General features: G+C 40.8%; 2 protein-coding genes and 2 pseudogenes across 3 annotated transcripts; 3 read left to right on the top strand and 1 right to left on the bottom strand.

The window, feature by feature from the left end:
- The first annotated feature begins 28,643 nt into the window (after window positions 1–28,643).
- LOC122112368 lies at window positions 28,644–78,161 on the top strand (annotated as a pseudogene).
- Window positions 78,162–79,822: 1,661 nt separating this feature from the next.
- On the top strand, window positions 79,823–95,900 carry Ddx18 (DEAD-box helicase 18). 2 transcript variants are annotated; one of them, XM_042685177.1, is made up of 14 exons: window positions 79,823–79,996; window positions 81,578–81,856; window positions 84,385–84,510; window positions 86,690–86,825; window positions 87,184–87,284; window positions 87,397–87,596; window positions 87,679–87,793; window positions 88,998–89,137; window positions 90,166–90,327; window positions 90,569–90,721; window positions 91,413–91,526; window positions 92,936–92,992; window positions 93,282–93,459; window positions 94,761–95,900. In XM_042685177.1, exons 1-14 carry the CDS (start codon window positions 79,900–79,902, stop codon window positions 94,901–94,903), a joined length of 2,001 nt encoding a protein of 666 aa, XP_042541111.1. In that variant the 5' UTR covers window positions 79,823–79,899; the 3' UTR covers window positions 94,904–95,900. The 2 variants fall into 2 exon arrangements, with proteins under 2 accessions (XP_042541111.1, XP_042541110.1); XM_042685176.1 differs by having other exon boundaries at window positions 84,379–84,510.
- Window positions 95,901–104,165: 8,265 nt separating this feature from the next.
- Window positions 104,166–104,280, bottom strand: LOC122112495 (annotated as a pseudogene).
- Window positions 104,281–109,239: 4,959 nt separating this feature from the next.
- On the top strand, window positions 109,240–141,737 carry LOC122112367 (5-hydroxytryptamine receptor 5B-like). The gene is made up of 6 exons (XM_042685136.1): window positions 109,240–109,321; window positions 110,160–110,194; window positions 111,952–112,097; window positions 114,337–114,444; window positions 125,843–126,695; window positions 141,411–141,737. Exons 1-6 carry the CDS (start codon window positions 109,240–109,242, stop codon window positions 141,735–141,737), a joined length of 1,551 nt encoding a protein of 516 aa, XP_042541070.1.
- The last annotated feature ends 2,442 nt before the right edge of the window (window positions 141,738–144,179 follow it).

The following is a 144,179-nucleotide window of genomic DNA, read 5'->3' as shown; positions in this document are numbered from 1 at the left end:
ATTTTGCCAATGAAAAGACCTATTTTGTCATCAATACATTATCCAGGATTGTAAAGGTTGACTAGTACAATAAGTCACAAGAGTCTTTTTTTTCTTGCAGTACTGGGGTTTGAACTGAGGACCTTGTACTTGGGTAAGTATGTTGTCTATCATTTAAGCCATGCTATACTCTTTGCTTAAGCTATTTTTCAGGCAGAAATTCACATTTTTTGCCAGGGACAGGCCTAAAACTGCAATCTTCCTATCTATACCTTCTAGTAGCTATGATGACAAGTACGTACCACTACACCTTGCTTATTTTTTGAACTGAGGCATTGTTAACTTCTTTTACTTGCTGTGGTCTCAAGTAGCCATGTGTTTCTTAAAAGTGGGAGTCAGTTAGCTCAGTATCAGAGAGCCAGGTATGACACCTAAGCAGAGATTTGAGGGGTGTGATTCCTAGCCTTGAAGGTAGGAGAAAGGCAAAAGTCAAGGAATTCTGCCTTCTAGAAGCTGGAAAAATGATGATCATTTTTAGGGACTCTAGAAAACTCACAGTCCTGCATCTACCACAATTTTGACCCAATAAACCTCATTTCTCAAAGCTGAACATCTTAAATAAAAAAATAAATTTGTTGTTTTAAGCTACAAAATCTGTGATTTTTTACTGTAGCGAGGAAACCAAGACAGACTTTCTTCCAAAGGCACTAAGTAGCAGAAGCACTGAATCCCACAAAACTAGTTGGGCTTTGTAAAATGCTTGTCAGATATTGTCAAACTTTGTCAGCTTTGGTCTTTAGACAAAACATTCTTCAGTTAAACCCCCAGGAAACAGTAAATTTGCTTTATTAAGCAAAAGAAAGTTCTTGGAAGGACAGCATCACAAAGCTCAAAGAATCAATGGACCATAATTAGTCCATAATTGGTCCAAAGCCTGTAAACAAGACTTCATTACTGAGTCAAAAAACATTAGAGCTCCAAATATCAAGAAGATTGTGCTTATGATGAAGACAGTAAGTATGTTCAATTAGAAAGGACAGATTCAAGTCTACATCAGCCAGAGTTCACATCAATGCCTGACAGAAGGAAGGGAAAGTAAATGGATGTGGAATGACCAAAAACTGTCAAATATTGACTACCATTTCCATATTGATCATATTTCATATATCACACTTGATGATCATATATATTATGTATCATTTAGTGAGATGTCACATTTCTATAACAAAATATCATATACCGTGTGATCCAAAAGTAATAACAATTTCTTTCGCATTGGAAGGATGGGAAGTTCTTGGAGGTTGGGAAGACTAGATCAAGGTGCCAGCAGGTTGGATGTCTAGCAAGAGCCTTTTCCTCATGCATTATGCCTTCTTTTTCTTTCCTCCCAGGGTAGAAGACCAAAGCATCTCTTCTTTTCTGTGTCAGTCCTGGGGCTTGAACTCAGGGCCTAGGAGCTGTCTGTGAGCTTTTTTGCTCAAGACTAGCACTCTACTTCTTTTTTTTTTTTGCTTATGTGGTGCTGAGGAATCGAACCCAGGGCCTCAGGCATGCAAGGCAAGCGCTCTACCACTGAGCCACCTTCCCAGCCCAAGCACTCTACTTCTTGATGAACAGTTCTACCTACTTTCTCTTTCTTTTTCTTCCTTTCTTTCTTTCTTTCTTCCTTCCTTCCTTTCTTTCTTTCTTTTTCTTTCTTTTATTTTGTTGTTGGTCACAGGGCTTGAACTCTGGGCTTGGGTGCTGTCCCTCAGCTCTTCAACTCAAGGCTAGCACTCTACCACTTAAACCACAACACCACTTCTGGTTTTCTGGTGGTTAATTAGAGATTAGTCCCACAGCCTTTCCTGCTCTGGCTGGCCTTGAACCACGATCCTCAGATCTCAGCCTCCTGAGTAGCTAGGCATGAGCCACAAGCAGTCAGCTAGCTCTACTTTCTTCTTTGGAGAGAAGAGTCTGGAGAGAAGAGTACTTTCTTGCCCAGGCTGGCTTCATACCACGATCCTCATATCTCAGCCTCTGGAGTAGCTAGGATTACAGGCATGAGCCAGCATCTCTCTTCTTTATGATCCCACTCATAAAGGCTCTGGCTTTATGTCTTAATCACCCCACTGAAAGCCCTACCTCTTACTATTCTCTTTGAAATTAAGATTTCCACTTATGAATTTTGAGGAGACACATACATTCAAACTATAGCAGAGCTCTATCCTAAAGCATCAATAGTAGAGCCCAGTTGCCTCTGCTAAGAATAAGATGCACAGCAAAGAGGCAGAGAGAAGTCAAGAAAGCATTTCCCAGGAAGGGAAACTTGAAAAGATCACCAAGGTATAGAGAATTAAGAAGAGAGGCAGAGAAGAGAAGAAGCTGGTGAAGAGGGCATGACAGGAAATGGGGAAATCCTGAACAGAAGCTCCCAGCTCATCTGTCTGTTCACTCTGGCTAGTCTGTGGTGGAATCTCCTCTGTAATCTGATATGCAATAATTTAACTAGGCAACATAGAATCCTATCCTGAAAAAGGAAGTGTGGCTCCTTAATTTATTAATTATATTAATGCAATGAAAATATATTTCCTTTCCACTCTTTCTTCTACTCCTATTCCTGCACATCACCATCTAAAGAAGCAGAATGCTGTATTTTAATATTGCTGTAGGCACAGTTTGACCTTTAAATCGCATTATTCAAATATTAATGACATCGCAGAAAAGCAGCCTACTGACAGGTGTTAGACAAGTCAGACCGAATAGGATACTGAATCTGCGAGCAGCTCTGAAACTCCCACTAAAGATAATGAGGAATGGGCATGGATTTCCGCACATTGTCCAGCACCAGTTCACTCCACATCCAGGCAGAATAAATTAACTGAACACAGTGTTCAGAGGGAAAAGAATCATCATTCTTCCTTCAAACTGCTGTTTAATAACTGATGCAGCACAGCACAATGCCCTCCGATTTTGAAATAAGGGTGACAATGCTTGCTAGCACTGGATCCCACGCTGATAAATGAGAGCCTCTGCTTCACCTCAAAAAGAGCCGAAACTGACCCATGTCTTTTCACCTGGCTGTCCTGACAGCACCAGAGGGCAACCCACCAGATGAGTCTTTTGGATGCTTTTGTTTGAAACTGGGACATTTCAGGATACAGTGACATGCCCAAAGAATTGAAGTCCTCTCAGCTTCTTATCCCATCTACCTCAGAATGGGGTTTCCTCACCTTTGGCACAAATAAATGATCTTCAGAACTGGATAGTTTGTTGTAGCAGGTGTCCAGCATTCCTCATAATTTGGCAGCAACTGGGTTTTGTCTACTAGATGTTGGGATCAGTTGTCACAAAGTGTCTCCAGAAACTGTCATTGTCCCCCAAAGTCAGATAAACTATTCCCCAACTGAGAACTACTGACCTTGAAAATGTGTTAATTACATCTCAATGTTGTATAGGTGAAGCAATATTCTACTGTGACTTTTCTAGGACTTTTACCTAGGACTTGGAATAAAATTGGCATAAGACAGATCAACAGAGGAAATGTATACATATCAGGATATGCATAATGGCATGTACCTCAGTTACAGAAATCAAGAGGCTAAGGCAGAAGGATCAGCAGTTCAAGGCCAGCCTGGGCTATACAGTAAGACACTATCTCAAAGAAACAGAAAGCATAAAATTAACTTGATACATGTTTTTTGATCGTGTTTTACAGGGCATACAGCCTTCATTTTCAAAAAATGAAGAACCAAAGACAAAGATAGAAATAAGTATATGTACTAAATTAAGGTGTAGTAAATTGTGAAAAAATGACAAGGTACAGGGGCTTGGGCTCAAATACTTATCACCAGAGAAGTGGCTAAAAGAATAAGGTTTAATATTACAATGTTTTTTTATTGTCTCAATTTCTCCTTCCTATGATTTTTTTTTAATTTTTGGCATTACTGTAGTTTAAACTTAAAGCCTTAGACTTGCTAGGCAAGTGGTACCACCAGAACGACTACCCTCACTTCTCTATATTAATGACAAGGTTAATACAGAATTAAGGTCACAGCAATCTTCCTACACCTGCTATTTATTTTTCAAGTGCCTCTAACTCAAAATAGTATGTCAGAGTGGCATGCTTTAAACTACATCAGTGTCTTCATGCTAATCCACAGCTGTTCAAAGCCCTCTTCAGAATCTAAATGCCTGGATTGGGCATAGTGGTTCACACCTATAATTGTAACTAGTTGAGAAACAGAGATCAGGAAGATTACAATTCAAGGTCAGTCAAGACAAAAAAAAAAGTTTACAAGATCCATCTCAACCAATAAAAATTGAAGCCAGTCTTTAGCAGCTCATACCTATAATACTAGCTACTCAAGAGATCTGAGAATTTTAGTTCAAAGCCAGCTCAGGCAGGAATGTCTGTAAGACTTTTATCTCCAATTAACCAGCAAAATGTCAGAAGTGGAACTGCCTTGAGAGAAAAAGTTAAGGGACAGTACCCAGACCCTGAGTTCAAGCCCCAGTACCAGTATTCACACACACACACACACACACACAGATCAACATAGTGACATTGAATTCAATCAAAGTGAGACATATAGATCAGTAATTTTTAACAGGTTTAAACAAGTTTTGATTCTCACAGAGAATCAAAAGCAACAAGTTGGCCATGACACCGAAAATATGGATTGATCATCTTGTGAAACATAGATAATGGTTCCTCATAAAATTGTCGAGGATTAGCCAGGTGCTGGTGGCTCAAACCTGTAATCCTAGCTACTCAGGAGGCTGAGATCTGAGGATCATTGTTCAAAGCCAGCCCAGGCAGAAAACTCTGTGAGACTCTTATCTCCAATTAGCCACCAGAAAACTGGAAGTGGTACTGTGGGTCAAGTGGCAGAACACTAGCCTGGAGCTGAATTGCTGAGAAACAGCACCCAGGCCCAGAGTTCAAGCCCCACAACTGACAAAACAAAAACAAAAACAAAAAAATCCCCAATTATCCAGAAGATCAAAACATTTAGTCTACAGAATTACTAAAAAGCAAATGCTCCTTGTCGAGGATTAAAAGAAATAATGCTCACTGCTTAAAGCCTGGCACATAATAAGGGTTCAAAACATTTCAGCTATTTTATTATATTTTCATTATTCCCCAAAATTTTCTGGATTAGACCAAATGATAGTATTAGAGAACACATGTGACTCTTAACACGGTATTCTTGTCCTGGTTTGGAGTATGGACCCATCTTCTATTTTAAATATCTCTAAGTGAATAATATCCCATAGTGGGATATTAAGGGATGTCAAAATTTAAGGGAAACTTACTCAGTGTGTAAGCATTATGTATACCATAAAAACAATAACACTTCCTCAATAAATGAAGAAAAATTTTGTACACCTTTATTTGTGAAAGACAACTTCTTGAGATTTCCACTCTCTGGGACACCTTGTATTTCATGAAACCCACCATAGTTTTGTTCCTCTCATCAGAAAATGTAGATTCTCTGCTTTTCAGATTACCACAATTACAAAGCTGGATGCATAAAATGACCAGCCACAAAAACACAGGCTTATAAAATTTGCTTTGGGGACTATTTCTTTGTGAATATAATTCATTCATTCTTAACTGTTATACACACGTGATAATCATTAGTACGCCTGAGTGTTTATTAACACAAAATATGTTATTGTTGTCTATTGCACTATGTAAAGATGCCAATGAAGTGTCCTGCCACATTGTTTCTTAAATAAATCCTTTTATTAAAAAGTACATAAACATTTTTAAAGAATGTTTTTTCCAGAATTAGTGTTTCAAGATTGTGACCTTTAAGGATTGTAGACTTTAGAAATTTTTATCTTTTTAGGATTTCAATACCCAGGATTCTGGTATTCAAGTACACTCCAAAGTAATTGGACAGTGGTGTACACCATTTTGAGTGTAACTGTGTATGTGTATGTCTGTGTATGTTTTTAAAGAAGAAAGTATGAAGTATGGAGTCCTTGGATGTACAGAATAAGCAAAGAAATCCCAATCAGACAGAAGTGAACAGTGATTTCAATCTCTGAACCTCTGTGTCCTCATTAAATTTAAGAAACCCTCAAGGGCATTCTGTGAATTCAAATGAAGTACCTGCACACAGTAACTATGGAATTAATACTGGACCTCAGCAAACAGTGTTCTTTACAAATAAAATGGCCTAAGGTGTGGTATCACAGTGTTGGTTGGGAGCATTAGGAACGCTAGCCCTCTCCATAGGGGTAATAGCAGCTGAGATGGAGTAAACTGAACCACGATTGCACTTCTCTTGAGGTCAACCTTCTCTTTTTTTTTTTTTTTTTGGAGGGAGTAATTAGAAAGTATTTTATTATTGTGTTTACTTGTGTAAAGTAACCAAAACCAATCTATTGAGCCCTATCTATAGTACAAATGTTTGAGTCCTTAAGAAGTTCATGCCAAAACAATTATAAAACTCAAGGCTATCTGAAGATTTCTGAAAATAGAATTTTATTCACTGAGTGATTTCTCTTGCTTGAAACTTTTATTTAATTCATTTAGCTCACCAAACTTCCACACTAGCCACATGGTAGGAGCTGTGCTAGGTTATGGACATAAAAAATAAAGACATAGATCCAATCCTTCTAGAAGCCACAGAGTTTATCATTTCTATTGCTGGAAAGACAAAACATAACTGAAAGGACTGGAAATCATGAAAATGATTGACTCTTTCCGGTTTTGTTCCCTTTGGCCCTCAGATGAAGGTCAACCTTCTCTTAAGCTGGATTCTTGAATCTTAAGCTGGATTCTTGAACCAAGTGGTAAAACCCATGACAAAATTGGATCTAACTTTTCAAAATCAACTAGAAGAAAGAGGTCTTTTTGGAAAGTAAAGAACTTAGTGATGTTATTTGGAGGATTAATGACTGGAACTGGAAGAATTGTTTTCTGCTATTCCAAAGCCACAAGACATAACTCTTCAGCAGTAAAGACTGTCAATAGGAATTTATCCATAGAAAACCATGAAAATATATGTCAAGATAGTGGTCTGTTTGTGTGCTAATGTAATGGATAGCAGACCCCAGCAGAAATAATTCTCGTTAAGTTAGAATACTGCAGGAAGCTTATCTTCACTCAAGATACCAAAACCATGACTATAAAAAATCAGGTAACGACCACCTGAATGTAGCCAGATATAATGCCTGGAGATCCTCAATGATAAATGGTATTAAAAGTCTAGAAAAGAATTTATTAAGTGTCTGGTCCAACATTATAGTGAAAACATAATTTATTTTTATACACATAAATATTTAATGGACCACTACCAGAATGCGTTCTGAATCCATCTTCATTTCTTTTTCCCAAGGAAACTAGTAAGAATATTGAGATATATAAATCAATCTATAATAACCTACCTAATATTTAACAAAATCACTGTAGCTAAAGGAAAAGTGCTGGTGGAAAATAGTGTGAACACTATTTTTCCAGGGCCTTGGGAGCTTTTTGTGGTCCCAAATTGAGCAGTCCACATTTTCTTTGTCATAGTCAACTTCTTGCTTTTGATTCTGTGAGACATATTCTAGGAACATGTTTAAACTTCTTGAAAATTACTGACCTATATGTCATATACCTGTAAATGTTTGGAAGCAAACTTCCCCTAATTTGTTTCTTGATCTGAAAAGGAATTGCATAATACCACAGCTTTCTCTCTCTCTCTCTCTCTCTCTCTCTCTCTCTCTCTCTCTCCGCATAATGGAATTTTCCCTCAAATGTAGAGACATAGTCTCTTTCTATTCTGAATTCATCATGAAGCTGTTATTCCAGGGCAAGAGACTGTGATTCTAAGGCTGTGGTGTTGCACATCTTGCTCTTCTCCAAGAAACACCTTAGCCCGAGTCAGAGTCATTACTTTATGTTCGGTAACTATATGAGTTCAGAGCCAGTGGGTATTCAGGGAGCCTTTACAATCCCACTTCCACTGCTACAAGGGAATTAAAGACATAAAAGTCCTCTATGATGAAAACTTTAAAAACCTGAAAAAGGAAATCAAAACAAAACTTAGAAAGTAGAAAACCTCCCATGCTCCTGGATTGGAAGGATCAACATCGTGAAAATGGCAATACTTCCCAAGCCTGTCTAGAAATTCAATGTGATACCTATCAATATTCCAACCTCATTCTTCAAGGAAATAGAAGAGGCAATCCAAAAATGCATATGGAACAATAAAACCCCAAATAGCAAAAATGATCCTTAACAGAAGAGTGCTAGAGGAATATCAATACCAAATTCAAACTCTACTACAAAGCCATAGTAATCAGAACAGCTTGGTACTGGAACAAGAACAGACCTCAGGACCAATGGAATAGAACTGAAAACCCAGAAATGAACCCACAGACCTATAACCACCTAATCTTTGATAAAGAAACTTAAAAAAAATAGGATGGAGGAAAGACAGCCTCTTCAGTAAATGATGCTGGCAAAATTGGTTAGTTACTTGTAGAAAACTAAATCTAGTTCCTTATATATCACCCTAAACCAGAATCAACTCCAAATGGCTCAAAGACATTGTAGTCAAAGCAGACACCCTGAAAACATTACAGGAAGGAATAGGAGAAACCCAAGGTCTCCTTGGCACAGGCCGAAATTTTCTTAATAGAGACCCAGAAACACAACAAATCAAAGAAAGGTTGGACAAATGGGATACATTAAGCTGCAGAGATTCTGCATGGCAAAGGACATAGCTAGCACGATCAATAGAAAGCCCACAGATTGGGAGAAGATCTTCATATAACAGACAAGGGTCTCACAGCTAAAATATACATGGAACTCAAAAAATTAAATCCTAGCCAGAGGAAAATGGTGGAAGAGAAGCTGGAAGCTAAGCAAGCTCTTGCATAGAAAGCAGTTTTAGTGTTCCAGTGAACAATCCTAGGCTAGAGAATCATACTAAGTGTGCCATCACAGTACAGAGAGTTTGGCCAGAGGGAAAATCCAGGCAGCTTGGTCAAGGAGACAGATCTGAGCAGAGCACTTGCCAGTAACCGTGGCTATGGTGGCTGCAGGGGCCGCAGCTGCTATACCAACAGAGAAAGTCCGGGACAAAGGTGCTAAATGTAGCATGCGAGCAGATTCTACTCACTACCAGCAAGAACTGATCTTCTTCCTGCTGATCACAGACCAAGGACAGCCCAGGAACCAAGACTCTGGCATGAGTAGAATCCTGACATCCTCACTCCTTCTCATGGAGCTGCTGTGGAAAGGCAGCTCCTCCCCCACCACCAGAAAAGATCTCCATCTTCCATACTGGCAAAGGCCAGGCAGAGCAACTAGCTCCAACCCAGGCCTTTGAAGAAAACAATGGGAGCCATTAGAAGGTCACAGGAACCTGACCTGACTTGCCAGGCTCAGCTCCACCCAGGGGAATGTCACCTGCCCAGGCAGAGGCGGCCCCACCCCGAGAGGAGTGACTTTCTTCACTGGGTAAACAGAACCAGAAGCTGCCCCTCCCCTCTGCAGCCTAGACAAACAATTGAAACTCAGTAAATATAAACAACACTGAGATTGGCTCCAGGCTGGGTTCTGTGAGTGTCTCAGGAGCTAGCCCCTCAGGGAAAAGCTACTGACAGCTGATAGGCCTCAACCCTACCCAGAACCTAGCCTCATCACAGCAACTCCAAACTAGAAGAAACAGCCACCTCCCTCTTTTGAGATACTCAAAGCAGATCTCCCTCCCACTGAACTAGCCTGGGAGGAGGATCACAAAGTCCTCGGTAAGGCAGAGCTGTCTGCCTGCTCAAACAAACTGACTTAAGAAATCAATCAAGCCACAGAAAAACCAAACACCACAAGCAGACCAGAGACTCCACCAAGAGACTGGTTACAGACACAGGGGATATAAAAGATCTTTCCACCCACCCACCACCCACCCCCGAAAAAAAAATCAAAGAACTATTTTTTCCTCATATTTTTTATTTTGTTTTCTATTATTTTTTCTTTTTTTCTCTGATAATTTTTATTTTAGGAGTGTATGTGTGTGTGTGTGCTTTTTATAAAAAAAAAAAAACTCTTTTGCCCTTTTGGTCCCTTTTTTTCTTTTTATTATTTTTTTTCTTTTTTTGGGGGGGGGAGGTCCGGTCGTGGGGCCTGAACTCTGGGCCTGGGCACTGTCCCTCAGCTCTTCAGCTCAAGGCTAGCGCTCTTACCACTTGAGCCATAGCGCCACTTCTGGCTTTTTTCTTTTTGCTTATGTGGTGCTGAGGAATCAAACCCAGGGCCTCGAGCATGCAAGGCAAGTGCTCTACCACTGAGCCATCTTCCCAGCCCTATTATTTTTTTCTTTTTCTTTCTCATTTGCATAACTTAATTGCTGTTCTGTTCATCCCCAGATATACACCTATCATTTATTATTAGACATTATCCCTCATTGTGTACATACTTAATCCAGACACATTACTCATTCACAACCTCTTAGGCTTAAATTCTTTGATGGTAGTATTATTTCTTTATACCTATATAACTTTCAAGTATTCCAATTTTAAGAACTTTTATTTTTATTTTTTTTTTCGTTTTTCCTTTTTATCATTCCCTTCCTCTCATCCTGTCCTTTTCTTCTCTCAGTATCATTTCTTTAAATTTACATCATTTTTAAGTGTTTCATTTTTTTAATTTAAATTTTTGCTTTTCCATTTTTCCTTGTTGTTTTATCTCTCTCCTATCATTCTGTTCTATGCATTTCCCTCTCTCAGATTAGGACTTGTTAAATTCACTCTCCTTTTACCTATCCACATTCCTCTATTTTTCCCCACAATTCTCGCTAAACCTAATAATTGCTGGTTTGTTGAATTCCTCTTTTATGTTCTTAGCCCATTAATCCATAATTGTTTGATGTTGAATAGATTGTATCTGTTGAACTAGATTGTATCTGAAGCCAATTTGACTGTGCAGCTACATGATTCTGGTTGACACTTGCCTTAATATAGTGTCCTAGCACAAAATTGGTGTTATTTTCATACCAAATGGGAAAAACAAGCCGGAGAAACACAAGAAAAATGCCAAGTCTGAGTATCTCAGCTCCCACTCAGGATAATCAGGTGACAAAACAGTTACTGAATAATCCAGAAGACAGTTTCCAAAAAGCTATACAAACACTACTGGTAAACATGGTGAATAACAAGATTGAAAACCTGCAAAGGACTCAGTGTGAGCATGATAGGGAGTGAGAGGAGACAAACCAAAGATTAATACAGGAATCCTGTGAGCATGAGGAAGCTACTCGAAGATTAATACAGGAATTGCATGAGCAGGTTGAGAACAGTCAAAGACAAACACAGAAATTGTATGAGCAAGTTGAGAACAGTCAAGGAGAACTACAGGAAATGCGTGAACATGAGAAAGCTAATCAAAGAGTAATACAGGAATTTCGAGAGCAGGATGACAATAGACTAAGATCAATAGACGCATTCATTGAATCCATAAAGACAGCAAAAGGAATTCAGGGAGACCACAAATGGAATGCTGAATGGAGCCCAACAGAAGGAATAGGAGGAGTCCAAGGAAACCATAACCAATCAACTAAGTGATTTGAGAATAAACACTGAACACCAAATTCAGGAAGTAAAGAAGTTTATACAAGATCTAAAACAAAGCTCTGACAAAGAATTGGAAGCTATCAAAGCCGACCAATTAGAAGGAAAAGAAATAATAAAGTAGAAAGTCTTGACAGTTGGTTAGACCATCCAGAAGATCGAATCTCAGGGACTGAAGACAGCCTAGATATTATAGAGAAAGAACATACAACTATCCAAGACAAATCCAAGAAATATGATAGATCTATTCAACATTTCGAAGACACCATCAGAAGGCCTACTCTGAGGATAATGGGTGTAGAGGAGGACCTAGAGACAGAATTTAATGGTCTAGGAAATTTATTTAACAGGATCCTAGCAAAGAACTTCCCAAACATGCAAAAAGATAGGCCTATTCAGATACAAGAAGCTGTTAGAACCCCAAATAGACCAGACCAGAACAAGACATCCCACTGTAACATTATAATCCAGGATCAACTCAGACCAAGGAAAAGATCCTTAAATCTGTCAAGAAGAAAAGATCAGTCACCTATAAAGGGAAACCAATAAGAATCACCTCAGAATTCTCAGCAGAGACAATTAAAGCAAGAAGAGCCTAGAATAATGTATGCCATATCTTAAAGACAAACAACTATCAACCAAGAAAATTGTACCCAGCTAAACCCTCCTTTATAACAGGTCAAATAAAAACCTTCCATAGCAAAGAAAAACTGAAACAATATATCTCCACCAAACCAGCCCTACAAAGATATTTAAAGATGTCCTACACATAGAAAACCAACAAGACCACAATAAAGGCTAAGAAACCACACCCAAACTGAGAATCCAAGAACCATAGGAAGAACCCATTTGTTGCAGCCCCCAAGAAGGTGGATACCATGGCAGGAACTACCAAATACCTCTCAGTCCTAATTATCAATATTAATGGACTTAATTCTCCAATTAAGTGATATAGACTGTCTAGTTGGATTAAAATGCAAGATCCTTCTATCTGCTGCCTTCAAGAGTCACACCTTGCCCATAAATGCAAACATCTTTTGAAAATGAAAGGCTGGAATAAAATCTACCAAGCAAATGCCCCCCATAAACAGACAGGAGTTGCAATCCTAATATCAGATGACATAGACTTCAAATTAAAATTAGTGAGAAGAGATAAAGAAGGTCGCTACATACTAATTAAAGGATCTCTCCAGGAAGATATTACAATTCTAAATATCTATTCAACAAACAACAGAGCACCCAAATTCATCCAAGAAACACTACTTTCCCTCATATCTCACATAGCTCCAAAGACATTAATCGTTGGGGACTTTAACACACCCCTTTCCTTCCTAGATAGATCAACTTGGCAAAAACTCAACAGAGAAACTGCAGATCTAAAAAACTGCATAGATCAACTATATCTAACAGATATCTACCGAATATTTCACCCAGCAGCATCAGAATACACGTTCTTCTCAGCACCACATGGAACATTTTCCAAAATAGACCACATTTTAGGTCACAAAGCAAACTTGTCCAAATTCAGAAATATTGAACTTATGCCCTGCATTCTCTCAGACCACAAGGGAATAAAATTAGAACTCAACACCAAAAGCCACTAAAGAAAGTCCTGTAACACATGGACATTGAACAACACACTGTTGAATCACCAGTGGGTCATGGAGAGATTAGAAAGGAAATTCAAATGTTTATGATATTCAACAAAAATGAACACACAAATTACAGCTCCTCTGAGCCACAGCAACAGCATACTCAGAGGGAAGTTAATAGCTCTGAGTTCCTCTCCAAAAAATTGGAGAGATCTGAAACAATTTCATGAGAGATCTGAAGCTCCTTGAAAAAAAAGCAGCAAGCTAAACCCCAATCCAGTAGATGGAAAGAAACAATTAAAATTAAATCAGAATTAAATGAATTAGAATAAAAAAAAAAATACAAAGAATCAACAAAACAAAGAGTTGGTTCTTCAAAAAAAATTAACAAAATTGACAGACCCTTAGCAAATCTTTTCAGAAAAAGAAGAGAACACACACAAATAAATTCAGAGATGAGAATGGAAACATCACCACAGAAACAACCAAGATCCAGAACATTATAAGGGAATACTTCTCAAACCTTTATGCTATTAAGTTTGAGACCTGGAAGAAATGGACGATTTCCTAGCAAATATTGACTTGCAAAAACTAAACCAAGATGAGTTAAACCAACTTAACAGGCTCATATCAAGCATTGAAATAGAAACAGCAATGAGACTTCCCATCTAAGAAAAGCCCAGGATAAGATGGATTTACAGTGGAATTCTACAAGGCCATCAAAGTAGAACTCATACCAATACTCCTCCAACTCTTCAATGAAATTGAAAGGGAAAGTTCACTACCGAACTCATTTTATGAAGCCATAATAACCCTTATCCAAAAACCAGGCAGGAACTCATCAAAGAAAGAGAATTATGGACCCATTTATATGATGAATATTGATGCAAAACTTCTCACCAAAATTTTGGCCAATCGACTTCAACAGTTCACCCAAAAAATCATACACCACGATCAAACAGGATTCATTTCAGAGATGCAAAGCTGGTTCAATATACACAAATCAATTAATATAATTCATCACATCAACAAGAGCAAGGATAAGAACCACATGATTATTTCAATAGATGCAGAAAGAGCATTTGACAAGATCTAACACCCCTTTATGATGAAGGTTTTGAAAAAACTAAGAATCCATGGAACATGCCTCAATACAATAAAGGCTGTATATGACAAACCTACAGCCAGCATTATACTTAATGGTGAAAAACTAAAACCATTTCCTCTGAACTCAGGAACAAGACAAGGATGCCCACTCTCTCCACTTTTCTTCAATTTAGTATTAGAATGCCTAGGTACAGCAATAAGACAAGATGCAGACATAAAGGGGATCCAAATAGAGAAGGATGAAGTAAAACTCTCTCTTTGCAGATGACCTGATCTTGAATTTAAAGAATCCCATGGACTCCACACCCATATTTCTCAAGCTGATTCAAAACTTTGGCAAAGTAGCAGGGCATAAAATTAACCCTCAAAAATCAATGACTTTTCTGTATGCCAACAATGAGGAGTGTGGCTGAAATCAAGAAAACAACTCCATTCGTAATAGCCCCATAAAAAAATAAAGTACCTAGGAATTAACTTAACCAAAGAAATGAAGGACCTCTATGATGAAAACTTTAAAAACCTGAAAAAGGAAATCAAAACAAAACTTAGAAAGTAGAAAAACCTCCCATGCTCCTGGATTGGAAGGATCAACATCGTGAAAAGGGCAATACTTCCCAAGCCTGTCTAGAAATTCAATGTGATACCTATCAATATTCCAACCTCATTCTTCAAGGAAATAGAAGAGGCAATCCAAAAATGCATATGAACAATAAAAGACCCCAAATAGCAAAAACAATCCTTAACAGAAAGAACAGTGCTGGAGGAATATCAATACCAAATTTCAAACTCTACTACAAAGCCATAGTAATCAGAACAGCTTGGTACTGGAACAAGAACAGACCTCAGGACCAATGGAATAGAACTGAAAACCCAGAAATGAACCCACAGACCTATAACCACCTAATCTTTGATAAAGAAACTTAAAAAAAAAAATAGGATGGAGGAAAGACAGCCTCTTCAGTAAATGATGCTGGCAAAATTGGTTAGTTACTTGTAGAAAACTAAATCTAGATCTTTATATATCACCCTAAACCAGAATCAACTCCAAATGGCTCAAAGACATTGTAGTCAAAGCAGACACCCTGAAAACATTACAGGAAGGAATAGGAGAAACCCAAGGTCTCCTTGGCACAGGCCAAAATTTTCTTAATAGAGACCCAGAAACACAACAAATCAAAGAAAGGTTGGACAAATGGGATAGCATTAAGCTGCAGAGATTCTGCATAGCAAAGGTCATAGCAAGATAAATAGAAAGCCCACAGATTAGGAGAAGATCTTCACTAGCCATACAATAGACAAGGTTCTCACATCTAAAATATACATGGAACTCAAAAAATTAAATCCTCCAACAACAAATGTTCAAAGAAATAACTGCCTAACAAATAAGTGGGCTAAAGACTTAAAGAGAAACTTCTCTGAAGAGGAAAGAAGGATGGCCAATAGACACATGAAGAAATGCTCAACCTCCCTAGCCATAAAAGAAACGCAAATCAAAACAACATTGAGATACCACCTCACCCCAGTTAGAATGACTAAAACCAAGAACTCTAATAACAACAGATGCTAGAGGGTATGTGGCCAAAAGGGAACCCTACTGCATTGTTGGTGGGAGTGTAAATTTGTTCAACCACTTTGGAAAGTAATATGGAGCTTCCTCAAAAGATTCCACATAGAGCTCCGTTATGACCCAGCAATCCCACTTTTGGTCATTTACCCAAATGATCACAAACAGGACCATACTAAAGCTACCAGCACAACTATGATTATTGCAGCATTATTTACCATAGCTAAGATATGAAACCAACCCAGATGCCCCTCAGTAGATGAATGGATCAAGAAAATGTGGTATATATACACAATGGAATTCTATGCCTCCATCAGAAAGAATGACATGCCCCATTTGTTAGGGAATGGAAAGACTTGGAAAAATTTTATTAAGTGAAGTAAGCCAGGCCCAAAGAAACATAGGTCCCATAGTTTCCCTTATTTGCAATAACTAGTATATGTCTGAATGAAGCAGAAAAGGTCAAAAGCTATGTTCATATGACCAGATAAGATGATGTTAAGTAAAATGAACCCCAAGATAGGAACACAAGTGTTTTTTTTCTTTCTTGCTATTGTTTCTAAGGTATTTATAATGTACCATGTGATTTTTTGTTGCTTTGTATGTTCCTCCCCCTAAGGTATAACCCCTGTTTTCAGTGTATTTGTTGTAGGTGTAATTTGGAGAGGGGAAGGAAAAAACAAAATCTTTAAATAGGAATACAGTTTGACCCATTGTAATAATGAGATGTACCAAACACTCTTGAACAAAGAACTTTATAATTTAGGTGGGGGGGCACAGCAGGAAGAGGAAGGGGGTGCAAGGGGGGGACTGTAGTTGTGGAGGTGGGAGGAAAGGGATGGTAGGGGAAAAACAAAAGAGGAGGCAACAATACTTGATAAGAAATGTACTTATTACTTTGCTCATGTAACTGTAACCCCTCTGTATAGTATTTTTACAATAAAAAACTTATTTTTAAAAAGCAATAAAAGTCAACATTACCAATTTGGGTTTGAAGAATAATGAAGATTTAAATGCAGAGCAATAAGGAAAACAATACAAAATAACATGCCGATGAATATAACTTCTTACAGTGTACCCCAGGTATATGCTAAGCATAGATAGGGACCTGAGGAAAGAATATGTCCAAACATAAAATTTTTCACAGAAAATATGATATACGAAGAGGAACTAAAGAAAAAGAACTGGAAAACAACTAGAAAAAATAAAGGAAAAGACATATAAATTCTTGGAATTGATGTTAGGCAGAAAATGGCCCTTATTCTGTCATTTAGTGATGAAAATTGGTAACAATTATTTGTACCACGTAAAAATAACTTCACCTCAGAAAATGCTTACAGTCTAACCTGGTTCTTGAGAAGAACCCAACTTTTCCTGTAAATTTCTCTGGCTGTCTGAGATGAACATCCAACAATCTCCAAACCACTGGTGCACCCTAGTCAAACCAACAGCACATTACTCAGATATTATCTTCTCCAACCCCACAGGCAGAAACTTTCAGAACATAAAGCATGCTTTTGTATTAACACACTATCTTCCGTATCAAACAACATTCAGGGTTAGAAATATAGAGTACTCAGAAAGTAATATGCTAAGGGCCTCCTCTCCATTTGACCAGGAACTAAATGGTCCAATGATGTCAGGTCACTTGACTTCTATAGACTTAGGTTTCCTTCTGGTAAAATGAGACAAAGGTAAACTTTAGCCAACAATGAGTCCTCCATCTGCTCAATGAATAAAGTTTTATTAGAACATAACCATGCTGATTTATTTACATATTGTCTATAGCTGCTATCTACCTATAATACCACTGTTGAATAATTTCAACAATGACCATCTGGCCTACAAAGCCTGACACATTTACCATCTGTCCCTTTGAGAAATAAAATGTTACCAATCCCTGAACTAGGTGGTATATTTTTTTTCCTTTCAAGTACTAACTTATGTGATTCTAATTAACCAAAAAGAATGAGCTCATAAATAAGAAGCCAGGATTCTTGATAACTTGGTAGCAGACTAGTTGATCTAATAAGTTTAAGTAAAATTTTCAGAAAGTTACTTACTTCTATAAACCCGAAACTCTATAGATAAAATTAACTGAATTTTGGTTTTATTTCCAAGGCCAAGCATTGTCTCCAACACAGAGCTCTTTTGATAGCTTCATCCTGAAATCCTGGGATTGGGCCCAATGGTTTATATTTCCATTGACATAATTTCTAATCAAGATTATAAAAAACCATATCCAGAGTCCCTGTGTAGAGCTTGTTGACCTCATCAAACCCTGGGTTTTAGGCCTCTGCGTAAATGGATCATCACAGCTGTAAAGACAGAATACACTGATTGTCTAACTTGTGTCATGTGAAGGACCGTATAACCTAAATTGAATTTGTTTCCTCACAGTATTTGGCTGAAAATGAGTATGGAGACACTTTTGGCACACAAAAGGACATTTATGCTTAAAAGCCACACACTTTTCCTATTGTAGTACAATAATCTTTCAAGCCATCAGAAAGTTTCCTTAAAATTATAAGAATTACATATAATGTACAGTAGATAGTCATTGAAAAAATTATCTAAAGCAACAACTACTAGAGAAAGTAAAGAATATGGGAAGTTAAAATGATGTCAGTAACCACACACTAAAATTTAAAATAATGATGAATTTTTATGAGGATCAGTAGTAGGTCAATGAAATGACAAAGCTTCTTTATTACCTTAATCATTTTAAGTTCAGCAGAGATTTGAAAGCAAGATTCATGAAGATTTAAAATTGCATGGTGAATATATCCTCCCCCCCCCCCCCCCCGCACACACACACACACATTTTCCTGAAGAATACTTATTCCTGTTGTTTGTTAATAACCAGTCTTGAGACACATGGAAAACATGGATTCTAAGCAGGCTGGTAAGGAATCCTCCCTGAAGGAGTAAGCAATATTTGGTTTGCTGATAAGGATTTTTTGTCAGCTCTGCCTGCTCCCAAGAGCAGCTCTGCTTCCAGTCATGAAGCTAAGTACTAACCCACAAACCCCCTCTGCTTCTTGATAATCCATGGTACAGAAATGGTTTTAAATCATGCTTTACCTAACAGAAAGAGATCTCATTCCATCCTTTTTCATGTGTTAACTAATAGGAGTTTTGAAATCCCCTCCAAAGGAAGAGTGGGTGTAGAGAGAAAGCATGAAATTAGTAATTCCATTTTCATTTGTTTACAACTAGGAGTCCTCTGTAAAATTATGACCTACTTCTAGACTCAACTTTCCACAGAAGTCATGCTGTACAGAAGAAAGAGGCAAGCAAGGGATTTATATTCCAGATTAGTCACTGTGCACAGTGAACTTTATCTATGTAGGCTCTTTTGAATCTTGGAGAAATTTTGAGATGAGTTTTATTATACCCATTTCTCATCGATTTAGTCAACAATGGCCAAAATATTCTCAATTGAACAAATAAGTGTTTAATTGGTGTGTAAGCCCATCCTCATCTGACTGCCAAGGGTGTTTCTCTTTAGCACGCTGCCTCCTGATGGTCCCATTTGCTCCTATTGCAATTAAGGAAAAATAGTGATAGACAAGACTCTGTCTTCTTGTCTTTCTTTGGCAGACTAGTTAACAGTCTTTTTGTCTATATTTTTAATGATAGAAACAAAAAAATCTAAAACTGAAGCTTCTGGAAGAACCACATGTTTTTGTGAAGAACACATGGTTTTGTGTCTCTCCTTCAGTTTGAGCTTGGCCTCTAGTTTGGCCTTGTGTTTAAGAATGGGGTGTCTGAAGTCTGACCAATTTTGAATGAGGGGATATCCACAGAGTAGCTTGTGGGCATAAGGTGTTCATAGTTATAAACCCTCACAAAGGACTTGATCTTTGACCTCTTAGTAATCTTCTTGCCTATGCTAGCTGTCACTTTTCTGGAACGGCAATCTATTTCAGCCACCAAAGTATGGCTGAAGGGGTGATCTGGAGTACCATCATCAATGTTCTTCATGATGGCTTTGTGTCCACTAGTAGTCTCTTAAATAAGTTTCTTCCTCTAGCAATGGGAAAAGGTTAAGCAGGAAGGTGAAAAGTGCTCTTTCAAAACAGAGTTGCGGAAAGGAACAGATGTGGTAAAGCAGCCAGAAGCACTGGAGCCACACAGATGTGGTGTGGGCCTGTTCCGTTCCTGGCTGTGTGCCCTTCACAAAGCGATGTAAGTCCCTTGTGCCCTAGTTTCTCTTCTTATGAAGGAGGAATCGCAATAACATATACATTATAGAATTATTGTGCAGAATCAGTGAGGTATTATGAAACAATATAGATAGGTGCCCAGCACATAGCTAGTCCTTAACAAATATTAATTTCCACAAATTTCCTTGAGCTTAGGTGGTGCAAGCAAAAGTTCCCCAGATATAATTATTGACCCTATAGGAAGAACATAGAAATTTACCTGTATTAATTGCTGTAACCAATCTTTTGTGCCTTGATGTCATTTAAGCCTACCAACTCAGTAGTTTTCAAATTTAAATGTATATTGGAGTATCTGAAGTAGAAGAGTTAAAACAGACAACTGAGCCTCACCTCAGAGTGAAAGTCAATAGGTCAATGATGCCTGAGTATTTCCATCTCCAACAAGTTCCTACATAGCAATGTGGTCCAGGAAAAATTCTCAGAGAACCACAATGGTAGACACCTCTTATGATATAAATCTGCAAGTACCGCTGTGTAGAGAAACATTCATGATCAAAAGAGAAAATTGATCCAAACTAAAAACAACCCCAGTCTTCTGTCTTCTACAAAGGGTTGAGGGGGATTCACAAGCCACACCAATAAGGAACAAAGTCTTTTCCCATCAGCAGTCTCCAGTGGAGAGGGAGAGAGACTGAGACTGAGGCTGGCCTTAGGGTCCTCTAAATGCAGAACACTTGTGAGCCCTGGGATGGAAAGAGATCAGAAGAAAGCAGAGTACTCTGAGGTTTTGGTTGTTGCTCCTTACTGAGAAGAAACTAGGAGTAGAAGATATGAATGGACAAAGAAGGTAAAAAGTACATTTATCGTTCTATAATTCACATATAAAATTCACCAATTTAAATTACACAATTCAGGGTGGTTTTATACATTGAAAGATGCACAATCGTAAGTTGGGAATTTTTATTCTATTTTATTAAGGCATGATCAAAAATGCCAATGTATATACTTATGCTTTAAAAAAGCATGATAAATATTTTTTTAATTTTATTTTATTTTATTTGTGAACATACTGTACAGAGGGGTTACAATTACATGGCAGGATAATGCATACATTTCTTACCAAGCATTGCAGCCTCCTCCTTTGTTTACCCTTCACATCCCTTCCCAGCCTCCCCCCTCCCCCCCCCCCCGCAATCCCAATCCTTCCCCCCCCCTTCCCGCACCAACGTTGTAAAGCTCGTTTTGGACATGACAACTTGTACTTCTCATTGTTGCAACAGGTCCACCTGTATCCTTAAACGACTTGTTTTTCCCCATCTCCTCCACAAGTTATACTGACATCAAATATAGTGAAAGCAGAGGTTATACTGTGGGGGAGGGACATACAAAGCAACAAAGAAATAATCTTATAAATGCATTAGAAACACAAAAGCATGATAAATATTAAGCAATATGATCGGAAGCTAGAGCTCATGTTGGTTAAAAACACCAAGCCAGGCACCAGTGGCTCCCACTTGTAATCCTAACTGTCAGGAAGCTGAGATCTGAGGGTCTCCATTCAAAGCCAGCCCAGGTAGGAAAGCACATGAGACTCTTATTTCCAATTAACCACCAAAAAACCAGAAGTGGAAGTGTGACTCAAATGGTAGAGTGCTATCCTTGAGCAAATATGCCCAGGGACAGTGCCCTGGCATGAATTCAAGCCCCAGGATGAGGACCAAAAAGAGAGAGAGAGAGAGAAGAAAATGTAAAGGACCCCTTTTGTTCAACTACTTAAAGATAATAAAAATAAAGAAATAAAATAATAATACCAATAATAAAAATCAAAATAAAATTAACTTTTTGATTAAGTTTCAAAGAAAAAGAAGGAAATGTTAGCTACCTACCCGTGGAGAGACTAGAAGGATCCAAAATTCCCTCTGACTCGGAGAAGATTAAAACTCACTTTAAAAATAACAACTACTCAGAACATTTTTAAAGACATGAGGAAAGCTTAGTTTTCTTAGGTTTCAAGATAGTCATGAGTCTACCATTCTACATTACAAGTAGCCAAGGAAACTAGAATCACTAGCTCTAGACACTTCTAGTATCACTAAGATTATGGCTCATCCTATGAGAAGAATATCATTTATGCCTTCCAATAGAATAGGAGAACTCTGCAGAAAAGGAATGAGAGTTTCTAAGTTTTAAGGACAGAACAAAACACTGAGAAAAGAATATTAATTGATTGGTGGTGTTTAAAAGTAGTGCATAATTTGTATGGGCTTTCTGTTGTGATTTACACAATAACCTTTTTTCTCCTCCATAATAAAATTTGCAAACAACAGAGACATCTGTTTATTGGTCTCCTGTTGCCCATTTACATTCATTAGGCATCTGGGTGGGGGTAGTGAAAACTTCTAATTACCCTGTAACAAAAACCCCTCCACTGTCTGAACACCTGATTCTAGTTCCTCTGGTGTAGCCACAGGGGCCCCTTACTGAGCTGTAATTAAAACCAGTTTCCTTGGGTGATGCTCAAGTACTAATGATAGATACCATTTCCAGATAGAATCACCCTGGTGGTAAAGGAGATGCCAGAAAATTTGAAAAATATCTTCCCATGTCGTCTGCCTCTGGCCCTGGCCAAGTACAGAAGCTTAGGCAGGTGGGAACAGTATCCCAGATTAAGGATCTCACACTCAGAGTCTCAGGGTCCAGGGCCCTAAGGATGAGATGGATATCAGGAAGAACTTATAAAACACACCACATAGTACAATACAGTCCCATCAGACACATGCTTGAGAACATTGCCTTAGGGATAATTACTGTCACTTCCCCTTACTCCTGGAAAGCTGTTTCAATAAGATGCCCTATCATTTCACCTTATGTCATATTACTGAGGCAGTAAGTCCAGAAGAGGACTTTGTGGAATTATGCAACTGGGGTGAAAATTCAAGAAGGGAAGCATTCCATTATATATGAAAAGAGTGAAGCTCTGGAACTTAAGTACCCATATTTACTGTTGTTGGGTGTTTTTCTTCTTCTGGAAGTTTTAAAACATTTTTCTTCCCTCAGTCTAAAGATATATACTTTTAATGATAGAAAATGCACTTGATTACAACAGGTTGTGATGGTCCCCTTGTCCTTCCCAGATCCCAAAGCCTCATAGCTGCCTCTTAATCATTCTTGGCCATGTTCTCTAACATGACAGCTAAAATTGAAGCATTCACCATTTCTTCATGAAAAGCTGGAAGTACTTATGAACTGCTATAGTTCAGCCCAGACAGGAGCTATGATCTAGAAGTCACAATGGAACTCCCCAAATAAGCAATGAAAAAATGATACAGTTGAAAGATAACAATATTTAGACCTAAACAGGCCTGGGTCTCTGTTCTGATCCTTAGTAGCTGACTAGCTGAAGAACTTTGGTCAATCCACTCCACCACTCAGTTTTTTCTAATCAAAATGGAAGTCATTGCACTTATAGTATCCATACTTAGTGTGTCAATAAATAGCTTCTTTTTCCCTTTTGTTATTACCACTGTTAAGAGAGAACAGAAGACAACACAGAATCCCACTAGTGAGAAACTATTTCTGGCAGAACTGTATCCTAAGAACATACATTCTTTCCACAAAGGAAAAAAAAAATCCCTACTTAGTATCTGTGCTGTACAGCTACCCATTCTGCCCTCTGGAGTTAAAATACATCATAAAAGAGTCTTGAAAGGTGCCAAAATCTTTCTAAGTCTGCCTAGTGTAAAAATTCCCCAGTCATAGAAAAAAGGGATGATGAGCCAATTAAAGATTTTAGAGGCCAAATATAATTCAAGACCATTGAGAAAGCCAGACTCCAATTGAATGCTCACTAATCAGAGACTATCTTGACACTTCTCTAAAGTCTTTCAAGCCCCTTAAAGCCCTGACAAAAAGAAAGTGACAGTGGATGATCCCTCACAGATGAAAGTATATAAATGCACAGCCAATGCCAATTCTGCCTCAGACTTTACTGTCTTTGACAGGAAAACATAGTAATTCACTGTAAGTCATGGCTGCATCATCACCTATTTTGCTTGTTACCACAGGGTAGGTTGAAAAGGGATGTGTTACAGGACATGCATGTTTGAATAGGGTTAGGTATGAGGAAGTATAAGGTGCCTCTAGCAAAAAGAAAGGCCTGAATCAGCCAACATGCACCAGGTGTGGTGCGTTGGGTTCCTGGGGTAAAAATGTAGAGGAAGATGAACAGGGGAAAGTGTTTTTCAATAAAAGAAAAAGATAATGAGGACAGACTTTACATAAGCCATGCTCATTCCTAATGATAGCACTAGAAGCCTGATTTGGAAGTATTGTGTTAAACAAGTCACCATGTTCTCAAGTATATAACAAATATAGTTTTATAGCTGGAATTGTATACAACAAACATCATATTGCTGTATTTTTATGTCAGATAACCAACCACTAGTAACACATCCCTATGCAAGTCCTAGGGAAGAGATATAACTTGCGCAGACCAGGAAATTAGAAGATTTTTTTTCTGCCCATCCTTTTCATTCCTGCTGAGATAATCAGAGCTAAAATTGGCAAAGGTTGTCTAGAAAGCACAATGTTCAGCCAAGAGCCACCAGCTCATATCTGTAATCATTGCTACTCAAGAGGCTGAGATTTAAGGATCGATGTTCACAGCCAACCCAGGCAGAAAAATCCAGGAGACTCATCACCAATTAACCAGTAAAAATTCAGAAGTGATTGTATTGCTTAAGTAGTCCTGGTAGTCTTGAGAAAAAAAGCCAAATGAAAGCTCAAGAGCCAAAGTTCAAGCCGCAGTACTACTACCCTCCTTCTCACCCCTCCTTGGCTAGCAAAAAGCCATCCTCAATTTTCTTTTCTTTCCTTTTCTTTTTTGCTAGTCCTGGGGCATGAACTCATCCTGAGTGCTGTCCCTGAGCTGCTTTGTGCTCAAAGCTTGCACTCTCCCACTTGAGCCACAGAATCTTATCGGAGATAAGATTCTCACTGACTTTCCTGCCCAGGCTGGCTTCAACCCATGATTCTCAGATCTTAGTCTCCTGAGTAACTAGGATTGCAGGCCTGAGCCACAGCTTCTGGCAGCCATCCTCAATTTCTAGGAAAGAAGGTGGTCCCGCCAATGCTGCTTTCCATCCACAGCCCCTCTCTCCATCTCCTCCCTGATCATCCATCTCCCCACACAGGTATTGCTCATCTTTTACACAGTGAGCCAAGGAAAACCCTAGACTCTCTAAAGGCAACTCATTTAGGACCATTTGCAAATGAGGAAAATGTACTCCTTCTTAGGATACATTTCTATCTACTGTTAGGAAAATTTCCATATCTGTTACAAAATGTTTGCTGCTGTATGTCAATTTATTTTAGCATGTGTACAAAGCTATAGTGTATGCAATACAGATCTCCTTGACTTAAGATGAGGTTACATCCTAATAAATCCATTGTAGATTAAAAATATCACAAATCAAACATTCCCCTAGTAGTCTCTAAGATAGTCTAGCTCAACAGGACAGTACACACCATTATGAAGTGGCTGACTGGAGTTAAGGCTTTGCCACCGCCCTGTATTATTACAAAGTATCATGCCACATATGACTAGCCTGGGGAAAAGATCAAAACTCAAAATACAAGATTTGAAGTAGAGTTTCTACTGAAGTAGAGTTTCTACTAAATGCATATCACTATAATGCAGTTGAATGTGAAACACTGTAAGTTGAGCCATCATAAATCAGAAATCACTTTTAGAAAGGTAGTCTCCTCTGAGGGATACCTTTGCATGGACAACTTGTAAGTCTAGCTTACAACTGTACCCAGAGACTGTGAAAGCAGAGAGCAAACAGCAAAGAAGCTAAATGCAAAATAAAATGGTACAAAATGATGTGGATGCTAACTGCTCTAGCCTTCTCCTAGAACACATCCACTATGCATGGCTATCCCCTGGGGTCCATTCCAAATTTGAATTATGCTCCAGGAAGTTTTCCATACAGTTCCAGTGTAAATATGAGAAATAACTGAAGCCTTCTTCTCCATCTTTTAGAATATCCAGTCTTATCTTAGGCTGAGAAGGAAAAAAACACACAGAAGCCACCTGCAAATGCCAACTTTACCCTGAAGCCATGGACAAGCTGCCTTCACGACTCAAGGATAAAAAATACTAGATGATTGTAGTCAGACAATTGCTCCAACAATAGAGTCAACACAGCTCTAAAGCCGTGCATTTGGCTTCATTCACTGTGTGATCTTTGGCAGAGGGTTAAGGAGCCACTGTGGACTGTGATGATAAAAAGAACATTTAAATGCTTGAAGGAGGGTAAGTGGCAAAGGCAAGGTACATTCAAATGCATTGGCTTTTGCAGAGCTGGGGTGGGGGATGAAATGAAAACTAGCAAGAAGAGAGAAGACAATAGATCCCTACACTGTCACTGACCTGAGACCTATCAGGGAAATCTTCTGTTAAATGTCTCATGGTGACAATCAGCCCTGATGAAACAGGGTTTTCAAGATTTGTGCTATCATCTACACAGGGCCCTTTTGTTCCAAGACCAGCACACACTCTGTGTGCACCTCACTCCAAACTTCTCTGCACTATCGTTCTACAATGTGCCAACCTTGTTTTTCTGCATCCTCACTCAATTGCATGAGAAGTAATGCTTTCTCTTTTTTCTTTTCCTTTTTTTTTTTTGGCACTTAAATTCAGGGTCTGGATGCTGTATCTAAGCTTTTTGCTCATGGCTAATGCTCTACCAGTTGAGGCACAGCTCTACTTCTAGATTTTTTTTTTTGGTTAATTGGAAATAAGAGTTTCACATTGTCTTGCCTGGACTGGCTTCAAATAACAATCCTCAGATCTCAGCCTCCTGAGGCTGAGATTACAATCATGAGCCACCAGCAATCAGCTAAGAAGTAATATTTCAATAGCATTTTAGGGGAAAAAAATACTAATCTTATATGGCAGTGCCCATATAGAAGAAATGTTTCAAAACAATCTGTACAACCTGGCAGGGAGGGTTGAGGGAAGGAAAAGTAGGAGAAAATTGAGGGAAGGAGTAACAAAGTTGACAAGAAATGTACTTTATGTAACTGGAACCCCTCTTGACAATAAAAAAAATTCCAAACAAAAAAGAGAGAAATGTTTCTAAGGGAAAAATAGTAATGCAGCCAGTTCTCCAAGTGGAATCAGACAGACCTTCTCTACCCTCATAGATTATTTTTATATATCAACAAGTAATATTTTATTTACTAGGAAAGGTATCCTGTTATGAACCTTTGCTGCTTTAGTGATTAGCATTTATATCTTCTCTAGTAGAATTAGAAAAAAATAGAGCTTTGATAAATGGCAACTCCTTTGTACAACTACCTAAGATTTTTTTAAGGATTAGAAAAGAAAAAGAAAAGGGTAGGGTTTAAAACAGAGAATGGATCAGTTGGCTACAGGCCCCCTTCAGCAGTCTATCTGATACCAAAGGTGCATTCTCACTAACTCTACTAACTCTGATTATTTTGGGGGAAGAAGGAAAAGGAAGAAAAGGAAGAGGAAGAAGAAAAAGAGGAAGTAAGGAAAAGTTGTCAACCAGAGCTAAGTCCAAGTGACAGTAAAGCACAGAAGAAAATGGACTATTTACAACTAGTTAAATGAGAAAACAATCCGAATACCAAATGAGAAAACAAAAAGACTGATCTACTTGAGGAAAGAGAAAATAAAGGAGAGGGAGAAAAGGACAGGAGAAAAAGAAGTAAGAATGGGAAAGTAAGAAAAGGAAATAGGCACAGAAATGAAGGAAGTTTGGTTTAGTGCATAATTCCATTTGAAATGTATTCCATGTAAGTAGCTTGGGCTACTTACTTGTCCATAGCTGAACACAATTTTCTTTCAGTTAATACAGACTTTGAGTGCCCACACACACAAGCTAATCAAGTAACTCAGGCTTCTTTGGACTCCATGGAGCACACATCTTTGGAGCTAACTCAGCATGGCCATCCTCAAGAACCTAAATGACAAATGCGGTGAGAATGCCCTCCCCCACCCCCACACGGGTGTCATGTGTATACACTGTTGGTGGGAATATAAGCTAGTACAACCACTATGGAAATCAGCTTGGAAGTTCTGCAAAAATAAAAATGGAACTACCACATGATCCAGTGATATTTGCTCTTGGGCAAATATCCGAAGGGATATAAATCCAGGTGAATCAGTGGCACTAATTTGAAATAGCTAAGCTACAACTGATAGATGGAGAAAATGTAGTTTGGGAACCTGAGCGGCGGAGGCAGCAGCAGACCCTAGACCTGCGGCACGCACCTCTGCCCCAGCCCGGGGAAGCAGCCCAAACCAGGGTGGTGGCACGGGCAGCAGCTGACCCCAGACCTGCAGCCCGGCACCTTGGTGGTGGTGCACACAGGACCTCTGCCCCGGCCCACATAAGTAGCCAGGATGGTTCCAGCGGCAATGGGAAGGGACCCCAGACCCTCTGCGTAGCATGTCTCTGTTCTGGCTGGGATGGCAACAGTGGGGAGCACCAGAACCACAGTAGTCCAAACCATAGACGACCAGTGCAAAAACGCTACCCGGACAGCATAAACAGTAGCAGAGACTGTGAAACACTGACCCAGTCTGCACCAACCACCCAGCACATCCCACAAGCATCTCAATGAAACAGAACGTGGTGGTGACCAATGAACACAAAACGCAGTGGTGACCAGCAACTACAGCACACAAAAACAGCAATCGCTGGACAGTCCCCAACCAGCACCAGGACACGTAAATACTCCCCCCTCCCTGCCATGGGAGAGCAGTGCTGGTGGTAACCCCCCAGAATTTGACTTGGACCCCACCCCACCACCTGGGCTACAGGTCCTATGGAAGCAGGGAACTGTGCCAAGTGCAGCAGCAGCCAGCAGGCACACACAGCCCACCAGGCTTGACCCAGAGCGCCCCTGGGAGGGAACATGAGCAGCCTAGGCTGTTAGTCCTTTACTGAAAGTGGGAACTGCCTGGGATCTCCAGCAGGCAGCTGAAGGAGCCCTACCTATGTTCCAGACAGGAACCCAAGCTATCTTAAGTGCTTGTCCCTGACAGGTCAGGATCTGAGTGCTCACTTAAGCAGACCCTTACCGGTGACCCAGGGGAGCCCAAGCTGCCTTAACAGTTTGTTCCTGACTGGTCAGGATCTGAATGCACATCCCAGCAGAGGGCAGAGTGTGTCCTCCCACCAGAATCTAACAAGAATAAGCCTTATGTGTTCAGACCAGCAACTGGAAAGTGGGCCCTCCCTCAACAGAACTGAGGCCAGGTAAAGCACTCTCAACCAGCCCAGTGCAGAGAGCAAGCTACATCAATTGATCCAGGAACAAATCCAGAACCTAGCAAAGGTAGCCACCTACTGACCAAAACAGAGTCTGGAATTGGTCTCCAATAATCCCTGCATCCACATGAGAAAAATCTCACCGAAAAATTAAAAAATTCATCAACGGCCAAGACAGCAAACCAGACCAAAAGTCCAGCAACCAACCAAGGGAGAATGCCAATGGATAAAAATCAGAAATGGAAGACAAACACTACATCCAAGCAATGACAGAGGCAATGGCTCAAGAATTAAAGAGAGAAATAGATCAGAAACTTAAAGAACAACGGAATGAAATATCAAAAGAGATCCAGGATTGCAAACAAGAAATGCACTCAAAAATAGATGCAGTACACACCTCTCTAGAAGCTGAGATTATTACTCAGAGAAACAACGTAGAAATTATAAATGGCTCAATTTCCTCCATGCAAAATTCAATTTCCTCCATGCAAACCACAATGGAAGCCACAGTTAATAGAGTGAATGAAATGGAAAATAGAATATCAGATACTGAAAACAAAATGCAGGCACTGGGGAAAAAAAGTTACAGATATGGAAAAAACACTCAAAAATATTTCAAAGGGATGTCCAAGAACAAGCAGACAGTGCCAAGAAATTTAACTTTTGTATAATTGGGGTGGATGAAGGGGAAGAATACCAGAATAAAGGAATGCAACACTTATTCAATAATATCACCAAAAATTTCCCCAGCCTTAAAAGAGAAAATCTTACCTACATAACAAAAGCATTTAGAACACCTAACAAGCAGGATCCCAAGAGGAACACTGCTAGGCACATTATAGTAAAAATGATAGATTTTTAGCAATAAAGAAACAATCTTACACACAGCAAAAGCAAAGAAGGAGCTATACTACATTAAGGAAAAGATTAGAATCACTGCAGATCTCTCCACACGGACACTGAATGCAAGGAAAGTTTGGGAAAGTACCATCTGAGCCCTGAGAACCAATACTGCCAGCCCAGACTGGTATTTCCAGCAAAACTAGCATTCAAATTCAATAGAGAAGCTAACGTTTTTAATATTTAATAAAAAACAAAACTAAATGGATTCATAAACAACAAGCCAGTTTTATAAAGAATATTAAGAGAGAGATTACAATCTGAAGAAAACAATCAAGATCAGGGATCCATACCAGATAGATATCCCTAGGAGACCAACTTAGTAAACACAGGAGGAAATGAAAGAAACAAAACAGGAAAGTAGGAAAATGACAAGAAGCACAATACACCTCTCTATAATAACCATAAACATTAACGGACTCAATTTACCAATCAAAAGAAAAAAAACTGCAGATTGGATCAGAAAACAAAATCCATCTATTTGCTGTCTTCAAGAGACCCACCTCACAACCAAAGAAAAAAGCAAACTCCGAGTAAAAGGATGGCGTAAGATCTACCATGCAAATGCTCCCAGCAAGAAGGCAGGAGTCACCATCCTGATATCTGATAAAATAAACTTTACATTAAAATCATTATGAAAAGACAAAGAAGGTCACTACATATTAATACAAGGAAAAATCCAAAAAGAGGATATCACTATTGTCAATCTATACCCCAAACACCAGTGCACCCAAATATGTTAAGCAAATACTCTTAGACTTACAGGGAAAGATAAATCCGAATAAAATAATACTAGGAGATTTTAATACTCCACTCTCACCAAAGGACAGGTCTACCAACCAAAGAACTGGCAAAGACGCCTCCAAATTAAGTGGTGCCATATCTCAAGTGGAATTAACTGACATATACTGTGTTTTCCATCCAACAACAACCCAATGCACATTTTTCTCAGCAGCCCATGGAAATGTTTCCAAAATAGATAATACCTTAGTTCATACAAGGAATTTAAGCAAATACAAGAAGATTGACATAATCCCCTGTATTCTATCTGACCATAGTGGAATCAAGCTGGTTTTCAATAACAAAGCATATGGTATAAAATACTCAAACACATGGAAATTAAACAGCAAACTTCTGGGTCACAGAAGAAATCAAAGAGGAAATCAAAAAGTTTCTACAATTCAATGAAAATGAATATACATCACAAAAAAAAGCTGTGGGATATGGCAAAAGCAGTCCTGAGGGGCAAATTTATTGCTCTCAGTACACACATCAAGAAAACAGAGACAGACCAAGTAAACAATCTAAAGTAAACAATCTAGCAACTAAAAGTGCTAGAGAAACAAGAAAATTTTGAATCTAAAGTAACTAGACAGAGTGTGATAACCAAAATAAGAGCTGAAATTAATGAGATGGAGACTAAGAAAACTATAAATAAAATTAATAAAACAAAAGGCTGTTTGTTGAATACAATCAATAAAAATTGATGGACCTCTGGCTTGATTAACTAAAAAAATAAGAGCGGGGCCCCAAATCAGTAACATCAGGAATACCACAGGAAAAATTGCAACAAACATCCAAGACATCCAAACAATTATAAAGAACTATTTCCAAACTCTATACTCACTAAGGAAGGAAAACATAGCAGAAATGGGTGAATTTCTAGAGAAATACAAATTTCCCAAACTGAACAATGAAGAAATAAATCAATTAAATAAGCCAATAATCTACAATGACATAGAGGAAACAATCAGAAACCTTCCAACAAGGAAAAGCCCAGGACCAGATGGATTCATTACAGAATCTATAAGAGCTTTAAAGAGGAACTAATACCCATACTCCTCAAGGTCTTCCGAGAAATAGAAACAGAAGGAGTAATCCCAAACTCATTCTATAAAGCCAACATCTCACTCATCCCCAAACCAGGCAAAGACCCAACAAAAAAAAAGACCTACAAACCAATCTCTTTGATGAACACAGATGCAAAGCTCCTCAATAAAATTTTAGCCAACAAAATCCAGAAACATATAAAAAAAAATCATACATTATGATCAAGTAGGCTTCATCCCAGAGTTGCAGGGATGGTTTAATATATGTAAATCAATACATGTAATCCATCAAATTAATATATCCAAGGTCAAGAACCACGTGATTATCTCCATTGACGCAGAAATTGCTTTTGGTAAAATACAACACCCATTCATGTTAAAAGCTCTGGAAAAAATAAGAATAGAAGGAACATTCCTTAAAACAATAAAAGCCTTATACAAAAGACCAATAGCCAATATTATATTTAATGGGGAAAAAATACAACCAATTCCCCTAAAAACAGGAACAAGGCAAGGATGCTCACTCTCTCCACTCCTCTTCAATATAGTTCTGGAATCCTTAGCCAGAGCAATAAGGCAAGAAAGAGACATTAAAGGGATCCACATAGGGGAGGAAGAAGTTAAACTACCCCTTTTTACACATGACATGATTTTATAACTTAATGATCCTAAAACCTCCATCCCCAAACTCTTAGAGCTTATAAACCACTTCGGCAAAGTAGCAGGATACAAAATTAACCTACAAAAATCAGTCACCTTTCTGTACACTAACAATGTACAAGCAGAAAGGGAAATCAAGGAAATAACCTCATTCACAATATCCTTCCAAAAAAATAAACTATATTGGAATTAACCTAACCAAAGATGTAAAAGATCTATTTCATGAAAACTATAAAAGCCTAAAAAAAAAAAATAAATCATAGAGGATACGAGGAAATGGAAAGACCTCCCATGTTCCTGGATAGGCAGAATTAATATAGTGAAAATGGCCAAAATAATAAAATCCCAATGACTTATTTTACTGAAATAAAGAAAACAGTTCAAAAATTTATATGGAACAACAAAAGACCTAGAATAGTCAAAGCAATTCTAGACAAAAGAAAGAATGCAGGAGCCATCACTATAGCTGATTTCAAGCTCTACTATAGAGCCATAATGATGACAGCTTGGTACTGGCACAAAAAGAGACCCAAAGACCAATGGAACAGATTAGAGAACCCAGAAATAAAACCACATGCCGACAGACAGTTGATATTTGACAGAGGAGCCAAAGACATACCATGGAAGAAACATAGCCTCTTCAACTACTGATGCTGGGAAAACTGAACAACTACATGCAGAAAACTAAAAGTGGACCCTAGCCTGTCACCATGCACCAACATTAACTCAAAATGGACTAAAGACCTTAACATCAAACCTGATACTCTGAAACTACTGCAGGACAGAGTAGGAGAGACACACAAACTTATAGACACAGGCAGGGACTTCCTAAACAGTCTCAGGGTCTCAACAAATTGGAGAGAGACTTGATAAATGGGACTACCTTAAAATAAAAAATTTCTGCACAACTAAAGAAATAGCAACCAAACTAGAAATAAAACCAACTAACTGGGAAAAAATATTTACCAACAATATATCAGACAAGGACCTATTATCCATTATATACAGAGAACTCAAGAAACTAACCCCTCTCAAATCTAACAAACCAATCACAAAATGGGCAGGGACCTAAAGAGAGACTTCTCAGAAGAAGAGATAAAAATGGAAAAGAAACACGTGAGGAAATGTTCATCATCCCTGGCTGTAAAGGAAATGCAAATAAAAACAACATTGAGAAACCATGTTACCCTAGTCAGAATGGCCCACATCCTAACTTCAGACAACGACAAATGCTGGAGGGGATGTGGAGAGAGAGGAACCCTACTGCATTGCTGGTGGGAATGTACACTAATACAACCACTTTGGAAAGCAGTCTGGAAGTACCTTAGAAAGCTAAATATAGACCTCCCCTATGATCCAAGCCATATCACTTCTAGGCATCTACCCTGAGCAACAGGAACCAGGATACAAGGACACATGCACCTCCATGTTCATTGCTGCACTGTTCACAATAGCCAAGATATGGAAATAACCCAGATGCCCAACTACTGATGAGTGGATCCAAAAATTGTGGTACCTATATACAATGGAATATTATTCAGCCATTAGAAAGGACAAAATAATAGCATTTGCAGGGAAATGGATGGAACTAGAGCATGCTAAAGTCAAAATGCAAGGAGATATGACAAAGTAAACAGGATTCAAGAAACAAAGACTGCTACTCATTTTGTCATATCATTGCTAAATGACTCCATGTTATTGACAACACAAATGGTGTGTGTGTGTGTATATATATATATATATATATATATATATATATATATATGCATGCAATGGAGGAAAGCTAGGAGGAGGACACGGAATCAGTGGGAAACGAGAAAACATACAACAGAGGGGCCCATTGGACATAGATGAAAATGAACAAGCAACCTAAAGACAGAAAAAAAAAACCATAAACCTCACCAAATAAAATGGTGCTAGTTTCTTTTGGTGATTTCATATAAATGTAAGACATATGACAACATATCATATGGTTTCCCTTATTTGCAATATCTAGTATATATCTGAGTCAAGCAGAAAAGGTCAGATAAGGTGATGTTAGGGAAATGAACCCTAAGATATGTATTCAAATGTGTTTTTTTTCTTTCATGCGATTGCTTCTAACACATTTATAAGATTATTTCTTTGTTGCTATGTATGTCCCTCCCCCACAGTATAACCCCTGCTTTCACTGTATTTGATGTCGGTATAATTTGAGGAGGGGAAGGGGGAAAACAAATCGTTTAAATAGGGATACAGGTGGACCCATTGCAACAATGAGATGTACAAGTCGTTATGTCAAAAACGAACTTTACAACTTTGGTGCGGGGGCGGGGAGGAAGGGTGGGCGGGGAGGATTGAGTGGGGGGTGGGGGGAGGATGGGAAGGGATGGGAAGGGGAAACAAAGGAGGAGGCTACAGTGTTTGATAAGAAATGTACTCATTATCTTGCCCATGTAATTGTAACCCCTCGGTACAGTATTTTCACAATAAAAAAAAAAAACAAAACTCACCAAATAAAACGGTGCTAGTGCCTTGGTGATTTCATATATATGTAAGACATATGACAACATATCATATGGTAGCATGAGAAAAAATACATAAAGTTTCAGGATCTTCACATTTTCTGTAAATTACTACACTACCAATGCTAGGTATGATGGAATTTAAGGAAGAAATAGTAGAGCAAACATTTAAAAAGTAATGCAAAGTATATGTGTCTAAAATGCCAGGTGAGAATGAGAGAGGAGCACAAGGCAGAGAAATATTGCATAAAGAAGTGGGGTTGGCTAATGTGTAGCTTTGGTCTTGGCCCACAGGGAATTCTGGAGCAAAAATGGTACTTCAAAGTTGTCCAAATTTGCCACAATTGGCCCTTTTGCTGCTATTTTAAGTCACTATATTATTCAGCAGGTGGCCATTGGCCATGACGAGTGTAAGAGCACAGGCTCAGGGATTTTTTTAGTTAATTACCTTCCTTTCAGCCAAAAGCAATTCTAAAAGAGTTTATGTTTGAATATTAGCAGTCAGTTCTTAAGGAAGCTGAAGGGTATGTCCCTTGCCCTCAGTAAGACAGATCCAATCACAATAGCTCAATCGCTATGTTCAGATGGCCATATAAAATGATGCTGATCAAAATAAACTCCAAGATATGGAAACAAGAGGTTTGTTTGTTTGTTTTTTGGGTTCGGTCGTGGGGTCTGAAATCTGGGCCTGGGCGCTGTCCCTCAGCTCTTCAGCTCAAGGTTAGCACTCTACCACTTGAGCCACAGCGCCACTTCCGGCTTTTTTCTTTTTGCTTATGAGGAATCGAACCCAGGGCCTCATGCATGCAAGGCAAGTGCTCTACCACTGAGCCACCTTCCCAGCCCACAAGAGGTTTTTTTTATTGTTGTTGTTGATAATGATGATAATGATGTTGTTTAATGTACTGTATGTAGTTCTTTCTTTTTTTCTTTTTCTCCCCCTTCAGTTTACCCCTGGGAGTAGTCACTGGTACTGATTCCAGTACCCTGCCTAATATATACATTTATCTGATTTGGGGAAGAGAAGGGGAAAAACAAAATAGTGAAACAAGGACAAAGGGTGACCCTATACAACAGGGATACTCACAAGACACTATGTTGGAAATGAACTTTGCAACTTCGGGTTGGGGGGTAAAGGGGATAGGAGAGGTGAAGGAGGGGGGAGCGAGATTGGAAAAAAACAAAGGAGGTAACAATGTTCCACAAGAACCGTACTCATTATCTTACTTACATAAGTGTAACCCCTCTGCACAGCACCTTTACAAATAAAATGAAACTATAAAAAAATAGATCCAAAAAAGAAAATGTGGTATGTACGTGTATGCTCAAAGGGCTATTGTTCAGCCATAAGGGAAAATGAAATTATGTTATTGACAGGTAAACAGACAAAACTGGAGATCACATGTATATCAAAGCAAGTCAGGTTCAAAAAGCAAGGGTCATGTGTTTTGTTTTCTATCTTTCTTAATGCCTTCCCTTCCCTTTTCCTAAATTTTCGACTTGTTAAAGTGATTGAGGAAAATAGTAATTTCATTCTGTCAGGTATTAGTAAGGACCACTGACAATCAAAAAACTTCTAATATGTTTGAGAATGCTAGTTCCTTTGCAATGTGCATTAAAATGGAGTATTATCTAAAAAATCCATATATATAAGCATGAACAATTTTATTTAATTGAGAGCAACTCGAATACTTACTCTACCAATTTATATTAGTGATATCAGCTAGAAAACCAAAAAAAGAAAATCTGAGGAGCTAGGAAGGTGGCTCAGTGGTAGAGCACTTGCCTTGCATGCTTGAGGCCCTGGGTTCGATTCCTCAGCACCACATAAGCAAAAAGAAAAAAGCCAGAAGTGGCACTGTGGCTCAAGTGGTAGAGCGCTTGCCTTGAGCTGAAGAGCTGAGGGACAGCGCCCAGGCCCAGAGTTCAGGCCCAGAACTGGACCCCCCCCCCCAAAAAAAAAAATCTGAGGAAGAATCCTTGATTTGACCAGCAATTCTGCTTAGACAATTTTGCATCTTACTTATTCACCCCTGGGAGGAAGGGAGAACCACTTGCAGTCAAAGGTTCAGGCAACAGTATGAAAGAATGATGGAAGAGAGGAGCTGTTTCCTAAGCCAAGAGGTCAGATTCTCCAATCTCCCATCCTTCAGCAGCTGCCTGGACCATTTGTGGATAGAACCAACCATTCCAGAAGTACACATGGACAAATTTTTGTTTGTTTTTGGGTGTTTTGTGGGGGTGCCAGTCCTAGGACTTGAATTCAAGGCCAGGGCACTGTCCCTGAGCTTTTATGCTCAAGGCTAGTGTTCTACCATTTGAGTCACAGCTCCACTTTCAGCTTTTTGGTGGTTAATTGGAGGTAAGAGTCAGGCAGTCTTTCTTGCCTGGTCTTGCTTCAAATAGCAGTTCTCAGATCTCAGCTTCTGAGTAGCTAAGACCCCAGGCATCAGTCACCAGTACCCAGCAAGATGTTTTTTTTGTATATTTTATTTGGGTCCGGTCGTGGGGCCTGAACTCTGGGCCTGGGCACTGCCCCTCAGCTCTTCATCTCAAGGCTAGCGCTCTACCACTTGAGCCACAGCACCACTTCCGGTTTTTTGTTTTTTGCTTTATGTGGTGCTGAGGAATTGAACCTAGGGCCTCAGGCAGGCAAGGCAAACGCTCTACCACTGAGCCACCTTCCCAGCCAAGACGTTTATTTTTTTTTATAAAGGCATCTCCAGAAAGGCTTTCATCCACCAACAATATGAAATCTAATTTACATATGATTAGCCAGAAATAAGAACAATAAAAAACTGGAGCCTTGACACAATTTTTCAATCAACAAGAGTACAACAAAATCACTCTGTAGACAGTAAAAAGAAAATGACATTAAAAAGTCCATTTTCCATCATCCTACAAAGCTTACTAGGGCAACTGATTTTGTAAAGGTGTGTGTGTGTGTGTGTGTGTGTGTGTGTGTGTGTGTGTTTAGATGCACATGGACCTATCCTTTCTTGTACCACATAAACTCTCCATGAACCAACAAATGGATCCACATGGGAGTCTCTTTTCCCAGGACGCAGCAGAACTCCTATTACAAAAGCCAGGGTGGCTCCCCACCTCTTTGCAGGCATCTGCAGGCACCACCTGTATCTCTTCACAGCTGGCTGTCAGGCAAAATCCTATTGATTTATAAATGCCCACTTTCATACAAAGAACAGCTTCAGGAGGAGAACCACCAGAGGAAAATTAAACCTCAGAATGATCCAGGAACTGAAAACACACCTCTTTGTGTTCATCAAAGACAAAAATCCAAATGGAGTCAATGGAGTTTCTTCCTTTGTTCAAGGCTTTTGCCAACGAGACAATTAACTGTATAAGTAATTGGAGGGACAAGAAGAGGAGATCTTTACAACAGAAGTCTCAAGGAATCCCATCTTTGCATCCTTCCCTCTCCTCTACTCACCCCTGCCTCTGGTAAACATAATATTACTTTCAACTCCTCTGAAGTCAACTTCTTTAGAGTCCACTGGAGAGTAAGTAAAATTATGCAGTGTTTACTTTTTATTCCTGGAAATCTGACTTCACATAACATGAATGTGTCCATCAAAAACATGCTGTTTTCTTGAAGGATCAATAAGAGACTCCAAGTGAGTATCTGACTGTAAAGAGGCAGGACAGTTCTGAAGCTGGGGCCAGGGAGTCAGCATCCCAAATACAAAGACATAAATTTTGAATATAACTCTCATAATAACCTTGCCAAGTTGTTTTGCTGGACCGAGGAAGGTAAGTGACTCACCTAACTACACAACAATGAGGGAAGGGTTCTGCTCTTGTGCTCCCCCCATGGTCCAGAACCATCTATTGAAACAATTATTTCTAACTAGTTTCTCTTTCCTTTTTTAAAATAATTTGGGCAAGACTTGAACCTGATCTCCTTATAAAACACATGGACCAAAAATATCTCTCAATGGATACAGATAAGACCCACATTCCTGTACCATAATCTATCATGCAGTCCTCTGCAGAGATAACCACTCTACCCTCCATCCACTCTCCTTCCAGAACTTGGCTTTGCATCAGTATTCTTATATGCGTCACAATACTATTCAGTACTGCTCAACAGAATAATCTTTATGTATTTGGTGTCAGATTCTGCTATGAAGCTCATTGTTTTCACTCAACCACATATCAAAGAGATCATTCGTTGACGGGTCATCTGGAATTACAGCTTCATTTTTACCACAGTGATATGTTCAGTAAAATGGCTGCATTGTAACTTAGGTAGAGACTTCTCCCTGTTGTATTTAAGCTGTGAGCAACTTTTTTAAGGCATCAGCATCTCCAAGATATGTAATGTTTACCCAGACACATTTTGAAACTAAGCTAGGACAGGCATCTGGGAATTATCTGAGAAAGCATCCAAGCAGAGATAGTTGGGGAGCCTATAACCCATGCCAAAGCTCTGGAATTTCTGTCTTAAGATGCTTCATCCTTCTTCCCTTGTGGCCACAAATCAAATTTGTTGCAAACTGAGAAATTTCTATTAAAGACAAAAATGGGACATGTTTCCAGTTAAAGGGGAAGACTGCAAATAGAAGCACATGTAAACATGAAATCAAATCTTCCCTGATACAACCAAAGCAATTAGTCCCTGGAGGTGGATTATAATGTTCATAATACTAACTGGACAGGTTGATGTATATAAGATGTGGGAATTTCAGCTCTGCAAACAAGTAAGATTTGAAATACGATCAATGATGCTCATTTTATGTATTTGTAACTTTCAATAAAATGAGAAAATACATTTTTTCTTTATCTGATCCATAAAGGTACACAGAGTCGTAAGCTAAGAGTTATCCAACTTATGCAGACAAATAGTGTCTACCATGCCAGAATAGCAATTTTATTCATAATACCAATCTAGTTAATGTTGGATTGAGAAGCTTGAAAATATTATGTTTTGTTTTGTTTTATCCTTCCTGCTTCCTACCTACCACATCTAGGGAGCTTCCACACATTGTACCCTCAGTCTCATCATACAAGGGACTTTCTTCCTTTCTCCACTGCCAATTTCAATACCAGCATAGCAGTATACATCTATAATATAGCATACATATCTATCATAAAATGTTTGCTATTCAAATTCACTATGTGTAAGCTCTTTGAGAAGAAATTCTGCTTCATTTCAAGGCTTACTTAGATCAATATTGCCAACAAAGACAAGGCTGAAGTCTCTTTAGACTGCCAATTTCAGGGCCAGACTCTTCATATGGTCACATAGAAGCTGCCACAGCTCTAAGCCTTATTCCTTCCCATAACAATGTTCAGAGAAAAATGCAAGGGAAAGGGTAGAGTATTAACCACAGAGACCTATCCTCAAGGGCCTATCTCTTATTAGGGAGGCAAACTTTTTTCCAAAGAGCATCAACAAAGCTCATCTTCCTTATCACAGGCCAGGGTACACCCACTGGCAAAGGCAAAAGTGAGTACATTGACACTCATCATCTGTCCCCTGCAGCAAGACACAGAGGAGCAATAACATAGTGCCATCCTGGGAGCCAGGACCGATGGGTAAATCAGCTCCCACTACACACATTGACAGGCCAACTGGTTCAGGAAAGGGAAAAACAATACAGGTGGCATCACTATATTTCAACTTAAATTTTTTCAGCTTTACAATGATGCAAAAATAACAAACACTCACTTTGATATTATGGCATTTTGTATTTTGAATTGAGATCTTTCTCCAGGTCAGCGATACAAGCTTTCTCTGAGACAGTGAGCAGCAATGAGTGGCAGCTCCCAGTGAGCTACAAGGAAAACACTGCCAATCTAGAATGGACTAGGTTGCTAAGCTACAGTGTTCAGTAGGCAAGATGTGTTCAATGCATTTTAACTTATGCTATATTCAACTTGAGGTTGGATTTATTGGGGCAGAGCCCTGTCAGAAGTCAGCGATCACCTGTATTTGCTCTGCTACTTTGTGATATTAGTAAGTAATTCCCCTCTTGCTAAAACCAAAATTTTTCACCTGCTAAATGGAAAGATTGGGCTAGACGTTACCTGCCAGTGAGTGCTCCCACAAGCCATTTCTCATGTATATAAACATCTCAAATGAGAGCTAGTGGAGGTGTCTTTGATCACCTGCTTTAAAAGAAGGGAACATTGAATAAGAACATTTTCTACTAGGTATTCCCTGCTGGTTCTTAGGAATAAAAGGTCTTTTTTCTACTATTACTGATATTTAAAAACAGCCATTCTGATTCAGTAATGAGGTTTCAAAACCATTCAGCCTAAAACTAGGGCTTCCTAACAGTTATTCTAATGAACAACTTTGAACAACTCTCACGAGTTTGTGTTGCTAACTATTCATTCCTAACCAGTGTTTTATTACTCAATTCAAAACAAAGACAATGGAAACAATGCTTTGACACCAGGACTTCCGGCATTGCAAGAATACACAAGTGAAATATTTACGGGACCACATAAGAAAGCCTCTAGCCTCTGCTCTTTGGTTATAGCTGCCAAGACTCCAGGAACAAATTGCAACCTCCAAAACATCTATGAAAAGCAAAAGGAACACCAGTCCATCTGTGGAAGGAGAATGAAAACCTGGAGGACTAAATCATTTGTCTTTTCTCTTACCATGCCCAGCACCAGGCATAGTAGTTACTATAGTTTGGTGCTCAAAGGATAGGTAGTTCATAAACAGATGAATGAATCAATCGTTTTGTCAGGAAGCTCCATCTAGATGTATCTTAGAATTGGCACAAATCACTCATTCTGCTTCCTTCTTGCCTCTGCCTTTGGAGATGCTTCATCTTGGCTATTATCATTCATCAGCCTCTCTTCTTTGCTCCTCAGATCCCTACAATGGAAACTTCCAAAATGGTCAGAAGTAGTAAAACACAATTCAGTTCTCTGTCTTTGCACACAAATATTCTTTCCATTCACTTCCCAGCACAGGGGAATTGATAACCAGCCAACAAAAGCCTCCCATCAGCACCTTAGCTCTCAGAGACTGTCAGGCTTACTCCAGCCTCCCTCTCCGTTAGAGCCTTTGGCTCTACAGTTAATTGAAGATGTAAACTGCATACACATTCAACATCTGCCTGGAAGTGTAATATTCAACATACTGCTGCCTTCTAGCATTTATCTAAAACTTAATTTAAAGGGGCAAAAAGTGTTACATGGTGCATAAAAACCTATCCTTTCATCTGCATACCCTAATGCTAACTCCTGATTAAGCTAGGCCAGCAGAAATTTGTGAACTAATACTTGCTTTTGAACTCTTTTTTCTCTACTGTCCTCCCATAGACAGAGTTTCCACTGACATAGGTGACACTATCTGTCTATATGAAGAGATACAATAAAAGATATCTCAATGGAACCCCAGGGATCTAGGACAGGAAAGGTCAAAGTTATTATTCCTCTACACAGTGCACTCAGTAAGAAGAGTCCCAAAATGAATGCTGTTCACACTTCAAAATACATCACGCATCTCCTGAAGAGACCAACCAATCAAAGATCTCTTTTAATTTAGTGTCTAGACTATGTGCAGGGCAACTTAAGGCCCATCTATTAGAAAAGTACCGTCCATTCTACTTCTATTTAGGTTTTGGAAAAATGGGATGCATCCTTAGAAGTGTTATAAAGCATTTATACACATGGTAGAGATATTAATTCTGGGGGGAAATATTATGAAAGTCAATCCTCACCAAATTTTAGAGGCATTTTGGATGTGACCTGCCTCCTTAAAACTTTCACAAGCAGATTAGTTACTTTTTTCCCACTGGGATATAATGCCTGATATAAATAACTTACAGAAGAAAAAATTATTTTGCTCAATCTGAAGCATTTCCACCCAGCATGGTGGAGAGGGTGTGATGGATCCAATCAGCTCACATGGCAGCCATGATACAGAGCAAGGATACCAGTGTTCTGTAGACTATCTCCGTTTTCCCTTTTTTCCTCCATCCAGGCCCCCAATCTATGGAATAACGTTGCCTACTATCAAAGCTGTTGTTCCTCCAGTCAATCCTGCCCAGAAATACTTAGCAGACATGCTCAGAGGTACCTCACACATTCCCAGTTACTGTTCTATCCAATCAAATTGACCATCAAGATTAATATCACAGTATTGAGCACAAACAATATGTTCTGACCATTTTCCTTAATAGTAACAACTAATAAATTCTTCCCACAATAGTTCAAAGATCTATGGGCCAGGCTATGAACAGCAACCATATAGAAATACAACTGATAACCAAAAAGGACGAAGATATTACTGATTATTATGACAAAAGTAGAAGGATGAAGACCAAAGGTGAATTGTGTATTTACTGCTTTTACCAAAGATGAGCCCAAGTATAGCAATGAGCAAAGTATAAAAAACCTTCAAAATTCTGAATACAGGAATGTAAGGGGCACAGATATTAGCTCTTCCCAAGATTAACTGCAAATGACCTCTGTCACAACACTAACAATCTGGCACCATTACTTTACTTGATTGGATCATTTGATTGTCACCTGTATGAATTGTCAAACTTTGATACTCTGAAGAAAATGAAAAAAAAAATCCTGAAGAACTGATAGTGTACCAGCTGCTGTAAAGAGAAATACAGCTTGTCAATGTTATATGTGCCACAAAATGTCATGTCAAAACCAGCTTTACAATGTCGGGGGGGGGGGGGGGGTATGATTGGGTGGGAGGGAGGGGGGAGGCTGGGAAGGGAGGTGAAGGGTAAACAAAGGAGGAGGCTGCAATGCTTGGTAAGAAATGTATGCATTATCCTGCCCATGTAATTGTAACCCCTCTGTACAGTATGTTCTCAAATAAAATAAAATTAAATTAAAAAAAAAAAAAAAAGAAAGTGAACTTTACAACTTCAGCAAGTGGGGGGAGGGAGCAGTTGGGGAGGTGGGGAGGGAAGGATGGTAGGGAAAAAAAAAGGAGGAGGTAGCAATGCTCCATAGGAAATGTACTCATTACCTTACTCATATAACTGTAACCCCTCTGTATGGTATTTTTACAATAAAACATATATATTCAAAAAAAAAAAATGTTATATGTGCCAGCACTAGGGCTTGAACTCAGCGTCTGGGAGCTGTCCCTGAGCTTTCTTGCTAATTGGAGATAAGGTTCTCAGAGACTTCCCTTCCCAGGCTCGCTTTGAACCTGGATTCTCAGATCTCAGCCTCCAAAGTAGCTAAGATTACAGGCTTGAGCCATTTGCATCTGGCTCTGTAAATTTTTTTAAGTGAAAACATTCAAAAACTCTAGGCTGATTATTGAAGACAGGGGCTAATCTACAATAGATAGAATTCAATTCTTGTACTATAGGTTGCTAAGATTACACTGATACTGCTAAAGTTTCTCACAAGATTTTTATATTCTTGTGAAAAAATATCAAAATAAAACCCAAGTCCTGAAAAATTCAGATGATGCCTTCTATCCTGACCTTATTTTAAATCAAAATATGTATCTCCTTTATTCACAAAACGATGCATACAATTCTGAATAAAGGCCCAAAGCCAGGCATTTGGAAGTGAGTGATCTCACCTCCAAAAGCAAATAAAATCATTTCTTTTCACATCCCTACACTTCTAGCAATTATCTGACTGAATTTTAACCTGACTCTGATCAGGGAGTCATATCTATTTTCCCTAGGCGAACACTGCAATGATCCATATGCATGTGTTTTCTCAAGCCTATCTCTGAGTAGGATTAGGATTTCTTAATTTCCTCAAGCAGATTTCTACTTACCAGACATGCTGGCCGAGCATTACAAATGACCCAGGTTTTAGTGGTTACTGACCATTATGTAAGTAAAGAGGGGAACATCTCCTTCTGTGTGACTCCATGATTTAATCATTATTAATGAGACATTATGCCTTTGTACATTTCTGACAGATGATTCAGTGCACTATAAATGTTTAACATCGGTCTCTGAGGTCTGCGATGCCAAACGCCTACTCGTGCTTCACACAATCAGAGAAGACAAATTAGATTACGGCGATATGGCAGCACTATTGATTTTTTTTGTAATATTTACAAACTACAGGTAAAAAAGTAATATGAAAAAAAAGTGTGTATGCTGACAGCAAGTCCATTTACTTGAAAGTTTTTCCTCAGTTCTCATCTGGAAGCAATTTATCTTGTAGGCAGTAGTACTAAAAAAAAAATCCCTGAGTCAACCCAATTCCTCACTGTTTTTCTTTCCAGCAGGATTCCAGGTGGAGCTTCATTCACAGCCTTAGGCTCATGGTTCATTTTCATCCATCCTAAAACACAGGAACTTTGGACCGGAGATTTCTTTGCCCATCAGAATCTCCTACAATTGGTTACAAAGTCTTGCCTATTCTAATTAAACCAGAATATCTGCAGGTGGAAGATTTACAGGTATTGGTAATTCATTTTAAACTATTATACTATCTGCTACGTCAGATTTAAAATCTAGCACCAAAAATTATTTGACATCCCTCCCATCAAGAGATAGAGTGCAGGCTCCCTACCCTAGAGTCTGAGCTCTGTGACAAGTTGAAAAGATTAAGATAAAAGTGAAACTGTAAGCCAGGTGCTAGTGGGTCATGCCTCTAATCCTAGCTACTAAGGTAGCTGAGATCTGAGGATCACAGTTTGAAGCCAGCCAGGAAGAAGAGTCCTTGTGAGGCTCCTATCTTTAAGTAAGCCCTCAAAACCAGAAATGGAGCTGTGGCTCAAAGTGATAGAGTGCTAGCCTTGGGCAAAAGGCTCAGGGACAGAGCTCAGGCCCTGAGTTCAAGCCCTACAACTAACAAAAAAAATGAAGCTGTAACTATATCCAGATTCAGATATTAACAATGCACAACTTCTACTTTCTTGATTATTCTTGAGTTCTCCCTCTTGTAATCCAGCTACCATGTTATGGGGAAGCCCAAGATACCTATAAGGAGAAATATTTTCTGAGACTTACTTGGCAAGGACTTGAGGCTCCCGCCGCCCCCCCCCCCCCCCCCCCCGCCCCGACTGTCTGAGCTCTGGAATGGCCAGCGGTATAAGTACTTCCCTTTGGAAGAGAATCCTCCAGCTGCCGGTCAAGTTGACCCAGCAGACGTCAGATAGAACAGAAACATGATGCTCCTGCCAACCTCTGTCTAGACTTCAGACTCATGGGCAAAATAAATAAGCAGCTATTTCAACCCAGTAAAAATTAATGATGGTTAGGTCATATGTAGCTTGAAACCAACTATTGTATTCTGGAAAGTTTATTCTTTAGAAAGCTTAATTACAAGTAGTTATAGGCACACACATACATACACACACACACACACACACACACACACACACACACACACACACACACCAATAACCTTCCACCTTCTCTCTAACACCAAATCTCTTTAATATGAGATAGTTTCTCCATGAAGATTTCCCAGTCTGTGTCAGTTGTGTGTAATTTTTCTCTTCATCTCAGGCCTTGTTTATCAACTGAATTAGCCCAATGGTTGCATGAAATTATAAATTCAAAATACTGATTACCCATTTGCATTTGGAAAACAGTCTGATGAATAAGTAATCACAATCCAGTAAAGGGTGTAAAAGTCTACATGGAATTAATAAAACTGGGATTCAGTGAGAAATAAATACAATGATGGTGGAGAAATTTCAATGTAAAATTAGAAGGAAGAGGGTTGTGGAGAACTCTGTCAGCAATGGCCCGTAAAATGCATATTCATGGGAGCCAGGTGCTGTAAAGTCCTCTGGTGAGGACGTTTTGTTTTGTATTTTGCAGTTACTTCCCACTGAATCTTTGCATAGCTTTTCTTCTAAGAGAGAGAGGTGTCTAATGTCTCTTGTCTCATTATGATAACAATAGACATAATGGATTAGGCTTACACTTTTATGACTTCCTGTGACTTTAATTATTGTTAGACCACTGTATCTGTGGGTTCCACATTGTTGATGCTACCAACCACAGATCAAAAATACTCAAGGGAAAAAAAAAGCCTGTCCTGATCACATATAAACTATTTTCCTTACCATTATTTCCTGGCCATACAGTATAACAAGCATTTGCATAGAATTTATGTTATAGTTGATACTATAATTTAAAATATATGGGAGGATATATGTAGATTATATGCAAATATTATGCCATTTTATATAAAGGATTTGCACATCCACAGATTTGGTATTCATGGGGATCCAGAAGCCAATCCTCAGAGACTATTGAGAGAGGGCTGAACTTCCAAAAGTCCCAACCTCCAAAAACCATGGGAATTAGAGTTTCAACTTATGAATTTTGAAGGGACAAAATTAAGTCCCTAACAGAATAGGAAAGCATTGGAACATGCACACATGAAGCTAAACCTTTTCTAGATGCCCCCAGTTGGTCATATACCAAATACTTTACTACTATTTTACTAATGGCTATTACAATAAGTATTTGTTGATCAAATACCAAGTGCCTGACAGTTCATATTCGTGCATTTGTTACTCACAGAAATTATATACATTCTTTACAGCTGAGCGAGCTGTACAGAGGAGTTCTGTAGCCTATCCATCTAGTCTGTCTCATAGCGAATAATTACCAGAACAGAGATCCAGACATAAAGTTTTGGGATACAAAGGCCCTATATGTTATGCTTAACTAAGCTATTTATTTCCTTCTATATTTTGGAGGTTTGTTATTGCTGTTGTTGTTATAATCTTTTAGGTTGTTGATAGATTCTCAAAACTGGGTCCTGCTATATAGCCCAGGAGGATGTGGAACTCATTCCTGATCCTCTTGCTTCAGCCCACTGAGTGCCAGGATAGGATTATAGATGCGGATTGCCATACCCAGTTCTTTTTCTATCTTTTGTTTCTTACTTACTTCTGAAGCTAATTGAGTATTCAGTTTATGGTCCAGGCCCTGTGTAAGGTCTTAGGGAAAGAAAGTCAAGCTGACACTTGTAAAAATAATAATAAAAAAAATTTCCTGACACTTTATTATTGTGACATGCATTAAATGTGATAAGGAAAACTATTAAGAGACCACTGCAATGATGCTTGCAGTGGAGCTGAGAGATGCTCAACTCTGTATAAAGCAAGAACAAGTAAGGATTTGTAATCAAGGAGGAGTCAGGGGAAGACAAATGCTAGGAGATAAAGCACCAAAGCTAAGGGGTTCTGCTAAAGGCAGTCCAGAAGGTAAGATCTCCAGGGTGAGGAATTTGTTTAGTTATCAAGAAGAGATATTTGGCCCAAACTGACCCATCAGGATTCTTATTAAAGCTGGACTTAGCAATCTAAGAAGAAAGTCCAAAGTTGAGAAGAGGATGCAAAAAGACTAGTCAACCTGATCAAGGAAAGAATCTTTACAAGAGAGGGTTCAACAGAAAGAGCGGGGGGGGGGGGGGGGGGGGAGTGCTGGAGAGTTCTCAAAAGCCAGGCTTTGTACATGTACACTCTAGCTTTACAAGCAGCAAAGTAAAGTCCAGAAATTGTTCTAAACCCCGGGGATGCCACAGTTGTGAGACAAGCTTCAGAGAACACTAGAATCCCAGTGTTTGGAAATGATCCAACCATGCGTGGCCTTCTGCTTCTACTTGGTACTCAATAACTCTGAAAAAGCAAATGCATCCAGGCTACCCCTTCTCAAGCAGTTCTGTCTCCAGGGTCATTCTTTGTGGTTTTCCTCAAAACAAATCAAACAGACATTGCTTTGTGAGTCAGCCTTTGTTGTTTGTGGGGGGGGGGGGTCCCCATCTATTACTTTCATGCCATTAATCAAATTCCTGATTGTGCTCAGCCAAAACACAAAAAGTTACTGGACCATCCTTGCCTCTTGCTTTAATTTTTGTTTTTAAAGGCTGCATTTTTCCTTTGAAGCGGAAAAATACAAACAAACAATCCACGTCTAAATTGATGGGAAACTTCAAGAATGCTGGCAGAATTGATGGCTATGTGTTTTTCCCAGTTTCCATTGTAGTTGGGAGATTCTGCTGAACTGGTTGTAAATAACCCAATAGATACTGAAATTGCTCCCAGAGAATAGAAGTGTACAGATGTTTTCTAGGATGGTTTATGCATCACCTAGGGTTTAAATAGAACTTGAGTGATTTTAACATGCAGTGTTGTGTCCAAAAGGAATAAAAGAAAACGCAGGTCCATAATTACATAATAGAAATAAATGCCCTTAGTTGTCAAGAGGCATTTCTTGGTGACAAGGATGAGAGCTCTGGGGGCCTCCATTTTCTCCCCAGTCAATTTCATACACAGAGTTCCTCAATATCAATCACCTCCTCCAACCTGGCTTCCCCACTGCTAGCAACAAGAACACAAAAACTGTCTTTTTAATTATTTTTAATATTTGAGACTGCTTTTTTGCCTTATACTTTCCAAACCATAGCCCTGTTGGAAACATTTCAATGTGCCATATAAGAACAAGGAAATTGTAATAATTTGTCACAAATATTTTCCAAAAGAATATGAAACACTGGTATAATTATATAGGCTTTAGTTCAGGGTATTACTTTTCTATTACATAGTTATGGGCCTGTCTTGGCTTTTTTTCTTGATGGAATAAAAGAGCAGTTTGTTTTTAAAACACTCAATGTTCTATTTAAACATCATGAAATACATGTCCTGACAAACTTGCATTTTCAAGCTCCCAAGTTTTATTTTAAGAAGACGGTTTGCATCCACAGCAGCCTCGTGGTGTATGCCCTAGTTGATAAAGGATTTAATGGTCTGGGGATGTCAGGCAGGCAAAGTGCCAGCAAAAAAAGGAACACAGCATGCCCTAAAAAGAGATGAAATTAGAATGAAGAGGTATTTAGTTGTGAAAGGGGGGGGAATCCCTTTCTTTTCATTAATGAGACAAACTCTGAGGTTCACTCAGCCAGCAGGATACAAATAACTGAAATATTATTCTGTCCATAAATAAGCCCATCCAGAAATGATCTTCCAAAATAGAGGACCAAGAAGTAACCAGGTAGTTGTATAGTCATATTCAGACTTCTTTAGCCGAGTGATATTGCTACTAGGAATTGTAAGAGATTTGTTTTTTGTTTGTTTGGGATGTTTTATTTTATTTTGTCAGTCATGGGCTTGAACCTAGGGCCTGGGCTCTGTCCCTGAGCTTTTTCGCTTGTGCTCTACCACTTTGAGACATGACACCACTTCCGCTTTTCTGGTGGAAATAAGAGCCTCATGGACTTTTCTGCTCAGGGTGGCTTGGAAACCTTTATGTTCAGATCTCAGCCTCCTAAGTAGCTAGGATTGCAGGCATGAGCCACTGGTACCTGGCTCAGATTTTTACTTTTCTAGTAATTAAAAAAAACTGTATTGGTTGTATTACAATAGGTAGAAAAGAGGGCACAAATTGAGTGGCCTTGAACCCAGCTATGACCTAGAAAAGTGGGCAGCTAACTGACTTACAGTAGATCCCACCAGATATAATAAAGACAGGAAAGTTGGACACTAATACAATACACCTAAGAACCAAATTTAACCCCAGACTACTCTATAAAGCCTCTGTCTGATTCAAGTTTCAGAATGGTGGACATAGAGGATTCCATAGTGTGATAGTTCTATACCTCATTTTTATACATCAACTTGATAGGAAAACCACAGGAGAATATTTGGTTAAGCAAAGGTATCTCTGAATGAAGTTAACATCTGCATCAGTATTCTATGTGCTGGGTAAAACAGACTGTCTTCCACAATGTGAGTAGGTTTCATCTAATCTGCTGAAGTCCTGAATAGAACAAAAAGGATAAATAAGGAAAGTCTGTTTCTCTGTCTAATTGTCCTGAAACTCAAACAGAAGTTTACTCCAGTCTTCAGAGTCTGACTTGAACTGGAATTCACACCTCACTTCCCTTGCATCATCCACTTGCCAACTGCACATCTTGGAACTTTCTCAGCCATCCACATGGAAGCCTATTCTTAAATTGTAAAGCCATTGTAAATTGAAAATCTGATATCAAAATGAACTTCATACATCTGGCCAACAGAACATCCTAGCTTAGCCTTATCTAATTATACTTAATTAGTTGGTCAAAATCACCTAAAACACGGCCTATTCCATTTTACAGTGCTGAATATCTGCTGTATAATGATCTTTACTGAAAAGGAAAAACAGAAAGTGTATATGGGTATGTTTTACATACGTATTCACTGAAATATTGTAAGTTGAATCCCTATAAATTAGGGATTGTGTATGTACATTTATACAAGTATATAATATATACACATATACACATATGTATATGTGTTTGTATGCTAGTGCTGTCTCTTTGGACAACCCTGACTAATATATACATTGGTCCTAGGGTGTATGATTCAGACAGACAGATTGATGATAAGAAATGAAATAGACAGAATAGGGAAGAAAGGTAAAAAGCTAAGAGCCGTAGACAGAGACAGATAAAAAGCAGAAGAGACACAGCAAAGATAGTGAATAGATGCACATACATGCAAATAGAAATAAACACAAACATATATATAAAGCACAATAATTTCATGGTCTCTCTATAACTTGCTTCTAGGACTTTATTCTTTCTTCAAAATAATATTATGATGTTTATTTTTATATTAGTATACATCAGGAGCTTTATTTCTCTATTTCAAGAAATTCATCTAGGGGGCCTGGGAAGGTGGCTCAGTGGTAGAGCGCTTGCCTTGCATGCCTGAGGCCCTGGGTTTGATTCCTCAGCACCACATAAGCAAAAAGAAAAAAGCCGGAAGTAGTGCTGTGGCTCAAGTGGTAGAGTGCTAGCCTTGAGCTGAAGAGCTGAGGGACAGGGCCCAGGCCCAGAGTTCAGGCCCCATGACCGGACCCCCCCCCCAAAAAAAAAGATAGCAAAAAAAAAAAAAAAGAAATTCGGGCTGGGAAGATGGCTCAGTGGTAGAGTGCTTGCCTTGCATGCCTGAGGCCCTGGGTTCGATTCCTTAGCACCACATAGCAAAAAGAAAAAAAGCGGGAGGTGGTGCTGTGGCTCAAGTGGTAGAGCACTAGCCTTGAGCTGAAGAGCTGAGGGACAGCGCTCAGGCCCAGAGTTCAGGCCCCACTACCGGACCCAAAAAAAAAAAAAAAGAAATTCATCTAAGGGGAAGACGTGGCTCTCACATCTTATCCACCCCTCTGTCCAGTCAGAATCCACAGATCCCAGTTACCAACCCTCTTAAACTAAATCTACAGTCAGTGGCCAGGAGAAACCATGAGCTCTGACATCACACAGCTGACTAACCAGCCACTGTACCACAAGCCTGAGACCTTACCTGAATTCAGCAGGAGACAAAGTGTAAAAGCAGCACAGCTTCGACAAGGCATCTCCACACAGTTGCCCACTAGAGTCACCTGGAGATCTGGCCTATCCCACACCTATTAAATGTGAATACTCCAAAGATGGGGAGGAGGCCCAGGAAGCAAAGATTCTGCCTGGATACAAAATTCAAACTCAAAGATGTAAGTGACCAATTTGATGACATTGTTTCACCTGGGTGCAGCTACACCACATACAACATACTAGCTGTCTCTTATTTCCCTCCTTTTCTTCCTTCCTCTCTTTCTCCCCTTCTTTCTCCCTTCCTTCCTTCTTTTCTTCTTTCCTTTCTTCCTTCCTTCCTCCCTTCATTCCTTCCTGCTTACTTGCTTTATTACAAGTAGTAAGAGCACTTTAAGAAAAGTCTTACCTGGTTTGGTTTGTTTCATTTTTTTGTTTGTTTTTTTGTTTTTTGGTTAGTTGGGTTGGTTCTTGTTGTTGTTTTTCAGAGCTTCACTATGTAGCCCAGGTTAGTCTGGAACTCAAGATCCTTCTGCCTCTGCCTTCCAAATGCTGGGATTATAGATGGTTTCCAATCACTTGGCCCTGCTCAGGAGTCGTATTTTCTCTGCCCCTTCCAAAGTTCCAAAGAGTACAGGGTTAAGTACATAGCCAGTCACTCATTGGACCAAGCTGAATGTTCTATGCGTGTTGCTTCACTTACTCTTCACACAGTTTATGAAAGTCAAATAGCTAGAACTAAACATGGCAGAGTGGGGAAGAAACCAGTACTGCCTTCCAGCAGAACACATGACCACCCAAGGAAGCAGGCACCCAAGAGGTTTGGGGTTGTGCTTTGCCTTGTTAGGAGTTGAACCTAGGACCCTGAACATGCATAGCAAAGGCTGAATTACTGAGCCCAATCCCCATCAAGGCAACTTTTTTTTCTTTTTTTTTCTTTTTTTTTTTTTGCTGGTTTTGGATCCTGAACTTTGGGCCTGGGCACTGTCCTTCAGCTCTTCAATTCAAGGCTAGCAATTGGCCACTTGAGCCACAGCGCCACTTCCGGCTTTTTTTCTTTTTGCTTATGTGGTGCTGGGGAATCAAACCCAGGGCCTCATGCGTGCATGGCAAGCACTCTACCACTGAGCCACCTTCCCAGCCCCAAAGCAACTTTATCCTTGCCCTGCCAGCTATACATCACAGTGTCGTTTAGCATAAACTGGCCTGAGAAAAGACAGAAGAGAAGGTGTTGGAGCTTAAGCTTCTTCATTGACTTTTAAGCTCACCAGAGAAGGAGATCACAAGAGACTCTTCAGAACTTTCTCAGTTTTATTTATATTATTTTTAATTCCAATGTGACATTAAAAAAAAAAAAATGTGTTTTTCCTCTAATCTATTTTTACTAGGACAAGACTTTGTCTGTTAAGAAACAGTGCCATCTACTGACACATTGTCACCCTGCTTCTGATAAACCAGAAAAAAATAATAATTGTATGTAGTTGTTTATGCCTTAATTATGAATGCTTTCCAAAACACAATCCTCCTTCCAAATATCTCTTCTGAGCTTAAAGCCATATATGTTAGTTTCTTTTATAGCCTCAAATGACTAATGGGTTTAGAATCAGACTAGAGCTTCCAAATACGTATTGAAAAACAGAACCTACAAATTAGGACTTGAGGGAGTGGGACCAAGTGAGTTGGAAACCCATAGAGACCATGGTGCTCTGCGCAGCAATTGCAGCACCTACTCCCCAGGCCCCACAGTGGGGCTACCTCTGTCCCAGTAGTACACAAAAAGATGGATGGAAGAAACTAAACAGAAACAAATTCATACAGGCTTGGACACTTGAAACATAATGGTCTATAGAAGATGAAAACCTTACAGCAAGTAGGATGTCCATACAAAAGAAATAAAAACTGACCCTTCCTTCAGAATCCCCAAGGAATCACAGCTATGAATGTGAAAGGGAACAGCAAAGCCTCTAGGTCAGTGGGCCTTCAAGTGTGCTCCTGGTCAATAACGTCAGCCTCACTTGGGAGCTTGGTGGCAATGGGGAATCTCCAGCTTCTGCTGTATCCACATCTGCTGTGAGTCAGCATCAGCAGTGAGAAAGCCATCTAGACAAGCTTCCTGAGCAATTCTGATGGACATACAAACTTAATAACCACATTTTTTTAGAGGTAGTTTAAGGAGAAAGTGTTATTAACAAATTTTAAAAAGTCTTCTTAAAATGCAACTACTATAGCAGTGGTGGCTCATGGTTGTAATCCTAGCTACTCAGGAGGCTGAGATCTGAGGATCATTCTTCAAAGCCAGCCTAGGCAAGTCCACAAACTTTTCTCTCCAATTAACCACCAAAAAGCCAGACATGGAACTATAGTGGAACTATAGCTCAAGATGTAGAGCACTAGCCTTGAGCAACAAGGCTAAGAGACTTGGATACCCAAGCTCAAGTATCTACACAAAAACAAACAAAAATAACACAACTATGACATAAGAGAAAAAAATGGGTAAATATAAAAGTGAAACTTCAGTTCATTGAATGTTACCATGAAAGGAACTAAAACATAAACAACAGCAGAAATTTTCATCATGTAATTTACAAAAGCTTATATCCAGAATATAAAAAGACCCATATATCAATAAAGAAAAAATTAGCCCATAGGGAAATGAACCCTAAGATATGTATTCAAATGCTTTTTTTCTTTCATGCGATTGTTTCTAACACATTTATAAGATTATTTCTTTGTGCGTTGTATGTCCCTCCCCCACAGTATAACCCCTGCTTTCACTGTAAAAAAAAAAAAAGAAAAAGAAAAAAGAAAAAATTAGTCCAAAAGTAAAATGGATAATGTCATCTTTTAGATTGGAAATGTTCCTCAAAGACCATGTGCTAAAGATTGGCTACTAACCTAAGCCATATAGGGAAACTGGGAACTTGTCTCCTCATCTTTCTCTTTGCTTCCTGGCTGCCATATGAGTTACCAGGTCTTCATCACATGTTTCTGCCATGAAGCAATGTGTTCATATATGCCAAAACAACAGGGAAAAGTGACCAGGGGCTGAAACCAATAAAACCATGAGCCAAAAATAAAGTTTCCCTTCTTTGAAGTTCTTTATTTCAGATCATTTTTATAATGATGGAAAGCTGACTAACAAAAGCCAAATACTGAGTAACTAGTCCTTAAAAGATGATACTAAGTGATATTGGTCACCCAACATGTCTTTAGAAATCATAGAAATTAAAATTAAAATGTAATATAATTCCAGAGTCACAGAATATCTAAAGTTTGAAAGTTTGGCAACATTTAAGTACTGATGAGACTGTCAAGTGTATATTGGCAACTATTCCCAAGAAGGGTAATATTATTTTAGATCATATTGTCAAGAGCCAAAACCAAAAGGATTGTGGACCTGAGTGCTTATGAGCTAAGAGATAACCCTGGGCTTTCCCTGCCACATGTGACTGAGGCAGGCCACGTTAGACAGTAAGTTGACTTTGCCCAGTTTCAGTTAGGAATAACCTGGTAAAAGAGTAGGCAGGTATAAGGGGAGAGGACACATAAAAAGAAGGGGGAACAGACACCTTAGTTGGTTTCCCTCTCTGGGTCAAGGAGACTCTGATCCCAGTGTGCCCTTCTAACCTAGTGAGACTAGCTGTCTCAAGTTGAGTGGCTAATCAATGAAGAAGCTGATCTAGATATCTGCCACCAACAGAGTACCACAGGGGGTGATGTGCTTATTCCTGCTGAGCAGTGACACATGGCTGCAAGAGAAAAGTAATGGTGGAGGAGGATGGCCTGACTGGTCTCAGTGGCTCACAGTCAGTGCATAACACTGGCACCTTTCCACATTGGAGACTGGGCCAAAGTTTGCTGAGTACTGATGTAGAACAAAGGGAACTCTTACACACTACACATAACTGTATAAGTTATATGCTACTTTAGAAACTTGGTACAAATACAGATACACAGCATACTCAGCAGTTCTAAAGTACAAACCCAACAGAAATGCATGCATATGTGTGCACAGAGACAGGTACAGGACTGCTCAGATGAGATCAGTCATAAAAGCCAAAGTGTGAAAATAGCCATCAAATGCCCACAGTATTAAAATGGAAAAAAAATAAATGTAATATCGTTGCATAATGAAATTATTTACAGTAATAAAAATCTGATAATGTTGAGTAAAAAAAATAGATAATATCTGACTCCTTGCCAATGAATATATAGCTAGTTGATGAAATCATTTAAAAACAAAGGAATATCATAAAAGCCAAAGCTGGAGTAAATAGGTAGCCGTGTTGACTGGAAGGAGAGAGTAGAATGTTTCTAAAATGTTGGCAGCATCTTGCGGCTGGTTCTGATTGACTGTAACACTAGGTTTGTTTGGGAATCAATCAGAGACTGACAAGTCACATCCATGGCTCATCAAACTTCAGGTACCACCTATTTTTGTAGATAAAGTTTTATTGAAACACAGAAATGTTACTTTCTGTATTTTCTATGTCTACTTTTATATTAGCAATTTATTAGCAGATGCAAGTATGTGAGGATAATAGGAAGGAATGTTTATACACTGCTGACAAGAATGTAAATTAATGCAGCCAGTATGAAAATCAGTTTATGGAAATCAATTAAATTAGAACTATCAGATGATAGTGACTATGCCACTCTTAGATATAGACTCAAAGAAATCAAAGAATACAATAAAGATACATTTACAATTGTGTTTATAGCAGAACTATTCACAATAGCCAAGAACAGAATCAGCCTCAATGCCCATCAATGACATGTATGCACACTGATGCATTATTCAGCCATAAAGAGGAACAAAATCATGTTATTTGCAGGAAAATGGATGGCGAGAGATGATCATGTTAAGCAAAATAAGGACAAATGTCACATGTTTTCTCTCATTTGTAAAATCAAGATTTTAAAAACAAAAGACATGAGGGCATAAAGGGGACTCTTGGAGGAAAAAGAGGAAGTCAATAAGAAAGGGTAATGAGACAGGAAATATGATTGAAGTGCATATATGCATATGTGAAAATGTCACAATGCAAGCAATATACACAAATAAAAATGACACAAAAAATAGCAGTTAAACCATTATGACAAAGATCATATGGCCCACGAAACCTAATGCATTTGACATTTGCCCTTTTAGACAAAAAGTTTGCCAACACCCATAATAAGTCAGTGGATTATACATTTCTATTTTGTATGTGGTGTTTTACATTCTTGACAGTATGTCCAAAAACAATGAAATTACATGTTCAGCTCTGTCTCACATGTGGCAATAGATGTTTAATGCATAAAATTCAAACAATAAAGTCAATTACTTTTAAAACAATAAATAACTTTTACTTTCATTAAATAAACTGATTATATACACAAAATAAACTGTGCTTGCCTTGAGAACTGATTTTACTTACAAAATCCAATCTGCAGGGGAACGATCATCAGCTTTCACTCCAAATACTTTGATGGTATATTTTTTAAAGATGTTTAAAAGATTGCAGGATGACACTTGAAGGTACTTGGGACAAGTACCTTGTCAAACGTTGGCACATCTCTGAGTTGCTCTTACAAGATGGAACCTGAGTCTCTATAAACACAATAAAACTCAACAAAAGAGTCACATTCAGCCATACTCTGCTTATTCATTAATGTGGAGAAGGGAACTTCCCAGAAAACTTGTGATTCTTTCCTTGTATCTAGTAATTTACCTATTTAACAAATATTTACTTAAGAGTCTACATGCCCAAACTCTTCATTTTCACCATTTAAATGTAAATATTTCTCAGCTCTTTTATCCTTCGATGTCCTCTAGAAGGTGGTGAGAATAACCTTTTCTTTATGACTCAGTCTCATTGTGAAATCACAGGGAAGACTAAAATGTTGCTTTACAAAAGCATATTAGCCCAGAAGCCCTCTGATAGAATCTAACAAACTATCGGGATACAAAGATGAGCTGCAGACATGGGTGTGGCATAATCCCCACTCACTTGGTCTACCAGAGGTGACAGAGAGCCAGTATATCCTAACAAAACTCTGGTACCATAGAGTGAACTGGCAAGGAAAGACTCCAGGAGAAAGAAGGTTGTTGACTGGCACCGTCATCCTATATTATAATTGGAGACTGCCTTAACAGTTAAAAGTCAAATATGCTATGTAGTGTCCCTGTCACTGTCAGCAACCTTCTCCACTGCTGCTGGTCTACTTCCTGTGCCTGTGCTTTCTTCCACCCACCTGTCTCTGACATGTGGTTCCTGTAATCTGGGAAACCAACTTGCCAGGCTTCCTGGAGGGTGAGAAAGTCAAGAGTCCTGAGGCTAACAGGGCTTGGAGGCTCTGCTTGACTCAAAGATGCAGGTTTTACAGTCTGAACCTACAGTGATCTTTCTGATGTTCACATGTCTATTTTTCTGTCTAATTTCCAAGATTGCCAAATGTGAAGTAAGGAAATTCCCTGGTATCAAGATAAAAGCAGACCAAGATTCTATTTCTTCAAATAAGAGAACTTTTATTTTAGAATCTCTCAACCTAAGAACTGCCTTCACTACTAACTTTCAAATGCAAATACTTCTATTGACTTTTGTACTTTTACATTTACTTGTATAAAATACATACTCAGCATATTGTTGAAGTAAATATTTCCCCTCTCTACTACCTCCCCACCCTCCCCACATACACTTGAAAATCCTTTCTCTTCATTTAACCCAACAATCTCTGAATTCACCAAGTAGAAAATGTTCCCTACAGAATAAGCCATTATATTCAAAGATAATATGCTCCACCCCATTAATGTCAGCCATCTTAGAAAATTTACTTCACTGGCTGACATTATAAGAACATTAGATAAAGGAATATATTAAGTGCATTTATAAGAGATAAATTTAAAGCATGCATATGCACACATAAGAGCAAGCAAGCCACAAGACACATGGCTCAGTTAAATCCAATGACTAGTTACAAGAATAAAGTCAATTCAATAACTAATTCTGCTGAGCTTTTAGTCCAGGGGCCTTAAGGTGTCTACAAATTAGACTTCAAGTTTATTTCCCATCACAGAAACATTTTGTCTATAAATTACAAAGCAAGTAGTGGTGGCACATGCCTATAATGCCAGCTACATTGGAGTTAGAGACAAGAGAATCATTCGTTTGAAGTCGGCTCCTAGACAAAGTTAGGAAGATTATCTCAAAATGAAGATAAAAAGCTGTGCATCAGTGGCTCATGTCTACAATCCTAGCTACTCAGGAGGCTGAGATCTGAGGATCAACGTTAGAAATCAGCCCAAGCAGAAATGTTCTTGAGACTCTTACCTTTAATAAACCACCAAAAACCAGAATTGGTGCTGTGGCTCAAAGTGGTAGACCACTAGCCATGAATGAAAAAGCCAGGAATAGTTCTCACGCCCTGAGTTCAAACCCCAAGTCTGACAATATCTAGATAGAGAGTAGATAGATAAATAGATAGATAGATACATAGATACATAGATACATAGATACATAGATAGATAGATAGATAGATATGTTTTAAAATTAAAAAAAAAAAAAACGAACTAGGGCTGTGGTAGTTCCAGCAGTAGACTGTTTGCCTAGGATGCCTAAGGCCCTGCCAAAAAAAAAATCATCCACAAAGAAAGAGGAAGAGGAAGATGAGGTGGTAAAGAAAAGAAAAGGAGAGAAGGAAGGAAGGAAGGAAGGAAGGAAGGAAGGAAGGAAGGAAGGAAGGAAGGAAGGAGGGAGGGAGGGAGGGAGGGAGGGAGGGAGGGAGGAGGGAGGGAGAGAGGAAAAATAGGAGGACTTGGGGATCACAATGTTTTTCAATTTAACATGCCCATTCATATGTGCAACACATCTTGATCAGAGTTCTACCTTCCATCATTCTTCCCCTGTCATCTATCCCATCCCCACTCATTGCATCAAATTTCTTAATTCCATTTTCAGGAATGCATACTGAATATTATGGTTGTATTCACCCACAATCCTCTTTCCATTAGTCTGCCTCCTCCTTTTAGTCCCAATTCCCACAGTCAAGACGTGTTTTGGCTTCCTGACATTCACGTTGCTAAACTGCTGATTGTTCTGGGGTTATACTATAGAACATTGCTCCGTCCTATATCATAACTTAGTCAGTTTGGAGATCACATTTTCAGTGAGATTGAATGTAGTTTCGGACTCACATCTGTATTCTATCTGCAAGATGAACAGTACCTGAGAAGACATCACTATCTAATGGATTTCTGATGCTTGAGTTGCTCTTGCCCAGGGCTTGTGCTGTTTGACCTTGAATACAGGGTCAGAGGACTTTTGGGATTCATTATTTATTCAGCCCTTACTAGGTGTATTTTCACTTTGCCCTTGGTTCAAAATGGCACACTCCTTCCTTGTTTGTTACATTGAAAATACACTTAGGCAGCCGGCCCGGCGGGGGCTGCCGGAGCCACAGAGACACAGGGGGCTGCTTGCAGATCACCAGGTACCGGATTGCAGAACAGCGGATCGCCAGGAACAGAGAAACCTACCAGCCGGGAGTCTCCAGGAGGATCCCACCCCACCCATCACTCTCCACCAGAGCGGAGAGGCTCCATCCCGCCAAAGCCGCCCAGCACCAGCAGCGCCACAAAGGGACCTGTCCGCAGACCACCCGCCCAATTGCGATCGCAACGACCCGGCGGGGGGCCGCCCAACCCAGCCCGCAACCACCCCAACTGAACTCGGACTGCAACAACAACTGACGACCTACAGGGTGAGTACCCATCAGGGGACAGGGAATCCATCAAGGGAGACCAGAGCTGGAGGGAATCCCCAGACCCTGACCTAGACTCCCTACCCCAACACCCGGACCACAGGACCCACTAAAACTGGGAACTGTTCGAGAGCTCCACCAGCTGGTGGAGCACACTCTGCTGGCCAGGCCAGAGCAAGAGCGCCCCTGGAAGGGAGCTTAAATGCTCAAGCCAGGAACAGTGCCCCTGGGTCAAGACTACCAACAGTAGAAGAAATTTGAACTGTGTCCTCCAGGCTGCATAACCAAGGTGGTATACACATTAGCACAGGCCTAACAAGCGCGCTCCAGGCTGGGGCCGGAACCAGGCCAGGGGACCGGCGCCTGAACAAAGCAAAAAGGGTCAGAAGTGGGGCTGTGGCTCAAATGGTAGGGTGCCAGCCCTGAGCTGAAGAGCTGAGGGACAGCACCCAAACCTAGAGTTCAAGCCCACAACCAGCCCAAAACAAACAAACAAAAACACATCAGGAACCCATAGCAGACTCCAGTATTTGGGAGAGTGCATCCAGAGCATCTGATCTTCCCAAGAGCACCCACAGGAGCAAACACAAGCAGTCTAGGCTGCTCAACCCTTCCAAAGGCGGGAATTGCTACAGCAGAGAGCTGAGAATCCTAAGTGAATAGCAGTTGGAAATAGGCTCCCAACAGAATCCAGATCAGGCACAGACTCTCTCTACCAATACAGAATCAGCAACCAAGCAAAGACAGACACACCAAAACAAGATTGAAGAGCAGTCTCCTGAACCCCCATGCGAAAATCACAGAGAAAAATCACAAGGTTTACCACTACCCAGGACAGCAAGCTCACCTCAAAAGCCAGCAGCCACGCAGGGGAGAGCCCCAGTGGGAGCAAAGCAGGAATGGAAGACAAAAACTACATCCAAGGGTTGCTGGAGGCAATGACTCAAGAAATAAAGCGAGAAATGGATCAGAAATTGAAAGAGCACAAGGATGAACTATCAAAAGATATACAGGATATCAAACAAAAATTGGATGCAAAAATAGAAGCTGCACAAACCTCAGTAAGAAGTGAGATAAACGCCAAATTAGAGGTAATGCATACTGATCTCACCTCATTGAGAGGTGAGATCAGTACTCTGAGAACCAACATTGAATCCATAAAGGGATCCATTTCCACCATGCAAACCACAATAGAAGCCACGGTCAACAGAGTGAATGAAATGGAAGGTAGAGTGTCAGATACAGAAGACAGAATACACCAACTGGACCAAAAAGTGACAGATATGGAAAAATCACTCAAATTAAACCAAAGGGAAATTCAAGAGCAAGCAGATAATGCTAAAAAATTTAACCTTCGCATAATCGGAGTGGACGAAGGTGAGGAATTCCAGAGCAAGGGAATGCAACACCTATTTAACAAGATAGTCAATGAAAATTTTCCCCACCTCAAAAACGACCATCTTAACTACATCACAAAAGCTTATCGAACACCCAACAAGCAAGATCCCAGGAGAAACACTTCTAGGCACATAATAGTAACAATGATGGATCTGAATAATAAGGAAACAATCCTGCATGCAGCAAAAATGAAGAAGGAGCTATACTACAACGGGAAAAAAATTAGAATCACTGCAGATCTCTCCACACAAACAATGAATGCAAGAAAAGCCTGGGAAAGCACCATACGAGCCCTGAGAGCCAATAACTGCCAACCCAGACTGATATACCCGGCAAAGCTAGCATTCACATTCGATGGAGAACTGAAAACTTTTAATAGCAAAGAAAAACTAAATGAATACATAAACATTAAGCCAGCATTACAAAGAATTCTAAGAGGGGGGACACAACCTGAAGAAAGCAACCAGGAACTGGGACCTGCCCCAAACAGGCATTACTCAAAGTCTAACTGAGCAAGCACAGGAGGAAAGGAAAGAAGAAAAACTTAGGAAAACGGAATGGCAGGGACAACAATGCATCTCTCTATACTTTCTCTTAATATAAATGGGCTGAATTCGCCAATTAAAAGAAAACGAACTGAGGACTGGATCAGAAAACAAGACCCATCCATCTGTTGCCTTCAGGAGACCCACCTCTCAGCCAAACATACAAACAAACTCAGAGTGAAGGGGTGGAAAAGGATCTACCAATCAAATTCCCCCAATAAGAAAGCAGGTGTAGCTATCCTGATATCTGACAAAATAAACTTTTCATTAAAATCAGTACAGAAAGACAAGGACGGACACTACATATTAATAAAGGGAACAATCCAAGAGGAGGATATAACCATCATCAACTTATATGCCCCAAATATCGGTGCACCCAGATATGTTAAACAAATGCTCTCAAACTTACAGAATAAAATAGATCCCAATATGATAACACTAGGAGACTTTAACACGCCACTCTCACCAAAGGACAGGTCTACCAACCAGAGGATTGGCAAAGAAGCTACCGAATTAAGTGAGGCCATACTTCAAGCGGAATTAACTGACATCTACCGAGTATTTCACCCTAAAACAACACAGTACACATTCTTCTCAGCAGCTCATGGAACTTTCTCCAAAATAGACCATATCATAGTTCATTCAAGGAACTTAAGCAAATACAAAGGGATCGACATAATCCCCTGTATCCTATCTGACCACAGTGGAATCAAGCTAGCTCTCAATAACAAAGCATACCGCAGAAATTTCTCTAATACATGGAAATTGAACAGCACACTCCTTAACAAGGCCTGGGTAACAGAAGAGATCAGAGAAGAAATAAAGCATTTCCTACAACTCAATGAAAATGAAAACACCTCACAAAGAAACTTGTGGGACACAGCAAAAGCAGTCCTGAGGGGCAAATTTATTGCCCTCAGTGCCCACATCAAGAGAATGGAGACAGACCAAGTAAATAATCTCATGTTGCAACTAAAACAGCTAGAAAAACAAGAAAAAATGGGACCTAAAGCTACTAGACGAAGCCAGATAACCAAATTGAGAGCAGAGATTAACCAATTAGAAAATCAGAAAACCATAACCAAAATAAACCAAACAAAAAGCTGGTTCTTTGAAAAAATAAACAAAATTGATGGCCCGTTGGCAAGATTAATTAAAAAAAGAAGAGAGGAAACCCATATTAATAGGATTAGGGATGCCACGGGAAACATCACAACACGCACCCAAGATATCCAAACAATTCTAACAGACTACTTTCAAAAGCTATACTCTCTAAAGGAAGAAAATCTGGCGGAAATGGATGCATTTTTAGAGAAATACAAGTTACCCAAACTGAGCAAAGAAGAAGTTAACCAATTAAATAAGCCAATATCCTATAATGAGATACAGGAAGCTATCAAAAGTCTTCCAACAAAAAAAAGCCCAGGACCAGATGGATTCACAGCAGAATTCTATAAGACCTTTAAAGAAGAACTAATACCCATACTCCTCAAGCTCTTCAGAGAAACAGAGAAGGAGGGAGCTATCCCAAACTCATTCTACGAAGCCAATATCACACTCATCCCCAAACCAGGCAAAGACCCAACCAAAAAGGAGAATTACAGGCCAATCTCCTTGATGAACACAGATGCAAAGATCCTTAACAAGATTCTAGCTAACAGAATCCAGAAACACATAAAAAAAATAATACACTATGATCAGGTAGGCTTCATCCCAGAGACACAGGGATGGTTTAACATACGTAAGTCAATAAATGTAATCCAGCATATCAACAGAGCCAAGGTCAAGAATCACATGATTATCGCCACAGATGCAGAAAAGGCCTTTGATAAAATTCAACATTCATTCATGCTAAAAGCTCTGGAGAAAATAGGAATAGAAGGAACATTTCTAAAAACAATAAAAGCCATTTATGACAGACCAATAGCCAATATTATACTTAATGGGGAAAAGCTACAACCAATCCTCCTAAAAACAGGAACAAGGCAAGGATGTCCACTGTCTCCACTCCTCTTCAACATAGTCCTAGAACCCTTAGCCAGGGCAATAAGGCAAGAAAAAGACATTAAAGGGATCCGCATAGGGAAAGAAGAAGTGAAACTATCCCTTTTTGCAGACGACATGATACTATACCTCCACGATCCCAAAAACTCCATCCCCAAACTTTTAGAAATCATAAGTCACTTCGGCAAAATAGCAGGATACAAAATAAACCCACAAAAATCAGTTGCCTTCCTATACACTGATAACGCACAGGAAGAGAGGGAAATAAAGGGAGCAACCCCATTCACAATAACCTCCCAAAAAATAAAATATTTAGGAATTAACCTAACCAAAGATGTAAAAGAACTATTTAATGAGAACTATAAAAAGTTAAAGAAAGAAATTGCAGAAGACACTAGGAAATGGAAAGACCTCCCATGCTCCTGGATAGGCCGACTTAATATAGTAAAGATGGTGATACTTCCAAAACTAATATACAAATTCAATGCAATTCCTATTAAAATCCCAATGACGTACATCACTGAAATACAGAAAACAGTCCAAAAATTTATATGGAACAACAAAAGACCTAGAATAGCCAAAACAATTCTAGGGGATAAAGACAATATGGGAGGGCTATCCATGCCGAACTTCAAACTCTACTACAGAGCTATAATCACAAAGACAGCATGGTACTGGCACAAAAACAGACCCGAAGACCAATGGAACAGAATAGAAGATCCAGATATAAATCCACAGGCCTACAGCCAGCTGATATTCGACAAAGGAGCCAAAGACATACAATGGAAGAAACACAGCCTCTTCAACCGCTGGTGCTGGGAAAACCGGGCAGCCACATGCAGAAAACTAAAAGTGGACCCCAGCCTATCACCATGCACCAACATCAACTCAAAATGGATTAAAGACCTTAACATTAAACCTGAATCTCTGAAACTACTGCAGGACAGAGTAGGAGAGACACTTGAACTAATAGGCACAGGAAGGAACTTCCTGAACAGAGTCCCAGGGTCACAACAAGTTGGAGAGAGACTCGACAAATGGGACTACCTTAAAATAAAAAGCTTCTGCACAGCTAAATCTATCGCAACTAAGCTAGAAAGACAACCAACTAATTGGGAAAAAATATTTACCAGCAATATATCAGACAAGGGGTTAACATCCTGTATATACAGGGAACTCAAGAAACTAATCCCTCCCAAACCTAACAAACCAATTACTAAATGGGCAAGGGAACTAAAGAGGGACTTCTCAAATGAAGAAATAAAAATGGCAAAGAAACACATGAGGAAATGTTCATCATCCCTGGTGGTGAAGGAAATGCAAATAAAGACAACCCTGAGATACCACCTTACCCCAGTCAGAATGTCCCACATCCACAAATCAGCCAACGACAAATGCTGGAGGGGATGTGGAGAAAGAGGAACCCTATTACACTGCTGGTGGGAATGTACACTTATACAACCACTTTGGAAAGCAGTCTGGAGGGTCCTTAGAAAGCTAAAGATTGACCTCCCTTACGACCCAGTCATACCACTTCTAGGCATCTACCCTGAACAACAGGAACCAATAAACAAGGACACGTGCACCTCCATGTTTATTGCAGCACTGTTCGCAATAGCTAGGATATGGAAACAACCTAGGTGCCCCACCACAGATGAATGGATCCAAAAATTGTGGTATCTATACACAATGGAATATTATGCAGCCATCAGAAATGACAAAATAATGGCATTTGCAGGGAAATGGATGGAGCTAGAAGGAATCATGTTGAGCGAGGTAAGCCAAGAACGAAGAGACAAACGGTACATGGTCTCCCTCATAAGTGGATGCTAAATCCAAAAGGTTAGGTGATACGACAAAACTAACAGGACTTAAGAAACAAAGAACTCCCGCTCATCTGGTTGAACCACTACTAAATATCCTCATGCTGCTGATCACAAATATGGTATATCACATGTGAACACTGTTATATATTACAGACTGTGGTAGACAATTTGCTCCAGGGAAGTTAGAATGAACTTGTGACTTTGAAATTATGTAATCATTTAATCACAATAAAAAAAAAAAAAAAAGAACCTCGGGGAAGGGAGGGAGGGAGGGGATGGTAGGGGGAAAACAATGGAGGGGGTAACAATGTTCAAGAGGAAGTGTACTCATAACCTTACTCATGTAACTGTAACCCACTGTATAGTAGCTTTACAATAAAAAAAAGAAAAAAAAAAAGAAAATACACTTAGATAACTTACTGCTAATTCTGAGATTATTTAAGTCCTTACCCAGAGAGGGCCAACAAATAAATCCTTCCTAATAAGATTAGTAACTAAACTTTATATAAGTAATGTTAAATCTACAGAAGTCAGTTCAAATATAAGCAAATAGATAATATTGTTTTTGAAAATAAATAGAGCTTTACTACCCTGCATCTCCTTTTCTTTTCTTTCTTTTCTTTTCTTTTGTTATTGTTGTTGTTGGTTGTGGAAAATATGTGAGATTCTTATCTCTAATTAACTACCAGAAAACTGGAAGTGGCATTGTGGCTCAAGTGGTAGAGTGCTCACGTTGAGCTGAAGAGCTCAAGGACAGCACCCAGGCCCAGAGTTCAAGCCCCATGACCAACAAAAAAAAAAGTATATAAAGCCATTCCAGCAGCTGATGCTATATTCTGGGTAGAAGTGTCCCTGGGAGAAAAGTAGACTTTTATTAGGGACAGGCCCTCTCTTCTATTTGTACTGGGGATGTTTTATCCACTATGCTCACTGACACTGAAAGAGACTACTGTCCTTGAAGTCAGACCAAAAAAGAAAAAAAAAAGGAAGAATGAAAAAACTTTTAGGGCCCCCTGCTGGTGAATATTAGACCTTGGAGGTAAGATCAAAATGAGAATAAAATAAGTTCAGGTAGCCGGGACCCAAGACCAGCTTCTACAAGCTTTTGTCTCCTTTACTTGATGCTTGACATTTTGTTTACATAGTTCATGCTTTTCAATCACAATCCACTCAATCTCTCTTGATTTAGTCTCCTCCCAAAGAGAAAAGATTTTCTTATACCACTCAGTTTGCTGCAATTTAAATTAATAAAGAGCATTTAGTACCTTGGCACAAGTTACCCTCTCTTCCTATTTTCTCAGTTGAGGTAAGTTTTTTTAAACCAAAGCCTGGAGGAAGGTCTATCTCAATGGTGGAACATTTTTCTAGCATGTTAGCCCTGCGTTCAATCCCCAGAACCACTTTTTAAAAAGAAGAAAGGAAAGACTCTTCTCCATGGCCCCTTTTGCCATTTCCCCTTCAAGGCTTTCCTTTCAATTCAAATGAACTTGTTCTGTCTGCTTTAAATAAATAAATAAGTAGCCCAGATCTGTGGCTTACACCTGTAATGCTAACTACTCAGAAGTCTAAGAGCTATGGATTGTGTTTCAAAACCAGCCAGGGCAGAAAAGTCTGTGAGCCAGCTAGGGAAAGAAAAGCTTGGGAAACTCCAATTTCCAATTAATGACAAAAAGCCAAAAGTGGAGCTGTGGCTTAAGTGACTGAGTGCTAGTCTTGAGCAAAAAAGTTCACGGCCAGTGCCCAGGCCCCTGAGTTCAAGCCCCAGGACTAGCATGAATGAGTGAATGAGTGAATGAATTAATTACATAGCTGATCACTAGTGGGTCACACCTGTACTCCTGTAATCCTAGCAACTCAAGAGGCTGAGATGTGAAGAATCACAATTGGAAGTCAGCCCAGGCAGGAAAGTCTGTAAGATTATTTCCAATTAGCTGCCAAATAATGCCAGAAGTGGAACTGTGGTTCAAGTGGTAAAGAGCTAGTCTTAATCACAAAAGCTCAGTGACAGCATTCAGACTCTGAGTTCAAGCCCCAGGACTAACACAAAATGAACTTCAGTGATGATGGAGACTTTAGTCTATATTTCTATTGTCTATATGTGTATAGCTGGTAATTATATGTGTATATTAAACATGTGAAATATGGTTTAGGATAACTGAAGATTGACTTTAAATTGTATGTACTTTTACTTAAATTGCAATAAGATTGAACACTTTATTATTCCTTGTCTAATGTTCATTTTAATGCAAGCCAAAGCTGGTACTGTGATTTTACTTTCAACTACTTCATGGGGGAGGCAAAAATAAAACAGGATTTCAGGCATCAACAACAGCTTGAGTGTCTCTTAATGTGCAAGTAATGAACAAATAAATAATGGGGCTGAGAAGGTGGCTCAGTGGTAGAGCACTTGCCTTGCATGCCTGAGGCCCTGGGTTCAATTCCTCAGCACCACATAAGCAGGGAAAACAAAAGCCAGAAGTAGCGCTGTGGCTCAAGTGGTAGAGCGCTAGCCTTGATCTGAAGAGCTGAGGGGCAGTGCCCAGGCCCAGAGTTCAGGCCTCACAACCAGACCAAAAAATAAATAAATAAATAATAAAAGAAGGGAAGAATAATGTAACATAACCAAAGGCAAATACATAGACCTTATATAATAGTACAAACCAAAACTTGGCAGAAATCTTTTTAACTTTTTCTGAGCACTAACAAGCACATTCCTATTGATGTGAATCTTTCAAATGCCTAACATGGTATTCAAAGTGATGTATTTACCAGGATAAAAAAATGTATTACTAGGAAGTGGTGCTGTGGTTCAAGTGGTAGAGTGAGCCTTGAGCTGAAGAGATGAGGGACAGCACCCAGGTCCAGAGTTCAAGTCCCACAACCAACAAATAAATAAATAGGTAAATTACTGCTTTTCACAAGGAACCAGGACCTGAAACGGAGGATACTCCTTGACCTTATTAAAGTTGAGATTCTCTGCCACTCCAAGTAAGGTGGATCTAACAAACAACCCCACTAAATCTACCTGAAAGGTAACTGGTCCAATTACTAGAACCTTTGTATAACATAGAACTTGTCCAAAGGTGCTCAATCCTATACTGAGCATTATAATCAACGAGAGAAAGTGGAATGTTTTATAAAGAAGGAAGCCAGCCTACCAGAGAATCTGATGTCAATGGCCCAGGGTGAGGCCAGGACATTAGTACTTTGTAAAATCTTCCCCAGACATTTCAAGGCTAGGAACAAGCACAGCCAAAAACTAGGTAACCCTACACAGAAGATGCACTTAGTCTCAGCATGACTGTGCCAGCTGCTCCCATGATGTCTCATGGCTGAGTCCTGACTTGAGTCACTCGCTCCACTCACATTCTCCACTTTCATTATTTCACATATGTGATCATATGCAAGACTGTAATATAACATAATACAGTAAACATACCATAATGAGCTTTACCCTGCCCTAAGATGTTGCAATTTATATCAGGGTAACATCCTATTACAAATTTTGAAATCTCATTGCTCATAGAAATTATAAAAGCTGGCTAGGAAGGTGGCTCAGTGGTAGAGTGCTTGCTTTGCATGCATGAGGCCCTGAGTTCTATTCTTCAGCATCACATAAGCAGAAAAAACTGGAAGTGGTTCTGTAGCTCAAGTGGTAGAGTGCTAGCCTTGAGCTGAAGAGCTGAGGGACAGCGCCCAGGCCCAGACTGACAAGAACAACAACAACAACAAAAAACCAACTCTGTGGGGCAGGGACGTATTTGATGTTGGTATAATTTGGGGAGGGGAAGGGAAAAAACAAATTGTTTAAATAGGGATGCAGGTGGACCCATTGCAACAATGAGATGTACAAGATGCTATGTCGAAAAGCGAACTTTACAACTTTGGGGGGGGGGAGGAGTGTAGTTGTGAAGATGGGAGGGCAGGGATGGTAGGGGAAAAACAAAGGAGGAGGCAACAATGCTTAATAAGAAATGTACTCATTACCTTGCTCATGTAATTGTAACCCTCCTCTGTATAGTATTCTCACAATAAAAAAACTTATTTTAAAAAAAGAAATTATAAAAGCTGAACAGCACACAAAACTTTGGAGTTGTAACGTTACTGAGTTACAACTTTCTTTTTATGCTGCCCAACCATGTGATTCCTAAGTTGACTAGGGAAGGAGACTCCTCAACAGGGTTATCCCACACACTGTACGTCTTCAAACACTTTTAAGGTTGAGCTCCACGGTAGCACATTCTCCCCTTTCCCCTGGATCCACTCTGGCTACCCCTTGCTGATGGTTCACCAGCAGTGCTCAGTTTAAGGAGAATCAGAATTACTTGAAGAATTTTCTTAAAAAACATGGAGTACTGGTTCCCTTCACAAAGTCTGTCAGGGATAGGTGGTCTACCACGTTTCCCATGCCACCAATCTTGTTTATTCTTATTTTTTTGCATTAGTTATTTTTTCAGGTAGAAACTCATGATTTCCCAGCCTGGATCAAGTTCCTCTGACCTAAAGCCTCACGTATATAGCTGGGATCTAGCTTATTGAGATGAGGTCTCATTACTTCCCACCCTCACCCCTGGTCTGGCTTTGAACTGTTATCTTCTAGATCTCTACTTTCTCAGGTTTCGATTACAAGAGTGATGCACTATCATGGCTGGCCCCTACTGTTATCTTTTTAATAGCATCTTTCTTGCTTCCTTTTATTCAGCTTCAAAAATAACTACTTATTTCTCTCTTTTTTTGCAACTATTACCCAGATGACCTTTTAGTTACTTGAGTTTCTGAGAAGATCTATAATCAAGAACTATGAGTCATGTGAACTTTTAAAGGATATATTTATCCCTTTCTGAGTTCTGTTAAAAATAGTATGATTTAATACATGATTTCAGTCCGAAAAATCCAGCAAATAGAGTGCTGTACTTGAGCAATTATGGGTGGAATTTTCACACAATGGATAGGAGCAAAGAACTGGAAACTTTAAAGCCAGACCCATAATCACTTAATAGCAAACTTCACATTTCTGGGTGATTTCTGAGCTGAAAGTTACTTCATTAACTGAAAAGAGTGGCCTAAATCTGACGGTTTAGCCCATATTTCTTTTTATGATGTGTGAATCAATCCTTTATCATGACTTCTTAATACATTTTTATAGCTGATTTTGTGTAAAGAATTGAAAACCCTTCTGCTGAAGAAAGGGTTCACATCCCTCTTGAGAATCTTTGCTTTAAAAACAAAAGGAATCACTTATAGAAAAATCTCTCTACCTTATGGAAAATTAAGGTTTTAAAAAATTATGAACACGTTTTTCTGTAAGTTATGAGCTATAAGCAGCATAAGATTTTGATTAATCAGCTGGTTATTTGATTAACCTTGGTAGCCTTGACAGTAAGAAGAAAGACGCAGTGCTAATGTTAACTCAAGCAGAAAAACACGGAATTTGCTTCTCAACTTTAGGACTTTGTGAAACTCTCTAAATCGATGGTACAATCTATGCAGAAGTAAAAAGCAAGTCCTTCATACTTTGTAGCTTAAATTCGATGCCACCAAGATACTTAAGATTTACTTCACTGATTCCTTGCCTTTTGGAGAATTCCAAGGTAGGAGATCTGAGCTATACTGTGGCTTATATGCCTGTACCACAGGGCATGCTTATAGCCAAAGATTAAAGCATGCTTATTCATTATTTATTTTCTCTTGAGTAGCAGCCATGTGCCCAGCACCATAGCATGCTCTGGAAAGACAAATTTATTAGGATATGTCTCTTGGAAAAGAAAAAGTTCAGAATTCCAACAGCATGTATTTATGGAGCTCTCTGGGCACTTTAAACATGTATAGAATTTTCTTTACAAATATAAATTAGGAAATTTGAGGAAGACTTCAATGACAACTGACATTCATTGTGTTTTTTCTGTTGGACAAGATGGTTCTGAGTCATTAACATGTATCTACTCATTTTGTTTTCTCAGTAATCCTATGAAATAATTACTAACATCATCCTTATTTTTATGCATAAGAAGGGAAACAAAATTTAAGTAACCAACCCCAAGCTTGTACAGCCTGGTACAGACTAATAGGTTAAGAATGACTATTGATGCTTCCTTCATCACAGATATGACGTAAACAAAATGATGTGGTTGAGGAGACTGCATAGGCAATCTTCTTTCATAATCATAGAAGTGGATTCCTCAAAGATAATGGGGTTAAGTTACACCAACATAGGTAGGTAGGCATGCTGTGTGCTAACACAACCATATTCACAGTTCAGGCTTTTCCAGGTCTATACCTATACCCTTACTGGAAGTGTTTGTTTAACTTGCAAATTCAGATAGCTAGGTAAGGAAGCAAAAAACATTAGGTTCTTGGCATTGGATTAAGATTAGGTGGAGCAGGAAAGTGAAATATAACCATGAAAATGAAAATGACCATGCATACTGTTCTAGTGCCTCTTATTACATTTCAATGCCTTAACTAAGTAATTTAGAGGAATATGAATTATTATAGGGTATAAAAGCTGACAAAGTGAGTGTGATGTTGTTGGAGACCTTTACAATCACACATGTGCATGCCAAGGAGACACAATGGAGGGAGATGGAGGCCAATTGGAAGATGCAGGAGAATCATCAAACAGATTACTAATGTCCATGGAAACATCTCTAGATTGTGTTTCTTGTGATTGGACACTACTGGTGTCTCCACAAGTCTAGGACTCCAGTCAAGGAACTCAATAGGTAGGAATAGTAATTTTAAGAAAAAATAACCTTTCCTCTACTAGAATATGTTGTTTACAATAAGAAGATAAGCTATTCTAACCAACAAAGAGAACAAGACTTGCCATGGATAATCAAAAAAGGAAACTACTTACACAGAGCTCTAACAATTTAGCACTGATTCTGGCCCTATTTACTGCTGATGATTTGTGTTGTTCTTGCTGTAGCTGGTTGTGGGGCTGGAACTCAGGGCCTGAACGCTGTCCCTGAGCTTTTTGCTCAAGACTAGCATGCTGCCATTTTAGCCACAACTCCACTTCCAGTTCTTAGATGGTTAATTGAAGATAAAAGTCTTATAGACTTTCCAGCCTGGGCTGACTGAACTGCCGATCCTCATATCTCACCCTCCTGAGTAGTTAGGATTACAGGCATGATCCTGAGTAGTTAGGATTACCAACTCCATTGGTAATTTGTGAGACAGAGTCTCACTTCTTGCCCAGACATGTGCCTGAGCACGATCTACATATGCTAGGCTTTCCACTAACCAGGCTAACAGTCACACACCACTGAATCCAGCTACTTATTGAAAAGAGGTCTCACAAGCTTCTCACCGGATTGGCCTGGAATTGAGATCACAACAATCATATGTAGCTAGGATTATGGACATGACCCTCTTGTGCCTAGCAGAAAATGACTTTTTGTATTTTCAATTTCTCCCTTCTTACTGTACCACCCAAAGAACAAGCATAAAAAAGATAAAGGAAGGAAACACACAGCACCTCATTGCTCCTTTTCAAATTTCTCAGCTGTCTCGTCAGCTTTAGAAGGAAATAGGAACTTTTAATTAAATATAATATTGACTGTTCAGTAGACCAGAAGCTTTAATAACTAGAGATGACAGAAATTACAGAGTTGAGTCGATATACAGTTAGGAAACCCCAGGGCATAGTGGGTAGAGGGATCTAAGTGGATTGGCAGGATGAGAGTTAAAGGGCAAACTTCCAATAAGGGTCAGTGAAATGCCTCCTCAAGCCACTTTCCAGCTGATTTGATACATGAAATGCAAATCATTGATTAACATAGAACTAATCTCAATATCATCTTTAACTACTCTGGTCCAAGTTCTGAGACAGTTTTTGTTATTGTTTGTTTATATGTTTGTTCTGTCCCAGTCCTGGGTCCTTGAACTCAGGGCCTGTCTGTGAACTCAGAGTGCTGTCCCAATCATTTTTGCTAGTGCTCTGTCACTTGAGCTACAGCTCTACTTCTAGCTTTTTGGTGATTAATTGAAGATAAGAGTCTCAAAGACTTCCCTGCCCCCTCTGGCTTCAAACTACAATCCTTATATGTCAGTCTTTTGAGTACTTAGATTACAGGTGTGAGCTACTGGTGCCCAACACTTGAGATTGTATTTGAAACTGTACACACAATAATGCAATCTGGATGCTAACTCAATGGTTAATTATAAATGTGCTAATACCATTAGTAAATACCACATACTATGCAGATGAATAACTCACTTTTCTGTAATCTGTCTATATAGCACATGAAACAGCAATAAATGCCAAAATCCCAACAGAAAAAAATTTACACTTGGATTGGTACCTGAATCCTAGCTCAGACTTGCCAATAGCCACCATTTATATTTCATTTCTTTCATAATATCTCAGTTCAAATGTTTCATGGATACTGATTGAAAAACAACTTTTAAAGGCATGTAGCTTATTATATGAAATTATGTGAAGAAAATGGCATTTTTATTTTTCATTTTTGCCTTTTAAAATTAAATCTCAAACCTAAGATGCAGATTATCATCAAGCTAAATCTTAACAGGGAAAAACCTAAGAGATTCTGTCAACATTTGACCTAGTTAACTTTCCCTAAATGGTATTCAGGGAATTAGATCCCTTTGTTTTAATGGACCCATTATCTACTCATCCTCATTTTTGTAAACATGTAAGAATATATAAGGATATCTTTCTGAAAAATCAGCAAATCTAATGATAATGACAGACAGTAACCTCCACAGAAGACAGACCTTTATTGCCTACACTCCTCAATCCCCAGCCTCTACTTTGAGAAGTATATACTAGATACTTCAAAATCATTTCTAGCTGTGACATTCTATGAATCAATTTTTTTCAATTTTTTTAAAATTTATTGTAAAGATAATGTACCACCACTTCCAACACAGTTTTTCTTGAGCCATTCATTCACTGAAGGACATCTAGGCTGTTTCCATACCTTGGCTATGGTGAATAGTGCAGACATCTGAAAGGTCTTCTTAACCCATGGAAAGCTAACACTACTGTGTTATTAAAAATAGCTATTAAAATATGTTACAAACTCAGATGGAATTATTTTACTAAGCTCCTACTAAGCAGAATTCTGGAACCCAAGGACAGTACCTATGTCCCTAAGCAACTCATAGTGTTCTAGAAAAGAGCAGTCAAGAGTGCTAGGCAGAGTTAAAAGTTCTGCTTTGATGGCTGGATCCTCCACACTAGCCTGGGCAAGATGGCAGCAGAGGGGAGTAGAATGGTTCCAGTGGTAAGCCTCTGACCGTTAAATTCGTCCCTAATAAGTGAACTGGCTGGGATGCTTTTCTGTCCCAAAGGGGAAGCTGGTTGGTACCATGAAGGTCTGCTGGGGACAGGTGGGGTGGCACTGTAACTATGGGATCTATGGAGCTAGAAGAGGAGCACTATGCCAGGTCATCCTATAAAAGCTTACCAGAGTATTTGGGCCACTATGAGCTAGGTTATAGAGAATAGAAGGCCTTGGTCCTTGATTGACACTGGGACAAGACTCTTGTCAATGTTAGCTGTCACAGCAGGTGCAGACTTCTGCTATGATATCGCGATTTTCAAGCATACGGCTAATGCTGCTGTGAAGCTTGCAGAGAAAAATGGCCTCAGTGATAAGATTAAGGTTATCAACAAACACTCCACTGAGGTGACTCTTGGGCCAGATGGTGACATGCCATGCCGTGCCAACATCCTGATCATAGAACTGTTTGACACTGAACTGGCTGGGGCTCAGGAGCACCTCCATCCTTTGATCACACACACAAACATCTTGTCCAGGAGAACTGTGGAGCAGTGCCTCACAGAGTAATTGTCTATGCCCAGATGGTGGTATACAGAAGAACGTAACCGTGGAACAAGCTGTTTCCTGTCCATATTCAGTAAAGACTCAGGGACCAGGTCACCATCCCTTCCCTTTAGAACTGGAGAGGTATACTGGTGCACCCTTTGTCTAGCCGACATTCAAGTGAACCAAGTGTCATCCTCTGATTTCAATCTCCCCAGTGATGTGCTGCCTATGTTCAGTGTGGACTTCAGCAAGCAAGCAAGTCAGTTGCTCGGCAGCACAGACCTCTGGCATCTGGCAGAGTTCAAGTGGTTCTCTCCTGGTAAGACACTGAAATGGACCCTGAGGTGAAGATCAAGTGCACCATGTCCCTCATAGCCAGATCTGGAGGAACCTCTAGATGCAGTGTACTTCCTGCCACAAGAGGAACCCATTGTACAGGCTTGGTTACCCACCATAATGACTACTGTACATGATACAGCCCCAAAGAGAATGGGAAAGTACAGGCTCAGCTGCTCTGGAACCTTCCTGAGTTTGGAGAAATTAGTTATCAGGCTTTGAGGACTCTTGTCTGATCCCAGACAAGCGTCTGCCTCTGTGTCCATGATGCAAGTCTACTCTGCATACTAGCCCATCACTTTGGGACAAAGCAGGTATTTACCATTGAAGGTTCAGCAGATCTTTAAGACAATCTTTAAAAATCATCATTTGGAAGATAAGGTTAGTATCACTGAGAAGTGTCCTGAGTTAGTAACTTCTGCAGACTGAGAGAGTAAGAAAGTCTCCCTCCTACTAAGTAAACCCTTCTTTGCTACCAGCCTACTGCCATGGCACACTTTTTACTACTGGTATGTCCACACTACTGTGAACCAGCACCTGAGGCCTGATGCTATGATGATGCCTCAGCCTGCCTCACTTCACACCATGATTGTGGAGTTCAAGGACCTGTGGTGAATCCAGAGTCCCTGTGGTGGCTGTGAAAGTTTTATTGTGTACATCATGGAGGAGATGATTAAGCAAACCCTGGATTTCTGGGCAAGCAAAGAGACAGAATCCCACCCACAGAGGGAATATCCCTGTTACAAACCGCTGTGTGCCCCATCAGATCCTGTCTTTTGATTTTCAAAAGCCTGTCCCCCAGCAGTGTGTGCCTACCGAGGGCTCCATAGAGCTGAGAAAGTCTGGTAAGAACTCTAGGGCCATTCTGTGGATAGAATATCACCTGAAACTGGACGCACAGTCAGCACTAACCTGATGGAGCTTGTGGAAGACAAGGGAGACTCTTGCTGGAACCCTCATTGCAAGCAAGCCATGTATTTCCTTAGCACCACACTGGATTCTGGAATGCCGCTCGATGGCCCGCAGTCAGCTATGCTGTGGAGAAGTCAGCATGGAGTTCAGGCTCACTTACATCCTGGTCTGACACCTCAACCCCCTATTTGAAAAATAAAGGCTTTGGGCTCTGAAAAAAAGCAACGACATAGAAATCATCCTAACTTATAGGTAGCTATAAAGATGGGCCAGCCAGCATTTCCTAGGAGTAGGAAGACTATGTAGGGCAGAATTCATTAAAGCTAAGACTGAATGGATAATAAAGAAGAGGCTTACAGACTGAATGAAAGGAAATGAGGAGAGGGTGTATAAAAAATGGAGACCACTTGGGAGCATGAAACAAGCACCCTACAATCCCATCACATTTTTTTTTCTGAGTGACCAAAATATCTCCCAGCTGGTCTCAGTTCTCCCCTTTGCCAAGCCCATTCAAACAGTGGTTATAAATCAATCCTCCAGAAACATAATTTTATCACCCTGCCATCCTCAAGAATCTACATTGTCAACTGAAATTGTCACACTATATCCAAATGGCAGCCTCATTTACTTATCTTTACTAGGACTCTCCTAAACGCTGATGGCAGGTCTGTTCCCTTGATACCAGGAAGCTCAATGCTCTCTTAACCTCATTTATATTATTGCCCATCCAAATTTGGCTCATTCTTAGGATCTAGCTCATGTGCTATCTTTTTTGTTCTTTCCTTAACTGTTCCAGCTGCCAAAATTGCTGGGCAACTGGCATTAACAGATTTGGAATTTAATATATGTGAATATTAGCCTCATTTAATCCAGATCTTGTCTAAGTGAGCTGTATCTTCCTTAACTCTGAAAGGAATTGTAGAACAATATATAATTCCTCTGAAACTGAGTGTCCCATGTCTTCTTACCTTTATCCTTCTTTACTAACATACTTCAATCCCCTTTCTTTCCCCTTCTTGTATTCTGTACAGCACATACAAAGCTTGAATATTCAAGAGCATCCTTGCTGCATTTATCACTTGTCCACTATGAAAGTCGTGTTGAAATTTTATTCCCAATGTGAGAGTGTTGAGAAATGGTGGGACCTTAAAAAGGTGATTGGGTCATTAAGAGGGTTTAATATCTTTCTTGAGGGGGTGAGTTTTCACGCCCTCAAGGAAGAAGCTCAAAACTTCCTTAGTTAACAAGGAGGGCAGACTGTTATAAAGCAATGCCACCTTTCCAGTTTCTTCTTTTCAGTATATACCCTCTGGCCCTTTCATATCCACCCTACTATAACACTATACAGCTGTTTTATATATATGTATATAATATGCGTAATATATATGTAATATAAAATATATTATCTATAATAATATATGTTATACATAACATATATAATATAGTATATGTAATATGTAATATATGCTATCTATAATAATATATGTCATATATAATATATATTATATAATATATAATAATATATATAATATATTATACATAATAAAACATATGCATATACAGCTGTTATGAAACTTTCCGGCCTCCAGAAACATAAGCCAAATTAGACATATTCTTTATGAATTTCCTAGTCCTGAGTATTTTTTTAGCGACGGAAAACAAACCAAGACAACTCTCTACTCTTCGGTCTTAACTTCCATATTCAATTTGTCACTCTTGTGCAACGACGGACCTCCATGTCCCCAGGGGGCGCTGCAACGGCGAGGCTTCTGGATTCCAACGGCGCACGCGCCCGGAAGCATTTCTGCCCCGCCCCGCCGGCCGGAAGGATCCGCAGATGTGTTTCCGGCTGGCCTAGTTGCGCACGTGTGTTGGGCTGCGGGCGCTGAGCCGCGGTGCGGAGGCGCCGCTGGGGCGTCTTTCTGGCAGCATGTCGTACCTACAGATGAAACTTCTGCGCAAGAAGATCGAGAAGAGGAATCGCAAGTTGCGACAGCGAAACATAAAGCTGCAGGAAAAGCTGCAAGGTGAGCGGAGCGGAGGCGGCCCCACGCGGGCCGCGGGCCGGGCCGGAGCCCGGATCCCACGGCGGGAGGTGCGGCGCGCTCAGGCCCCGGCCCCGGCCCCGGCCCGCCGGGGCCGCCCACCGCCCCTCCCCGCACCCGTGTAGTCGCTGAGGCCTCCGGATCCCGTGGGGCTCCGACCGGCCAGCCACCTAAAGCTTCCCTCTTGCCCTTCAGCCTCATAATGTGAACCCCGTCACCTCCTCGGGGCCTCGTCGGTGCTCCTCAGCTGCGAGCTACTCATCTTAGTTTCCTGTCTTCCCTTGGTTCTTACACCTTTTCCTCCCAAATGCTTAAGCATGTAGTCGTGTTCCTACACATCTCGTCACGGGCTGCAGGTGAGCTTTAGTGACGTTGCCCTGTAAATGTAGGAACTCTTCACTTAAGGTCCTCGACTTGCATCGAAGAATTAAGAGTTTCTGGACAACTCACGATGGTAAGGAAACCTGGCAGAGCAGACAAGCAGATATACAGACAAGAAACGGAAGGGCAAGGGCACAATCTAGCAGAGGGTAGGTGCTGTCACGGGGAGATGGACACACAGCTCCTTGGGCCGTTGGGGTATTTATGTGATAAAGACAGGGGTCTGGCTTCAAAGTTACGTAAAGATAGTTGCTTCCTCCCCCCCCCCCCCCCATCACACCTGGTGTTACCCTCTAGTTTCCAGGTAAGAATGCACCCTGCCATAAAACATCCTTATCCTTCAGATAAAGGGGGTTGCCTAAGTTTGGAGGAAGCGTTTGTCTCAGGAAGACATACATCATGTTAGACAAGTGTTAATTCTTGGGGTGAGGAATGCATCCCTCGGGAAGGAGTTCATCCTGTGGTTCCTCTTTGAAGCAAAAAATAGCACTTCTGTGTTTCTAAATACCATATTTCTGAGTTACCTTCACCAGGCTGTTTCCTTAGGTTGTCCTGTTTCATTTTCATCTAAAGTGTATCTGTAGGGAAAATAGAAAAAAAATCTGAACAGTAAGTTTATTGCTCCCTATCTCAGATGTCAAATTCCTTAAGGCTTCTCTGTGGCCTGCACAATGGCTTAAAAAAATTTTATGTTTTTGTTAATCCTTCTTGCCTCATTTACAGTCCCAGTTTTCTGTGATCGAGATTTTGAAATGACTGTCCCCAAGGGGAAATGCTAGTCTAACCCCAGGTGGTTTTCAGCAGATAGTAATGATTTAAAGTTTTCATACATTGACAATTCCTACAAAATAGTTGGTATAGGTGTAGATAGAAGTAACAGTGTTTTGCTTGTATATAGATACTGAGAGGAATAAATGCTTTCATTAGCGGTTTTCAATTCACTGCAGCCTAAGGGAGTTGGAGTTGAATGAGGGAGAAGTAGCAACTTAGATAAAGGAAGTAATTTCATTCACAATATTAGTTAAATTTACCAAGTACCACTAAAATGTATACATTGTAACTTTATAACTACCTCATTGAAGTTTTCCAGTCCCAGACTCCCTGGAATTTCTCATGTCAGAGTTCAGTGCCCCCAGGGTCTTCATTAAAAATTGTATACATGTTGTTTCTCTTTTTAAATAGGGGCATCAGATGAGGGCCTGTCAGAAACTCAAAATGAAAATGTGCCTGAAGAAACATTGAAAGTTGGAAAGATTAAGAAAGTTAAACGTTCTGTAAATGTGAGTTTGTCAGAAGTACAAAATGGAGATATCTCAGAAGACACTGTGGAAAATGTAACACTTCAACCAAAAGAATCTAACACTTCAACCAAAGGAGAAGTCGAAGCAGCACAGTCTCCTAATACAGAATCAAAAAAGAAAAAAAGGAAAAAAAGGAAAACGATGAATGATGCCGAGCCTGGTATGTACCCCATTCTCTTTGAACTTTAGCTCTTCCTTCACAGTTTTCATTCTACCTTCCCTCCATTACTGTCATGTGAACATGACATGTAAAAGCCCTCCCTCTATGTTCACCAGTATGCCTGAAACGTACATAATAGGTGAAACATTTTGCTGCTGAAGAAAGGGAATTACTCTTAACTTTTCTCAAAATATTAAGCAGTATGTCATATTTTTACATTCTCTAAAAAATTTAAAACCTAGCAGTTAGATAAAACTATAGGAATTTGCTCGAGGTAGACTCAGTTAACTGGACTTTTTCGATAAATAGGGTGTGCTATGAATATTAGTCTTAGCCTATTTATAAACAGTTACACAATTTTAACAATAATTTCAGTGAATAGTGAGATCTACCTAGCCCTTTTTGTGTCAATGAATTTCACTTAACTGCATTCATTTACCTCTTTTACTTATCTGTTTTTTTCCTTCCATAATTCCACCCTTTTTAAAGGCAGACTTACTTGCGAAGTATATAAAATGGCATGTAGATTTGTAGGTGGTTTGTTCATGTGTATAATCGTAGCTACTCAGTAAGATGAGATCTGAAGATCATTGTTAGAAGCCAGCCTGGGCAGGAAAATCCATGAGACTCTTAGCTCCAATTAACCACACCAGAAAGCCAGAAGTGGAACTGTGGCTCAAGTTGTAGAGTCACAGCTTTGTGCAAAAAATGGAAGAGACCAGGCCTTCAGTTCAACTAAACTCTAGTACCAGGAAATAATAATAGCATGGAAGAAGGTTTTGAAGAAACAATTTTAATTTTGGGGGGGGGGGGTTCAGTCTTGGGGCTTGAACTCTGGGCCTGGGCACTGTCCCTCAGCTCTTCAGCTCAAGGCTAGCGCTCTACCACTTGAGCCACAGCACCATTTCCGGCTTTTTTCTTTTTGTTTATGTGGTGCTGAGGAATCGAACCCAGGGCCTCAGGCTTGCAAGGCAAGCGCTCTACCGCTGAGCCACCTTCCCAGCCCCAAAACAATTTTAATTTATGCTGGAGTAGTATAGGCAGGATAATGAAGGAGGAGGAAGATTATTGAATTTAATAAACTAGTGATGGAATGGACTTTTTAATTGAGCTATGGCCAAGTAGAAATCTCAAAGTAGGATAGGACAGGGGTCAGCAAACTATCTGGCCTTCCACCTGTTTTGTTTTGTTTTGTTTTTAATTTGGCTTACATCATAGTGTGTTAGATTATGTTGTCTTTATTGCAACAGAAAGCATTTGAGAACTATGAAGGCTCAAATATTCATAACTTTTTATAAAAAGTTTACCCACCCAAGTTAAAACATCCTGTTGATATATCTTACTTCAAGTAAGTCATTCATTTACAAAGTAGCTTTTGGCTGTTCCCAGATATGTGTGGCTCTTCATGCTGCCTGCAAACTCAATTGTAACTTATAAGAAAACTGTTTAAATATAAGGTAAAATGAGATGGAAATTCATGAAGCTTAAGAATTAGTTTTGATGTGGTTATAATCTAAACTTCTAAAATTAATTGCTTTAAGAGTCTTGTTCTGAGTATGCCCAAGGAAGTCATACTCTTCAGTCACTAAGTCGCAAAATCTGCATGCTTTTAAAACTGATAAGGAAAACAGAAGTCATAATCCAGGGACACCGATTGACCACACCATGGCTTTTGAATATGTCGGTCTTAGAATCCTCATTTCTGTTCAGCCTTAGTGCCATAAATTTTTATAAAAGCCCAGCATGGTGGTAAACCCATATTAGAGAGCTGTGGATGGTGGAACTGGAACAACAGGTTGGGACCATGTGATGAATGTATGTGTGATAACAAGTGGGTTTTATAGAAAATTAATGGCACATGGCATGACTTATAAAAAGCCTTTTTAAATAAAATCTGGTAAGTGCCCTTTCCCTATGCTTTAATAAATCTTCATACATTGCTTAGTGCAACTTAGATTTGTTCATATTTGGTTCTAATGGTATTATACTTTTAGGAATCTTACTAAGTTTTGTTGGCAATTCTGTATAACCAAGATGTTTTCTTGAAAAGGATTCCTTTTTTTTTGGTCAGTCAGGGGGCCTGAACTCTGGGCCTGGGCGCTGTCCCTCAGCTCTTCAGCTCAAGGCTAGAGTTCTATCACTTCAGCCACAGCACCACTTCTGGTTTTGTTTTTTTGTTTATGTGGTGCTGAGGAATCAAACCTAGGGCCTCATGCATGCAAGGCAAGCATTCTACCACTGAGCCACCTTCCCAGCCCCTTGAAAAAGATTCTTTGTTTGGGTTTTTTTTTTAAATGTATTTTTTTTTTTTTTTTTGTCTTTTTGGTACTGGGGATCGAACCCAGGACGTTGCATTTGCTAGGCAAGTGCTTTGCCACTGAGCTACATCCCAGCCCAAGATTCTTAAATATATATTTAGCTTTGGGAAATATATCTCTGCATAACAAGTCTGTTATGATTTTTTTAAAGAAAAAATCATATGATTGTTTTAAAGAAAAAATCATTATGATTGTTTTTTAAAGCCAAAGATACTAAAAAGGCAAAAATTGAAGAAGGCACCAAGACTCCTCCTAAAGAAACAGAAGACCGTGTTGAGAAGCCCAACAGTAAGGACGATGATAGTGAAGTACCCAGCCTGCCCATGGGACTGACAGGTAACGTCGAGGGAGATTTCTGGATTTATCTTCTTGGGAATGTCATCTCTGTCTTCTGCTTTATGGTATTTGGTTCTTTTGGTTTGTTCCTTATTTTTCTTTTCCACATTCCTAACACTTCAGTACTTTGATATGTGCATAGCTTCTACTACTCTTTGTTTCTTTGCTTTACCCTTTTTCAAAACATTTAGTCTTTAATTCACAGTTCCTGACCAGAAATGGCTACTTGAGCCGGTTTGCCTTGAACTTTTTGTTTATTCTGTTGGTTGCTTGTTTTTTGAAAATACTTAGGTCCAACCCTTATTTTATGTAAACAAAATTACAAAGGTGTGTAGCTCAGTGACTAGCATTTACACATCATGCTTATTATGCACAAGGAAAAAAAATAGTTCCAAAAGATACACAGTGGTACATGCTTTACAACAAGGGTAATTTTGCCTACCAGAGTGACTAGGTCCAAGTTTGCCCAGAATTTTCCCAGTGTGAGTACTAAAGGTCTTACACCCTAAAATTCCAACCGCCTTATTATAAACCTAGAAGATTGGTTACTCTATCCTAGGAACATTTTTAATGATCAAAAGGACAATCTGCTGACATCCAGAAGGTAAAGGCTGAAATGTTATGAAGGCTATAGCTGATGCATAGCCTTCCAAAACTGTAGCTGTCTTCCAGTGCTAGAATGAACCCTGGGCTCATTCTTTAGCCACTATGTTTAGCCAGAATTATCCAGCCACAATGTCATTGCCATCCTTCTTCAACTTACTGTCTTTATAAGCTTATTGTTATAAATAGAAAATAGAAGCCGTAAGTGCATTTGAACACTTAGCATTGTAGCTTAGCCTACCTTAAATTAAAGATGCTTAGAGGGGCTGGGAAGGTGCCTCAGTGGTAGAGCGCTTGCCTTGCATGCATGAGGCCCTGGGTTCCATTCCTCAGCACAACATAAGAAAAAAGCTCAAGTGGTAGAGCGCTAGCCTTGAGCTGAAGAGCTGAGGGACAGCGCCCGGGCCCAGAGTTCAGGCCCCACGACCAGACCTCCCCCCCCCCCCCCCCCCCCCCCCCCCCGCAAAAAAAAAAGATGCTTAGAATTCTTCCTTCAGCTACTGTTTAACAAAACCCTCTAATACAAAACCTACTTTCTAGTAAAGTATTGAACATTTCATGTAATTTATCAAATGCTATCCTAAAGTGAAAAACTGGTTGTTTTGAGTGTGCTTTTACAGCAGCATAAAGTTGAAAATTTGTGACTTGAACTATCTTTCTGGAACCATCAGTATTTCCAAGGCAGAGAGGCCTTGTTTTACAACCTTGCTGTAGATAGGAAGCTACCCAGGGAATTTTGATATCCCACCCTGCTGAAGAACTACTGCACTACTTGCCCTGTGAGTTCATATGGGTTCTATGGCTGTCTGATTCCTCTCTGTGGTCTTATTGGAGTAAAATTGACTGCTTTTTACCTGACCCTAGGCTCCATTTTTATGTTTTATCCTTTCACGTTTTATGTCATATGGACTTTAAATCATGTAACCACCATCAGTGAAGAAAGTGCAAGAGGTTTTTTCCTAATCACTATCAGTAGAAATGATTGTGGGGGCGGGGAGGGGCTGTTTGGTTCTTGTGGGTCATGAGGTTTGAACTCAGGGTATGGGTGCTGTCCCTAAGCTCTTTCAGCTTAAGGCTAGCACTTTACCACTCTGAGCCACAGCTCCACTTCTAGTTTTCTGGTGGTTAATTGGAGATAAGCGTCTAATGGACTCTTGCCTAAGCTGGCTTTGAACCACAGTCCTCAGATCTCAGCATCCTAAGTAGCTAGGGTTACAGGGATAAGCCACCAATACCTGGCTGAGGGGAGGGCGTTAACTGTAAGAAGACCTTCTAAGAAGCAAGGCTAGTTTTGACAGCTATTAACAGCATTAATTTATTTTTATTTTTATCTTCTTTTTTTTTTTTTTGTCTTGGGGCTTGAACTTTGAACCTAGGCACTGCCCCTCAGCTTTCCAGCTCAAGGCTAGCCACAGCGCCACTTGCAGCTTTTTCAGTTTATGTGGTGATGAGGAATGGAACCCAGAGCCTCATGCATGCGAGGCAAGCACTCTACCACTGAGCCACCTTCCCAGTCCCAACAGGATTAATTTTTAAGAAACTTAAGTTTGCTAATAATAAACTGTCTTCTGCATAGGTGCCTTTGAGGATACTTCATTCGATTCTCTAACTTATCTTGTCAATGAAAATACCCTGAAGGCAATAAAAGAAATGGGCTTTGTACGCATGACTGAGATTCAACACAAAAGTATTAAACCACTCCTAGAGGGCAGGTATGATTATTAATAGTGATGTTTAGAAATTAGTTTCTATTCTTAGGGGTAGGAAATTGTAAAGAAAATACCAAAATGGTTTTGTTGATTTAACATTGTATTATGACCAGTCGCAATAAGAACTTGTAAGTTATTTACTGATGTTTAAAGAATTAATTTCTTTTCTGTAGCTCAATTTTTATTTCTGTGTTAGATATATAGGATGTTATTGGTATCAGTGATAGGGAAGGAATGGGCTAGATTTTTTTCTTCCTGCTTAGCTCAGTGTCTAAAATGTCTAAATAGTGCTTTATTGGTGTTCAGTAAATATTTGTGAATGGGTAGATATAATGTCTTTTTCTTTTCCCTTTTTGTTTAGGGATCTTTTAGCAGCTGCAAAAACAGGAAGTGGCAAAACCCTGGCATTTCTCATTCCTGCTATTGAGCTCATTGTTAAGTTAAAGTTCATGCCCAGGAATGGTAAGCTTTTGATCTATTTCTACCACTGTTTCACTAGAAGTTTGTTGTAGCTTATAGGGCCTCCTGCTGACAACCATGAGACTTGTACCTTCTGTCATTTTTGGATTTTTAGGAACAGGAGTCCTCATTCTCTCACCCACTCGAGAACTGGCCATGCAGACTTTTGGAGTTCTTAAGGAGCTAATGACGCACCACGTTCACACATACGGGTTGATCATGGGTGGTAGTAACAGATCTGCTGAAGCACAGAAACTCTGTAATGGGATCAACATCATTGTGGCCACACCAGGCCGTCTTCTAGACCATATGCAGGTAGAACATTTATATGTATTGTCACTCTTGTTTTATATGAAATATAACGACAGCTGACACTTCTTTTCCATTGTTTTGTTAGAATACTCCAGGATTTATGTATAAAAATCTACAGTGTCTAGTTATTGATGAGGCTGATCGTATCTTAGATGTTGGATTTGAAGAAGAATTGAAGCAGATAATTAAACTTTTGCCAGGTAAGTAGATGCATCTGCATGTAGCTTAAAAAGTAGGGAGAAGTTGATTGTGGTTGTTCCTATAGGAAAACTCACATATTTACTGCCAGAATTTTATTTTATTGTGGCAAATGAAGTAGTTAAACCAGTCATGCTTAGAGGTAATTTGGAATACATTCATCAGATTTTTACTGAATTTATAGTTTTGGCATTTTTGATAACATCAGATTCCCTCCTTTGCCATCTTACCTACTGTTTCCTTATGAACATCTTTGGAGAAACCCTAGTCTTGTCTTCTGTGTTATATTTGACTAGTACATCTTATGGTTACAGTCTTATATCATTATAAATTGTTCATAATAATACCATGATTGTGCTCATTGTGATTTATGTATTGGTATTCTACCAATGTATATAATTAATAAACTGTATATATTAAACTCTTCAAGTTTTGATAATCTGATGTCCCTTAAAAACCATTACTGTAATAAGATCCTGAACATGTCCTTCACCCTCAAATTTTTCTGCCCCTTTTCCTCAGTACCATCCTATTTTTTTAGACTATACCAGTTCATCCTTTTAGCTGTGGATGACTGTTGTTGGGATTTTCTGTGGTACAGTTTAGGAGTTATATATGCAGTTGGAATATGATTATTTGTCTACAAGTTATAAAGGCATAGATACCTTTTTCTGATTAATAACTATCCAGAAAAGGGGTGTGGAGCTGGTGAAGTTTGTTGTTGTATTTTTGGGGAGAGGGAGAGAGGGAGTGCTGCCTCTGAGGCTTGAACTCAGGACCTGGGCCTGAGCTTTTTGCTCAAGTCTGGTGCTCCTACCACATGCCATAGCTCCACTTCCAGCTTTTTGGTGGTTAATTACAGATAAGAGTCTCAGGAACTTTGCTTCCCAGGCTGGCTTTAAGCCTTGATCCTCAGATCTCAGCTTCCTGAGTAGCTGTTATCACAGGTGTGAACCAGCAGTGCGTGGCTGGCTGGTAAAGTTTTAGCTACCAACTATTTGAGTTTTCTTGGGTGAGATTTGGAAATTTGCCTTTGAAGGAATTTGTCCTTATCAAACTTAACAGACCTATGAAGCTTAACAGTGTGTCCTTTTTACTCATTTTAATAGTGACAGCTCCTCTACTATTCCTGCTATATCTATGTGAAGTGTTTGTAATTGTGAAATAGTTATGGAAATTTGGGCTATCTCTGGTTGTGTGTTTCAGTACGCAGACAAACCATGCTCTTTTCTGCCACACAAACTCGAAAAGTTGAAGATTTGGCAAGGATTTCACTGAAAAAGGAGCCATTGTATGTTGGTGTTGATGATGATAAAGCCAATGCTACAGTGGATGGTCTTGAGCAGGTACTTTTATAAACAAAAAGCTTAGAACTGTAAAGATCTTGATGGTGTTTCATTATAATTGTTTAGAAATTATCCATAGAGGGGCTGGGAAGGTGGCTCAGTGGTAGAGCGCTTGCCTTGCATGCCTGAGGCCCTGGGTTCAATTCCCCAGCACCACATAAGCAAAAAGAAAAAAGCCGGAAGTGGCGCTATGGCTCAAGTGGTAGAGTGCTAGCCTTGAGCTGAAGAGCTGAGGGATAGCACCCAGGCCCAGAGTTCAGGCCCCACAACCGGACCCAAAAAAAAAAAAAAAAAGAGAAGAAAAATAAATTATCCATAGAGCAAACAAATTAATGAACTTTTAATCAAAGACAGCAAATTTGAGTACCAAAAACTAATAATCAGATCAACTCTTTACTCTTAATACTGCTTGTTACATTGGAAGCATGTTATACTGCCAATTTTAAATACAGTTTAAAAAGAAAAAAAGATGTTTCTAATGATCTCCATAAGGTATAAAGTAAGTTATAGCTGTGAAAGGTGGTGTCAGATCCAAAGTGGATTGATGAAAATGGGAATGTTACATGTAGAGTCCTTTTGTTTTTTTTTTTTTTTTTTTTGTCAAAGTGATGTACAGAGGGGTTACAGTTAGATAAGATATTGAGGTTTTTGATGAATCGGTTCCTTGTAATTTCATGTTGCTTTAGTATTTGCTTATTTTGGTCAGTCATGGGGCTTGAACTATGGGCCTGGTCACTGTCCCAGAGCTTTTCAGCTCAAGACTAGTGCTCTACCACTTAAACCACAGCACTACTTCTAGTTTTCTTGTGGTTTATTGGAGATAAGAGTCTCACGGACTTTCCTGCCTAGGCTGGCTTTAATCCACAATCCTCAGACCTCAGCTTCGTGGGTAGCTAGGATTACAAGTGTGAGCCACTGGCACCTGACCAGTTTAGATTGTGAATGTCTTGTGTCTATGTTACTTCACATTGTGTGGATTATTAGGCTCACTTGATTAATTTGTATCTGTTAATTTGGCTCATTTCTAGGGCTATGTTGTTTGTCCCTCTGAAAAGAGATTCCTTCTGCTCTTTACATTCCTTAAGAAGAATCGAAAGAAGAAAGTGATGGTTTTCTTTTCATCTTGTAAATCTGTGAAATACCACTATGAGCTGCTGAACTACATTGATTTGCCAGTTTTGGCCATTCATGTAAGTGGTTGCTAGGGGCTTAGTAATGTAGGATAGAAAGTATTGCTCTTCCTTAAGACTAGTTTTGAATAGTTTGATCCCATTGGAAGTCAACATCATTGCAATCTGTAGAACATAAGATGGGTTGTGTGCTTAAAATCAAGTAAGGTACCAATTCCACAGTTTGGATATGTTTATTTAGAGTTTATAGAAACAACTCCATGTTCCAGCTTTAATGAATTTTGTTTTGTTTTTAATCTAGGGAAGGCAGAAACAAAACAAGCGTACAACCACATTCTTCCAATTCTGTAATGCAGACTCAGGGATATTGTTGTGTACAGATGTGGCAGCAAGAGGTTTAGACATTCCTGAAGTCGATTGGATTGTTCAGTATGACCCTCCAGATGATCCTAAGGTAACCAACATATGGTGTAACTGGAGCATCTTTAGAAGGAATGCATTTACTGTCTGGGTTGTCTGAGAAACTCCTTTCATATCCAGGAAGTTTACCCCTGCTGAGCAGCCCTTCAGCATTTCTTGGATTAAAATGTGATTCGGGCTTTCCTGGGCTAAGGGTATGCAGAGAAGATTGAACAGGTAACAGGATGTCTTAAAGTGAGAGTATTAAATCTTTGGAGTGCTGTATCCAGAGCAACAAATGTCTGAAAGAATGAACATTTACTTAAGTTATATAAAAATTCTGTAGTATTTGTAGTAGAACAAACTTAATATTAAGTATTTCACAGGACCGTGGATAATAAAGAACAGTTGGTTAGAACTAAAGCATATATGCTCAAGCCAGCCATTTTTGAAGATGAAATACACTTCATTTATTAGCTTACAATGTTAATGTGAACATGGTATACAACTTTTTTATGGCTTTATCTTTAACTGATTACTCATTCATGAATAGTGTTTGCAGAAAATGTGTTGGCCCTGCTTTGTAGGGAACAGGGTGAAGGTGGGTATAGCCCAGTTCTGTGGGAGGCACACCATTTCAGTATAGGAGTGCTGATATACCTCTTCCTGTCATCCAAAATACAGCCGTGATGCCAACAGGTTCATGGAATCAATGCCTAAACCCAGGTTTTCTTTCTCCACCAAAGGAATACATTCATCGTGTAGGTAGAACAGCCAGAGGCCTGAATGGAAGAGGGCATGCCTTACTTATTTTGCGCCCAGAAGAATTGGGTTTCCTTCGTTACTTGAGGCAATCCAAGGTAAATACATTTGCTTAGAAAATGTTAAATTGGGACAAAGATTATTCTTATATAGGAATTGGCAGAGGGGTCTTAAGACAGGGCAGGGCTGTGAAAACAGTGAGGTTTTATGTGTTTTTTGGCCAGGGAATGTGAGCAGAAATAGCTGCCACACAGCTCAGCCCCTAGCTGTGTCTCATTCATACTTACTGTGTCCCAGGGTCTCTTGTCTCCTATTCCCTACAACCCCAGTGTAAGCTTCTCTGCTCCTTCAGGCTCTCTTATTCCTAGTCATGACTGCCTCCTATAGCCTTACCTGCTTCTCATTTTGGTACCTTTTCTTCTTATCCTTCTTATATAAGCAGTGGAATCTGCATTCATACCATCACTACTTTCTTCACTTTTCTGTTGCTGTTTTTCATGGTATCATTCCACTAATTTTCCTGCCACTGTCTCTGGGGGCTACTGCTCCTGCCTTTCCCCTAGTCTGCCTTGTGGGGAAAGTAGTTTCTACTTTGCAATTCCTTCTGCTCAATCCCTAAGTAACCTATCTGGGTTTGACCTCTCCATCCTACCATAACAGAATCCATCAAAACAGGCCTCTTGGTTGCTAGGCTTTGTGGACTGATGGCAGAACTTCTTTTCCATGACACTTGTTCCTTGCCAACCTCACTAGCATTCGTGCAAGGAGTATTTCTTCTATCTTGCAACTTGGTGCCATTCCCAAAGTTGCCCTGAACCCTATGTACAATTGCTATATATGCTCCTTTCCTGGTTTTCTAGAATTGCTGCTCTATCCTAGAAGACCATCTCAGCTCCAACCCTTCACTGCCCCACAGCACAAGCACTCCTGGAGTTTGTTGCTGATTGCAATATGCTCATCAAGAATGGACATCTATTTCCCCTCCAGCCACTCCCCCCCCCCCCCCCCCCCCCCCCCAGTAACTAGTTTAAGTCTTGAACATTTCCAGCTATTTAATGTGATGAATGATAACAAGTACTTATTGGAGCTTGTGCTCAGTAGAGCCCTGTGTGTTACAAGCCACAGTCACAGGGAAGGGTGATCTTAGAAGAGCTGATGATCCTCACTAAATGTTCCGGGTTGCTTCAGCACACCACATAATCATAGACATCTTAAAGTTCTTCCCCAACTTATTGTCTCTGTTCAGTTTTCACCTAGTCTTCCAGGAAGAAAGAAATGCAAGTCCCTAACTTGATTCATGTGCACCCAGCAGAATTGGAACTTCCTTTGACATTGGAAAGCTAGAGAAAGTAGATGCTGGTCCCCATCCTGAGGAAATGCCACATCCCAGGCTTGAGCTACATTGAAACTATTGCTGCCTGGAACCATCAGCTCTCACTGTTAATAGGACACAGCACTTTCATCCATCTCCAAATCTGAGTGTTGGTTATTCTGTTTTGTTTTCTAGGTTCCACTAAATGAATTTGACTTTTCTTGGTCGAAAATTTCTGACATTCAGTCTCAGGTACACTGCTTTTTTCCAGTTACATTTCTGAGTAAGAGATAACTTTGTCCCAACACGATCTTCACGGGGTCTGAATCTGCCCTTTCATAAGGTGGGAACTAGACTGTGAAATACTTAAGATTCCTTGCTGTGTGGTTTCTAGGTTGCTTTGTTTTTCTTTTCTTTGATCTTATTGCTGTGTCAGTTCATAAACTGACTGGAGTAAGTATAAACAAATGTGTCTTGTAGGTTACTTTATTCAGATATTTTAGATCTGTTTCACTAAAACCAATGTTTCTTTCTGTTCCAGCTTGAAAAACTCATTGAAAAGAACTATTTTCTTCATAAGTCCGCCCAGGAAGCATACAAGTCATACATACGAGCATATGACTCCCATTCTCTGAAGCAGATCTTCAATGTTAATAACTTAAATTTGCCTCAGGTTGCTCTGTCGTTTGGTTTCAAGGTGCCACCTTTTGTTGATCTGAGTATCCTTTTGTTTGTTATTAAGTCATGCTGGAACTAAGGAGCAAAGGCTTCATGGGGATTGAGTTTACCGGTGGGTTTGAGTGTGCTTTGGCCATCAGCCAGGGCTCAGATGTTCATCATGGTTCAGTTTAGCACATAGGGGTACAATAGGGTAAAAAGAGGTTAATCATGGTGGACCTTACAGGAAGAAGGTGACATAAGGCTTAAGCCTCAAAAAGACAAAGCAATCTGACCCAGTGAGAGGCAGGGATTTTTGTACCTTGCAGACAGAAACAGATGAAGTTGCAGAACTTGGTGTTTGCTGAGGCCCTCTGTGCAGAGTATTTAAAGGAAATCATTAAAGCTGTTCAAAGAGTGTTAAGCTAAGCCCCTTACAGACAGTGGAGAGTTTTATACAAAGAAAAGGCAAGTTTGACAAAAGAAAACATAAGCTTTGCTCAGGGCAAAAAGCAAGAATACCTCCAGTTGAAGCAGTTACAATTTATAATATGTGCTTATTTTCAGCAGAAGAAACAAGTTTTTTTGTTTTTAAAGTAATTATACAAATGAGTTTTAATCAACAAGTCAGATTATAGATAAATGTATCTTGAGAAATAATTTGTTAACGCTATAGTGATAAATCTTGAGGGAACTGGAGGGCCAGATTTTGGATTGCCAGCCCCATTCTTTTTTCCTTTTTTTGAGCCAGTCCTGGGGCTTGGGCACTCAGGGCCTGGGCACTGTCCCTGAGCTTTTGCTCAATGATAGTGCTCTACCACTTGAATGACAGCTATATTTCCAGCTTTTTTTTTTTTTTTTTTTTTTTTGGTTATTTAGTGGAGATAAGAGTCTCATACACTTTCCTGCCCTGACTGGCTTTGAACTGTGATTCTCAGATCTCAGCCTCCTGAGTAGGTAGAATTATTGAGCCGCCAGGGCTTGCTTCATCCCCATTTTAGATGTTGAGTCATGATTGCTATAATGAGTGCATGTTGAATCGTGTGGCCTGAAGAATAGGTCCTTTGCTTAGTTAAACATTTCTCAGTCAAATGAAGCAAAAGTCACATATGGCAGTACTGAGAGGACTTCTAAATGTATTTGTATGGGTCTTATAGCTCCTTATTTATACTCACCTTGAATTTTGTTGGGTGGAACGAATGGTTGCTGTGAATATTGCACCTGGTCTTAAATCACACCTCATTTTAGTTCCTCTACATTGTCAGGATTTAGGACAGGTGGGCAAGAGTGCAATGCAATGCATGCTGGGTTTCACTATTGCTTATCATCTCTGCTGCCTGATTTCCTTAACATTTACCTGCAGACGTGAACAGCAATGAAGGCAAGCTTAAGAAGAGAGGAGGTGGCGGAGGATTTGGCTACCAGAAAACCAAGAAAGTAGAGAAGTCCAAAATCTTCAAGCACATTAGCAGGAAGTCTTCAGATAAGAGGCAGTTCTCTCACTAATGGCCCCAGAATGGTTCTGTTTTCCTACAGGATTTTTATACTGTTTAGAATGTTCTTGGTCTTTACTTCGATGCTATGATGTTTTAATTTTAAATACTCCCTATGCGTGCACACACACAAATCATGTCATTTTGATATAACTATTTTTGTAACTTGTTATGTGAGGAATTTCTGGCATGGGTAGCTATGCTGCTAATTTGCAAAAAAAAAAAAGACTCATAATCCCATCCATAATCCCATCTACTTGGGGATGCACATAGAGATCAGAAAGATCAATGTTTGAAGCCAGCCTGGACAAAAGAGTGTAGGACTCCATATCAGATCACCGGGAGTGATGGTACATACTGTGGCTAAGAAGATCAAAGGCTGAGGCTCACCCCAGACAAAACACCTGAAAACTAACCCAACCAAGGAAAGGTGTATAGAATGTGGCTTGAATGCTAAAGTACCTGCATAGCAAACAAACCCTGTGTTCAACCCTGTGGGTATAGCCAAAAAAAGAAGACAGGACAGCTGGTGAGAGTTTATTTCTTGGACAGTCTGAATACACAGACCTGCACTCTAATATAAAAGAGTTAGAGACCTCGAGGAAATACCTAAGATGTCCCTTGAGATTATGGCCTCCCTATTATATTCCTAATTTAAAAACACTGAAATGAACATGATAAATTACACAGGACTATAGGCATTCACACACAGTAGGACCAAAGAGTACTCTTAGCAAAGGAATAAAAAGGTATAATGCCTATTTGCCTCTGATTTCCTAAAATATCTAAATGAACTGCAAAAAAGACGAAATGAGCCTTTCTTAGTTTTTACTTTAAAAAAAAAGAAAAGAAAATTCAACGTATGTGCCATTAGTACATGAATAAAGTCCCTCTGATAATATTGAAGAAACAATTGAGATTGTTGTGCTTCAATATCAAGTTGTAGAAGTATAATACGTGTTCTCCATTTGATAACTTAAAAGATCTTTTTAAATACACACACACATATATAAGTGGTGTTTGTTTTCATTTAGGTTGATGGTGAGATGCTGTATTTGGTGTTTTTGGGGGGGGGGGGGTTCCGGTCCTGGGGCCTGAACTCTAGGCCTGGGCGCTGTCCCTCAGCTCTTCAGCTCAAGGCTAGCGCTCTACTACTTGAGCCACAGCGCCACTTCCAGCTTTTTTCTTTTTGCTTATGTGGTGCTGAGGAATCGAACCCAGGGCCTCAGGCAAGCGCTCTACCACTGAGCCACCTTCCCAGCCCCCAGAGAGATGCTGTGTTTGTGTATGAGAAAAAATTACCTCTTAAAACCAGTCTGAAACAAAAATGCTTTTTGCAGTGTCTGGCAAATGAAATCAGGAAGAGTCCCATTGAGTATAATTACATAGAATATCAGAGGAAACCATGGGATGAAAGGTGTGGGAAAGGGAATGAGCTAGGTTTGACCACCTAGACTTCTTGGGTTTCAAACCTTATTTTAGAAAACAAGCAATGGGAAGAATAATCACTGGACCAGATTACTACTAGCGTTGATATTTCAGATGTTTGTGCACATGTATAGTTTTTTATTTTACCCGAAAGTGAAGTCATCCTCTGCCTTACACTTAGAACTAGCCTGTTTCATGTTCAATCCCTGCCCAACACCTCACCCTGTCTCTGTCATTAAATACCCTGTAATTTTGTATTTCATCTAAGACTGCTGTGTTCATATTTGCTTGGTTTACAGGATTTGGATCCTTGCTTATGCCAGGCTGGTTCTCAGTCTCAGCTGTCTACTGCTTCTGTGTCTTGTGCTTTTGCTGACCCCAGTCAACACCCAAAGATTTTGGGAAAAGTATATCTGTATAATCAGATGGTGAAAAGACTGGTCCTTTAACAACCTGATTTTTTTTGCTAGGGTACAGATGGTGGGCTGAATAGGCCAGGGCATCCAGCCTCTGCAGAGCTCGAAACAGCTTCTAGTGGTAGTTTGGAGCATTTTGCAAGTGGTAGTTGGACTGGTGGCTCATAGCTGTGAGTCTAGCTACTCAGGAGGTTGAGGTCTGAGGATTGTAGTTCAAAGCCAGCCTGGGCAGGAAAATCCCTGTGCAATTCTTCAAAAGCTACTCAGAAAAGGCTGGGCATGGCACTGTGACTCAAGCGGTAGAATGTTAGACTTGAGCACAAAGAGGCTCAAGAATAGTGCCTAGGCCCTGAATTCAAGGACCAGGACCCGCAAAAAAAAAAAAAGGGAGCAAGTACCTTCATTTAAGTCTTAACCGGTTTCGTGTAAATGCTGGATGTAAGATGCAAATTGCATAAGGGTTAGCTAATTTCCCTTCGGTACCATTTAACTTGTCTGGGCTGGATTCATGGATGAAGTAAAAGTACAGAGGGCTATTTTATAAGATAGCATTCAAATATGCAATGAGGTGTTCAGGGCAGTGTGTGGTGAAGTACTCCTGGCGTTAGCTGTCAAGCACATCAATGAAGTTTGCTGACAGTGGCAACAAAGATGGAGGTTCAGCGCATGTCCTGAAATAGTTGGGCCTCGAGTACAGACAGAATTTTTTTTTCCCCTCAGCTCTTCAGCTCAAGACTAGCACTCTACCACTTGAGCCACAGCACCACTTCCGGCTTTTTTCTTTTTGCTTATGTGGTGCTGAGGAATCAAACCCAGGGCCTCAGGTATGCAAGGCAAGCGCTCTACCACTGAGCCACCTTCCCAGCCCCAGACAGAATTTTTGAAATTTGAACAACAGACCCAGATTTTGCAAAGTGCTCCAATTTGTAAATCTCCCCAGGGTATCTTCCAGTGGTATCCTTTTCAAGACTAATTAGACAGTAATCCCAGTTCATCAGCAATTTAAAAACCTCCCTTAGGTCGACATCAATGGCTAATAGCTATAATCCTAGCTACTCCAGAGGCTGAGATCTGGAAGATGGTGGTTTGAGGCCAACCACATAAAATTCCCAGAGCCTCTATTAAAAAAAAAAAAAAATTGGGTGCCAGCAACTATCCTTGAGAATACCCACTGTGAGCAAGTTTCCCACTACCCCTAGGTGATCTACCATTGGGTACCCTAAGTATCATCCTTTTTAGACTGTTTTAGTCTAGAGGAGGTTGTCAAACAATTAAAATATCTGGTTCCAGTGGACCCTGGTTTGCTTGTCCCATCTTTAAGAGATGGTAGGCCTCTGGTAGTGAGAGGAACCTCCCAGTGATTCTGGTGTACAGCCTTGACTAAACTTCCTGCTTTGATCTTGCTAAGTGAATGTGTTCAGCAAGGAGATGTTATTAGTGTAGTCATTTACAAGATGTAGCCCTCAAGAGACAAGGTGCCCTGACTTTGCAAAACTGCAAGGAAACAGCTATGTTTTTGTTTGAATGCCTTACATGGGAAGAAACAGCCACAAAGAGCCTTTGCACCTCCCTGAGCCAAGCCTGGGGATCACTCAGTGGCGCTCCATTAAGTGATGTCAGTAAACAAGATGAGCCTTACTTGCCCTGGCCACATGTCCTTGACATGTTTGAGTCTCAGTTATTGACATTGAGAATTCTGTGAGAAAAGAGTGTACTTGAGATTCTGATGAGGTGGTTTCACTGTGACATCCAGGCCACACCAGACCCTATGGCTCTGCCCTTCATTCACCTTCACTTCTGCCCGTTTTACAAGCTGATTTTATGTAGCCATTTAACGTGTTTGCAATTCATTTCCAGCCATTCAGTGTCCTTTTTCTCATAGTAATGTTTTCTTTTCCCTGCCTCTTCTTTATATAAAATAGCCATATTGCTTGTATTCCTGCCCTCTGCCCATAGCCTTTTTGCTCCTAAAAGGAGCTCAAGGAAAGTGATTGGATTCCAGCAAAGCAAAGATGCCCCAGGAGGAGGAAAAAAAGTAAGGCAAGCTCCCTGCTTCTTAGAAAGTTACTAAAAGCTGGAAGTTTAAGGAAGAAAATGTGCCTTTGGTATTACTCAGCCTCAAGGGCCATGTCTGGGGCTACACAGGGCAGGGCTGAGGGCTGTCTGACCTCCCAAACCAGCAGTTCTTGGAGCTGGTAGTAAGTACACTGAGGCTTTGAGCGAGCTGCTTCCTTTCTCTACCTGTTTCTTCACCAGTAGAAAGAGGAATGGTATGCACAAGGATTATATGCAGTTAGCACTTAGAAGCAAGTTAGTGATAATTCTACCAAAACCGGGGTGGGGGGGGGGGGAGGAAGCAAGGGGCTGGAGATAAACCTGGCAAGTGTGAGGTCCCATGTTCATTCTCCAGTACCACCAAAGATAATAAGGGAACTAGGAACATGACTGTTAGAACTTCCTGCTCACTCAAGTGTCAAACTGCTCAAAGGAGTCCCCAGCAGGAGGCCTTTGAGATCTGCCTGAGCCCAGCAGCTTCAGGGGCCGGGTGTGTGTATTTGTGTTCCTGTGAACAGAGAGCAGAGCTGTAAGGCTGGTTTTTCTTGTGCTTACAGGGAATAAAAAGGACAGATAGAGGATATAAATTTACCTAATTCCCCACTTGAGAGGATGTTGAGAAGTGAGGCTGGCCCTGGCCTAGGCAGGCTCAGATTTAAGCCCTTTTGTAGTATCACTCCTCTGAGCCTCCAAAGCACCCATCCAGATTACCAGGATGAGGAAGAAATCAGAAGCATCCATGATAGCTAGTAAGTGGCATGGTCTGGATTCAAGGGCTTTTCTGCTCCACCCATAAGCCAGGATACTTTCCACTCCTAACTCCTAGGCCAACTGAGATGGCTTTTATCTTCTCTTTTTCCTGCAAAAGAATGTGTCCTAGCATTTGAGCAGCAAGGGCTTAAAAACCTGAGTCCAAATTCAGTGCTAGCAATGCAGACCAAAAACCACAAGGCTAGGCTTCTCCTTACTACTCTGGTAGAAATGTCTCAAGTCAGTCCTCGTAATTGAGCCTGGGATATAGGGATGATTCTTGCTCCATCCTACAAGCTCACTGTGGAGGAGGCATCTGAGGCAAATCCAGGGAGAATAACCATCTCTAAGGACTGAGCTCTCAAGAACAGTTTTGGGAAAGTTCAGTCCTGAAGGATGGATGCTGTAACAGCAAAATTTCATGAGAAAGGGAGGGAGGGTAGGGAGGAGGGAGGAAGAGTGACAGGATGGCCAGGCTAAGTTTAGCATGAGTGAATCCAAGAGTAAGTAGTTTGGTGGACAATTTGAAAACTAGATTCATGCTGGGCACCAATGGCTCACACCTGTAATCCTCGCTACTCAAGAGGCTGAGAATTGAAGATCACAGTTCAAAGCCAACCCAAACAAAAAGCTCAAGTGGAGCTGTTCCTCAAGTGGTAGAGCACTGGCCTTGAGCACAAAAGCTCAGGGACAATTCCCAAGCCCTGAGTTCAAGTCCCAGACAGGAACAAATAAAAAATTAAAACACTGGGTTCAAGTCTGCCTGTTTGAGTTCCAACAAGCAAAGACCTTCCCCAAGCCTCATAGTTGCCATTATAACAATCATCATGCTCATGGCTGCAGTGGTAGGGCGTAAACCGCTCAGTAAGCATGTCAGAATGTTAGCTATCTGCAGAGATGAGCATCCACTTAAGGAAGGCAGGTGAAGGTAGCAGTCAGGAAGCATGGTGAAAATAAGAAACAAAGTAAAAGAAAAAATGGAGCTTAGTTTCTAGTGGATAGAAAGGAGATACTTTGTGTGTTGGAAATCACCCTAGTTAACCTTTATAGTGGAGAGCACCAGGGTAGAAAACAGAGACCTGGAGATGGAAAGATGGAACAGATAGACACTGTAGCCCTGCTACACTCCAGGCTTAGCCATTGATGCTGGGGTGGAGCCTGGATGGGGCAAAGATGACAAGAGAGCATGATGGCCACAAAGATGGGATGAAGGGAAAGAAGATCCTATTCGCAAATACACAGTCTGATATGTGGCATACATTTGCCTCCTTAGCTCACTTCCCTTGTGTAACAGGAAATAATCACTGTCTTGCAGCTGCAAAGCAGCTTTTCCCTAACAAAGACTAAACCAACCTTGCGCCCTTTATCTCCTGCTCTGAAAATCATGTCTTTTGTTTTTAATTGTTTCATGTGGCTCTGCTTGAAATCATTCCTGTGTCTAAACCTCCAAAGCTGTCTAGTTTCTGATTTCTCTGAGTCAACCTTCCTTTTGAGTCTATGAGCCTTTTCAAAATTTTCCCTTGAATTAGGTAATCATTTTCTGGAACGTGCAATCAGGACACTTTAGTTGATAAATTCGGGCCAAGTACAGAGAGTTTTATGTTACTCTGCCATGTGACAAGACAAATTTCTGGTTAGCATGGGAATATTTGAGAGCTGCTGGGAGGTCTCTAGAGACAGTATAATGTCTCTCAATAATACCACATCCTAATCTTCAGAAAACCATGAGTATATGAAGGTGTGATTAAATTGATAACCTTGAGATAGATTTTCCTGAATCATCCATATGCCACCTACATAATCATAAGGGTCCTTATGAAGCTAGAGGGTCAGAGTAAGTGAAGACAATGACCACATAAACAGAGGCAAAGCAATTTGAAGACATTGCACAGCTGCCTTGAAAATGAAGAAAGGGGCAACCAGCAAAAGAATGTAGCTCACAGAAGCTGGAGCAGATAAGGAAACCGATTCTCCCCTAGAACCTCCAGGAGGAGCTTAGTTGTGCTGACACCTTGATTTTAGCTCAGGGACTCTCAGTCTATACTTCCGACTATTGTAGGATAATAAATTTTCCATGTTCCATACATTGAACATATGGAAATTTGTTACAGCAGTAATAAGAAACTAGTATAGTACCTTTCTCCCATTTCCAGTTGAAGGACTTGTGTAATTTGTCTGTAAAGGACTCCTGTAATCATTTGTTGGGATTCTTGTCATTTATTTACAAGAGAGAGACACAATTGTGGGTACCCTTGCCAAACACTTGGGAGAGAGAAGCTGTAAATGCTAGCACTTCTGTATTCATCCTTGGGACAGAGTTTCCTAGCAGTGCAAACTTGGATTCAATTGGAATTCTACAGAACTTGAAACTTCTTGAGGCAAGGTATGTTTTTAAACAAATCAGACATCTGGTGGTAGCATTTTTCACACCTCAATGTGGCAAGGATTTGAATCCAACATTCTCTGCTTTAAGAATGCCCACTGATAATTCCAGCTGATAAAGAGCTTTCTTACTTTCCATCTACATTGGCTCACACTTAGAATCCTAGCTACCTAGGCAGCTGAGATCTGAAGATCACAGTTTGAAGCTAGCCCAGGCAGGAAAGTCCATGAGACTCTTATTCTCAAGCACCAAAAAAAGCTGAAAGTGGAGCTGAGATTCAAGTGGTAGAGTACTAGCCTTGAGCAGAAAAACTCAAGGACAGTGCAAGCTCAGAGACAGTATACAACCTCTGATTTCAAGCCCAGGAACAGAAAATAATTTAAAAAACAAAAAGAATATCCTTTGATAATTCCAGCTGATCAGACACTTTCTCCATTATTCATCCAAAATAGACAAAGCACGGCAGTGTACCTACTTTTGTTTTTCTTAATTCTTTTTAAGTGCCTTCTGATGATAAGCAGCGAGAATATAGAGGGTTTCAGTCCACTTCTTTTTCTTCAACTCTATGTAACTACATGTCAGAATGGGTTACCATAGCAATATTTTCCAAGTAGTAAGTGAACTGAATTGCACTATTAAAGATGCCCAGAAGAAAATACTAATAACCTGAGAAAGTCTAATCATTTTATAGAACCCCAGGGTTACTAAAATGGAAGGATATATACATTTCTCTGGGTGATCAGGAAGAGTTACACCCACCTCCAGTTCACATAAAACACAGTGTGGGAAGCAACACAGCATCCTTAAATCCCTTCATCTCCCTATCTCTGAGCCATCATCCAAGCTGCTCAAATGACAAACGACATAGCTGAGTTATATGCCATTGAGTAGATTTGCCTCTTTGGATGTTTTTGCACATCTGCTGACAGACATTGGGTTTGCTTCTATCTTTTTAACAATTGTCATTGTAAAGGTGATATACAGAGGCGTTACAGTTACATAAGGTGATACATATATTTCTTTTTGAACAGTGTTACCCCCTCCCTCATTTTCTTCCAATTCTCCCACCCTGACTCCCCTCCCTGCCACAAGTTGTAAAGTCCATTTGCAACATAGTGTGTAGTGAGTACCACTGTTGCATTGGTTCACCCTTTGTCCCACCGTTTCTGTGAGTCTCCTTCTCTTCCCCAAATCAGATAAACTTATATACAAGACTAAGGGTACAGAAATCAAAAACAGTGACAACAGGGAATAAACCAAATGGGGGGGGGGGGGGGAGGGGGAGAGAAAAATATAACTATAAATAGTGCGCTAAAAAAAATCTCTGGTTTCCATTTCTTGGAGTTCATTTCGATAGGCATCATTTTATATTGTCATATGCATTGCTTCTATCTTTGGTTATTCCAAATAGAGCTTTTATGCACATTTATGTACAAATTTTGTTTGGAAATCTGTTTCAAATGTTTTGGATATATGACTAAAAGTAAAATTTTTGGAATGTGATTTTTTTTATTGCACTTGTTTACAACCAGCCAAACAATTTTCCACTGTAGCTGCACTGTTTTACATTATAGTATATTATCTGAGGGTACTAGTTTGTCCATATCCTTGCCAACATTTGTTCTTTTACTTTTTTATATTATAGGCATGTTTGTTAGTGTAAAGTGATATCACGTTGTGGGTTTAATTTGCATTTCCCTAATTACTAATAACATTCAACATCTTTTTGTATGCTTGTTTTTTATATATCTTTGTTGGAGAAATAACTATTTCTTTGCCCTTCAAAAAATTTAGTTTTGGCTGGGCACCAATGGCTCACGCCTGTAATCCTAGCTACTCAGGAGTCTGAGATCTGAGGATTGCGGTTCAAGACAGGAGAGTCCCTGTGAGCCTCTTATCTCCAATTAATAACTCAAAAACCAGAAGTGGCGCTGTGGCTCAAGTGGTAGACTTCTCATCTTGAGCTGAAGAGCTCAGGGACAGAGCCCAGGCCCAGTGTTCAAGCCCCAGGGCCGACAAAAAAAAAAAAAAAAAAAGTTTCATTGTTCTTGTTGGGCAGAAAGGAGATTTTATATATTTGGGGATACTACAATCATGAGGTGTATGATTTGTAAATAGTTTCTCCCATTGTGTGGTTTCTCTTTTCAGTTCCTTTTTTTTTTTAAGCTGTTACATCAACTTTATTCTCAGAGTCAATTTAAATGAGTTTACAAATCTCTATTGTTGCCAACTATTCTAGGAATCATTTTCCTTCTTATGTGTACCAAAACTCATACACATTGAGTTCTGGGTTGCAAAAGAGGATTTACTGTTTTGCATCTGTCTCTTTTCACTTTCTTACTGGTGTATTCTGATACACAAAATTTTTCATGGGGCTGGGAAGGTGGCTCAGTGGTAGAGCACTTGCCTTGCATGCATGAGGACCTGGGTTTGATTCCTCAGCACCACATAAGAAAAAAGCCAGAAGTGGCACTGTGGCTCAAGTGGTAGAGTGCTAGCTTTGAGCTGAAGAGCTGAGTGACAGCGCCCAGGCCCAGAGTTCTGGCCCCACAACCGGACCCAAAAAAAAAAAATTTCATTTGAATCATATCCAGTTTGTCTATTTTTTTCCTACTTGCTATGCACTTTTTGTTTGTTACTTTTTTGGTACAGGTTCTGAGGCTTGAACTCAGGGCCTTAGCACTCTGAGTTTTGTGCTCAAGGCTAGCACTCTACCACCTGAGCCACAGCTCCAGTTCCAGCTTTTTTGTGTATGCTTAATTGAGGAGTCTCACAGACTTTTCTGATTGGTCTGGCTTTGAAAAGTGATCTTCGGAATTCAGCCTCCTGAGTAGCTAGGATTACAGGCGTGAGCCAGTTGCACCCAGCTCTTGGTTGTCTTACTTAAGAAACCATTTCCAAAGCCAAGATCATAAACGCCTTCCTGTAGGTCGTCTTCCAAGTTTCAATCTTGGATCCTTTTTATTTTATTTTATTTTTTATTTATGATGAGTTAGGAATTCAACTTCATTCTTTTACATGTGGATGTCCAGTTATTCCACAACCATTTACTGAAGAAGATGAGATATTCTTCCCCTCCTCCTCCTCCCTCTCCTCCCCCATGCCCTGTTCCCATTTACTATTACCTTCTGTCTCCAATTCCCATCACAGTCACCAACAGGCCAGCTGCATTGCAGCCACCCATGTTGTGAAACAAGTCTTTATTCTACCTTGTAACAAAGTAAGACACAATTCATAAGGACAATCAAGAGTGATTTTCCAATTGCTGGCATCAAGGATGACATTTTTGTCTACCCCGCCCCAACAACTATTTAATGTCAACTATGTCCAGATAAGATTCATCTTGTCCTTCTCAGTAGGTCTCATGCCCCTTACCACTGGTGGGTGTTTTTCCACATGCACCTAACCACAACCGAGCTTATCCAAACCACATATCTAGCCCTGCTTTGCCCATATAAAGCACATTGCTTCACGACCATGGATATTAATTCTCACATCACGTAGGACCCTTTGGTTCCCTGCGTTTTCCTCCTTCTTCCTTTTTCTTGCCCATGGACAATCTCTTCTTTACCTCCCCAAGGAAGCCTCCTCTGATTTCTTTTGCTCAATTTTTACTTTTCTATGAATATGTTGTTCGGATGGCAAATTATGACACTTCTTTAGGCACCATCTTTGAACCTGTTTGATGAGCTTCAAGTTGTGTCTTCTGCATCCACTTCATCTTGGGTGTTCCCAGTCAAATTCCCCAGGATGCAGAAAAAGAATAGAATGAGGAAAGGCAATCAATCACTCCCCTCAAGAGGGAAGCAAGCAGAGGGGAGGCCAGGGGAGCCCATGAGAAGCTAGGTGTCTTCTGAGAAATTCACCTCCTGACACCTGTGTTCTTTTTGCACTCACTCAGAGTTGTCGCATCAAGCCTTGGGCCACCACATTGCTGCTAGACAAGCATGTGGAGTAACTTGAAGGAAAAGTGGAAACCCTACAAAGAGAATCTGGAATGTCTTCTCTATCCCTTAGAGATCAAAAAAAAAATCATAATAGGAAACAACAGCATTCAAACAGTATTGTTCAGGGCAAAAGTTTGCCCAAAGGAAGAGTATCCAAAGACCAGGCTTTCTTTTTTTTCTTTCTTTCTTTTTTTTTTCTTTCCTTTTTTTTTTTTTTTTGACCAGCCCTGGGGCTTGAACTCAGGGCCTGGGCACTGCCTCTGAGCTGTTTTTGTGCAAGGCTAGCACTCTACCACTTAAGCCACAGCACCACTTCCTGATTTTTCTGTTTATGTTGTACTGAGGAATTGAATCCAGGGGTTCATGCATACTAGGCAAGCACTCTACCACTAAGCCACATTTCCAGAGAATTGGAGGAAGGAAGTGATAGAGGGTGAGACTGGGTAGAATCCATTGCATGTGTAAATGGAAATGGCTTGATAAAAATCTTCCTCTCTGTAGCTAAGAGGAAAAAATAAAAGGAAAAGACAAAGACAGCTGGTGGCTCATAACAATAATCCTAGCTACTCAGGATCTGAATACCCATCTGAGGATTGAGCTAGGTGTCTTCTGAGAAATTCACCTCCTGACACCTGTGTTCTTTTTGCACTCACTCAGAGTTGTCGCATCAAGCCTTGGGCCACCACATTGCTGCTAGACAAGCATGTGGAGTAACTTGAAGGAAAAGTGGAAACCCTACAAAGAGAATCTGGACTTTCTAAAAAAAAGCCAAGGCAAGAAAAACTCAGACTTGGGAAGATAAAAAGAATATGCCTGGTCAGGTGCTGGTGGTTCATGCCTATAATCCTAGCTACTCAGGAGGCTGAGATCTGAGGATTGTGGTTCAAAGCCAGCCCAGGCAGGAAAGTCCCTGAGACTCTTAACTCTAATAAACCACTAGAAAAATGGAAGTATTGCTGTGACTCAAATGGTAGAGTGCTAGCCTTGAGCTGAAGAGCTGAGGGACAGTGCCCAGGCCCAGAGTTCAAGCCCCATGACTGATTAAAAACAAAACAAAACAAAAAAGAATGTGCCTGGTATGTGTTGGAATTAGAAATTATGCACATCATAGCAACACAGGCAAAGGCACGGTAATGGTTCTCTCCTCTCACCCACAGGAGAGCAAATTCCAGAAAAGAGAAGGCTCAGAACAACTGAGCATAGATAGGGCCTAGCCAGCTGGGGTGATCTATGCGAGTTGAAAGTACTATTCCCTCCCTCCCACTTAGTGCCAATCAGCACACCAGACAGCTGGAACCTCGAAAGCCTTTCTCTGCAGCTCTAAAATCTGAATTCATTTGAGAAGCTTTGTGTGAAGGGATAAAAGTCTAAGACTTCTGGAAATCAGAGTATCTTCTGCCCCAGAGATCCTGGGACTTGCATTGAGGATTTCACCTTGAAGTCAGAAGCAAGATTAAACCAGTGAATCTCTCAATGTTGTAATGCTTTTCTTTAAAATTTTACAGCCACCAGCAAGTAACATAGCACATTGGAGAGTCCCTTCCTCCCTCCCTCCTTCCCTTCCTCCCTCCCTCCCTCCCTTCCTCCCTCCCTTCCTCCCTCCCTCCCTTTCTTTCTTCTTCTCCTTTTTGTTCTGGTCCTGGGGCTTGAACTCACGACCTGAACACTGTCCCTAAGCTTTTATGTTCAAGACTAGCATTCTACCACTTGAACCACATTTCTGCTTCTGGCTTTTTGCTGGTTAATTGAAGATGAGAGTCCCACAGATTTTCCTACCCCTAGGCTGGCTTTGAGCTGTGATCCTCAGATCTTAGCCTCCTGAGTAGCTAGGATTATAGGCATGAGCCACTGGTGCCCAGCATGCTTGCTTGCTTGTTTCCTTGCTTCCTTGTTCCTTCCTTCTTTCTTTTTCATTTCTTTTTGTTTTGTGTTGGTAAGGCCTTGTGCTTTTGCTTGACTTTATCACTCAAGGGTAATGCTCTACCACTTGAGTCACACTTTCACTCTTGGCTTTTTGTTATTTATATAGATGAGAGTCTCGGGCTGGTTCTGAAACTCAATCCTCAGATGGGTATTCAGATCCTGAGTAGCTAGGATTATTGTTATGAGCCACCAGCTGTCTTTGTCTTTTCCTTTTATTTTTTTCCTCTTAGCTACAGAGAGGAAGATTTTTATCAAGCCATTTCCATTTACACATGCAATGGATTCTACCCAGTCTCACCCTCTATCACTTCCTTCCTCCAATTCTCTTATACAATTTCAGCAGGATTCTTTGCTCCTTTTATTGTGTATATGCAGATCCTGGGGCTTGAATTTAGGGCTTGGGCACTTTAGCTTTTTTTTTTTTTTCCTCATAGCTATCACTCTATCACTACTTGATCCACAGCTCCACTTCTGGTTTTTTGGTGATTAGTTGGATATAAGATTTCAGGGCCTTTCTTGCCCAGGCTTTGAACCACAATTCTCAGATCTCAGCTTCCTGAGTAGCTAGGATTACAGGCATGAATCACCAGGGCCAGGCTTCTTGTTCCATTCTCATACATGCAAACTATGTGCCTACATGGACTATATTCATGTGCACTTACCTTGCAAGGATATTTCTTGATAGTTCTTTGTATATATTCTATAAATCTCTGAGTGTGGACCTGCACACAACTAGTATAGGGTTTGAACTCAGGGCCTGAGCACTATCATTTAGATTTTTTTGTTCAAGGCTAGCACACTACCACTTGAGCCACAGATCCACTTCTAGTTTTTAGTGGCTAACTGAAGATAAGATTTCCTCTCTGGACTGACTTGGAGCCTCAATCCTCACTTCTGAGTAGCTGTGATTACAGATGTGTGCCACTGGTGCCAAACCCATTCTATAAATCTGTACATGAAATTTATCAAGTATCATTTTTATCTTGCTCTGTTTTATTAATATACACTACCCTGAATGATACAGTTGTTAATGCATTTTGCCATTTCTAAATTATGTCTTGGAACTTCATGTTATTGTCATGTTGTTACTGTTATTTTCACTTTTACTTCTCAGGAGTTAAAAAAAATGCATCTATTGGTCTTTTGAGGGCTTGTGTTTGTCTTAGAAAACTTGGGACTACATTCCTGATCCTTTCTATCAGAGAAAGCCTTAAGCACCCCCGGACAATGTGTGAGATGTCTATTAGCCTGAGGGAATGTGGATAACTTTCAGACTTCCATCTCAGCCCTCCTTTGCAAAGTTGCCTTCTGTGAGCTACTTTTACAACGCAGAAAAGGCCATCTGAGACACACAACTGTTCTCTCCCTCTTTCTCCCTTAGTTATCCTGCTTCTGTCTCCCCTGCTGATGAGATACAGGACCAGTGGTACCAGAGAGAACAAGGACCATGGAACAGCACACTGCAGAGCCTCCAGCTGTCATGGAGATCTGTGAGTTATGTGGCCTGTTTGTCCAGGTCCTAGCAGCAAGTAGGTGGTCTTTATTATTGTTGATCCTGGAAATGTCCAGGTTTTGGCCAAGGGTCCTTCATTAGAGGTCTCCAAATGAAATAAAGGCCTATATTTACAAGCTGAGGTTAAAAGACAAACTACCTCAGGTCATGTTTAAGGAACCATTAGAGGAAGTGGAAAGGAAGAGGCTCATCTGCTAATTAAAACGCTGAGCTGTGGTGAGAGGAACAATTACTCTAAAGCACTGTCTCTCCTTGCATTCCTGCAAACAAATTAGCTTGTACACCCACACAGTAAGAAAGACCAACACCATTTATGCACAGATATTTCCTTGGACATATTTTTTCTTCCCATCTCCATCTGATCAGTTAGCATCACTTTGATAGCGGGTTGGAGGTTGGCCCGATGTTTAGTGGGAGAAATTATTTCCACCCACTTATATTCTGAAGCAAATCTATAGCACAGCAGTGAGGGAGCTGAGACCAATACCGAGTCAAGCCCAGAAGAGATTCCTCAGAGCCAAAACTTCTGGATGGTTGAATTCTAGTAATAGAGTTTATCACATAGGAGAGGAGGGTGCTTTTAAATTGCTAGATTTCAGTAGCCAATAGAATCAAAAATAGCTGCTGAAGGGCAGATGGTGCTATGGCATATGTTAATGTACAGAGGATTTTTAAAAATCCCAATTTATCTCCAGCTATAGATATAATGGGGTGCCTGGCTAAGACTACACCACAGTATTTTTTCTTTCTTGCTTCCAATTTTTTGTGCTTATGCAATCATGAGCAAAGCTGCTATAAACAGCCATGTGCAGGTTTTTGGGTGGATGTATATTCCTTTTCTTTTGTCTTCACAGATTTTGGAACCCTCAATAAAGACAAGCAGTGGGTGGTGAGGAGAGCTAGCTGTTCTAAAGTCACAGGCAGCTCTTTTGTTTCTCTGGAGGTGAAAGTCCAATTTATACTTTTCATGACATGTGGTTTCTTTGAGCCTTTTGGGTAGGCCAACATAAAGCATCAGTCCTTTCTGGAACACTAAGGAAAGAAACTTGTCTGCTTCACTCATAAGTAGCCAGGCACCTGTGGCTCAGGCTTGTAATCCTATCTAATCAGGAAGTGGAGATCTGAGGATCACGGTTCAAAGCCAACCCAGGCAGGAAAGGCTGTGAGACTCTTATCTTCAATAAACTACCAAAAAAAGCTGGAAGTGAAGCTCTGTGACAGAAAGCTAGTCTTGAACACAAAAGCTCAGGGAGAGTACCCAGGCCCTGTCAAGCTCTAAGACTGCCTGCCCCCTCCAAAAAAAAAAGCATCTCAATGTATGGTAGCATGCTGCTCTGTCGCTGCTGTTCTCCTTGGGGAAAATTCTAATAAACATGGACTATACTATACCTAAAACATTTTTTGTTTGTTTTCTTTTTTCTTTCTTTCTTTTCTTTTCCTTTTTTTTTTTTTTTGTTGATCATGGTTCTTGAACTCCGGGCCTGGGCGCTGTCCCTCAGCTCTTCAGCTCAAAGCAAGCGCTCTATCACTTGAGCCACAGCGCCACTTCCAGTTTTCTGGTGGTTAATTAGAGATAAGAGTCTCACAGACTTTCCTGCTGGGGCTGGCTTTGAACTGTGATCCTCAGATCTCAGCCTTCTGAGTAGCTAGGATTATAGGTGTGAACCAACAGCCCCTGGCTTCTTTCATTCTCCTTTCTTTCTCTCTCTCTCTCTCTCTTTCTTCCTATATTTTCCCATCCTGGGGCTTGAACTCAGGGCCTGGGCACTGTCCCTGAGCTTCTTTTGCTCAAGACTAGCACTCTACAACTTAAGCCACAGTGCCACTTCTGTTTTTTTCTGTTTATGTGGTACTGAGGAAACAAATTCAGGGCTTCATGCATGATAGGAAAGCACTCTACCACTGAGCCACATTCCCAGCCCCTTTTTGTTTGTGTTCAAGGTGTTTGTGTAGGTAAGTGTGAATGTGTGTAGGTGTGTGTGCACAAGAATTGTTATTCAAGAACTTTCCACCTGTGAGTGGGAGTGGAATGGAACAAGGAAGGGAGCAGGAAGGCTGTGCTGTCCCATCTTCATGTTCTTTTACTTAAAGGTTCAGACAATGTGTTGTGGCAGATTGAGTAACTGACCTCAGACAAAGTATCTCTTTGAGGGCTTGGATATGGTTATCTAGGTAAGGAGAAGGCTGAACAAAGGCAAGGACTCAGGCAGATTCTGCATCTCTAATAGGAGTGTACATTTCAATGTCATCCTCCCTAGAAATGGCTGCAGTGTGAGGAGTGAGGCATTGAAGCTTACACTCTGTGGTGGGGAGAAATCTTCTATGCTCCTTGTGTGCAGGGGCGTGGCTAAGATGTCAGTGTGTTAGAAACGTATGCCAACTCTCCAGGGTTAGAAATGAATAGACACATAGAAGATAATAGGAGATTTTGTCAAGAAAAAGTACTTTTGTGCAAAATGGTATAGTACTGATACTCTACTGAGAGCTAGGGCAGGCAAACTAGTAGGTTAGTTTGCTAGATTTAGATCCCAGTCCAAACTGTCCCTCTTCCTTGTTAGGCTCACATTCTAAATATAATTGGTTACCATAGTGAGAAAGAGGCTATTAATTTTTTTCAAAGGCTTGCAATTTTTTTCCCCATCACAGCTGTCTGGAAGCAAGGTTGGGAACAAGGTGGCTGGCAGACATCGTTGGAGGAGGTTGATGTGGTCAGTGGAAAGCTCCCACTCAGAAGAGGATCTTATTCCTTTTAACTCTATTGATAAAGATTTCTCTAACAAGCAGCACATTTGGTAGCTGCAGTTTTATTCTATTTTTATTTTATTTATTATTGGTAAAGATTTATCTCCCCAACATGGCTGGCTGGTCACAAGCAGCACATCCCGTAATTACAGTTTGTTCTTTTGCCTCCTTCAACAGAAGATTCATATACCTTACATGGACGCTGGTTACAAACAGTACAGATACGGCTAGGAATGTGGCTTAGTGGTAGAGTGCTCGCCTGGCATGCCTGAAGCCCTGGGTTCGATTCTTCAATGCCACATACACAGAAAAAGCCGGAAGTGGTGCTGTGGCTCAAGTGGTAGAGTGCTAGCCTTGAGCAAAAGAAACTCAGGGACAGTGCCCAGGCCCTGAGTTCGAGCCCCAGGACTGGCAAAAAAAAAAAAAAAAAAGGACAGATAATACTTACAATTGAAGTCAAAAAGCAAATGATCTCAGGAAGTATATGTTAGGAAAGATCAAGCAGAAGAAAGGAAAAAAGTAGATAGAGACCTCAACGGAGTAGATTAGGATATTATCATTACTGCGGGGGGGGGGGGGGGGGGGGGGGGGGAGGAGGGAGGGAGGCTCCACATGTAACAGCAGGGAGAGTCAGAAAAACAAGGAGCAGGGAACATGGGGTTTTAGGGTTTAAATATAATCGAGCATGAGCATTTGGGGGATGTCTTTGTGGCTGCAGTAGACTGCCCAGCAGTTTGGGGTTTATGGTAGCCTTCTGATGCCAACAGTCCGGCACCTTCAGATAAGGTCAGGGGTGAATTTTTGCTGACAATCAGGAAGGGTCCCCAGGGAAGGTAGTTGGTCAGTGGGCCACAGGAACAACATTGAGTTAAGAGAACAGAGCAGATTCCCATCAAGATCAAGATCAAAAATATCAACGTACCAGACAGAGGCACTTTAGTTTGACAGAAGAGATTGTTTTTCCTCACGAATATGGTGACAGGATAGCCAGCATCCAATATGATTCCTTGTAGAATAGATCAGTTCTTATGTGAAGAACTAGGGCAAAGAGCCATGTTGATGTAACAGGTCTTTCTCTGGGTGGTTGTAAGAAGGCAATGTGGTAAGAAAAAAATTTCCTGTGATCTAGTAGGACAATTAAGAGGGGGAAAATCATCTGGAAGCATCTGAATTACCTAAATGTGTGGGGCTCTGTGTGTGTGTGTGTGTGTGTGTGTGTGTGTGTGTGTGTGTACCAGTAATGGGGCTTGAACTCAAGGTTTGGGTGTTGCCCCTTTGCTATATTTCCTCAAGGCTGGTACTTAACCACTTGAGCTATACCTCTACTTCTGGCTTTTTGGTGGTTAATTGGAGATAAGAGTCACACAGAGATCAGAGTCTGTCCGGGCTGGCTTCAAACCATGATCCTCAGATCTCAGCCTACTGAATAGCTACCATGATCCTCAGATCTCAGCCTACTGAATAGCTAGGGTTATAGGTGTGAGCCACTAGTATCTTTCAGATTTATGGTTCTTCACAGGGATATTCTTGTCTTTTAGGTGGCATTTGGCGTATGTTATGATTTGAATATTAATGCCCTATGGGCTTATGCCTTTATTATACTTAGGTGTTTGGAGGGTGATGTTTTTATTAGTAGGGTCTTATAGCTTGATGGCTGTTTCTTTTATTTCCCAATCAAGACACTTCTGCAAATATCCCTCTTATCACCATCTTGGAAAGGCTATTAGAGCCTGAGGAACTAAAAGGGGATAGGGAGGGGTGGGAGGTAGGATGGTCCCTTTCCTGGTAGGACTTCTTTCACAACGCTGTCTCTTTTGTATGTGGTTTTCACTTGCCAGGCCAAGATATTGCCCATAGCCTTGCATCCTAATTAATCTAACCTTTCACCATGAGCCCAAATCTTTCCTAAATTCAGTTGTTCTCTCAAGTATTTTGTTACGGCAATGAGAAGAGGAACTAACACAGAAAATTAGTACTAGGAGTAAGGTAGTTGCTGACCAGGTGGTTGAGAAACCATTGGAACTAGATTGTGGGAGGAATTTGGAAGAGTCTTTAGATTACAGAAAGTCTAGGGTGCTGTAAGCAGAGTGTTTTCTAGAGCAAGCTCAGGAGTACACAATGCTGAGAGACATATGTGAGTAAAGGTGAACGGTGCTCATAAGGTGAAAGTGAGAACTCTTGGGACTTGAACTGGAGGTCATTCATGTTACATTCTGTCACATAATTTGTCTTCATTTTGTTCATGTCCTATGATTTGCAGTGAAGCTGAACTGAACATTATTCTATTAGCCAGACCTACTGGTGTACACTTACAAACCCAGTAATTCCAGCAGTTACCATCTTACCCCCGCTTTCTAGGGTAAACTACGACATCCCCCTGTTGTATTCTTTTGCCAGGTAAGTCTACTCCTTTCTTTTTCTTTTATTGTGCCAGTCCTGGGACTTGAAATCAGGGACTGAGCACTGTCCCTGAGCTTTTTTTTATTTTTTTTTATTTTTTGGGGGTCCGGTCATGGGTCCTGAACTCTTAGGCCTGGGCTCTGTCCCTCAGCTCTTCAGCTCAAGGCCAGTGCTCTAGCACTTGAGCCACAGAGCCACTTTTCAGCGTTTTTCTTTTTGCTTATGTGGTGCTGAGGAATCGAACCCAGGGCCTCATGCATGCAAAGCAAGCGCTCTACCAATGAGCCACCTTCCCAGCCCCAATGTCCCTGAGCTTTTTTGCTCAAAGCTAAGGCTCTGCCTCTAGAGCCACAGCTCCAACTTCTGGCTTTTGGGTAGATAATTTGAAATAGAAGTCTCATGGACTTTTCTTCCTGGGGTGTCTTCTAACCACTATGCTCAGATCTGATCCTCCCGGGTAGCTAAGATTACAAGTATGAGCTTCTGGCAATTCAACTTTCTTTAGATCAGCATTGATAACACTTTGTGATCCTTCTTTATTGCGCTATCACATGAGCATCTAAATTCATTAACAACTTCTACCTTGGTAAGGATTTCCCTACCTTGGTACTGTGGACATTTTAGATTGAAAGACCTTTGTCCTGAGACTTTCCTGTGCATTGTAGGTTTGGTGACACCATTGTCCTCTACCCAGTAGATGCTGACAGCAATCCCCAAAATGTGACAACAAAAATATCTCTAAGTCTGGATATGAGTGGCTCACGCCTGTAATCCTAGCTACTCAGGAGGCTGAGATCTGAGGATCATGGTTTGAAGCCAGCCTAGACAGGAAAGCCCATGAGACTCTTATCTCCAATTAAATACTAAAAAAGCTGGAAGTGGGGCTGTGGCTCAAGTGGTAGAGGGCTAGCCTTGAGCAAAACAAGCTTATGGATAATATCAGGTCCTAAGTTGAAGCCACTACACATACATATACACACAAACACACACATTCACACACACACACACACACACACACAAATCTCTAGACATGCTGTATCAATTTCTTTTCTCATTACTGTGACAGAATACTGAGGAGGAAGAGGAATTATTTAATTTTACTCACAGTTTCAGAGATTTTAGTATGTTGTACGTGGTTCCCTTACCTCCAATCCAGGGTACAACAAAACTTCGAGGCATGTGGAGGAGGAAGCTTCTTGCTACAAAGCAGTAAGGATGCCTAGAAGGACTGGGGTCAAACTTAACCTTCAAAGACACCCCCAGTGACTTATTTCCTCCAGTCAGGCCTCACCTCTTTGGTTTCCAAGAGTGAATCCAGCCTCAGACCAAGTGTTCAATAGATGCAGTTGTTGGGGATTTTTTGGTTCGTGTTTAAACCATAGCCTTCCCCACTCACAGTCTCCAAAGGCTCTAGCCATCTTATAATGAAAAATGCATTTAGTCTATTTCCAAGAATCCTTTTAGTCTGAACTGAAATTCCGGCACTGTTCAAAACTCTTCACACTCTACTGTGACTGAATGCAAACTCATAGCTACAAAGGCTAAGAGAAGAAGTAAAATGAAAGTTGCTTACTTTTAAAAGACAAGGACCCCCCCCCCACCTCTGCACAGTATCTTTACAATAAAAAAATATATATTAAAAAAAAAGACAAGGACACAAGGAAACCTTGCCATTCTAAAGAGAAGGGATAGGAAAATAGCAAGAAAGGATGAGACCAAAGCAAGACCCAAACCTAGCTAGGCAAACATTAAGTACTATAGCTCTATATCTGGCCCCTAAGACACTAGGTGATATGATAAGGGCTCCAGTGGGTTTGAGTAGCCTCACCCCTATAGACTTGCCATTTGCTTCTCTCTTAGGCTGTCTCTAGTCGTTACTATAGATTTCTTTGGCAGATGGTCCACATTTCTGACACCTCTAACATACACCAGTCTCCAGTGAAGCCCAGGCTACACCGTTACAACTTCATGCATAACCCTGTCTTACATTTGAAATCTCTATGGAAGCAAGCCTCTATCAGCACGTTTTACATTCTGCATTCCTGTAAAAACGGCAATCATATGTATGCCAACCCAGTCTTCCACTACTCCAGCTAGCCAGAACTCCTTGAATTACGCTGCAGTAGCCCCTGAGTGACTGTGTTTAAACTTAAGCAGAACCTTCTATAGGCATTCGGAGCTCCCAGGAGCTTTCATCTCAAAGCAAAGTCTCAAACTAGTTAAATATGATCCATGGGGAGGGTCCCACCAGTTCCTGAGAAACCCTCAACTGGTAGGAGGGGAGTTAACTCAAGAGGATTGTAATTCGAAGCCAATAAGAATAAAGATTTGCATGACCCTTTTTTGCCCATAGCTGAGTGCAGTCTTGTATGTCTGTCATCTCGAAGAGAAATAAATGCATGAATATCATTGTCCAGAGTACCCTAAGCATAAACACAAGACTATTTGAAAAATAACTAAGGCACAAAAAGGTAGTGGTAGAGTACCTTCCTAAAAAGTGAGCAGACTGGAGTTCAAACTTAATACTACAAGAAAGAAAGAAAGAAAGAGCGAGAGAGGGGGGGAGGGAGGGAGGGAGGGAGGGAGGGAGGGAGGGAGGGAGAGAAAGAAAAAGAAAAGGAAGGAAGAGAGAGAGAGAAAGAAAGAAAGAAAGAAAGGAAGGAAGAAAGGAAAGAGAGAGAGAGGATAGGGAGGGAAGGAGGGAAGGAAGGGAAAGAGATGAGAGAGAGAAAGAGAGAACACAACAAAGTATATTCATTGGTCCTCATGTGCTAAATTTTAGTTGTTTCTGTAATCCCAGCAACTACCAGGACAAATTTCTTGTTTTTCTGGAATAAATGTGTAAGTTGAGGGTCAGGAGCTGGTGGCTCATGCCTGTAATTCTAGCTACTCAGGAGGCTGAAATCTGAGGATCGCAGTTCAAAGCCAGCCCAGGCAGGAAAGTCCGTTTGACTCTTATCTTCAATAAACCACCAGAAAACCAGAATGGACCTGTGGCTTAAATGATATAGTGCTCTCACCTTGAGCTGAAGAGCTCAGGGACAATACCCAGGCCAAGAGTTCAAGTCCCATGACTGACCAAAAAAATAAAGTTTAAGTTGAGAAAGTAGGAATCATGTAAATCATAATTATAGTGGTCCTGGTAAATTACTTCATTAAACCCATCAAATCTGTGAGATGTGCTTTTGTAATTTCCATTTATAATACATAGAATCAGATATGAGTATACAGATTCCCACAGGATCCCACAGACCCCATCTAGATTTTTAAAAATATTATTTTATTTTCTTCTTGTAGTTAAACAATCTTTAGAACTGCTACCTGTTTTGACAGCATAAATTTAATAGCTCTTGCTTCTTCATGTGTCCAATGGAGTCAATAGGCTGTCATAAGATCTATCTATTTCATGAGGTTACTGTGAAAAGTAAATGTATTAACTGCTTAGGACATTGTTTGGCATACAGTGAAGGTTAGTAACTTATATGAGGTAAACAGAAAATGAATAGAGAATCCCTCATTAGACCAGTGATTCTCTTAAGTGTGGTCCTCAAACTAGAGGCTAAGTATCCTCTGGGTACTTGTTAGAAATGCAAACTTTGCTTTCCACCTCCAGCCCTAAATTTTGGAGTGGGCTCAGCCACCTGCATTTAGCCAGCTCTCCAGATGACTCTGATGTATGATTAAGTTTGAGAACTGATGAATGTCCATTCTGAGGAGGTGATGCTCTAACTGCATGGGATTGATTCCCACTAGGATGACTTTTCTGGCTATAAACGTTCAAAAAGCAAAAACCAAAACAAAATCAACTCTTTATGTCTTCCCTTCTCTGTTCCTCTGCTTGTTTTGGTGCTGGTCCTGGGGCTTGAACACAGAACCTGGGTACTGTCTCTAAGCTTTATTTGCTCAAAGCTAGCACTCTACTTTTTGAGCCACAGCTCCTTTTCTGGCTTTATTTGGCAGTTAATTGGAGGTGAGTCTTACAGACTTAACTTCCCAGGCTAGTTTTGAACCATGATCCTCAGATCTCAGCCTCCTAAGTGGCTACATTACAGTGTGAGTCACTAGTGCCAGGCTGTTCCTTTACATTGCTATGTTCAGCAAACATCTACTCATCCTTAGGACCAGATGTCTTCCCTGGTACCTTGACACACCCTAACTGCCCTCCACCCTCAGTGAGATCTCTCCTTACTCCCACTCTCCCTCTTTCTTATCTTCTTCCCCTCCTTCATTTATTGAGACCCCTGGGACTTGGGAGGATCGAGTCTCAGGAAAGCCAAGGCTTTATCCTCTGGGAACCTGTCATCTAGAGGAGAGACAGACACATGTTTCTGTCTACCACTGGCTTCAGGGTGTGGGGGAGCAGGTGCACCAATGAGGGTCAGGGTTGGGGCAGATTCAGGGATGAGGACAAGCTTCTCAAAGGACTTGATAAAATATTATTAAAAATCATCTGGAAGAAAAACACAAGAACTACAATATCAAACAATGAGTTTTTAATAACAGCACAAAAGATAATCATGGGAGATACATGGAAATAGTAAAGAGAACCTAAAGGTGCTGCTGAATAAAGATGATAAAAATGTTCTACTTAAATTTTCCTTCAAATAGAAACATCTAGAAGTGGATGAATGACCATTGGCCAGGAAGGAAAGAGCTGCCATTTAGTTACTGTTGAATGCTTCCTAATCATTCTCTGCTAATGGTTTGGTTTTGCTAGTCTTCATTACTTCAAGTCTTTGTTTACCCCTCATCTTGCCATCATGCATGCCTCCTTCTTCCCTGTGTTAGTGGGAAAAAAATCCTCATATTAATTACCCAGGTCATAAGCTGCCTTCCCCAGGAGGGCTGCTCTGCTTCTCCTCATTGGAGGTAATTACTCTTTGCTGGCAAGGTCATCATCCCTTGTTGAGTCTAACTTGCTTTAGCACATTTTGCTGCATTTCAGTTATGGCAGAAATTTATTTGGTCTTATAAATTTGGTCTTGATTCCCCAGGATCAAGACAGCATCAGACCATATTTGTAGCAATTCGGATAAGGGTCAAGCCCTTGTAGCATTATAATAGGATTATATACAACGGCAAGGTGAACAGGCAGGCCCACCACCTCTTACCCCATACCACAGCTGCAGAGAAACAAACCAAAAATAAAGGTCATTTGTAACCTTCTGACAAACCTTAATAGTGAGAAAAGGGGACTGAAAGGCAACTTGTGATTTCTGATTAAATGTCAATGATAATGACAAGAAATCTTTATTTATGTAAGAAAACTTTATTCAACAAAAATGTAATAGAATAAGCTGGGTGCCGGTGGCTCACACTCTTAATTCTAGCTGGTCAGGAGGCTAAGATCTGGAAGACTGAGATTTGAAGCCAGCCTGGGTAAAAAAGGATGAGACTTCATCTCCAAAATAACCAGTAAAAAATAGGGCTAGAGGTATGGCTCAGGTGGTAGAATACCAGTCAAGCAAGCTAAACAAGTGTGAGGCTCTGAGTTTAAGCCCACCAAGTATCACCAAAAACTGTAATAGAATAGATACAAAGAAAGAAGAAAAGTTACAGAAACATTATGTAACAGATTAGTGAAATCACACTGTGTTAAAATGGGTATGTATCCATAAAGTCAGTGCAAGGAAATATTAAAGAAATAGTTTGAATATCTGGAATATGAATAAAGAAAAGATCAGAAAGACAAACTAACCGGCCAACAGGTTTAATTAAACATGGAAAGGGTGTTCTTCAGCCTGGCTGGAAAAGAAATAGCATGATTCCCTCACAATAAGGTTTCTTTTATTAGCAGGAAAAGTGAAGTCAGGTGGGGCAAAGGTCAGGGGTCATAGGGGCAGTATGGAACAGGGGAAGTCAATCTTTGTGCAAAGAAAGGATCTTAAGCTTAGGAAAGGGTTTTATTTTTGTTTGTTTGTTTTTGTTTGTTTGTTTTTTACAGCATCTTGTCCCAAATGGTAACACCCTCAAGTCACAGGTTATCTCTTTTGCAGCCCCAGGGTAGTTCAGAAAGGGAGAGGGGTGGAGGAGATGATTCAGCAAAGTCTGCAGCAAAGCCATTCTAAGATAAGGCTTGGGGAGTTGCAGGGGGGGGGGGGGGGAGGGATAGGTGAGTGCTTTTAGTTTAAGGCATTTTCCATCGGTCAGTACCTAGATTCCTTTGAAAACAAACACGGCTGGGCACTGGTGGCTCATGCCTAGCTACTCTGGAAGCTGAAATGTAAGGATCACATTTCAAAGCCAGTCTGGGAAGCCAAGTCCTTGAGACTCTTACTTCCAATAAAGTACCAAAAAAACTAGCAATGGAGCTGTGGCTCAAGTGGTAGAGCACCAGCCTGCAGCAAAGAAGCTCAGGGATGGCACCAAGACCCTAAGTTCAAACCCCAGAACCAGCAAAAAATAAAGTAGACAAACAATGCTACAAAGGAATACATAGATAACAAAGCACTTTGCGTAAAAATGCAGTCCTCTTAGCCATTAGAGATTTTCAAATTAAAACAATTAAAATATATCATTCTATACACATTAAGAACTTTTTACAATGATAATTTTTTCATCAAGGCTGTCAGTCTCTCCCTCTTGTCTTTTCAAAGCCAGAGTTAAGAGAACAGTGGAACCAGGAAATCTCTCAGAGGTACAATTTGGAAATAGGCAAAGAGAATAATACATTTTAACTGTTATTAAATTTGGAAGAAAATGTATCAAGGAAATAAGCCCCAAAGAGAAAGACTCTACTAATTAAAAATTTAAAAAATCAATAAACAGGAGGCCTGTCAAATACTGTTTAGGGTTTGTGATTTTTGCCCCATTGCAAGCTGACAAGCTGTCTTGCTCCTGTTTCCTAGATAATGGCAGAAGATACGATATTCCTTGGACTGAGACAAAGTTACTATGGCCAAAAGCTATAGCCTGAGCTTCATGTCTGTGTATCTTATCCCCATGTTTCCTAAGGTCTGTGAATAGTAAAAAAGGTCCATGCTGAAATCCTACCCAGCAGCAGGCTGCATCCTGGGAGGAGAGCACCAAATACACTTCAACAGTAGACTTTCCCACTTCCCAGAAGAAGAAGCCACCGCATCCATTAAGGCTTTCCACAAACCGGGCTCTGAGAAAGGCTGGGTTAATTAGCAGTGCTGATGCGCCTCACCAGGATATGCAAAGGATACTCAGGCATATGGGTCTCCTCTCCCAACAACCCCTAATGTATTCACTCAATGAACTCATTTGAATGGGTTAAATCACCAACTGTGCACCTGGCATAGAGCAGGATGCTAATATGGCAGGGAACAAATTTCCTGCACAAGAACAGCTAATGTTTTAGTGGGGAAGGCAGAGAAAAGGAAAGCAATTAAATAATATGTTATCACTCCTGTGAGATGATGTAAAGTACCAGAAAACAGAGTAGGGGAAGAGAAAGTGCCCATGGACAGACCCAATTGGCAAGGAAGACATATCTGGCATGGGACAGGGGAGCAAAGACCCAGATGAAACCAGTAGATCAACCATGCCTGGAAGAGCATCCAGGCAGAGGGAAAAATACACACAGGCTCGAGAAGGAGACACCCATGTCACATTCAAGGCAGCAGGAGGGCAGTGTGGCTCCATTGCAGTCACCAGGAGGAGAGCAATCAAACATGAGGGGATATAAGTCCAAGAAGATGTGTAAGCACGGCAAAATAAACTCTTCTAAAAGACAAGCATGTAGACTTTTGACATAAAACTATTAAAACAATTATACTGAACCCCTAGTTCAATGTATGGAGGGCAAACAGAATTGGAATGCCAGGGACAAACAGAATTGGAAGTCAGATCTGAGTCCTACTATCTCTCTAAGCAAGTGTATTAGTCAACTTGAGCTGCTGTCACAAATACCACTGATGGGATCCATTGCTCATTAAACAATAGATATTTCTGACAGTTCTGGTTCAAGGTGTCAAGTGATTCTGGTTCGTAAAAGGGCTGTCTTCCTGCCTTATAGACAGAAGCCTTTCTGCTGCATCTTCACATGGTAGAAAGAGTGAGCTTTCCAGTACTTCTTCACTCTGCCCACTGGATTAGGCTCCTCTCTGGACCTCATTTAAATTTATCACCCCCTTATGGGCCTTATCTCTAAATATAGTCACATTGGGGATCAGGACTTCAACATACGACTTTCAGGGAAGAGTATGCAATTCAATCCATCGCATCAAGTTGGCAAAACTTTATATATATATATATTTTTTTTATCTGCAATTGAGAATGGCTCTTGAACAGGTTGCTAGTAAGTTTGACTGGAAGTGTGTGTGGGAAAAACTATTTAGTTGAATCAACTATTTGAGAAATTAAAACTATGCAAAACCACAATCTTTAAAGTAGATCAGAAGAGAACAATCTGAGGTCTACACTCAGTTTGTAAGAATAGGGATGCACAAACATGTTATTGCAGCATTATTTATCATAGCTAAGCCATGGAACCAACCTAGATGCTCCTCTGTAGATGAATGGATCAAGAAAATGTGGCATAGATACACAATGGAATTCTATGCTTCCATCAGAAAGAATGACATCATCCCATTTGTAAGGAAATGGAAAGACATGGAAAAATCATATTAAGTGAAGTAAGCCAGACCCAAAGAAACATATTCTGCATGGGTTTCTTCATTTGTACTAATTACTGTATGTCTCAGATAGTCCTAGCAGAGGGTCACAATAGCTCAATAGCTACGTACATATGACCATATAACATGATGCTAATTAAAAAGAACTCCAAGATATGAAAACCAGAAGTTTTTCTTTGTTATTGTTTTTAATGTACTGTGTGAAGTTATTTCTTTTATCTTTCATTTTCCCCCTTTGTTTTATCCCCTATTGTCACTGTATTTGACAATTTGTATATATTTATCAGATTTGGGGAAGGGAAGGGGTACAATAAAATGGTGAAACAAAGGACAAGGGGTGAACCAAGGCGACAGTAATACTCACAAGACAATATGTTGGAAATGAACTTTACAACTTGGGGGGGAGGGAGGGGGAATTGGAAGAAAAATGAGAGAGGAGGTAACAAGTTCAACAAGAAATGTACTCATTACCTTATGTATGTAACTGTAACCACTCTGTACATCACCTTGACAATTAAATTTTTTTTAAATGATAAAAACAAAGAAGAAAATAGAGATCAGATTTTGCAATGTTTTCATAACCATACCCTATTTTTGAACAATCCTAAAAATAAGAGTAAAATTATTAAAACATACAAATGTTCATATTGCACCAGTTGAATTCACAATGTGCTTTTTTTCTCTGTTCTAGTTCCTCTATATAGATTTTTCATGCCTAAAACTAGATTTTATTGGGCGAATTTCTCTTAACACTTCACGTTACTATATATTCTCTTCATAGTTGCACTTTTTATTTATACTGTTTATAACTTCTAGACTTTTGACAACTCAATCTCAGACAATTTTCTCAACTTCAAAAATGGAGATAATTGCAGGGCACTGGTGGTTTTGACTGACTGATTTCATGATGTGGTTATAAAGTCTGAAGCTGGGTGTTAGGGACTCATGACTGTAATCCTAGCAACTCAGGAGGCTGAGATCTGAGGTTTGTGGTTCAAAGCCAGACTGGGCAAGAAAGTCCAGGACATTCTTATCTCTTTTTAATCAGGTCCCCCCTCCTCCCAAAAAAAGCCAAAAGTGGAACGGTGGCTCAAATACTAAAATGCTAGCTTTGAGCAAAAACGCTCAGGGACATCACTCAGGGTCGGTGTTCAAGGCTAAGGACTGGTACAAAACAAAAGTCTGAAACTGTTTTTTTGGTAGAAGAGGGTTGATAGAGGGTGAGGAGACTCATTGAAGGTTTTCTCCCTTTGCTCGAGGGTCTATAAAAATAACTAGGGGACCAATACAGTTGTAATATTCAGTGTGCATATGTGAACATGGAACTGGGTAACTGAAGGGGAAGGGTAGGTTTGGGAGACATGGAGAATGAAGCAAGAGGGGACATGCTGATCAGGGTGCATCGTGCTCAAAAACGGATACGTTGAACTGAAACCCCTTTGTACAACTACTTCATGATAATTCTAAAAATAAAACCAGAAGCAGTTATTGAAAAGCAAATAAATCCATCACTCCTGGGTTGGGGGCGTAGCTCAGTCGTAGAGTGAGTACTCCACCCTCCGATCTTAGCATGCCAGAGGCCGAGTTTATGTCCTCTGCAGGGCAGAAACAACACCCACACCTCACCTCTCCCAACTTGGAAGACTTAGTCTTCCAGTGCGTGGGGGTGGGGGTGGGGGCGTGGGGGGAGGGTGGGATGGTGGGAAGTTGGGTGTGTTGGGGAAGTTGGGTGTGTTGGGGGTGAGACTGGAGCTGGTGCAGAGGTTGGCACTACCTCGGTCTCCAGCTCTCTGCCTAAATGCTCCTTCTTTCCTTTCCCTCCCTCCCTCCCTCTCTCCCTCCCCTTTCTCTTTCTTTCTCGCTCTCTTTTTTTCTCTCTCTTTCTCTCCTTTCTCTCTTTCTCTCTCCTTTCTTTCTTTCTTTTTTCTCTCTTTCTCTTTTTTCTCCTTCCTTCCTTTCTTTCTTTCTTTCTTTTTCTCTCTCCTTTCTTTCTTTCTTTTTTCTTTCTCTTTTTTCTCCTTCCTTCCTTCCTTCCTTTCTTTCTTTCTTTCTGTCTGTCTTTCTTTCTTTCTGTCTGTCTGTCTTTCTTTCTGTCTTTCTTTCCTTTTCTTTCTCTTTCCCTGGGAGTGAGCTTCCCAGGTGGAGCGTTCGGGCAGAAGTGCTCAGAACCGGCAGGGATGGAGCCAGATGGAGGGAGTTTGCCATTTACAAACTCCAACACCGGGATCTGCCACTTGGCAGACAGACAACTTGGAACGGGGAAAATTACCAGCACTCACTCTGTCCGGGACGAGGTGGGGCTGGATGCCCTCAGTACCTGCCCGGGGCTGGCCCGCCGGCCACAGGGACCTGCAGAGGTGGCGGTTAGGAAATCCCTCCAGGATTTCTGGAGTGCACTGCCATCCTCTCCGTCCGCGGAGACGGGGAGACCCGCGGGGGCCTGAGCTGCGGGCCCGGCTGACCGCGTTGCGTTCCCCAAGGCGCCCTGCCCCGCAGCTCTCCCAAGCGCAGACCCGGAGTCCCGCAGCTCCCACCGCTGCAGGGGGAGGGGGTGGGGCAACGCTGCAAGCCCCGCCCCCGTGCGGGCCCTGGGGCCACGCCGGCCTGCGGTCCGCTCCCCCTGGGGACTGCGCGCCCCGTGGGGCTGCACTGGAAGAATCCTGCGCTCTCCCTCCCGCTCCCTCTTTCCTTTCCTTTATTGGGAAATAGAGGATGCGCCGGAGAGCGACTGCAGCCCAACAGAGGAACCCGGGCCGAGCGACCTAGACCCGTTTCTGATCTTCCAGATCTTTCAGATCTTCGGGGCACACAGTGCCCCCCTCCCTCCCCCGCCTACGTGTCCACCTGCGGGGTCCAGGGCCCGAGCCCGCGCGCGCCATGGAAGCCGCTAACCTCTCGGCGGCCACCACAGTTCCCCTGGAACCTGAGCTCCACGGCGGGGGCCCGGACGGGGTGGCGGGGCTGTCCCAGGGCGGTGCCGTCCCGCCTGGCCGCGCACCCGCGTTCTCGGTCTTCACCGTGCTGGTGGTGACGCTGCTGGCGCTGCTGATCGCCGCCACGTTCCTGTGGAACCTGCTGGTCCTGGTCACCATCCTGCGCGTCCGCACCTTCCATCGCGTGCCGCACAACCTGGTGGCCTCGACGGCCATCTCGGACGTGCTGGTGGCAGCCGTGGTGATGCCGCTGAGTCTGGTGAGCGAGCTGTCGGCGGGGAGGCGGTGGCATCTGGGCCGAAGCCTGTGCCACGTGTGGACCTCCTTCGATGTGCTGTGCTGCACCGCCAGCATCTGGAACGTGGCGGCCATCGCGCTGGACCGCTACTGGACCATCACGCGCCACCTGCAGTACTCGCTGCGCACCCGGCGCCGCGCCTCGGCGCTCATGATCGCGCTCACCTGGGCGCTGGCGGCGCTCATCGCGCTCGCGCCGCTGCTCTTCGGCTGGGGCGAGGCGTACGACGCCCGGCTCCAGCGGTGCCAGGTGAGCCAGGAGCCCTCCTACGCCGTCTTCTCCACCTGCGGCGCCTTCTACCTGCCGCTTGGCGTGGTGTTGTTTGTCTACTGGAAGATCTACAAGGCGGCCAAATTCCGCTTCGGTCGCCGCCGCCGCCGGGTGCTGCCTTGGCCCACGGCCGCCGCCGCGGGGCAGGTGAGGGTCCCGCTGTGTTACTGCGGGTGGGGATCAGGGTGGACCCGGGACCCTATCGGGGAGGAGAAAGTCTAGGGGAAGGGAGAGCGGGCGGAAGCTTGTCCGCGGTCGCCTGCGCAGCAGCCCGGGCGCCAGGAGAATTTGCCATCTGCTTTTCCGAAGAGCTCATGGACCGGTCTGTCCATGGCGCACGTCTGGTGGGCCAGCCGAGGGTTGCCACCTGCGTGGGGTGTGTGCCGCGGAATAGGATTCGTCACCCGCACGCGAGGGCTGAACCACACACAGGACATATTGTTTGCGGGCGCAGCCTTTCTCCACAATGCTGGGGGCGCATCCAGCCCACCGCGTTCTCCCTGCCGTCCTGGCCCGTCCGACTTGGGTTCAAATCAGGCCTGGAAACACCCACTGTTGGGTTCTGCCGAAGCCGGACCTTGCAGGACTGTGATTGGCTGGAATTAGACTTGATGTAGATGAGGAAATTCCTCTGACCTGTATTATTAGTTTGTCTCCATCCGACCCTATTCCATTCCCTGCAGTCTGGTGAATCAACAACTCTACCTGCTGCTTCCCCGGTCAAAGAAAACAGGGAAGATTAAAACAAACAAACAAAAATCCAAAGTGTCACTGGGCGCTGGTGGCTTGCTCCTGTAATCCTAGTTACCCAAGAGGCTGAGATCTGGGGTCCATGGTTCGAAGCCAGCCCAGCAGGAAAGTCCATGAGACTCTTATCTACAGTTAGCTATTAAAAAGAAAAGGCCAGAGTGAAGCTGTGGTTCAAGTGGTAGAGTTCAAGCGAGCACTAGCTAGCCTAGAGCACGAAAGCTCAGGCCAGTGCCTAGGCCCCTGAGTTCACGCCCCAGACACCCCCTCCCTCCCCCCGCCAGTACTCTGTCATTTTCATTTGGTTATCTCAATGGTGAGGATATCCTTTAGTGATTTTGGAGAAAAGTAAAAAGAGTAGGTTACAATCCCAGCTTGAGACATCTGCTGCTTAATTTACCTGTGCTTTATTTCTTTTTTAAACAAGTGAATTCTTACTTCATACAGCCTTTGGTGAAGATCCTACCAGATGAGCAATGTAGGACACCTGACATAGTATCTGGCTAAGAAGTTGGGTGAAGAAGTTGGCTAGAGAAAAATTAATAGGGTATTGACGGGCATTGTATAAGGAGTGGAAGCTTCCATTGGACATGTAATGAATTAAGGAGTTGCATTTGTAAGGTCGCTGATATTCTCTGTGGAGCTTTCTACCTTTAGGCCGGTATCTAAGCTATGTTCAGCTACCACCTTATCCTGGAGATCCAGACTTTGCTTTTTGGGAGTCAGGTGTTCCAAGCAGTAACCTCCCATTCTAGAGCACAGACGGATTTATTTCACACACCCCAATTTTTTTTTTTTTGGTCGTGGCGCTTGAACTCTGGGCCTGAGCACTGTCCCTCAGCTCTTCTGCTCAAGGCTAGCACTCTACCACTTCAGCCACAGTGCCACTTCTAGCTTTTTCTGCTTATGTGGTGCTGAGGAATCAAGCCCAGGGCCTTGTGCATGCAAGGCAAGCACTCTACCACTGAGCCACCTTCCCAGCCCCCAATTTAAAAAAAAAATACGTTATTTATTGTAAAAAATATTGTACAGAGGGGTTACAGTTACATGAGTAAGGTAATGAGTACATTTCCTAATGAGCATTGTTACCCCCTCCTTTGTTTTTTCCCCTACCATCCCTTCCCTCCCCACCTCCCCAACTCCCCCCTTCCCACAAGTTGTAAAGTTCGTTTTCAACATAGTGTTTTGTACATATCATTGTTACAATGGGTCAACCTGTATCCCTATTTAAGCATTTTCTTTTTTTCTTTCCCCTCCCAAAATTAGAAAAGTGTATATACAAGATGCAGGGCACCAGAATCAAATACAGGGAAAACAGGGTTTATAACATGGGGAAAGAACATGCAAAAGAAACAAAAAAAATAGTACATTATAAGTACGTTAAAAACAATAGCAAGGAAGAAAAAAAACCACTTATGTGCCTGTCTTGGGGTTCCCTTTTGGCCACATCCCCTCCCGCATCTGTTGTTATTAGAGTTCCTGATTATAGCCATTCTAACTGGGGTCAGGTGGAATCTCATTGTTGTTTTGACTTGCTTTTCTTTTATGGCTACAGAAGTTGAGCATTTCTTCATGTGTCTATTGGCCGTTCTTATTTCCTCATCAGATAAGTTTCTCTTTAAGTTTATAGCCCACTTATTTATCGGGCAGTTGTTTCTTTGAGAATTTCTTGTTGGGAGAATTTAATTTTTTGAGTTCCAAGTAATTTTAGAGATGAGACCCTTGTCTGTTGTATGGCTAGTGAAGATCTTCTCCCAATCCGTAGGCTTTCTATTGATCTTGCTAGCTATGTTGTTTGCTATGCAGAAGCTCTGAAGTTTCATGCAATCCCATTTGTCCGAACTTTCTTTGATTTGTTGCACACACCCCAATTTAAAATATAATACATGGGCTGGGTAAGGGGTGCCAAAGAGTGGAATGGACAGGGAAAAGGTCTAGTTGCTATTAGTTTTGATTTCAGAAAATTAACCCAGGTACTTAGGCTACCAGACAAGCACATGCACTTTAAAAAGCAGGCTTTAAAAAAAAATTAAATGGTAGAGGAATTTTTAACATAAAATAGGAATGTGACGACTATAATTAGAAAGAGACGGGAAGGAGAGCTTTATTCAAAATTAATGATATTCATTTAAAGGTCTCTCGGAAATGCCTGTGGTGATTATAGCTTTCTGTCTGATTGCCAAAGTAAGGCTGACTTTTAATAACTACATTAAACCAACAGACACCACCCATAGAAATCAGAGGGAAGTGGACACCAGAAATCTTTACCAATATGATTTTCCTGGTTATTTTGGGCAGATTCCATCCAGGAATCTGAATGAGGCAGGTGGCCTAAAGAAGAGATGAATGGGTAGAAGGATGACAGTCATGAATGGCTCATGATGGGAAGGAAGGGCTTTAAGGGGAGGGGCAATGATGGCATTTAGCCACTCCTGGCATGTTACCTGGGGCAAGCTCTTCTTGCTCTGGTCCTTAACGTTTTACCTATCATTGGGCTTGAACCTCAAACTCAGCTTGCTTGCTCAGAGCTGGTGCTCTACCACTTCAACCACACATCCAGCTCGGCAGTTTTGCTAGTTAAGTAGAGATGGATTTTGGAAGATTTTTCTGCCTACGCTGTCTTTGAACTTCTATCCTCCAGAGCTCAGCCTCCTGAATGTAACTAGGATTACAGGTGTGAGCCACAAGTGCCTGTCGGCCTCAACTTCTGTAATACACAGAACTGGTCTGTAACATCTGAGAGCCTTGGGTCACAGGAAGCTGAGATGGTTAATGAAATAGAGCACCTCATTTTGGGGGAGTTACCATCAAAGCCTCACTCAAAATCCTGTGTAATGTTTTGGAGTCAGTATTTGCAAGTCCTCTGGCTACACAACACCAAAAACAGATGTTTAAAATAATGTGCCAGGAAATGTATTTCTGTATTTCCCCCACCTGCACACCAGAGGAAACGATGATGAATTGGATTTCGGTGCTGGGAAGTGTCTGTATTACTTTGAGAGGGTGGCAGAGGCCTCTTGATGAAGCTATGTATATCTTCATCTTTTTTTGTTTGTTTGTGTTGGTCATGGGGCTTTAACTCTGGGCCTGGGTGCTTTGAGCTCTTCAGCTCAAAGCGAGCGCTCTGCCGCTTGAGCCACAGCACCACTTTCTCATCTTTTTTTTTTTTTTTCTCTCCAGAGTTCCATGGTTAGGTCCCAACTTGTTCTTGGGTCATGATCTGGCCTTCAGAAAATGCAAAATTTGAAAGTATGAAGGATTAAGAAAGGTGTATAGAGTATATTTTGCTTTCCAGGCACTGTGCTTGATGTTTGGTATTTGATGTTCACCTGTGACTGAATGGTCATGAGCATGGTCCAGCACAGTTGTCATCCTCAGCCTCTGTTAGGATAAGTTATCATGGGCTGCAGTAATGTACTACTCCCCATCTAGAAGAAGGTGATGTCACTCTCATACTAAGTTCAGTGTTGGTCTGGTAGCTCTCCTGCATAACTCTCTTGCAGACAGTAAGACATGGATTTACTTTTTAAACTATGATATCTAGTATAGGTGGCTTCCAAAGCTGATGGGGAAAGAGAGCTGTGGAGATAGATCAGCTTGTAACGGTCTTCTCCTGGATTTAACATGCAGCCAGCAGGCGGAGAAACTGATTTGTACCAGATCCAAAGTCTCTATGTTCTTTTCATTACTTCATGCTGTCACCAGGCATTTGACTTCTGAGAACTGTTCCTCTCACCTGCAGAGGAATGAGGCAGTGTAGCCCAATCAAGATGGGTTACAGGGAACAGGCTCTCCAAACTATTCACACCAACTTCGCCTTTCCAGCAGAGCTAAATGTAGCAGAGCACAGACATACTGTAAGCATCTCTCAGTGAACAAATTCAATTCCTGGCCTGGCTGGCTGACTCCTACCCTTCCTTTCCCTCCCTCCCTGACCTTTTCCTCCCGCCTCCCTCTTTCTCTTTCTCTTTCTCTATCTCTTTCTCTTGCTCCCTCCCTCCTATCCTTCTTTTATCTCCCTCCCTCCCTCCCTCCCTCCCTCCCTCCCTCCCTCCCTCCCTCTCTCCCTCTCTCCCTTCCTTCCTTCCTTCCTTCCTTCCTTCCTTCCTTCCTTCCTTCCTTCCTTCCTTCCTTCCTTCCTTCCTTCCTTCTTTCCTTCCTTCCTTCCTTCCTCTCTTTTTCTATGTGCCAGTACTAGGGCTTAAACTCAGAGCCTGGTGCTACACTGAGCTCTTTCACTGAAGGTACTCTACTACTTGAGCCATAGCTCTGCTTCTGTTTTTTTTGGTGCTTAACTGCAGATAAAAGTCTCATAGACTTCACTGCCTGGGCTGTGTAGCTGGTATTACAGATGTGAGCCTGGTACCTGACCCTTCTTTTCATTTGTAATTAATTAATGTTTGGTTTTTCCCTTTTAAATTCAATTTAAAATTTGAATTAGCATACATTAGAAATATAACAGGTTGCATTGTAATAATTCCATACATGTATACAGTGTACTTTGAACAAGTCTACCCACTCCATTATATTCCTCAAACTCCTCTTTCCTGCCCCATTTCTCTAATACCGTTTGAGAGGCTAAATATGCTGTCTTCAAATATATGTGTATATTTATGTGAATATTTTGTGTGTGTGTGTGTGTGTGTGTGTGTGTGTAGCTTGACTCTCTTTTCCTTTCCAGTCTCCCCTAGATGGTCCTCATTTTACATTCATGTCTTATTATTAATCATCATTATCATTTTAGCTTTGTATCCCACAAATTCCACATACAATATTTGGCTTTTTGAGCTTATCTCACTCAACAAAAAAATATATTGAAAAGAATAGCCAGGTGCTGGTGGCTCATGCCTGTAATCCTAGCTACTCAGGAGGCTGAGATCTGAGGATCACAGTTCCTGCCAAACCCAGGCAGGAAAGTCTGTGAGACTCTTATTTCCAATAAACCAGTAGAAAATCGGAAGTGGTGCTGTGGCTCAAGTGGTAGAGCGCTAGCCTTGAGCTGAAGATCATAGGGACAGCGCCCATGCCCAGAGTTCAAGCCCTACAACCGACAAAAAAAAAAAAAGAAAAGAATATATTTTCTCTAATATGCATGCTTAACACCGTGTTAAAAATCAGTTGGCTGTCGATGTTTAGATTTACTTCTAGGCTTCTGTTCTGTTCCACTGATCTATGTGTTGGAAGTCAGGTGGCATAATACTTCATGCTGTTCTTTTTGCTCGAGATTGCTTTGGCTATTAGGGAGTTCTTCTGGTTGCACATACGTTTTAGTACTGTTTCTGTGTTTTTTCATCCTAATTTTATGAAGAATCCAATTCATAGTTTGAAAGGGATTTCATTGAATCTGTAAATCACTTTGGGTAGCATAGACCTTTTAACACCAATCATGAACACAGGATGTCTCTACATTTTTGTATCCTTTACTCAATATTGTGGTAATGTTGATGAAAGTAGTCTCTTAAGCCACATAGACTTGGGCTAAACTGGATTGTCCTGTGTCCCACAGCTTCAGTGACCTATACAGTTCCAAGAAGAGGGGAGGTGTATCCCAGATCCACGTTGAGGCTGAGGCTGAAACAGAAAGAAGTTAAAACTCTACGCAGCAGCCTACAGGTGTCTGATGCTGGAGCTTGTCTGGAGGGTCCATCCATGAGTTCTAGCTTGCACATGGCACCTTCTGTTTCTATCAGGATTTGTGTCTCACTACAGAGGGCCTGATGCTTGGTTCCAAGATGAACCCTTGTGCTCACTTCCATGCTGTGCTCCCCAGAAGCCTGAGTCCTGCTCCCCACTCTGCGGCCTGAGGTTGGAGGAGGGCTGGTGGAAGCAGTCCACTTCAGTAGCCCGGCTATCCCTTCCCTGTAATAATCTTCCTCACTCCCACTGCATCACAATGCTTGTCCTTGCCTTCACTTTCTTTTTTCCCCTCTCATTAGGTTGTTGGTGGCAAGTGAAAGAGGAGAAAGGGAAACAGAGAATGTAGACAACTGTGGTGCTGGGACTGTGTTTACATATTTGACTTTGCAGTAAGCTTCACCTTAAATCTATATAGTTTCTAGAGAAGGTCAAGCCTTTAACTGGAAGAGTGCAAACACAAATTCTAAGCTCCTGTCTTTGGTAGATCACATAATTTCTTGCAAATTACATTTTTTTTTTTTTGGCCCGGGTGCTGTCCCTAAGCTTCTTTGCTCAAGGCTAGTATTCTACCACTTGAATTACAGCTCTACGTCTAGCTTTAAAAAAATTAAATTGTTATTATAAAAGTGATGTGCAAATGGGTTACAGTTACATAAGTCAGGCAAAGAATGCCTTTCTTTTTTGAAAATATCATCCTTTCTTTTGTTCTCTCCTAGTTTTTCCCTCTATCCCCATCCACAAGTTGACAAGTTGTATAGTTCATTTTCAACAGTGTCTAGTGAGTACCCACTGTTGCATTTCAACCCCTCTCCCCCAGTCCTGAGGCTTGAACTCTGGGCCTGGGCGCTGTCCTTGAGCTTCTTCTTGCTCAAGGCTAGCACTCTACCACTTGAGCCATAGCACCACTTCTGGCTTTATCTGAGTGGTTTATTGGAGGTAAGAGTCTCACACCTGGTCTGGCTTCAAACCCATGATCCTCAGATCTTAGCTTCCTGAGAAGCTAGGATTATAGGCATTAGCCACTGGTGCCAGGCACCATTGCTGCATTTGCTCAACTGCTGTACTTCTAGCTTTTTGATGATGAATTGAGATAAGAATCTCATGGTCTTTCTTGCCTAGGCTGGCTTTGACCCACAATTTTCAGATCTTAGCTTCCTGAGTCTCTAGGATAACAGGTGTGAACCAATGGTGCCCAGCTGCAAATGAACTTTCTGCAAAGGAAGGTATGTAACTCACTCAATTTGCTTCTCTTTCCTGAATCTTGCCCTGGAGGGTGATGCTCACTGGCCTTCTTGTGGGGCTCACCTCAGGGATGGAACCCACAGTGTAGCCAGGACTCTGAGGATGGAGTAGTCCTCATTTCTGGACATGGCCCCAAAAGGGACATAACAGAACAGCAAGACAGGACAATGAATGTATAAATAACAAAACCTTTCCTCTCTCCTGGCACCTTCTCCCTGTACTGAGCATCACTGGTTTGGAGTCCAAAGAACTGAAAATAAGATATATGGTCTCCACAGAGAAGCTTCCACAGACAAGACCTTCCACAGACAGAGACATGCAAAAGGAGGTGATTTGGGGATCAGATGTTAGTAAATCTGAAAGCACAAATGTAGCCTAACTTCAATAATGCATTGATTGCATTTTCCCTTTCTCAGCATCAATCCCAGTGGATACTTGCCATGCCCGAGTGATTGGACTCCCAACAACAAAAACCATGTTTTTCAGACATTAAAATTATAACAACTGCCCCTTCAGCAAAAGTGCATTCTGTTTTGTGTTTTACTATACTGAAGGAATGATTGGCTTGCATCAAGCCCAACAGTGGTCTTGCTTTTATAAGGAATATTCCTTATTTGCATGATTTCTATTGCACAAGAGAGGCGGCAGTTCTAGGTTGTCAGACAAGCCAGACAGTTTGCTTACTTGGGATGATATTTTGGTTACTTGTCTCTTGAAAACACTTTGGGGAAATCACACGTGAAGTTCGGATGTTACAGAGAAAATGAAGCCCAGCTATTTCAAGCCCTGACCTGAGAGCTCTGCTTAGAAAAGGGGGTTGCTACAAATGAGGGAAACCATGAACCTATGTTTCTTTGGGTCTGGCTTACTTCACTAACGATGATTTTTTTTTTTTCGCCAAGTCTTTCCATTTCCTTCTGAATGGCGTGATGTCGTTCTTTCTGATGGAAACATAGAATTCCATCATGCGTATATATATCACACTTTCTTTCCTTTTCTTTCTTTTTTTTTTTGGCTGGTCGTGGGGCCTGAACTCTGGGCCTGGGCACTGTACCTCAGCTCTTCAGCTCAAGGTAAGCACTCTACCACTTGAGCCACAGTGCCACTTCCGGCTTTTTCTGCTTATGTGGTGCTGAGGAATTGAACCCAGGGCTTCCTGCATGCAAGGCAAGCGCTCTACCACTGAGCCACCTTCCCAGCCCCATATATCACACTTTCTTGATCCATTTCTTTTTTTTTTTTTTTGTCAGTTGAGGGGCCTGAACTATGGGCTTGGATGCTGTCTCTCAGCTTTTCAGCTTAAGGCTAGCACTCTACCACAAGAGCCACAGTGCTATTTCTGGCTTTTCCTGATTATGTGGTGCTAAGGAATCAAACCCAGGGCCTCATGCATGCAAGGCAAGCACTGTACCACTGAGCCAGCTTCCCAGCCCCTCTTGATCCCTTTATCTATTGAGGGGCTTCTGGGTTGGATCCATATCTTAGGCTATGGTGAATAATGCTGCAATGAACATAATTGTGCTGGTGGCTTTAGTATGGCCTTGTTTGTGATCATTTGGGTAAATGCTCAGGAGTGGGATTGCTGGATCATAGGGTAGTTCTACGTTTAGTCTTTTGAGCAACCTCCATACTGCTTTCCAGAGTGACTGAACCAGTTTCCATTCCCACTAACAGGGCTACATCACTGCCAGCATCTACTATTATTTGTTTTCTTGATAATGGCATAGCCCTAGCAGAGGATCACAATAGCTCAATAGCTTTGTTCATATGACCATATACAATGATGCTAATAGAAATGATCGCCAAGATATGGTTCCCATATCTTGAACTCAAGAGGGTTCTTTTTGTTGTTGTTGTTGCTGATGTTGTTGTTTTGAATATACTGTATGAAGATCCATTCTCTTTGTCTTTTCTTTTCTCCCCCCTCCCTGCCTTTTGATTTATCCCTTGTAGTCACTGTGCTTGATTCTGGTACCCTGTGTCTTGTATATACCTTTATCTGATTTGGGGAAGGGAAATGGAATAACAAAATGGGTAAACAAAGGACAAAGGGTGAACCTTTACTCACAAGATGCTAAGTGGGGAAGGAACTCTACAACCTAGGGTGGGGGTCGGTGGCAGGTGGGGGCGGGAGGGATATTGGGAGAAAAATGAGGGAGGGGGTAACAATATTTGACAAGAAATGTACTCATTTCTTATGTAACTGTAATCCCTCTGTAATCACCTTTACAACAAAATAAAATTTAAAAAAGAAAGAAAGAAATGGGGCACTGCAGTTATAATCCAACTTCACTTCAGCTCCACTAGGGGGAGCTCTCAATGTACTCTCTCTTCCCTTAGATGCGGTGCTTGATTCCACACTGGGATTAGTGCAGTCCCCAGATACCAGCCTTATGAAGTCTGGCCATAGTATCTGACCCAAGTGGCAGCAAAGATTTTAGAGAAGCTAGGAAGGGGGACATGAAGCTGATATTTGAGGTCCTATGCTATGCTACAGTCTCACTGTGATCCTTAGAATGAGCCTATGCTATAGAAAAGCTTTGTCTTTGTTGTATGTGCACAGATGGGACTTGGATTCATCACTAGCCACTAATGCTCTGAGCTTTGTTTCCTCACTCATTCCTACACAGTTGCTGTCATAAGTCAGGTCCTGGACAAATATTCAGAACTGTGGAGTACTTCTGACTTCACCGTATTTGCTAGTCAGTAAGGTAGTTCACCACAGTTTACGATGTGGGCATAAAACCCTGGACTCTCGGTTTGGAGGTCAAAGGAGGCTGTTAGGTAGTGTGAGCTTTGTGTTTGCACCAGTTCCTACATATGCACGCTATTTGGGAGGGATCTGGATCTGCATCATAGCCCAGAAAAATCTCAGATCAGGGCACCCAAACCTTGTCTAGAGTTGGACAGTAAACAAACCCTTCCCCTCTTATAATTTTTTTTTTTTTTGGTTGGTCGTGGGGCTTGAACTCTGGACCTGGGCGCTGTCCCTCAGCTCTTCAGCTCAAGGCGAGCGCTCTACCACTTGAGCTACAGCGCCACTTCCGGTTTTCTGGTGGTTTATTGGAGATAGGAGTCTCATGGTCTCTCCTGCCCGGGTTGGCTTTGAACCGCGATCCTCAGATCTCAGCCTCCTGAGTAGCTAGGATTACAGGCGTGAGCCACCAGCGCCCGGCTCCCTCTTATAATTTTAAGTTATGTGTTACAGTCCCTTTTGTGCTAGTATAACAGACTCTCTGAAATGGGGTAATTCATAATCAATTGAAATTTATTGGTCCACCATTCTGGAGGCTGAGAAGTAGTTACACAGTTTGTCTCAATATTAATATTTATAGCTTGTTCTCCTAGCTACAAATTCTGTGAGGGGTAGACCTGGATTTGTATACTTGGTGATTCCTATGCCAGTTCTCTCTGAAAATAGAATGGGTGGATGAACATGTCAGGGATTGTTCTCAGCACCAATCTGCATTCACAGTTTCTTTTCATGTCCCCTGTACTGGTGCAGGAAGGGACTTTCAATACAGTCATGGAGAGGCAAGTTTGAAGAAGCAGTGAGCTTTGCTAGTTCTCAAGCCTTGCTCTTATTATTTAGCATTGTAGAGACCTTTATTTTTTTCCCTGGAGAATCTTTATACTTTATCTTAACCTATGTTATATATGCATATATGCATATTTGACTTTAACCTATGTTATACACAGGCACATATGTGCATACACACACATATATGGACATATATGGATGTATACTGTGGTATTGATACTGTGATACTGAGGTTTGAAGTTGCTAGGGAGGTGTTCTACTATTGGAGCCATGCCTCTGGTCCTTTAGCTTTTTCAGATAGGGTCTCACACTTGCCCGTGGCTGATATTGGAATGTTATTCTCCTACCTCTATCTCCCATAGAGATGGGACTATGGGTAGCCTTCTGGTCCTGGGGCTTCAACTCAGGTGTTGCCCCTTGAATTTGCTTGCTCAAGGCTCATACTCTACCACTTGAGCCACAGCTCCACTTTTAGCTTTTGGGTGGTTAATTGGAAACAAGAATTTTGTGGACTTTCTTGCCTGGGCTGGCTTTGAGCCATGGTCCTCAGATCCCAGCTAGGATTACAGGTGTGAGCCATTGACACTTGGCTCACCTAAAAACATTTTATTTTTCCTGAACTGTAAGTCCTTCCCTTCCCTTTTTCTGCTCCCTGGCTCTCCTAGCTCCTTGGCTCTCCCCAGCTCCCTGGCTCTCCCCAGCTCCCCACCTCCCCTCCCTCCCTCCCTCCCTCTCTCCCTCCGGGCCCTCCCTCCCTCCCTCCCTCCCATTGTCATGCAAGGTCTTGAGCTTGCTACACAAGCCCTCTTAAGGCTGAGCTATATCATTAGTCCCCAAAATGTTTCTTGAATGAAACAAGGAATGTTGGGTGAGACTAGACCAGCCTTATGTTACTTTCATCATATATTGTTTTTATTTAAATTAGTAAAGTTTTTAGAGCAGTTTTAATTCCACAGCAAAATTGGGCAGAAGGTGGTGTTACCATGTATTTTCTGTCTCATGCCCATACAACCTCCCACTACCAACATCTCCACATTACAATAGTATATTTGTTAACAACACATTACTCTACACTGATAATCAGCAATACTCAGAGTCCACAGTTTATATTGGCTGTATTGAATTTTGTGAGTTTAGACAAGTGTATAATACCATGAATCTACCATTGTGGTATCATACAGAATAATTCCACTGCCCTGAAAATCCTCTCTGCTCTGCTCAATTGTCTCAACCTCTGACAATCACTGTTGTTTTTTTTCTTTTTGTCTCTGAAATACTATATAATTGAAATCATGCAATATAGTAATTTTAGTTTAGCTTTATTCCCTTTTTCATAGATATTTAAGTTTCCTCCATGTCTTTTCATGGCTTGGTAGGTCATTTCTTTCTAGAACTGTACAGTATTCCACTGTCCTAAGACTAAAGGGTATCTTGATTGCTTCCAAGTTTTGGCAATGAAAAATGAATTTGTCACCAACAACTTTATACAGGTTTTTGTGCAGATACATTTGTTGTTGTTGTTGGTTGTGGGGCTTGAACTCTAGACCTGGGCACTGTCCCTCAGCTCTTCAGCTCAAGGCGAGCGCTCTACCACTTGAGCCACAGTGCCACTTCCGGTTTTCTGAGTGATTTATTGGAGATAAGAGTCTCAGGGACTTTCCTGTCTGTGCTAGCTTTGAACTGCAATCCTCAGATCTCAGCCTACTGAGAAGCCAGGATAACAGGCATGAGCCACTAGCACCTGGCTATATTTCTTCATTTGGTATGGATAAATACCAATGACCACAACTGCTGGATAAAATGGTATAAAGTAAATTTAATTTTGAAGGAAACTACAAGTCTTCTAAAGTACTTGTACCATTTTTTCATTTAAATGATGACATAGGATATGGGAGCATTTTCCATATGCTTTTATGAGATATATATCGCTTTCTTTGATGTCTGTTAAAGTTTTTGATCCATTTTTAAACCAGGTAGTTTTACATTCTTATTCTTTAGTTTTACGAGTAGTTCATGGAAGTGGCACTGTGGCTCAAAGTGGTAGAGCACTAGACTTGAGCAAAAGAGCTTGGGAACAGTGCCCTTTTAAAGAAATTAACAGAGGATAATTTTATAGATTATAGAATTCTAGGGTGCATAATTTCTCTCCTTCCTCTCAAGTAAATATTTTACTTAGAACTAATTTTGCTTGTATGGTTTCTGGAAGTCAGATGCATTTGTTATCTTTGTTCCTCCTTTGCTTTTCTTTTTCAAGAGGGCCTTCCCCCCCCCCCCCCCTCCGCGCTTTATTTTGGCATTTATCCTTCTTGCTGTTTTTGTTCTTCCTGAAGTTATGGTTTGATGTCTGACATTAATGAGGGGTACTTTTCTCCAATGATCAGATACCTTGTTTTCCCCATTTTCTTCCAATTCCTTCTCTCTCACTACATTTATATCGACCTTGGTAGTTATACTGAGTTTTTGGATGAGTTTTTCCCAGTCTTTCTCTCTTTGCATTTCACTTTTGGTAGTTGTTATTGCTGTAGTGTCAAGCTTAGACATTCTTCCCTTGGCTACGTACAGTCTCCTAAGGAGGCCAAAGGATGTTCTTCACTTCTGCTACTCTTGCATTCATTTCTGGGTCACTACCTTTTCTTGTTAGTTAGTTGTTAGAATTCCCCTCTCTGCTTAGATTGTCTTATTCTCACACATGGCCTGCTTTTTGTAAGGCCTTAGCATTTAAATTGTAGTTCATAAAAATTTTCTGATCTGATAACTCCCAATTTTATAGCCACAATGACTTGTTCTGATAATTATTCAGTGCCTTGTAATTTGTGTGTGTGTGTGTGTGTGTGTGTGTAACATTGTGGGTAAGGTATCGGGAGCCAGGAAGCATTCATCTTTTTGGAGTCTGTATTCCTGTGAATGTCACTAATGCTTAGGAGTTGCACCTCCCGCTCAAGTGGGGTAGGAAGGGTAGAGGATGCTCACGGTGGGTATTTCCCCTTCCTCAGGTAGATTAGGCTCTGGTAAATCAACTTCTAATGAAAGATCAGAATGATCTTTAGTGTTTGAAAATGGGTCTTCCATTCCCACCACTTCCAGAAAGCACAAAGTGAATTCCTCAGTGTTCACTACAAGGACTGAATAGAACTCCTGGTGTTAATAAACTTACATGAGTGTGAACCCTCGCTCTCTGCCCTGCTCATTGAGAGTACTCCCAAGAGTGAGGACTTCTCCACTGTGAGCCTTCAGCAGTTTGTCAACTACCCTTTACATTTTCCTACCCATAGTTCCCATTCTGGTAAGCTGTGATTACTGTATTTTCCTTTCTTTGGAACAGCATTCAACCTTGTGATTTCATTTCTCTAAGAACTGTTGCTGGGCAATGGTGGTTCACTTCTTTAATCCAATCTACTTAGGAGGCTTAGATCTAGGATTCAGGTTTGAAGCCAGCTCATGAGGGAAAGCCCATGAGACTCTTATCTCCAATTAACTATCAAGACAAAACCAAACCAAACCAAACCAAAAGCTGGAACTGGAGCTGTGGCACAAGTGGTAGAGTGCTACCCTTGAACATAAAAGCTCAGGGGACAGCACCCAGGTCCTGAGTTCAAGCCCTAAGACTAGGGCACACCCACACAGCACACAGGAATTACTGATTTTTCTTTCAGTCTTTTTTCCTTGTTTTCTTCATTTTCTTTCTTCAGATGAAGGAGGAACCTGAGACGGAGAAGGTGTTCACAGCACGTTGCCGAGCAAGTGTGACATTCCAGACAAGTGGAGAGTCATGGAGAGAGCAGAAAGAGAAGCGAGCAGCCATGATGGTGGGGATTCTGATTGGGGTGTTTGTGCTGTGCTGGATCCCCTTCTTCCTCACAGAGCTCATCAGCCCTCTCTGCGCCTGCAGTGTCCCCCCAATCTGGAAAAGCATCTTTTTATGGCTTGGGTACTCCAATTCTTTCTTCAACCCCCTGATTTACACAGCATTTAATAAGAACTACAACAATGCCTTCAAGAGTCTCTTTACCAAGCAGAGATAAAAAGAGCTGGAGAAAAACATGTGTGCTGTTGTATTTCTTCTCACCAATGATGTAGAAGCCGTCCTTTCACAGCTGAACACGAATGATGTTCTGAGAGTCAGACCACTGGGCCTGGACTGTAGAAGCAATGTTAAATAAAGGCTCTCACACAGACAGCAAATGTATGACAATGTGCAACTTTGCCTTCTACACATGTGCTTACCTAGGTACACGGCCGACGTTACTAATTGATCATGGACTACTTTCCTAGTGAGCAGAAACCCCACCTCTTAATTTTCTCAGAACAACACCTTAGGTGGTTACTAATTGGTTAGAACTGATGCAAACATCAAAGCTGAGCTGCATTCTCTTTGTCTAACAGCATGTTCCTCAGTGAGGGTCTATCAGGCCCATCAGGAGACTGTCACCTTGTGAACGACCTAGCTACCCTTTTCAACCAGACTCAACTTGACTTTCTCAGCTTCTTAACACATTCCCAACAAGATTGTGTATCTCAATTCATAAGATGAGGATAATCTAGTGCAATTTATATTACTGAGTCAGATTCTTAAAGAGGAGGTCTGATGATATAGTACCATGGTCTTAATGGTTTTTTTTAAACTAGTGGGGGATGCCACTGGATACTTAGGTTGCTCTTTGGACTAGTTAAATTAGAATTAATTCCTGGAAAGTGATATAAGCAGCAGCAGGGTGTGGCCAGAGGTGAGAACTCCTGGTGAGGTCTTCTCTTTCTCTCTGTGGTGTGTGTGCGCGTGCACATGCACGAGCAAGTCCCAGGGCTAGAACTGTCTGGCTGCTGTCCCTGAGCTTTTGTGCTCAAGGTTATTACTCTACCACTTGATTCACTCACAGCTCTACTTCCAGCTTTCTTGGTGGTTAATCGGAGGTAAGTCTCATAGATTTTCCTGTCCAGGCTGGCTTGGAGCCACATTTCTCAGATCACAACCTCCTGAAGAGCTAGGATTTATAGGTCTAAGTTACTGGTGCCTGGCTTCGCTCTGCTTCTCTACCAAAGGGATAGCAACTATGAGAAATTTCCCATTTGAATGTCTAATAAAAATACTTTTGAGGCATTCTTTCCTAGGCTCTGAATCATTTTCTTCATGACACACATAATAAAATGCAAAAAATGATGCTTGCTGTAGGACTCAAGAATACCACCAACAAAAACTCTATGTAACTACTGAACATGTTTGTACCTACAAGCTATCTCTTGCTACATGCCCATGGCTCATCTGGGGTTTCGCTATTCTTGATTACTCTTCTGAGCTTAGGTTGGAAGTTTGGGTTATGTCTACGACTCCATGTCCCCCATATATACTTACAGCCAGCAAAGAATGACCTGCTCAAAAGAGAAGAGCAAGGGAGGAGTCAAGCCAAACATATTTTCAGAACACACAGGCAAGTAAAAGTCTGAAACCAATGGATGGAGAATTATACTAGAGGCCTCTCCAATGGGATATATGAAGAATAAATGAGCTAGCACTCAAAATTTTAAGGGAGAATGTGAACAAAACAGAACAAAACAAAACAGTTCAGTGTAATACAAGAACTCTTGTGGAAGTTGTTTCAGTTGCATTTTCACCTGGCTTATTACAATGGCCACTTAACAAGGTTCCCTGGTTGTGCCCCTTACGGTCTGCAGTGAACAAACAACATCACATGCTATTTGCTCTGCCTAGAACCTTCCTCACCCACGTCTCTGTCTTTGATAGGTATCTTCCTTAGCTTCTGAGTAAAAGGAAGACATTATAGACCAAACTAGACACTCGATCCTTCTTCCTAGCTTCACTCATCATGTTGAAGCAGCAAATGCTCTTATTTGTTTTACCACTAAAAGGGGGTTTTACTAGTTTCTCTAGTGCATCAGTCTCTGCTGAAGTCCCAGTGCTGGAGATAGAAAGTCATATTTTGTTGGCTGAATGAACCAGTTAACAATTGATTTTTTTTCTCATAGAAGAACATGGAGGTAAGTGGACCTCATGGTGGTTCACACTTCTCATGCCTTTAGGGAAGCAATTCTTTCCATCTTTTCACTCTGCTTACTAGTATGTCAGTATGTCTTAAGGTCTCAGGATGGCTGAAGTTGCTCAAATCTTGTCCTTTCCTCCATAACTTGAGAAAACAGGAAAAAGAGGCAGAAGTTTTATTGTCATTGGCAGAAAACTCTTTGCTAGAGGGCTTATCAGTCTCTTATAGCCATATTAGGGTTAGACACCTGTCTGTAAATTAATTCTTGGTAAAGAGGAGGAATGGAATTGATATAACTCCTTTAGAAGAACTCTCATTACTCCTTTCCTGCAACTGGACAAAACAATTGTACTGAAGGAGAGAAACAGGATTTCCCACCTATTGGCAGATTTCCTTACAAGATGGGCATGCTAGCCTGTGACCCACATGTCTTTTGTGGGCACCTAGATAACACTGTGATAGTCACAAGAG

Source organism: Dipodomys spectabilis, unplaced genomic scaffold, assembly GCF_019054845.1.
Source record: "Dipodomys spectabilis isolate Male_0828 unplaced genomic scaffold, ASM1905484v1 ptg000094l, whole genome shotgun sequence".
Lineage (NCBI taxonomy): Eukaryota > Metazoa > Chordata > Mammalia > Rodentia > Heteromyidae > Dipodomys > Dipodomys spectabilis.
This window is presented reverse-complemented; position numbering and strand designations above follow the sequence as displayed.

Bases quoted from the DNA above. Each gene is read 5' to 3' on its own strand.
- LOC122112367 (XM_042685136.1), top strand. From the start codon at position 109,240: ATGGAACAGCACACTGCAGAGCCTCCAGCTGTCATGGAGATCTGTGAG. The intron at 109,322-110,159 runs GTAGGTGGTCTT...TTGTCTTCACAG, and splicing joins TGTCCAGGTCCTAGCAGCAA to ATTTTGGAACCCTCAATAAA. The intron at 126,696-141,410 runs GTGAGGGTCCCG...CTTCAGATGAAG, and splicing joins CGGCCGCCGCCGCGGGGCAG to GAGGAACCTGAGACGGAGAA.
- Ddx18 (XM_042685176.1), top strand. From the start codon at position 79,900: ATGTCGTACCTACAGATGAAACTTCTGCGCAAGAAGATCGAGAAGAGG. The intron at 89,138-90,165 runs GTACTTTTATAA...GCTCATTTCTAG, and splicing joins CAGTGGATGGTCTTGAGCAG to GGCTATGTTGTTTGTCCCTC. The intron at 93,460-94,760 runs GTATCCTTTTGT...ATTTACCTGCAG, and splicing joins GCCACCTTTTGTTGATCTGA to ACGTGAACAGCAATGAAGGC.